The 111,397-nt window shown below is 44.4% G+C and overlaps 2 protein-coding genes across 2 annotated transcripts; both read left to right on the plus strand.

The window, feature by feature from the left end:
* Positions 1-13,504: 13,504 nt before the first annotated feature.
* KLHL12 (kelch like family member 12) lies at positions 13,505-76,516 on the plus strand. Its single transcript, XM_030221320.1, has 12 exons — positions 13,505-13,586; positions 32,331-32,577; positions 32,948-33,101; positions 35,516-35,733; positions 38,474-38,623; positions 39,115-39,229; positions 54,382-54,488; positions 55,718-55,913; positions 62,616-62,774; positions 63,780-63,878; positions 69,894-70,080; positions 75,336-76,516. The coding sequence occupies exons 2-12, from the start codon at positions 32,395-32,397 to the stop codon at positions 75,460-75,462; spliced, it is 1,695 nt and encodes a 564-aa protein (XP_030077180.1). The 5' UTR covers positions 13,505-13,586; positions 32,331-32,394; the 3' UTR covers positions 75,463-76,516.
* A 13,958-nt stretch (positions 76,517-90,474) lies between these two features.
* On the plus strand, positions 90,475-92,952 carry RABIF (RAB interacting factor). Its single transcript, XM_030220828.1, has 2 exons — positions 90,475-90,653; positions 91,782-92,952. The coding sequence occupies exons 1-2, from the start codon at positions 90,537-90,539 to the stop codon at positions 92,025-92,027; spliced, it is 363 nt and encodes a 120-aa protein (XP_030076688.1). The 5' UTR covers positions 90,475-90,536; the 3' UTR covers positions 92,028-92,952.
* The last annotated feature ends 18,445 nt before the right edge of the window (positions 92,953-111,397 follow it).

Here is a 111,397-nt window from a genome sequence, read left to right on the forward strand (position 1 = left end):
TAAACTATCCTGCCAATAACAGTGAAGCAGGAGAATGAGAGTAGCTCGGGAGAATAAGTAACAACTAAACTTTGTGAATGCAGGTCTACTACTACCTATCATTTCTATAGCGCTACAAGACATGCTCAGCACTGCCCACATTGTATACAGGTACTTTTTCTGTCCACAGTTGCTCTACCTGAGGCAATGTTTTGCATTAGAAGAAGCAATATGAATCCGATACTTGCACTAATAGAAAACAAAATCCCTATAACAGTGCGTGAGAGTGATGGGAAAATGAGTTTCTCCTGCCTCTTGGACACCCTAACGCCAGCTCCGAGCTGGTGTAGGGTTTGCAATGGGAGGAGTGCCCGTGTTTGGCGCCCTGTGCTTTGTGCATTGGGGATGTATGGCAAATCACCTCATCGGCATACACTTGCACACTTATTGTGCTCAGAGCCAGTGAGCTTATTGGTTCACATGATTTTGTTGGCTCTGAGCATTCGGTGGTAGCAAATGCAGGCATGAGTCTGGCGCTAATGGCCTGTAGCGCCCCACATTTGCTTCTGAGCATTGGGGCCTCAGTGTCCAGAGAGCAGGCTAAAAATCTGACCAATTTACTCCATATAATTAAATCCATGTCCCCCAACAAAGTCCCAGCCTTATGTGCAGAGTGCTCTAAGCACAGTTAGGGTGGAAATCTGAAAATTCTAGAACTCCATGCACTAACTCACAGCTGCCAAGCCCTGCAAAGCTGGATAAAGCAGTGATAAACTACTGCTCACTTCTGGACAGTTTGAGAAAGCAGTGATAAAATACACCTTACCACAGCCAAAGGAGAGGGAGTTTTGGGAGGTTTTGAACTATCCTGCCAATAATCAAATCTGCCACAAGAAAAAAAAGAAAACAAACTGTTTTTTTGCTTGAAAGAGAGCAGAGTACTGCCATTGAGGGGAAAAAAATGCTAGAAATAACAGCCTCCATAGAAGGAAATATAGCTCAACTGAAAACTAGCTAGCAACAAAGTCAAGAGCTGCAGGAGGAAGGAGGGGGGTCCGAGAACACCACCGAAAACCGGCTGCCACCTAGGCAAAGCCTGGGTGCTGCCAAACTGAGCACAAAACAAAAAGAGACCATGGTGCACTGCCAAACCAAAGGCTTTGGTTTTTTTTTTTGTTTTGTTTTGTTTTTTAATAGAAAGCAAAGATGAGGTTCACTTCCCAGGCAGTCAAGGCCCCTAGACAACACCAGGGGCTGAGGCAGAAGAAGGACCTCCAGAAACAAAAAAGGAGCCCTTCAGGGCCAAGGAACCAGGACGTATATGGAGGGAAGAGGGGAGGAACCCTGCCACCTAGGTTTGACACCCCCAGGTCACAGTATGACCCCCCCCCCCCCCAAAGGCCAAAGCCCTAGCAAGCAGCCAAGAAGGAACCCTGGGAGAGAAGCAGAGATACTAGGAGCCAGAATGAATTACAAACACTGCTGCCCTCACTCAAAATATTTTTCCTCCCTTAGGACTAGGAATCCCCAAGCCTTCCAGACCAGTTGGGACTGCACAAGCTTGCACCTTTATCACCTGCTCTGGGACTAACTCGGGGAGGGACTGCACAGCTAACATAGGTTCCACCAGGATTCTGTAGTTCATTCTCCACCACCTGCTGGTAGAAGTGTATAACCCATCCGACTAAATCGTACTGGAGGGACGCTAAGGAAAACAGCATTTATGATGATAGCTGGCTTTCTGTTCTGACGAGCGTGGGGAGCAGGACCAGAAGCAGCAGTGTGTCGGCCGAAGTCGCTGTTGGTGGTGCCTGGGACTGTACCCCCACCCACCCCCAAAATCACACAACGCTACTAATGGTGCTGCATGTTCCTGCTCTGTAAGCTAGCATCCACAGCCGGTGAGGGGATAAAGCCATAGCCATGATACAACAGTTACACCTAGTGACAGAATCTGGAAGGAGCAGTGGCTTGTGGCTTCTGTTTGAGAAATAGTGCTGTGATGGTTGAACAGAGTTGCAGTGGGGGGGGAGGGAGATGATATGAAATTAAGTTGCAATGAGGGAAAATTAAAATCAACATCAGGAAATGCATTTTCACAGAGAGGATGGTGAATGCCTGGAATGGTCTTTCAGGGGAAGTGGTGGGTTCGAAAACAGTGCTGAATTCAGAAAGGTGTGAAATAAACACAAATGTTCACTCTATATAGTATGAAGATTCTAAGTACAGAGAATTTCCACTCAGTAAAATTGAAATAACGTTTACACTTTAAAGAATAAAAGGCAAATCTAAAGACAAAGATGAGGGTAACCCACGAGCTACAAGGTGTAACCCTGGCTTCCTTTCTGAGCAGACTGGATGGCCCTTGCTGGTCTTTATCTGCCATTATTTACTGTGTTATAAAATAGATATAATTATGCTGGGTAGCTGCAGACAACCGGAAAGGTCTTCATGTACAACAGCTAGTTATATATGGTGATGTGATAATGTCACCATAGTCCACTTATTATACTCTCTTAGACTTGTAAAATTTTTCTGTTTGAATTTAGATTAGATTTATTATTTTTAGTCCTCCCCTATCCAGGGAGGATTACAATAAAAACATTTATAAAATATACAATAGATGAAAATACAAAAACAGTAAAATTCAAGACGCATTAGAAATGCACTTAAACAGGACAATGAAAAGCCTTAAACAAAAGAAAGTCTCTTAGATGCTTTCAAAATGCTGGCTCACAGGTCTCACTTTTGAGCCACAATGGCAGACTGTTCCATTCAATAGGGCCACGGATGTAAAACATGCCCATCCTAGTGAGTTCCAGGCACAAATGTGGTAATGCAGGAATCACACGCATATGCTGATGCTCTGATCGCAAAGATCGTCATGCAATGCCTGAATACCACTGTTACCGCTCCCACCCTCGTCCTAGTTTTTCCACTTTTTTAGTGTGTGTGTATTTCACACTCAAAAAAATTATATTAAAAAAAAGCAGGTGTTGGAAAATGTATCTAAATTATGTATCCAATTAAAACCATATATAAAACAAATCTGTATACCAAGAAGAAGATCCTGCCTTCTTTACATTTCTTGAAACTCCGATGTGCAGAGAATGGTTTCTTTTAACAGCCTGGGGGAGATGCACAAAACAATGGCTGGAACACTGAGTCGGAATTACCGACCAAGGCTCAACACTAACAGCATGCAAATTATATGTGTGCTGTTAGTGTTGAGCATTGGTTGGTAAAGGGATCTGAACTTTCCTGGCGCATTCCCACAAGAGCTGTGCGGTAGGCACAGCTCTTGTGCACATGTCCAGTGAACGGGGGGGGGGGGGGGGAGAGGGAGCGCTCCAAGCTTCTGGTACACTTAAATTCCTTGGTGGTCTAGTGGACACCTCCTGACTCACCTTAAAAAAAATCCCTATGGTCCGGTGACCCCCCCCCCCCCCCCCCCAAAAAAAAAAAAAAAAAAAAAACAAGAGCTTGATGGTCCAGCAGGCCCACCAACCCAACATCCTACCCCCACCCCTGAAAAAAATAGCCTGGTGGTTCAGCAGACCCACTGAACTGGCAAGCGGGCCCCCGGCCAGGCTGAGTCCGACACCCTAGTGAACGCTAGCCTTGCTGGTCTAGTGCAATCCCATCCACACCCCTCCATATACCTTTCCTAGGCGGCAAGAGGACACCTACTCCATCCTCTGGGCCCACCCTCTTCAAAATGGTGGCACCCAGCCCCTGCCCAGTGCATCCTGGGATGCACTGGGAGGGGCCTAAGTACCAAATAAGGAATTGTTTTAGCATCCCCTCCCCTCTTGTTCACTAGCCTCCAAGCTCTGTGCCTCTAAGGGGCTAGGAGTAGTTATCCCATCAAGAAGAGACCGATCACTATGCAGCTCTGAAACAGAGAGAAGTAGATGGCGATGCTATGGTGGGAAGGCACTTAGAGATGCTATTGGAGCATCAGACTGAGGCTTGGAATGCACTAAGAGAGATGATGGAAACAACAGACTGAAGCTTGGAGCCAATAGTGAATGTCGCCCAAAAACCAACAACTGGAAAAAAAACTTCCAACAGCTAGCCTTCAAAACTAGCCCAATTTAGCGTGAAACCTGCTCAATTAGCAACCCTCTTCCGTGTTTTTTTTTTCTTATCTGTACATGAGTATCCACTTCAAGGTCGGGATCTGAACTGGCCAGAAGGGGCGGACATCTAACCCAGAACCGGACTGCACTTTCCAACCTGTCACCAACCCTTCAGTTGACACATGGCTTCTCTGTTTACCAACAGCCACCTTCTTGCATCCCTCTCACATGATCGCACACACTCATGCTTTCTCAGACACACTCATCCAACTCTTCCAGCTCATGGGCCAATTCTGTCGCTGGTTCCACCACCCCTACATCTAAGGCCCTGGCAAGGTTTAAAAAAAAACTTTTAAATATGGATTATATTATTAGGGTGTGAGAAAGAGAGCAAGTTTTGGATCGATTCCACAGTTTATTAAAAATGATTTGTGACTATAGAATTAAAAAATGCCAAACCTGTGGGGGTAGAGGGTATGATATAGCATGATGTTGGAGTATGTAGCAAATAATAAACTGATCGGCAGCACTTTAAATACTGGTAGGCTGTGACATCATAGAATGTTGCCTTCTGGTTTGTGATGTGTAATACGGCAACCTAGGATTCTAAAACCTGTGAAACTCTGTGTTTGTTACATCTTTTACTGAGTTCATGAGCTTCAGAGTAGGAGAGTGAAATATTGAGCTTCAGGGGGCTTTTATAGGGTGAAGGAAAGAATCGAGTTTTCATGACGATCCTTACTACAGGTCAGCAGAGATGCCAAGGGTGCCCCATTGCAAAGAGTGAGATTCACCACCACAGTGAGTGAGATTGAAGCCCAATGAGTGAGGTTTTCTAGTGGTGTATCCAGGGTATACATTTGGAAAGATCGGCATATTTTGCTTTCTAAATGCAGCAGAGGCTGTAGGGCAATAGTTTGGGGACCCTAGCATAGAAGGTAACAGTCTTGCATCTCCTTTCCCTTCCCCTCCCATGGTCCAGCATGTCTCCTCCTCTTACCTCCCCTCCCTGACCCCAATATATCTCCATCTCGATGCCCTTCTACCTTCAAATTTGTGTTTAGCACTAAAGGGCACTGGCACAGTTAGCGCTTCACACATGCTGCCTGCAGCTGGCCCCAGAGAAGCCTTCAGAAGTAGTGCCCGAACCCCCAACCAGAAGGGATGGTACTGTCAGAGCAGACAGAAACTGAATCCTTTGAACAGGAGAGTTAAGGGTCTGATCCTCTCGTGACAAACGAAATTGACACTAGGAACACAGTTTTCAGAATAAGGTCCTTAATCAAAGCCAACTTAAAGGCTCAACAGGATCTGAGAAAAAAAGACTGAGCCCCAAGCTCAAATCCAAGGGGAAAGAGAAGCATGCATGGTGGGGGGGGGGGGGGGAGGCACAAAGAAGTGATCCCCCTCCAAAAGCCGAGCAATGCCCACATAAGCAGTGAGATAGAGAGAGAGGATCTTGCTATGAAAACCAGGGACAGCCAGCAGCCAAACCTTAAGAATGCTCAGCCATGCTGTGGAAAGCAGAAAATCTGGAGAACCTGCACGTTCCAAATGGGAGGTAAGAGCTAGACACACCAGTCCTTAAGGGCCTTCCAAACCTGGAACTAGACCAAAGAACAAAAAATACTAAAAACACCATGGCTGAGAACCATTTTTTCGCTAAGCTCCACCTTTCGAAGGCACCCAGATATTCTATCTCCACCAAACCATGTCTCAGCCATCCAGGACCCCTGGAGGAGGAAGTGGATCACCTACCAACAGATGAACCATGTCCGTACACCATGACCTGTGATGTAAATTCAGCACCACCAGGAGCACTAAAAAGGTAAGACATGCAATCCTGCACGACTCAGCCTAACAAGGGCACAGAGGGAAGACGTACAAAAGAGTTCCTCTCGGCCACAGCAGAGCCGGGTATCTAGCTCCTGCAAGGCCACTGCCCTCTGGCAACTGAGAAGTATTCAGCTTTGGCATCACCGCTTGAGGCTATGAGGTCGTGAACCAGCTACCTCTACGGTCCATGAGGAGCTGAAGACCAGATGACCCAGCTCCCACTTCACTGGATCCAGGAGAGACCAGCAGAAGAAGTCTGCTGCAACGTAGTCTCCACCAGCATTGCGGACCACCAACAAGATCAGCAAACTCGCACAGGGAGTCAACAGCATTGTGTCCCATCACTTCGATGCCTTTACCTGAAGCAGGGAAAGGAACTCCACCAGAGTCAATCCTGACTGGGTCTTCAGACAGATGATGGACCAAGCAGACCCAAGTGGGGACCAATACCCTTTCACTACTCAACCCAAACAGCAAGCTCCCCAACCAAGGAGCTTTGCATCAGTTACCCAATCCAGCAGTTCCAAAGGAACCCTCAGAAGAAGACTAAGACTGTCATGCCAGTCCAAACTGCACCACATCCCATAAGAAAGTGGAAACTGGCAGTCAAAAACCAAAAAAGGCTGGCACCCAGCACAGCAAAGACGATGACTGAAAATGGGGGTGGGGGGTGCATATGAGAGTGCACCGAAGGCACCAGCTTGCAGGGTCAACACCACAGACCCCTGTAGCTGCAGGTAATCCCAGGTCTTAGGAGTCTCCTGTTCATACAGGCTGTGCTTATGGTTTTGGAGATTAATCATGTGCTTTTCTGTGCAGAAGAAAGTCCCCCATGTCAGGTCAAACCAGAATGCCAGGAGCTCCAGAACCTGGTGGGAGAGAGGCGACTCACGGCATGATTCACCACTCTGCCTAGGCACTCCAGAAGAGGAATGACCTAAACAGTTAAACTCTGAACCCATCGCTGGGCCGGCCTGGATCCCCTCACACCTCAGAGGAGCTGCCCAACAACCAGGACCATGGAAAAGGTGCGTGGAGCAGGCACCAGCCCAAAGGGCAAGGCCCGAAACTGAAATGGGAAGCCAGCACACAAAAAGAGCAATAGTGTATGCGGTCCTCCCTGGAGAGAATATGGAGGGAAAAGCTTCTGAGTTCAAGGGAGATCAGGGTCCACCCAGGCAAACCAAGGCAAAATGAACAGGGCATCTCCTTCCGAAAGTGCTGGACTCCGAGGCAAGCGTTAACTCCTTGGAGGCTCTAGATAGGCTGAAAGGAACCATGAAATAAATGGAGTACTGCCCCATCACTCCCAGCAACAGGATGTACTGCCAGATAAGCATGACTGCTGCTACTTATCTCTGAGCCACAGGGAAATATCATGAAGGCACTGGATAACTGGATAGCTCCAGGATATAGCCATGCTTGATTCTGTCTAGGGCCATGGATCAGGAGCAATGGTGTAAGAAAGACAAACTGTCCCCTATGCAAGATGGTCCCTGTCCATTTCAAGCCTCAAAAAGAACACAGCTGAGAACACTGGATGCCTGGCTGTCATGAAGTGACCCCCGCCCCTAGAACAGCACCTAGCTTCTGGGGACCACAAGGGGTTCTCCTTGCAGAAGACAGCCAGAGAGGTCGAATCTTTCCCATTTCCTTAAGGGTAAGGTTAATGGGATTTGATATACTGCCTCTCTGTGGCAGAATCTATTGCATGCAGGTACTTTCTCTGGCCCTAGTGGGCTCATATTCTAAGTATGTTACCTGAGGCAATGGAAGGTTAAAGTGACTTGTTTAGTCACAAGGAGCTGCAGAGGGTATTTATTTATTTATTTGTTTGTTTGTTTGCATTTGTATCCCACATTTTCCCACTTATTTTCAGGCTCAATGTGGCTTACATTGTTCCGTAATGGCGATCGCCATTTCCAGAATGAGAAATACAAAGTGGTATTGCGTTAAAGTTCATGAGTGACAGAGTAGATTAAGCAGTCAAGTATAAAGAGTTCCTATTCGGAATGAAAGATAAAGTGGTATTGTGTTAAAGTTAATTTAATCCAGTTTCCCAGGTTTTCAGCCCACTGCATTGACCACTAGGCTATTCCTCCACTTAACCAACTTCTTCAAATCCTCATCAAAAAGCAGCCAGCCCCTTAAGGACAAATGGCTGAGGAGGTTCTCAGAGGCCATATCCACCACTCAGTGGCAAAATCAGTCACCTCTGGCCCACCATTCAAAGAAGAAGGTAGCCCCCCTACCTCAGGTGAGAAGCTTCGGAAGATTTGAGCATCTGCCAAAACCAATGCTGTATAACCATTTCTCTATAACCTCCATAAACATAGGACTGCACAATAGCAGAGTCTGTGTAAAGGCTAAACTTAAACTATTACCCACTGTGCTTTTATGAAGCTTCTTGAAAGCTGAAGGTCTTTTTTTTTTATTTCACAGCCATGACCATAGCATCTACCTTGGGCGTAAAAATATACAGCTAGTCCAAAACCCTGGATCCCCTATGTATGACCCCAGTCTGAGAACTCCAAGACCACTAGCGTCCCTTGGGAAGAACTTTGTGAAACAGAAGATGATTCAGGGGCCCTGCAAGAACCACCAAAATGGGGTCACCCTCAGATGGGTCAGACACCTGGGCACTGGAACAACTGAGGGTCTCTGACATCAAATCAATCAGGCAGGAAGCTCTTCTTGCCGAAAAAGCAAACAATGAGAACACTCCTCCTCTGACAAAGGAGGGGAACAGACCCGGAACCAGAATTCTAAGGCCTCCCGCATCTCCAAAAGTGGAGTCTGACCCCTCTGTGAGGACCGGGGTCCCCAATGTGCCTCTCTTAGGTCTGGAAAGCCCCTAGAAGTGGAAGGAAACCAGCCTCAGTGACTAAAGAAGTTTTTAAACAGCTTAAAAAGATGACAGATTCAACCAAAGTTCAGTGGGCCCCATCAGGGACTCTTTCTTTCCCTCCCCTCCCCTAAGGATGGACCCAAGAGTGAGGCAGTAGAAACCAGTCTTGACCCGACAAGCCCCATTTCGGCTGTGCAGACTTCTGCTGCAGTATGAGAAACACACTGCCTGGACTCTGGCATTCCCGCTGACTCCCTGCTTGCTCTTCCGGGTGTGCTAGGCCTCTAATGACTACAAAAGCAGTTTCCATTGTATTTATTTTTTCTTTTAAAGCAGCTTAAGTATCTATACAGGGGAAAGCTGAACCAGGGAAACTCAGTCCAATATGTTTGGCTGGAGCTGCAGGGGAGACTAGGGGAAGCACCAAGCAGGTACAAGGACAGCGGGAAAGGGGGAGGGAATGTGGACCCACATGTCATATGGCAGGGCAGCGGAGCAGCACTCTGTGCTTGACTAAGTGTGGTCTGTGGATCCAGGAACCTGGGAGCCAACTGTTAGGTTCCAGCAAGCTATAAGGCAAAGCCTGGGACCAGGAGCAACTGTCTGAGCTAGAGCTGTACCGAACAGCCTATTTTACTATTCGGCTGAATACGAATAATGAAAAATATTATTTGACTACGAATAATATGTCATTGAGATTTAACATCTACTATAATAAAACTTACCCTCAACGTTCTGAGGACACTGACGTCAGTGAAGCCAAGCCCTGACTTCCTTCAAAAAGGTTCGTGGTGGTGAAGCCACCAAAATCGCTCCGGGCCCCGCCCTCGAGGGCGGAGCAATGGCAGAACAACGAACGGGTTGGCAGGGAGGGAGGCAGGGGGTGGGTGGGAAATCGCTCCGGGCCCCGCCCTCGCGTCAAACGTCATGACGTTGGGGGCGGAGCAATGGCAGAACAACGAAGGGGTTGGCCAGGGAGGGAGGGGGGGTGTTGGCGACGAAAACCTTGCTAGCGCCCGTTTCATTTGCTCTGAAATGGGCCTCTTTTACTAGTAAATAATAAAAGAAGCAACATGAAATCAGAGATCAAGTGTTTATTTCAGTAGGATTTAGCACAGTAGAGCCCTGCATTATTCATATATGAATTTAAATTGCTATTCGGCCAAATAATGTATTTGGGGCCACATCAACTAAAATATGAATATTCAGTACAGCCCTAGTCTGATCAACCTTAACCTCTGCTGAAGATAACTAAAATACTGAGGGGCCCTTTTATAGAGTGGCAGTAAGCCCAACACGGGCTTACCACTCGCTCTTCCGGGACTACCGCTGGCCTAACGCGGAAATGACTTGCGGAGGCTGTAATCGGGCATCGCTGCCTCAATGGGTGGGCGGTAAGAGTTATCTTACCACATGGCCCTGTGTGTCTGGGAGCTTTTTACCCACTGCGGTAAAACGGCCCCTGCTACTAGCACAAGGCCCTTTTCCCCACAGCTTGTTAAAAGGACTCCTGAGTTTTCTACTGAGCACAGCAAGATATTCCAGTGTTCTCATTGAGAAAGATCAGTTTCTCTACCTCCCTCTGCTGGCAGGAAAGGATAACGCTCGTTAAGGATAATACAGCCCAGACATTAAGAAAAATGCTAGTATGAAGGAAGTACAGGGTGGGAAGTTGGACCTGGGGCCAGAGGGAAGCAGAGGAAGAGAGAGGGTGAGATATTGGACCTCAGGGAGGGAGAAGGGAAATGCAAGACACACTCTATGGCATTGATCCTTAAAAGCTCTAGCGCAGCGATTTTCAAACTTACTCTCGCAGCACACTGACAAGGTGCTAAAATTGTCATGGCACACTATTAGTTTTTTAAGGATATATTTTATCATTTAAAGAAACAGTATTATGTTTAAAGTTCAATAACTAAAATATTAATCATTGTGCTATTTTTAAAAACTGTAGAGACTATATGGTTTGGGGTTTTTTTTTTAAATATTTTTTAAGAAGTTTACAAATTAATTCAAGAATACATTCTTGATACAGAATAGATAACTATTACTATTAAAAAAAAAAAGCAACATTTAAAGAAATATATACATTTTTAAAGATCTTTAGTCCACAAATAGGGGAGGCATCACAATATTGATGGATATTTAAAGAATCATTCTTCATTAAAAAAAAAAATGAAGCTAGAAAGGAGATTCCAGGATCAATTAATTATTAAATTACAGAGTTGATGTAATTACTACTCTTGGTTGTGTTGAAGGAGTCACTGCTATCTTAGAATCCAAAAAAAATACTTAATTGTTTAGGATCAAAAAATACATATTTGACTGAATTCAGTTTCAATACACATGGAGGAGTGGCCTAGTGGTTAGGGTGGTGGACTTTGGTCCTGAGGAACTGAGTTCAATTCCCACTTCAGGCACAGGCAGCTCCTTGTGACTCTGGGCAAGTCACTTAACCCTCCATTGCTGCATTGAGCCTGCCATGAGTGGGAAAGCACAGGGTACAAATGTAACAAAAATAAAATACAGTGGAAATTCAACCAGAAAAGACCACCCAATTGTATTACTCTTAGGCATAGTTTAAGAAACTCTTGACGCCTCTTTTGGGTTGCTTTAGAAACATCTGGAAACATTCTAACTTTACAATTCAGAAAGAGTTGATCTCTATGAAAAAAAATTGTTTCAGTACCCAATCTCTATCCAGTTGTAATACAAATGTCACTATATCTGTGTTACTTCTAATATCTGTATTAAATTTAAATTCAGAGTCTCAAAGGGTACTTCAGTCCCTTCTACTACTTGATCCGTTTCCTTTTTTGTGTAGGTTAACAAGTAATACATTTTTGAAATCAGAGAATAAACTTGTTCTGGTATCTTCAAGATTTCAGAAAGGTATTTTTTTTTTTAGTTATAAGAGGAGCAATTGAAACCTGTTCTCTGCAGCCTATCTGTGAGATGGAAAAATGCTCTCTGAAGCTGCTGCTATAAGCTGTTAGTTTTCTCTCCCTGAAAGAGATACAAGCCACACCCACGAAGGTGTTACTATAATATGACCGATATTGAAATGAAAGAACTGCTGTTAAACATATATACTTCAGAAGAGATATCATCTAAATCTGTTAAATCAAATGGACAAAGAATAAAAGCTTGTTTGCTTTTTATCAGCTTTACCCTTAAAGAACAGGGCATGATCCTCAGCCAAAGGGGAAGAGTTATCAGTAGATAATAACTTTTAAGTTGGCTAAGTTATTCAATATGATAAACAATTTTTAACCTCAAAACCTTCCTGCCTAATCAAAGATGTAAAGTAGGATAACTTAGCCTGCTAATTAACCTTAGATTTATAATTGTTTACTACTGCCTTCCATTGCAATCTGTTTTCTTCTGTCTGAACCTTTGTTCATTTTCTTTTGTTTCCTACAAAATCTTTTGCCTCACTTTAAGTCACTTTTCTTAACCAGTGGTGCTATTTCATCTAAGATTTGTCTTCTGTTGTTCCAGTTTAGTAATAGCAAATCAACTTGTTCTAAAGTATCATCTAACCTACTCCAGAAAGTATTATCAATTTTACCTCTTGTAGTCTAATGTATCAGTTGCTATATTGAAAAATTTCTCTTAATTTTCTCCCATTGACTTATAAAATATAGTCAATAATGATCAGACCAAATGACTGAGTCCCAATGTTTTTCTGACACTAAAAAAATTATCGAATGTTAGTTTTATATGCAAAGAGATCGGACTGATGACCCTTTGAACGTGTGATAGTCGATTATCATATTTAATGAGCTCAGAAAATTCTCATGAGCAATTTTCCATTTTCCTGGTGGACACTAAAATAGGATAGGGTAGCTCAGTGAATATTCTAAAGAGTCATCCTGAATAGTACAAGATAGCTTCATCTGAACATTGAGGAATTACTATAAATGAATGCTATGCCCCCTCCCTGTAAGCTTCTATAATGACTACTAGGCCTGGTCTTTCTTCCACTGTCCAGGCTTTAATTGTACTTGCTTTGTTTACTACAGATCTGGCATTCCTCTTCCTGCATTATCTTGTAACTATAATCTGAGCAGGAACAATAACTATCACCAACTGGTCCTGACAATGTCTTTGCCTTTATACATTCATTTTACTATTACTATGTTATTTCTTTCTTTACTACTAGCTCTTTATGCTCATTGTCAGTGGGTTCCACTCATTTAGATTGCTACACTCATTATACTGTACATGGATAAAATGGCGTGATAGACTGATACTCTATTGTAAAGAATGGAAACACGTTAAAAAAATAAAGTGATACTTTTTTAATTAAACTAATAATCCATATAAGCAGTAACTTTGTCACCATTCATGCATATAAGGTAGACGCTTTATTTAGTTGGCTTATTTTATATTCAAAGCAGCTTTAATTTCATGCTCTTATCTATAACCTATGCTAGCCCCCAGCCTGCCCATAACTACCGCCTCCATGCATACGTTTTGTGCATAAAATTAGTTGAAGAACGATTGAGAATTAAAAATGAATGAAAAAAAAAATAGAAGAAGAAAATGCACTCTAATGCTGCTGCCCCCCTGCAGCCACCTGCAGAACCGATCAGCCACAGCAGAGAACAAGTGCGGCTGCGCACAGTGCGCTAAATGATTGAAGGGAGGAGGAGGAGGAGGCGGTACCTACTTCCATCAGTTCGCCGGCGTCTGGCTCTCCTCTGACGCAACTTCCTGTTTCTCCGGCGAGGCGCGGGACGCCTCAGAAGAGTCAGAGGAAGAGAGAAGTTGTGTCATAGGGGACGGACGGAACAGCAGAAAAGGAAAGCTGTGGGATTGTTGGTGGGCGTCCTCAGGTATGAGCTTAACCTGGGGGCGCTGGATCGCGAATAAGGAGACTGAGGGAGGGAGGGGAGACCAGTCGCCAAATGCATGTGAGGATGGGGTGCTCGGTGCGTGAGAGTGTGAGGGCAGCCGATTGCGCGTGACTCCATATCTTTGGGTCAGGTTCTCCCCCCCCCCCCCCCGGCTGCTCAGTAGGCTTTTGTGAAGGCCTTGACGTTTAAATGTTTCCATCCTGAGCTGGTAAATAAAGTTATTTTTCTCTTTTGTTATAGTTTATTTTGATGCCATTAGTTTGGTGGGTTTGCCATTTTTAAGATGCTATCTTCTTAGCTTCTATTTTTTGATTCACATCTTGTCCCTATTCTTGCAATACAGTAAGCTCTTTTGCAACAGTAGTATTGTTATGTGAAGAACTTGATTTTGTGTATTTGGGTGGAGAAATCATATATTGATCTTGAATCCTGATATAGTTTATTCTCTAGCCTCTTGTGTCTGCTGGTGCTTTGATAAGTAGTTCTTACAAGCTGAAACTTTACAGGTTAAATTCATATGTATCACTGTTTTTGGTTAGTGCAGTGGGCTGAGAACCTGGGGAACAGGGTTTGATTCCCACTGCAGCAAATTGTGATTCTGGCCAAGTCACTTAACCCTCCATTGCCCCGGTACAAAATAAGTGCCTGTATATAATATGTAAACCGCTTTGTAACCACATAAAGGTGGTGTATGGAATCCCATCCCCTTTCCCTTTTGTCAGAGATGATACAAAAATGTGCCAGTAGGAATATATTTGGAAACCTCAAGCTTTAATCAAAACACTTTTAGGAGCCAAAGAAGATGTTGTTCTCATTCTCTTGTAGAAGATGTCTGTAGGGCAAACTGTGCATGCTGCAGGATCTTGCTTAGGCTGATTTATGATTGTCAATGGAAATTAGAATTGGGTGGATATAAGAAGAGCAACAATTTCAAGAATGGAAAGCTTAAAAAAGATGATTTGAGAGGTGGTGAATTTATTTTTTTTATTATTATTAGTGTGAATACCTTTCTATTGGGCCAGGATAATTAAATGATATTGTATTACATTAAGGTGACCTTTTACTAAGGTGTGCTGATGGATTTAGTGCATGGAGTGGAGGAGTAGCCTAATGGTTAGTGCAGTGGATTTGAATCTTGGGCAACTGAGTTCAATTCCCACTGCAGCTCCTTGTGACCCTGAATAAGTCACTTAACCCTCCATTGCTCCAGATACAAAAACACTTAGATTGTGAGTCCACTAGGGACAGAGAAAGTACCCACATATAATTTGTACAGAACTGCATAAATCTAGTAGCGCTATTGAAATGATTAGTAGTAGTATTTGTGCTAAATGTCGCATAGCCCGTTATATTCCTATAGGTTGCATGACACTTAATGCACAGTAATTTGTTAGTGCACCTTAGTAAAAGAACCTCCAAGACATTTAGGTCCTTTCTTCAGATGCCTTTATGTTAAGCCATTTTTTTTGTTGTTGTGGGGTTTTTTTTTATGTCTTGCTACTTTGCTTTTCACTATATTTCTAGGAATTAAGTATTGTGTGGCTAAAGGTGTGGGAGCAAGTGAAATCTGTTCAGATTATGGATGCTATACATCCAACACCACTTACAATCATACAAAAATCAAGACCATATGCATAAAATCTGTTTTAGAACAAAGATGTTGAGGAAAGACTCATAAACGGGACCTAATTTTTTTGGCCCTGCATAGAATCTGGGCAGATGTCCACTCAGGGTTAGGAACTTTAAGCTTATGTTAAGTCAGATTGATGATTAAAATAATCTAAAATTTGTCTTTATTAAAAGGCTACAAGCTTGTAGACCCTTCTATTGGCTGATGAACATTGGCTTCCGATTCACTATAGACTTAAAATTTTAAATGCTTTTCTTCCCCTATAGAGTGCTTTACATGGATGCACCAAAATACTTAGCAGACCTGCTCATAGCACACATTCTTTTGCAGCCACTCCATTGTAGACAAAGAGGCTCATTTTCAAAGCACTTAGCCTCCCAAAGTTCCATAGAAACCTATGGAACTTAGCCTCCCAAAGTGCTTTGAAAATATGCCTCAAAGTAATCTTCAGCTAGTCACTTCACCTGCCAGACTGCATCTGAAGGCCACTAGCCCACACATCCTTTAGCAATCTTGTCCCATCTCTGTGGAACTTGTTTTTGTTTATTTTATACATGCCTTTCCTATCTGAGCAGTCAGAAGGTTGGGATATGCCAACATTGCATTTTTTACTATGTTTGTTTCTCAGAACATTCTTGACAGCTGTAGCTTTTCTGTCATAGTATGTTGTACTCTGTTACGTCTGTCTCTGTTTTCAGTCTTCTTAACCTGCCTTCCTTCCCCTTTCCCACTGGAACATCAACAGAACTTTCCCCCCCCTCCCCGGATCCCCCACCCCGGGCCAACCTGCCTGGTTCCTGGTGGTCAGTAGAGATGGTCAGGATCAATGCCCACTCACTCCTACCCACTGTGAGTTCATGGCACCCATTTTTTTTGTGGTTGCATTTCTACCCCGCGCTTTCCCACTCATGGCAGGCTCAATGCGGCTTACATAGGGCAATGGAGGGTTAAGTGACTTGCCCAGAGTCACAAGGAGCTGCCTGTGCCTGAAGTGGGAATCGAACTCAGTTCGATCACCACCCTAACCACCAAAGTCCACCACCCTAACCACTAGGCCACTCCTCCAGCTTCAATAGGCAGGAGCAAATAGACATCAATCCTTCCTATTCTCTGCTAGATCACCAGGGACTGGGCAGGTAGACCTAGGGTGAGTCTGTTGATGTTCAGCAGAGAGTGGGGGATGGGAAGGGTGGGCCTTTTGATATTCTGGGGATGATCAGAAGGGTGGTAGGGGGATCAGGACCTGGCCAGGTACCCTTATGCGGGTCCTGGCTTAATATTGGCTGGAACCTTCATAAGACCCACCGCCTAGCACATGCGAAATTTGCCCCAGACATTCAGTACTGGTACCCAGATATAGCCCAGCATTGAATATCCAGAGCTAATTCTGCCTGCAGCGGTCAGCTTTAAAAAAAACACTGAATGCCATGAGCTGAATATTGACAGAAAAATAACTGAATTTAGATTGGTCTGTGAAGGAGCTGAAGGCAGAATTTCTGATGTTATAAAGTGTTATATTCGGGGCATACTTGAATAACAATACATTAATCCAAACAGTACACTTAAAATCCATGGAAAAATGAACAAAGGTTTTAGTTATTAATGAAGATATTTGCCCAAGGTGGTATACAGCAGGTGTGTAACTTGAATGAATGAACTAATGAAATTGTTGTTTTTTAAACTATGGCAGTTAAGATCAGTCTGCTGTTTATATTCAAATCTGTTTATTACCAGACATGAATTACTTATGTTCTATTTTCAACAAATATTAACCATCAGCAATCTACTACATTCCTTTGAAGGGGTGAATTTCATTTAATTTATTAGTATTTATATTCCACTCTTTTCCAGAGCAGAGTACAAAACAACACACATAATAGCAAAAAACATATGTATACAACAAACAAAACAAACTATAAATACATACAGCACGCAAATGACTATTCACAAATTATGTCCATTGAACTTTTTTTTTTAGGGGGGGGGGGGTTGCTGGGTTCTTCAAGCCTGGATTGGCCACTGTCGGAGACAGGATGCTGGGCTTGATGAACCCTTGGTCTTTTCCCAGTATGGCGGTGCTTATGTACTTATGTCCATTGGCACCTGAATTCAAATTAAATGTGGAGATTGCTTCAGTAAGTGCTGATTCAATAATCTCTAAAACATGACCAAATATTTCTGTTTCCTAATGACAACAGGCAGTTTATTCTACTCGACAGGACCAACAACAAAGTAAACTGTCCTCCTGATGGATTCCAAATGAACAAGTCGAAAGTCAGGAACCTCTAGTAAATGCAAGTTGTCAGAGTGTAGAGCTCGCTTTGGGTAATACCAATGTAGACAGGCTGAGATGATCCTTGATAAACGCTTTAATGCACCATAACCGACATAATCCGGTCAGGTACAGAGAGCCACTGTAGCTTTTTAAAAAAAGGAGAGATGAGGGGCGTGTCAAGATGGCGGCCGGAGCGTTTGTGGATCGCTCACGGTAGTTTTGCTGGGAGCCTAATCTTTGTGTTTTTCCTTTCAACTGAAATGCCTCACACCAAAAGGAAGGGGCTAGTTAAGGTAGTTAAGGGCCTGACGCCAGCGGCCCGAACTTCCTCCCCGTCCCAACAAACACTGGACCGATTCGCGATGCCTATCCAAGGAAATAGGGCGAGTGAAGCTGAATTGGGAGCTATTGGAGGAGCCATATCTCCCTCAGCACTGGAAATATCTCTTTCGCCGCCAGATAATCGACCTCCGCCGCCAGCGATTTCGGGGCGGAGGGAGGAGGATGAAGCCACTACGGAAGGTGTGTTGGACCAAACCTCAGATGGCGCTAACTCCCCCCCAAACGCTGAGGATATTTCTTTGGAGGGGAACCCTCCGGCGGAGATAAATCTGCAGATGATATGGAAGATACTACAGGGCTTGAGCCAGACGGTAACAAAATCTGCTCGAGAGACTTCTCTGTTAGTAAGTAAAATTGACTCTTTGACTAATTCCCTTGAAAAAACTAAGCAGAAATCGGTCTTACAAAGTGAAGCACTTCAGCAGGAAGTTAAATCTTAATCTGTGACTGAATCTTTAGTAACAGATAAAATAGTAATCCACAAGAAAATTGAACAGTTTGAGAACTTTAATAGAAGATTGAATCTCAGAATATTGAATTTCCCCTGGATTAAAGAACTGAGCCCTATTGAAATGTTCAAGAAATATTTAAAAGAAATCTTGTTACATCCAGATTCAGCTATTCCTCCTTTAAATAGAATATATTACCTTCCAATTCCTTTGCAAGCTGAATCGGGAGACAAGGGTAAGACAACTGAAATGGGGAATATAACTTTGGACCCTCAAGCACAATTAGATATTTCAGTAATATTAGACTCATCTTTATCTGAAATTGAACAGCGCAGAACTCTTTTGATATCTTTTGTTTTTGAACAGGATTTGAATGCTGTGCTGAAGTTATATTTCAAAAATGCTTTAAAAACCTTTTGTGGCCAAAGATTGTGGATATACCCGAATGTTTGTAAGACAACTCAGGACAGGAGAAAGATATTTCTTTCATATAGAGAAGAGACCCGAGCTTTGGAGGCAACATATTTACTTGCTTACCCATGTAAATGTCTGGTTAAATATATGGGAGTAAAATATATATTTTTTGAACCGGAACATCTTAAAGCATTCTTAGCGATGAAAAAATTAGCCATTACACCTGCAGAATAATTGATGTTACCAGATTATCAATAGTAGTAAGGGTAAGATAGGCCAGGCCATAAACGATTATTTTCTTTTTCTTCTTTGAGATCTCCTATAATCTAATTCACGTTTCCCCTGGAAGTTATAGTTGTGGTCTAATTAATTGTATAACCTATTCTTACTTGGTGAATTTGTGTACTTGCAAGTTATTAATAATATAATTGTTTAGATTATTGATCAAGGTATACAATGTATTTCTATTTACATGTTTTACGTGTAAAAAAATTTTGAAATCCAATAAATAAAAAAAAAATAAAAAAAGAGAGACGTTCATATTTAGACAAGCCATACATCAAATGAACTGTAGAATTCATCACCACTTGCAAAGAATAGTTTACCCTGTATTCAATCATGTGGAAAAGGTGAGCCAATCAAAATTGTGTATCTGGATTTTCAAATGACATTTGACAAAGTACCTCATGAAAGACTCCTGAGGACACTGGAAAGTCATGGAATAGGAGTTAATTTCATATTGTGGATTAAAAAGTGATTAAAATATGGAAAACAGTAGGATTAAGAGGTCAGTATTGTCAATGGAGAAGGGTTGATAATGGGGTTCTGCAGAGGTCTGTGCTGGGACTGCTGCTTTTTAACATATTTATAAATGATCTAGTGATGGGAATAACTAGTGAGGTAATTAAATTTGCTGATGACACAAAGTTGTTAAATTGCAAGAGGACCTTACGAGACTTGGAGACCGGGCATACAAATGACAGAGGATGTTTAATGTGAGCAACTGCAGTGATTCAGAGGAACTCAAACTATAGCTACATGATGCAAGTTTCCACATTAGGAACCACCACCCAGGAAGAGGATCTAGGTTTCATTGTTGATGATGCGTTGAAACCCTTTGCTCAGTTTGCGGTGGCATCTAAGAAAGCAAATAAAATGTTAGGTATTATTAGGAAAGGAATGGAAAACAAAAATGAGACTATTATAATGCCTTTTTCTTTAGCATCCCTCTGGACTGGCCCAGAAATGACTGATGGGTTGTGCACGCCTTCCAGCAGGTGGAGATCAAGAAGTCTGATTCTGACGTCAGCCTCAGTTTGAATCAGTATTCTCAGTCTCCAGCAGGTGGTTGGTGTGGTGAGCCCTTCAGTCTCAAGAAAAAAGAAGCAGAAACAAAAAGCAAAATGAAAGTACTGAGACTGAAGGGCTCACCACACCAACCACCTGCTGGAGACCTTCGTGCAGGCAAAAAGAAAAAAAAAAGGTTCGGGCTATACTGTCTGTGCTCCATCAGGCTTAGCTTGCTGGCAGAGGCTGAGGCCCATTCTCTACTGTTAGGGGTGCTACACTCGGGTGGCCGAGTCCCTCCCCCCCTTCCACCCCCTATAGTCCTTCTTTGGACTTTGTGCCTCATCCCTTCGAGGGAAAGGTGTTTGAGTGCTGAGGGGAGACAGCCACTTCTTTCTTTTTCCTCAGACAAAAAAAAATAGCCAAACAGGGTCTCTGCCTTGATTTGTCCAGTGCATTCGATATGATAAGTCATAAAAGTTTATTAAGTATTCTGGATTACTTCAGAATTGGAAGCAACGTTCTTAATTGGTTTAGAGGTTTTTTAACTACAAGATCTTACCAAGTAAAATTCAACTCTAATACATCAGCTCCATGGATACCAGAATGCGGAGTTCCCCAGGGATCCCCACTCTCCCCAACCCTCTTCAACCTAATGATGACGCCCCTAGCCAAGATATTATCCAGTCAAGGCCTTAATCCGTACATATATGCAGATGATGTAATGATCTACATCCCGTTTAAACATAGGTTTTTTTTTAGAAATTATGGATGTTATCAACCACAGCTTCCAAATTATGCATTCATGGGCGAATGCTTTTCAATTAAAACTTAACGCTGAAAAAACACAGTATCTTATACTTGCATCACAATATAACACAAACAAATTCACCTCCATAACCACTCCAAACTTTTCCCTACCTGCCTCAGATACTTTGAAGATTCTTGGAGTAATCATTGATCGTAATCTCACACTTGAATGCCATGTTAAGAATACAACTAGGAAGATGTTTCAGTCAATGTGGAAACTAAGAAGACTAAAACCTTTCTTCCCAAGAAGCATTTTTCAGAGCCTGGTACAATCAGTGGTGTTGAGTCATCTAGATTATTGCAATGCGCTGTATGCTGGATGTAAAGAGCATATCATCAAACTTCAGACAGCCCAAAACACCGCAGCTAGACTCATTTTTGGAAAGTCAAAATACGAAAGTGCAAGACCCCTAAGAGAGAAACTCCACTAGCTCCCAGTTAGGGAACGTTCTGTGTTCAAAGTTTGCACTCTGGTTCATAAAGTCATTCATGGAAATGCTCCGGCATACATGTCAGACCTTATTGATTTACCACTCAAGAACACTAAAAGATCAGCACGCACATTCTTGGGACTTCACTTCCCTAGCTGTAAAGGTCTAAAATACAAACTAGTACATGCGCCCTGCTTTTCTTACATTGGCACACAGCTATGGAATGCATTACCACTTGATCTGAAAAATATTCATGACCTTATCAACTTTAGAAAATCATTGAAGACTTTCCTTTTTAACAAGACTTACCATAATAATTAATAATAGGAACTCCAACACATCACTACTCACTTGATAATCTGTCTGTTTTCTGATTTATTGAATTGATTATATCCATTATGTTACACTTGTTATTTATGTAACCAATTGTTTATTTACTCTTGATTGGTGCTTGTTAGCCACATTGAGTCTGCAAATAGGTGAGAAAATGTGGGATACAAATGCAACAAATAAATAAATTTTGCTGGTTCTGCTTTCTTACCGGCTTGGAGCGGCTGTCTCTCCGCTGTGTCTTTGTGTGCTCTGTTCCATTCGGGGGCCATGAGTGAAAAGTTGAAGCACCGTGTGGTTTGTCAGCACCACGGGGTGTTGTCAGCTGGCATTTGCAAATATTGCACGGCATCTGTGTCTGCGGGGCCTCCCAAACAGTTTCAGCATGCTTCAGCAGTGCTAGTGGAGCTGCTGCCCAGGGTAGAGAGTTGGGTGTCAGCAGACCGGTGGTTCCCGTTGTGGCAGAAACCGCCACCATTTTGGATTTGCATGCTGCAGTCAGAGCAGCCTCTGTGGCTCATACCACTTGCTTCCTCTCCTTCTGCGGCAATTCCGGGGATAGTTCCAGATGGAGGTTTCCCCCCAGAATTTGTATTGGCCACATTTAAGGCCTTTCTTTTGAAGCAGTCAGCTCCCTTCTCAGACATCACTCTGGGATCTTCCAGGGGGGCCTCAATCTACCTTACCTAAGCACACTAGGCTTCTTTGGGTTATCAAGGTAGAAGATGAAGCTCCTGGTGATCACAGAGATGTTTGCCATTTCTCCATGGTGAGGAGGATGGTCCCTTGGAAGACAGAAATCTCAAAGATTTGCCTTAGCTTTCTTCTCCTCAAGGAGATGTTCTGCTGGGAGAAGACCCCTCGGTGGCCCGGGTTTTCCACAAGGAGGACCTGCAGGAGCTTATCTCTTTAGTCTCCTCCACTCTTAATTTTGAAGAAGAGCCAGTGGCTGAGGTGCAGCACACAGTGGATCCTTTAGTGAAAGGGCTGTTAAGTCAAGTAAGACCTTTCCCATGCATCAGGACATCAGAGAAATAGTTCAGACTCAATGGGAGGTTCCAGATGCTCCCTTTCGCTTCCCCAGGTCAATGGTTCAACTTTACCCTTTTCCTGACCAGGATAAGAACTTATTGAAGCCGCCTGTAGTGGACGCCGTGGATTTGGCAGTCATCAAAAAGACTATAGTTCCAGTAGATGGAGATATGGCATTAAGAACCCTGTGGATCATAGGATGGAGTCTTTGTTAATGCACTGTTTTGAATTTTCCGCTTTTGCAGTTCAGGCTGCTATTTGTGGAGGTTTGGTGGCCAGGGAATGTTTTCGTTGGTCAGAGCACGTTCTTGACAGATTTTCTGATGACTTGTCCATAATTGATACAGAGCTCACTCTCAGACTGAAATGGGATCCACCTTTTTTGGCGGATACGCTGTATGATTTACTTCATGCTTCAGCTAAATCTATGGCTCTCAGTGTAGCTGCCTGGTGTTCTCTGTGACTTTGTGTTTGGTCGGCAGATGAGGCTTCTGAGTCTTAAGCTCAATAAGTTCCCATTTAGGGGGACCTGGTTGGTGAGGAGTTGGGCAAGTTGGTTAAGAGTTTGGAGGAGTCCAAAGTGCCTTGGCTTCCAGAGGACCACCCTCATTCAGGGGGATGTGGCTTTCTGGTGCATGAATTTCAGCGTTTTTGGGCTGGACGTTTTGCTGGTACTTGGAGATCTCGTTTTCTCAGTGTGGAGCCCGTCGTAAAGGCCTAGAAAATAGTCAGGTGTCTCCAACCCAGGGTCGCCTGTCTCAATGAAGGTGTCGGGGCCCATCCTCTAGTCCCTATAGGGGCTCGTTTGAGAGAGTTTTATTGGAGGTGGGCCCAGATACCTCAGATCAGTGAGTCCTTGACATTTTTAGCAACAGGTACACCTTAGAGTTTGCTTGTCCCCTTCCAGATGCCTTTCTAGAGTTTCCCTGTTGTTCCTGCATGAAAGCAGTGGCAATCAGGGATATCCTCGCAAGGCTTGTGAGTCTCAGAGTGATTTCCCCTGTTCCCAGGGAGGAAGTAGGCTCAGGGCGTTATTCCATCTATTTCGTGCCCAAGAAAAATGGAGCCTTTCGACCCATTGTAGATCTCAAAAGTGTAAATTGAGTTTTCAAGGTCTCCTCTTTTCGTGTGGAGACTCTTCGATCGGTTATTTTTGAAGTGCAGTTGGGAGAATTTCTCACAGCGTTGGACTTGACCAAATCTTATATTCACATTCTAATTCTTCAACAGCATCAGAGATTCCTTTGGTTTGCAGTGTTGGGGCACCATTATCAACTCTGTGCCATGCCGTTTGGGCTGGCAATGGCTCCTTGGACCTTTATCAAGGTAATGGTGGCGGTCGTGGCGGCTCTCTGCAAGCAGGGTGTCCTTGTTCATCCCTATTTGGTCGATTGGCTGATCAGAGCAAAGTCATATCAGGAAGGTCATTCAGTTTCTGGAATCTCTTGGTTGGGTGGTGAATCCTCTCAAAAGTCGATTCACCCCCTTCTCAGTCTCTGGACTACTTCAGGGTCTCGTTCAACACCCTTTAAGGTCACGTGTTGCTTCCTTTGCCCAGATTCACAAGCTGCAGGATCAGATTCGGCTTCTTCACCATCCGGAGCCTATAGAAGTGATGCCATGGGCCAAGGCTTATATGCGTCCGCTGCAACGCTCTCTGCTCTCCCGCTGCAGCCCTTACGTTCTTTAAAGGACAGGTTGCCCCTCCGAGCACAGGCACGATTGAGTCTCAATTGGTGGTTTCTTATTCCCAATCTCTCCAAGGGAGTCCCGTTGGATTCCCCTCAGTGAATGATTGTCACAACAGTCTCATGGGCTGGGGCACCCATTGTCTGGGGCAGGTGGCACAGGACCTATGGTCCCTGGAGGAAACATGCTATCCCATCAATCTGTTGGAGACCAGGGCGATATGGTTGGCCCTCCTAGCCTTTCACATCCTAATTGAGGGCAACACAGTCAGAATTCTCTCCGACAATGTGACAGCAGTGGCGTACGTCAGTCATCAAGGTGGCACAATAAGTTACCAGCTGGCAAAGGAAACTACACTCCGCATGAGTTGAGTAGAGGGTCATCTCTTAGATCTGTCCACAGCTCATGTGGCCGGGCCGCTAAATGTGCAGGCCAACTTTCTCAGTCAGACTCAGGAGAGTGGGCCCTGAGTCCGGGGGCCTACAGTTACATAGTGCGGCGTTGGGGTGTCCCAATGATGGATCTCATGGCGACGCGAAGGCGGTGCACTTCTTCAGTCGAAGGAAAGATTGTCAGTCAGAGGGCATCAAGGCTTTGATTCAGCCGTGGCCGGAGACCTTTCTCTATGTGTTTCCTCCTTGGTCTCTACTGAGCTGTATCATTCAGTGAATCACAGGCACCAATTCCCCTCAAACTTCTGGGGCAGGGTCCACTTTTTATGCCGACTTGGTTTCGTCTTATAGCTTTGCTCCTGAAAGGGCTTATTTGCGAAAGAGAGGGTATTCTGCAAGGTCATAGTTAGTATGCTAAAATCTTGCCGTCCTTCAGTGTCTCTTGCTTATGTTCGCGTTTGGCATGTTTTTGAGGCTTGGTGTGCGGATCGTGATATTCAGACTGTTCATGCTTTCGTTGCTCAAATTGTGGATTTTTTGCAAGACAGTTTTGATAAAGGTTTGGCTCTGACTTCTCTGAAGGGGGTCAGATTGCAGCCTTTGCTTGTTTTCAGGGTTGCGTTAAAGGCAGGTCCTTGGTGACCATTTCCGATATTGTCAGGTTTCTCAGGGACATTAGTCATTTGCGATTGCCGAGACGTGCTCATTTTCTATCTTGGGATCTGAATCTGGTTCTCTCTGCTTTGGTTCATCCTCCATTTGAGCCTCTAGTGACCTCTTCTCTCAAGGATTTGACTCTAAAAACAGTGTTCTTGTTTGAGATGTCTTCGACCCGGCAGGTGTCAGAATTGCAGGCTCTTTTCGTGTAGGCCCCCCTTCTTGGATTTTTCCAAAGAGAGGATAGTTTTGCAGCCTGTTCATTCCTTTCATGTGAACCAGACAGTAGTGTTACCCGTCTTGGGTTCAGACTCAGAGGAACTGCATTGGACAGAAGACCTGCGGCGGTCAGACTATCTCTTTGTTCTCATGGGAGGTTGTCGGAAAGGTCTGGCAGCTTCTAAAGCTACTATTGCGCGATAGCTTAAGGAAACGATTGCTTCGGCCTACCTTCTTTCCGGCAGAGTAGTCACACAGGGAGTTCAACTCATAGTAAATTTAAAACCGGAGAAAACGTTTTTCACTCAATGTTTAATTAAACTCTTGCATTCATTGTCGGAGAAAAGTCCATCAGCTATTATTAAGATGGACTTGGGAAAAGCCACTGCTTATTTCTAAGATACAACAAAAACTGGACAAAGTTCATGTATTGCAATAGGACCATAAACGGCTAGGGAGGTTATCTCATAACGTCAGAAGTATCCGTGTGTGCCAACTGTTGTTCTGGCTCACCGGTCTGTATGTATTTGTAATCATTGAACACCTCCAGCCAACCAATGGTACCCGCTAGTACTCATATGTGAAAAAAATTGCCTATATATTGTTCATTAATTTCAGGAAAAAGGCACAACAATGTCCGTGGGTACCATTGTTCAAAAATTCAAAAATTAAACATTATTGCAATTGATAAGCAAGTAATGCACAAAATCAACTTAAGTAAATGAGCAAGTAATGCACAAAATCAACTTAGCTTGTAAGCTCCCAGCGCTGTCTAATAACTTCAACGGCTGGAGCTCATCGGGTTTCAGTTTAGGTTAGTGAAACCTCTTTAGGCAACTCCGGTAATCTGATAAGCCCGACAGGACCCTGTTTCGCGGTCTCTTGCTTTGTCAAGGGCATATAGGTCTAGAGAACGGAGAACAAATAGTTAGTATTAAAAATAACATGAATAACGCTTACTTGTTAAGTAAACCCAGCGTTAGGACTCACAGCAGCCTGAGTTGTTGTCGGTAAATCGCCAATCCAAGATGGCGACCGCGTTGTAATTATAAGCTTATTAAGCTCCGCCTCTTAAGGTCACGTCATAATCAGCTGTTCGTAACAGTCAGTAAATTAAAAGAAACAGTTCCAATGGAGAAAGGTGTTCAAGCCCTGAGGCGCCACTGTATTCAGGCGAAAAATCCATTGGGTTTCTTTTTGTAACAAGAGTCTATTAATGTTACCTCCACGGGCATTAGGCACAATACAATCAATCACCATGCATCGTAGGGATTCAATCGTATGTTGGTTTGCAACACAATGTTGGACAAGCGGAGCTCCAATCATACGGGCAGAAATTCTGGATCTGTGTTCAACCATTGGAACTGTTTCTTTTAATTTACTGACTGTTACGAACAGCTGATTATGACGTGACCTTAAGAGGCGGAGCTTAATAAGCTTATAATTACAACGCGGTCGCCATCTTGGATTGGCGATTTACCGACAACAACTCAGGCTGCTGTGAGTCCTAACGCTGGGTTTACTTAACAAGTAAGCGTTATTCATGTTATTTTTAATACTAACTATTTGTTCTCCGTTCTCTAGACCTATATGCCCTTGACAAAGCAAGAGACCGCGAAACAGGGTCCTGTCGGGCTTATCAGATTACCGGAGTTGCCTAAAGAGGTTTCACTAACCTAAACTGAAACCCGATGAGCTCCAGCCGTTGAAGTTATTAGACAGCGCTGGGAGCTTACAAGCTAAGTTGATTTTGTGCATTACTTGCTCATTTACTTAAGTTGATTTTGTGCATTACTTGCTTATCAATTGCAATAATGTTTAATTTTTGAATTTTTGAACAATGGTACCCACGGACATTGTTGTGCCTTTTTCCTGAAATTAATGAACAATATATAGGCAATTTTTTTCACATATGAGTACTAGCGGGTACCATTGGTTGGCTGGAGGTGTTCAATGATTACAAATACATACAGACCGGTGAGCCAGAACAACAGTTGGCACACACGGATACTTCTGACGTTATGAGATAACCTCCCTAGCCGTTTATGGTCCTATTGCAATACATGAACTTTGTCCAGTTTTTGTTGTGTGTTTTTTACAAATTTTTGTTGGACTAAGTTTAGCCATTATTTATTCTTTGTTGTTATATTTCTAAGATAAGCAGTATAAAATCTGTTTTACTCTTTTGGGATTTTGCCAGGTACTTGTGACCTGAATTGGCCACTGTTAGAAACAGGAAACTTAACTGGAAGGACCTTCAGTCTGTCCCAGTAAGGCAACTCTTACATTCTTAAATATCCTGGATATCCAACATTGTTTCCTGTCACTTATATAAAGCACTTATATAAAGAGGACTGGAAGGTGGAGTCCTCCAGCCTTAACTTTAGGACTACTGTCACAAAACGCCTAGAACCCACTGTCAAGCCCGCTGAGAAGGAATGTGAGCCCCAGTGCTCAATGGAGGAGAGTTCCTCCCCGAGCTGTCGGCCATCCCCGAGTTCCCCTGTGTCACCCTCCGTTCCCCAGGGGTTGAGCCCCCAGGTGCAGGAAGCCAACAGCAGGAAGAACTGAGTCCAGAACAAAGTCCACGCAGTCCGGCCTAGCCACGGGAGAAACGAGGACCAGAAGCAGACAGCAGAGGAGACAGGAATGGACAGAGGTCAGTACCAGGCAGCAAACAGTCGCAAGTCCAGAATCAAGCAGAGGTCAAAACCAGGCAGCAAATAGTAGCAAAACCAGAAGCACTGCAACTAACCAGGAAACTGAATAGAAGCCGAAGCGTGGAAGGACTGGAGGCAGGGCTTTAAATAGGACAGGAATTAAGCCCAAACATGCACAGCTGTCTTCAAGATGGCTGCCCCCACCGGAGACACCCTCAAGCCCAAATATGGGCTTCCTTCCTGAGGCTGCCCAGCTCCAAGATGGCCGCCCTATCCTGGAGATGCCCAAATCCAATATGGCCACCCTATCCTGGAGATGCCCAAATCCAAGATGGCCACTCTATCCTGGAGATGCCCAAATCCAAGATGGCCACCATATCCTCAGATACCCATACCTTGCGTAAACAGGGAACATGACGCCCACCTTGGGGGGGGGGGTTAACTCTTCGGCCATCTAAAGGGTCTGTCCCAGCACTGCTCAGTCCCACTACTACCTGTGCACATGTTCTACTCTGGCATACCCTTCCTCCCACCTGCTGGGTTACGCTTGCCTCTGGGCGAGTCTCCCACCCGCAATTTAATTCCCCAGTGGTTGTAAGGACACTGGGGCCACATTTCCAGGGATCCCACAGTTCCTAGAAAGCACCCACAGACCCAAAACAGAAACCACCAGGATTCTTAGTCAGTCCAGGACAAACAGAGCTAATAATGGAATTGATTTATTATCATAACAAGTTAGAACAATAGATGAATAACCTGCTTATAATCGAACGAAAAAAACGCCCAAGTTCCGACCTAAATCGGGAGATGGACGTTTATCTCACAAAAACGAATAACGCGGTATAATTGAAAGCCGAACTTGGACGTTTTCAACTGCACTCCATCGCAGAAGTGTACAAAGTTGACGGGGGCGTGTCAGAGGCGTGGTGAAGGCGGGACTTGGGGCATGGTTATCACCCGAACAGAAATGAGCGCCTTTCGCCGATAATGGAAAAAAAGTATGCGTTTGTAGCTAGAATTTAGGGCACTTTTCCTGGACCCTGTTTTTTCACGAATAAGGCCCCAAAAAGTGCCCTAAATGACCAGATTACCCCCAGAGGGAATCGGGGATGACCTCCCCTGACTTCCCCAGTGGTCACTAACCCCCTCCCACCACAAAAAAAATGATGTTTCACAACTTTTTATTTTCACCATCAAATGTCATACCCACCTCCCTGGCAGCAGTATGCAGGTCCCTGGAGCAGTTGTTAGGGGGTGCAGTGGACTTCAGGCAGGTGGACCCAGGCCCATCCTCCCCTACCTGTTACAATTGTGCTGCTTAATGCTTATTAGGCGTCCAACCCCCCCCCCCCCCAAACCCACTGTACCCACATGTAGGTGCCCCCCTTCACCCCTTAGGGCTATAATAATGGTGTAGACTTGTGGGCAGTGGGTTTTTTTTTTTTTTTTTTTTTTAATTTATATTTATTAACTTTTTCCATTATATTACAAGACATTTCTTGTTCAGGTATAGTATACAGTAATTAAAAAGAAAAAAAAACATGAAAGTAAACCTTCACTAAGGAAAATTTATACTCAAGTCCATAAATGTGATCCAAGATTTCAGGAAAATTACGGAGACAAAGTATAAGGAATTAATAAAGATTATACAGAAGCTGCTAAGAAGAGCACAAATATTATTAACGTTTTTCCATTTTCACTGAGGTTATAAGCGAAGACACATGCGACGGCTGTGTAAATACATATTTTCTTTCTTTAAACCTTATTATGCACTTGCAGGGGTACCTTAAAAAAAAAGTACCCCCCAAGTGCAACACCTCAGGCCTAAGAAGTAAGAATTGTTTCCTTCGTCGGCGAGTCTCCTTAGAGACATCAGGAAAAAGTAAAACTTTTAAACCCAAAAAGGGTTTATCTTTATTACGGAAAAACAAACGAAAGAGCAAATTCTTATCTGGTAATAATACCACTGTGGCGACTAGCGTGGCCGCAGTCGCCAATTCAGTATCAGAAGTTTCAAGTAACAAGGAAATATCAATCGGGGCTTCAGGTACCGGGGTTCCTTTCCCAGGAATGTAGTAAACCATAGACATTGGAGGCAGATTCTGTTCCGGAATTAATAAATTTTCACGCATATAGCGTTTCAACATATCTATTGGAGTTACATTCTGAAGTCGAGGAAAGTGGGCAGTGGGTTTTGAGGGGGATTTGGGGGGCTCAACACACAAGGGAAGGGTGCTATGCACCTGGGAGCTCTTTTACCTTTTTTTTTTGTTTTTGTAAAAGTGCCCCCTAGGGTGCCCGGTTGGTGTCCTGGCATGTGAGGGGGACCAGTGCACTACGAATCCTGGCCCCTCCCACAAACAAATGCCTTGGATTTATTCGTTTTTGAGCTGGGCGCTTTCATTTTCCATTATCGCTGAAAAACAAAAACGCCCAGCTCACAAATTGTCGAATAAAACATGGACGTCTATTTTTTGCGAAAATACGGTTCGGTCCGCCCCGTCACGGACCCGTTCTCGGAGATAAACGCCCATGGAGATAGACGTTTTCATTCGATTATGCCCCTCCACGGGTAATTAGCAGACAATAACAGGTAAATTAAATAGGTATCAATATTTAACTAAACATTTGTTTACTACTTAAGTAGTACCTGGGGAGTTCAGGAAATAAAGCTGCTCACAGGGCCTCAGTGAAGAGATCTTTCTCTCTCTTTTCCCTTTCTGAGATTAAAGATTACCTCAGAGGTTAGATGGGAAAAAACTGACACTCTTTTAACAGCTTTACAAAAAAAAAGTCACCATCTGCTGGCCATACAATGGAAATGCACTTCATGAAATAATACAGTTCACATGCTTAGAAACCCACTGTTTCGCCACAGCTACCATGTCACACAAACAAAGGGTATGAGTAGGAAGGGCAACATGATGATAAAATGAGAAAAGGGCCAGAGCCAGGGTCCATGTTTCCCTTTTTGTCATTTTTGAATGGATCTTTATTAAAACAGGCCTCACATACAATGAGAAATATGAACATCGGATCCAGTGCTTAGCCTGTGGCACCTCTCCTGCCCTGTTAAACCCTTTTGAATATTGACCCCGTCATGGATTACACAGGACAAAGTTATGACGGACATATTCCTCTATAGACCCTCCTAGCAATCATGAGAAACACCAAAACTAATACAACATACTCAAGCTGAGAGGAAACTAAGTATTCTCTAATTGTTTTTAGTTTTTTTACAGTTTCAAATTGTTCCGTCCCCTCCCTTATCCCCAAACTAACACATCTATAGGTCTGCAAAATGAGGTCTCCCAGATTCCCCTTTGGTCCTTTTTGCATCTGGTGAGTGATGACAGCTGATGAGCATGGAGACCTGTGCTCACCTTACATCATATACAGTGACCTCCATAGATGTTAATCCCGTAAATCCATCATAATATTTCTTCTTGGTAAAAGATAGGGGAATGTGTATTAATTTTGTGTAGTTTTGAAGTTTTCTGATGTCATGGCTGAAATAACTAACTACACCCACTAGTGTCACGTCACAACATAGCTCAGTCAACCAGTGTCCTCCATCATTGACTTTTGGTGCCATGTTCCACTCTGATATGAAGCCACTTGATTTCCATATTTCCTGCCTTTACTGTATAGCTACATCATTATTTGATCTATACCAGCATTGAAGTGAGGTCTGCTCACTCCTTGTGTATTTGGGAGTAAACCCTTTGCCCTAGTTACTGGCTGAAGTAATGCTGTTTAGTGTTTCTTTAAATGAGTGGGTTTCAACTGTGGTTCTCCGCACAGGTCTACGTTCCAGGATTCACATGAGTTTTCATGAAATACCTTTGTATGGGCTTTACGGTGGGTTTTCAAATCCAGTCCTTCACTAGTCCCAGCAGTTCTGGTTTTTAAGTTAGCCAAAATATGCCAAAAAAAAAATCTGATATATAAATGTATACCCCTATATCTGATGAATATTCATTGGGGATGTCCTGAAAATCTGGCCTATTTTGTGGAGGATGGAGGAGAGGTTTTCATGTTTGAGAACCTCTGCAGCAAACAGGATATTTGAGCTTCATTCTTTGGCACTCTCTCTTCTCTCTCAGTATGAGGTGGACTGATTTGTGAGCCCTTCTTCTTTTGCTTTGCTGTGGCTACAATCAAGGCACAATGGCCCCTAAAGACATCATGACCAGCTCTCATGCCAAGTCCATCCTGAATGCCATGAACTCACTCCGCAAGAGTAACACGCTCTGTGATGTCACTCTGCGCGTAGACCTTAAGGACTTCCCTGCCCACCGCATCGTGCTGGCTGCCTGCAGTGACTACTTCTGTGCTATGTTCACCAGTGAGGTATGGATGGGGGGGGGGGCATGACTGGAGCTGTTAATGTGGTGCAGTGGGAGCCTGGTGGGGACTGATAGAGAAAACCTTGGACTAGTACAGGAACAAAAATGAATAAGTCAAGGGAACGGCATTGTGGGGAGAGCCCTTTTCTAATACAGGGGGATAAGAATCACGGCCAAGCTTTCCACAGCCTCTGTCTAAACTCAGTGGAAAGGTTGTGTCCTTAAACACCTGTCCTCATCCATCTCTACAGGTTAAGTGTCTGCCTCCACTCCTGTTCCTCTGTATGCAAAACATGTCTGTCCATATGCATCCTACTCTCCCAGTTTTGGCATCTCAGGAAATAAACTTGTTTTTGGCCTGTGTTCTTTTCCAGCTCTCTGAGAAGGGGAAGTCTTTCGTTGATATCCAAGGCCTGACCTCCTCTACCATGGAGATCCTCCTGGACTTTGTATATACAGAGACTGTACATGTGACTGTGGAAAACGTGCAGGAACTACTGCCTGCAGCTTGCCTGCTGCAGCTGAAAGGTAAGCACAGGAGCTGCGTGGATGCTTCCATCTGGAAGTCACTTCATATATTCATAACTTCTGCCAGAGAGTGTATTGGCACTAAACACCAGACCTGCAAGAATTAAGATGCCATTTAAGGCGAGCAACTGCAAAGTGATGCACAATACAGAACACAACCTCTAACTGTAACGCATCTTTTCATTTAAAAAATGAACTAAGACATATCTTCTCAAGAAACCCAATGACTATTCCATATCCATTAATAGCTATTGCCAACCACTGTAAAACACAGCATCATACAACCTTGTAAATGTAATTAAATCAATGTAATCTCTAACAACTGTTAAATGTAAGCCACATTGAACCAAAATGCATTTTTGGATAATTGTGGGATACAAGTACAAATAAATAAATATAAATAAAGAGGAACCCAAACTATAGCTGTATGATGCAAGCTTCCACATTAGGAGTCACCGCCCAGGAAAAGGATCTAGGTGTTGTCGTTGATGACATTGAAACCCTCTGCTCAGTGTGCAGTGGCAACTAAGAAAGCAAATAGAATGTTAGGAATTATTAGGAAAGGAATAGAAAAAAATGTGAATGTTATAATGCCTTTGTATTGCTCCATGGTGTGACCACACCTCGAATATTGTGTGTTTGGAGAAGAGACGGCTGAGGGGAGATATGATAGAGGTCTATAAAATAATGAGTGGAGTGGAACGGGTAGACGTGACTCGTTCGTTTACTCTTTCCAAAAATACTGGGACTAGGGGGCATGCGATGAAGCTACAAAGTAGTAAATTTAATACGAATTGGAGAAAAACATTTTTCATTCAACGTGTAATTAAACTCTGGAGTTCATTGCCAGAGAATGTGGTAAAGGCAGTTAGTTTAGCAGGGTTTAAAAAGGGTCTGGATGTCTTCCTAAAGGAAAAGTCCATAGACTATTATTAAATTGACTTGGGGAAAATCCACTGCTTATTTCTGGGATAAGCAGCATAAAATGTATTGAGCTTTTTTGAGATCTTGCCAGGTATTTGTGACCTGGATTGGCCACTGTTGGAAAATGAGCAAGCAGATCAGTGTATTATCCAAAATATTATATTGAAGATACCGTATCTAAGACAGTTGCCCAACTGTCTTAGATACGGTATCTTCAATAAAATATTTTGGATAATACACTGATCTGCTTGCTCATTTTCCACGTTGGATTTCGCAGATCGTTTGCCTTGCTGTTTTTTTTTTTTTGTTACATTTGTACCCTGCACTTTCCCACTCATGGCAGGCTCAATGCGGCTTACATATTGTTTACAGGTACTTATTTGTGCCTGGGGCAATGGAGGGTTAAGTGACTTGCCCAGAGTCACAAGGAGCTGCCTGTGGCTGAAGTGGGAATCGAACTCAGTTCCTCAGTTCCCCAGGACCAAAGTCCACCACCCTAACCACTAGGCCACTCCTCCACTCAGTGGATTGGCCACTGTTGGAAACAGGATGCTGGGCTTGATGGACCTTTGGTCTGTCCCAGTGTGGCAATACTTATGTACTTTTGGCATATTAAAATCACCTATTAATAGTATTTCCCCTTTCACAACTATATTTTGAATATCTTCAATTAAATCTCTGTCCACTTCTTCTGCCTGTGAAGGAGGCCTTTATATCACATCATTGTAAATACATTTGCCATTCCCTCTTTCCAAACAGACCCACAGTGCCTGTTTTTTGTTTGTTTGTTTTTTTGTTTTACTGGGGCTGATTCTAGGTGCCTGAAAAAGACACTTATGCCTATGTTTACTAAGCGGTCTGTGGGCGCATTAGCGTTTATAACGCGCATAAATGGTTTACACGCGTTAAACACTAACGTGCCCATAGAAATGTATAGGCGCATTAGCGTTTAACACACCTTAAATTTACAGGTGCGTTAAAAACACTAATGCAGCTTAGTAACATACTCCTTAGGTGTTGTACGTATAAAACAGGTGCCTTTTATCCAACTTTGACATAATTGTCCTTTTATAAAGTTCTTCCTGCCCACCATGTGGGAATAATTCATCACAAGGTTAGATTGGGAGTTGAGGAATGAGGTTATTTGAAATCTTTCTCAGGCCTGGGTTGGAATGGGGACTATGGAGGCTGGTTGGCTTGTTTTAATAGGCCACATTTCTAAACCACCATTCAAAAAAATACCCACTCTATTCTGTATTACAGTTACAGAATTGGGAAACTCTCTGAACTACTGGGTTACAATAAGGCCATGTGGGGTGGTTTCTGGCAGGTGTCTTGGGCCTGGGTTTAGAATAAGGCCATGCGGGGTGGTTTCTGGAAGGCGTCTCAGGTCCAGATTGGAGCAAGGCTATGCAGAATGAATACTTGGAAGCACCTTGGTGCCTGATGTACTGTACTAATTTCTTATGTTCCTCTGGATTTTCCCTTAGGTGTGAAACAAGCATGCTGTGAATTTTTGGAGAGCCAGTTAGACCCAACAAACTGCTTGGGGATCCGGGATTTTGCAGAGACACATAACTGTGTGGATCTTATGCAGGCAGCTGAGGTCTTCAGCCAGAAGCACTTTCCAGAGGTGGTACAACATGAAGAGTTCATCCTCCTACAGCAGACAGAGGTGGAGAAGCTCATCAAGTGTGATGAGATTCAGGTAGCAAAACACAGGAGAGGAAGGTGACAGGGCAGACAGCAGAGAGGCCCTAGAATGACACAGGATACAGGGTATGAGCGATGAGGATGAAGGGGCCTCTGGTATTCATAAGGGGGACCTGGCAGTAGATGTCTGTTATCTTGTGGGGGTTTTTTTTATTTTTTTATTTGCCACTTCTGAGATCCAGTATTATTTTGTTGGCTGTGAAATGTAGTTCTAAGCTTTAGCACCTCTTCTTTGCCTTTCTTTTATGTTATGTATATCATGAATAGTTATGAAGAGAAGGAGGAATTTGTGAGAAAGCAAAGGAAATGGAAGGGTGGTTAGAGTGCCGAAGGCTCAAACAGATGTCTGCATTGCAAATCAGTAAAGGCAGGCAATAAATCTGTCTTCACTCTGTTCTGGAATTTTCTGGCCTTTTCTTACATATACCTTGAACTGTGTAAAGCATGAAATCTGAGAACAACTCTTATAAGTTAAAAAAAAAAAGGGAAGACTAAAGGATCTACTTACTATTGTAAGCCACACTGAACCCGCAAAAAGGTGGGAAAATGTGGGATACAAATGCAATAAAAAAATAAATAAACAGAAAATAGCTAAAATCAGACTAGAACTTAACAATACCCCTTCATCTATAGACTATTTCCTCTATTTACATGATCCTTTACTGCCTCATTCTCAAGCAGGTAGAATCTGGTCCGTTTTCCATCCAATCACTACTGATCAGGTCAATTAGCAAATATTCAAATTCACATTGTCTGCTTGATACGTGCCTTACTTATCTCCTCAAGTCAGCTCCTGATTTATTCTTACATCATTTGCACTTGAATCTTACTTTGAAGTTGTCTCAAGGTTTCTTTCCCTCTGACAATGGCAATATTATTTTGACTCCTATACCTAAAAATACCCAAACTAGCCTAAGTTTAGTTTCCAACTATAGGCCAGTAGCCTCAATTCCTCTTCTTGTTAAAGTAATGGAAGGACTTGTCATTTGCCAAGTTATGGAGTATCTCCAGCTTCATGCCATTTTGCATAGTTCACAATCTGGTTTTACAGTACAGAAGCTGTGCATACCACCCTCTTAGCTAACTTTAGGAGAGAATTAAGTTTTGGCAACAAAATATTGATACTTCAATTTGATTTATCTAGTGCCTTTGATACTGTTGATCATAATATATGATCATATCATAAAATACTGTTTACTACTTATATTTACTTGTTTAAATTTCGATTATGCTATTCTTTATGTAACACTAACTGTTATCTCCTAATCTGCTATCTACTAATAAGACACATTGTAAGCCACATTGAGCCTGCAAAGAGGTGGGGAAAATGTGGGATACAAATGCAATAAATAAATATAAATATTCTTGACTATTACGGAATCTGTGGAGTTGTCCTGAAATGGTTTTTCTGGCTTCTTAAGATCTAGGTCATATCAAATTAAACAATCAAGTGTACTTTTTTCCACTTGGTCTTCTGGCTGTGGGGTCCCTCAGGGTTCCCCTCTTTCCCCCATCTTGTTTAACATTATTTATTTTATTTATCTGTTACATTTATATCCCACATTTTCCCACCTATTTGCAGGCTCAATGTGGCTTACATAGTGCTGGAGAGGCATTTACGGACAAATACAAAGTGATGTTGTGGTAAGATAGAGTTCATGTGGCACAGCCACATTAGGGAATCGTACAGCGGAAGAGTTGAGTTATGTCCATTACGTTCTTTAGTTTTGTTGTGTTGCAGAGATCGGTCATTTAAGTTGGTGATGATTATGATGATACCTCCTGGTCATCTTTTAGAAAAACATGGTCTTTTGGCATACATATATGCTGATGATGTCACCATTTATATCCCATTCTCTAAGGAATTACTTTACATAACTCGCATGATTAGGGATAAAACTTATGGAATCATGAGCTTCTAATTTCAAACTAAAACTTGAATAAAACTAAGTTTTTAATTATAACTAACCCTCACCATCCTATGAATCTTAGTAACTTTACTATTAAGAACAAAGCCTATTCCCTTGAGACATCATTGAAAATCTTGGGAGTCAAAGTAGATTGTTTCCTCACCCTTGAAAATCAAGTCTCTAAGTTGATTTTATGTGTCTTTCACTCACTTTGGAAGCTAAAGAGATTGGGGCCATTTTTCTCTAAATCTGTCTTTCGTACTTTGGTTCAATCCCTTGTTCTCACCAAATTTGACTATTTCAATTCCATGCATGCTTGACTTAAAGGTGGTCTTCTCAAAAAATTACATACAGTTCAAAATGCTTCTGCTCGTCTTATATGTAGATCTCCTCGCTTCGCCAAAGCCACTCCTCTTTTATATGAGCTACATTGGTTACCAATAAGAGATAGAATAGCTTTCAAATTAATGCGTTTTCATTCACCAAATCCTGTTTGATCAAGCCCCATCATGTATGAATTATCTTATTGAATTACCCCCTTGTAATGCTGTTGGTCCTCAGACTACTTGTTTTTTTTTCCCTTCGCCTCTGTTTTCTGACATTAAGCCTTTTGATTGTAGGTCTGGGGATGTCTGATGGTTGCCACAAATTCTTCTCTTTGAGCACTTCTTAGTTTTTTTTTTTTTTTTTTGGGGGGGGGGTTCCATATTGCTTTACCTATGTATCTGTAAATAGTTTTCTGTCCTCATATTGGCCTGTATTTATTACCCCTGCTTTCATGATTTCTCATGCTTCCTAATGTCATGGGGTGTCTGTGATCCTCAGGTGGACTCGGAAGAGCCTGTATTTGAAGCTGTGATCAACTGGGTTAAGCAATCAAAGGAGGAGCGTGAAGAATTGTTGCCGGAGCTGCTACAGTATGTGCGCATGCCACTGCTCACACCACGGTACATCACTGATGTGATAGACACTGAGGTATGCTGGCACTGATCACAAACAAATCACACTTGGGGAGCCCTGGGGTCCACTGCCAGTGTCCCATCTATCACTTGGGCAGCCCTCTGATTCACTATCTGTTGTGCTGGCACTTTTTCTAACATTTATCCCTGTCCTGTTCAGGGGTAACAAATTCATGCATCATGCTATTGGGCTAAGATCCTGCCCTCTCAGTACAAAAATAGCATGGATCCTATGTGCACTCCCCACTACTGCAGTCACGTGGATCCCACAGCCACTACCAGCTAAACTCTCCTCATAGCCTCATTTTCCACAGTGACGTATCTGTAAGAAGCAGTTGAATACCAGAAGTTATAGGCATCCCTCCTGCTCTTTTTCAACTGCTTTATCATCAGTCCTTTGGGTCATTCCAGCTTCTGGTATAAGGCAGCTGATCTTCTCTTGCTGTACTTATAATGAGCCACAGAGAATCTAAACTGAACTCTTGTTTTTTTTTTTTCTTTTCCAAGCCATTGATTCGATGCAGCTTACAATGCAGGGACTTGGTGGATGAGGCAAAGAAATTCCACCTGCGGCCTGAGCTGCGGAGTCAGATGCAGGGGCCACGCACCCGGGCTCGCTTGGGTATGAGTCTGAGGCCTGCCTAGGCTAGCGACTGCTACTGTAGAGCAGCGTGCTACAAATCTATTCCTGTCATTGCCAATTACTAGCTATGCAGTTTTCCCTCCATCCCCTCCTAACCCGATGCAGGTCACTAAGGCATAAAACAGTTGCGTTCTACCCTGGAGAAAGCTGTGTGTTAATGTCTTTCTTTCTCCATTGCAAGCTTTGTGATAGAAATCGCATGCAAGGCAATTAGTCAAGTGTGCGCTTTTTTTGTAGATGTTCTGGGGTGTCTGACTAGAAGCATGTTACTGTTGCTTATATAAAACCACTTGAAGGGTTCAGGAAGGGTTTATATGTGTTGATATTGAAAAGACCTGGCATGGTCACCATGTTTCGGCTGAATAACCTGCATCAGGAGTCTAAAAACAACACAATTAAATTCTTATGTAAAAATATTTTTATTGATAATGACAACAAGAACAAGCAAAAGGAAAGTCTAGATTACAGCTTTTACATTATCAAACAATCCAATAAAACTCTGACAAATCAAAACACGAACACACCAACAGGATTGTTCCCTCGTGCTTACCACTGTTCAAATGACCACCTAATACCTTACCCTCACCCCCTCCCCAAACACACAAATAAATAGCGCATGCGCCCAATGGTAATTCCAAGTTTGGTGCGCACTGAATCCCGCGGTAGAAAATATTTTTCTATTTTCTACCGCGGGTGGCGTTCCCAGTGGTAATTGGCAGCGCAGCCACGACACATACTGTATGGTTACTGTGCAGGTAGTGCATGTGCCCTTACCACTAGGTCAATGGCTGGCGGTAAGGGCTCAGGCCATAAATAGACGTGCGCTAGTTTTAATTTTTGCTCATGCGTTTTTCCCAGCCATAGTAAAAAGTGGCCCAGCGTTCACCAAAAAGACGTGCCCACACAACCGCAGATCACGTTTCACCGTGGCTTTGTAAAAGAACCCCATAGATTCTAAGTATTTTAAATTTCCGCTTCCTGTTGTAATTGAAGATGAAGGGGTTTCCACTTGTGTGCTGTGTAGCTAATCGATTCCCCTCGTAACCAAGCCTTATAAGATTCCCATAAAATTAAAATACGAGGAAAAGAATAATAATTCCTTTCAAAAAGAGTCTGATTTCTGAATGAATATGACCAATATAATTCTCTTCACTGAGATGATGGGTTTTATCACATCCATTTTCAATTCAGATGTACAGTGTTTGTTTTCCTTTTTTTCTTTGTAAGATGTATTCATCCTTTTATTTATGTTGCACGTTATCAGTCAACTAGTAGCGCTATAGAAATGATAAGTAGTAGTAGTAGTAGTTTTCTGATATGAAAAATGTTGTTATCTGCAATGTATGGTTTGCATTGGTTGCAATATATTTTACACACCTGTTTGGCATTGTTTGTATGGTATTTACCATGCATATTTTTTAGGGTTTTTTATATATGTATTTTTTTAACCTAGACATCCCAGTGACTATTGGTTTTTATACTTTTTGTGAGACACCACCTTCTGTTTTTTTATTGTGTCACTCACAAATTGTCACCCCATGTTTTTTTAACAATTCCTCTCTTTTGTTTGCCCTGCATTGCATGCTTTGCATTGATTGTAATGCCATTCCATAACTGCCTTAATCTTCACTTATTCATTTATGTTTGACGTGGCGTCACTTCTGCGGTTTGCCTTGGTCACAACTTTACACTTTCTGGCCACTATCGTGCCACCATTACTGCTGCCTATTGTGTTGATTTTTTTGTGCTAAACGCTAACGACACCCATAGGAATATATGGGTGTCTTTAGCGTTTAGCGCATGCTAAAAATGCTAGCGTGCCCTTAGCACAGCTTAGTCAACAGGGTCCATAGTTTTTTTTTTGTTAGTCTCAATAATTGACCCACAGGGCTACTACACCTCCTGAAAGCTTTTACTATTTTTGCATAATTTCAATACATACCTATGTATGGGGCCGTCTGAAAGTTTTGTTTTTCTATTCTTTTGCATTATCCTAATACATACTCATATATGGGGCCGTCAGTGCGCAGAACATCAGCACTGACATGCCTTTAACAGCTGGTTTAGTTGGTCTGGCAGTTTTAGCTTTTGGTTACTGTGCCTGGAGAATTGTGAGGTAAGTAATGCTTCCATGGCGTCCCACAGATCAATCCAGAGACTTGTGGGTTGTGTCCCTCTACCAGCAAGTGGAGATAGAGAGAACTTCCGATGTTTGCTATATGTGGACCTGTGCAGCCAGCTGAACCTCAGTATTCTCTCTATCTAGCAGGTGGAGAGACATCTCTGTGCAGCTCTGGTTTGATCTGGCTACTGGTGTCCTTTGGGCCTAGTTTAGCAGAGGTTGACTGGCGGTTTGCAGCTTAGTACATAAGTAATGCCACACTGGGAAAAGACCAAGGGTCCATCGAGCCCAGCATCCTGTCCACGACAGCGGCCAATCCAGGCCAAGGGCACCTGGCAAGCTTCCCAAACGTGCAAACATTCTATACATGTTATTCCCGGAATTGTGGATTTTTCCCCAAGTCCATTTAGTAGCGGTTTATGGACTTGTCCTTTAGGAAACTGTCTAACTCCTTTTTAAACTCTGCCAAGCTAACCGCCTTCATCACGTTCTCCAGCAACGAATTCCAGAGTTTAATTACGCGTTGTGTGAAGAAAAAGTTTCTCCGATTTGTTTTAAATTTACTACACTGTAGTTTCATCGCATGCCCCCTAGTCCTAGTATTTTTGGAAAGCGTGAACAGACGCTTCACATCCACCTGTTCCACTCCACTCATTATTTTATATACCTCTATCATGTCTCCCCTCAGCCGTCTCTTCTCCAAGCTGAAAAGCCCTAGCCTCCTTAGTCTTTCTTCATAGGGAAGTCGTCCCATCCCCGCTATCATCTTAGTCGCCCTTCGCTGCACCTTTTCCAATTCCACTATATCTTTCTTGAGATGCAGCGACCAGAATTGAACACAATACTCAAGGTGTGGTCGCACCATGGAGCGATATAACAGCATTATAACATCCTCATACCTTTCCTAATAATACCCAACATTCTATTCGTTTTCCGAGCCGCAGCAGCACACTGAGTAGAAGGTTTCAGTGTATTATCGACGACGACACCCAGATCCCTTTCTTGGTCCGTAACTCCTAACGTGGAACCTTGCATGACGTAGCTATAATTCGGGTTCTTTTTTCCCACATGCATCACCTTGCACTTGCTCACATTAAACGTCATCTGCCATTTAGCCGCCCAGTCTCCCAGTCTCGTAAGGTCCGCTTGTAATTGTTCACAATTCTGTCGCGAGTTAACGACTTTGAATAACTTTGTGTCATCAGCAAATTTAATTACCTCACTAGTTACTCCCATCTCTAAATCATTTATAAATATATTAAAAAGCAGCAGTCCTAGCACAGACCCCTGAGGAACCCCACAAACTTTATTTATTTATTTATTTGTGGCATTTAAACCCCCGCTCTTTCCCGCTCAATAGCAGGTTCAGGGCGGCTTACAAAGTATGGTACATAGTATCACAGAGATAATACAAAGTATGGTACAGAGTATCATGGAGATAATACAAAGTATGGTACAAAGTATCATGGAGATAACACAGTTATAAAGAGTGGGACAAAAGTATGCGATGTGGGAAAGGATTGGAGTGTGGGTATTGTTTGTGGTGTGGGTTAGGTTCGAGACTTTGTAGGGTCATTTGGGTAAGCTTGTTTGAATAGGTAAGTCTTCAGCAGCTTTCAGAAGGGTAGGTAACATAGTAGATGACGGCAGAAAAAGACCTGCACGGTCCAAGGGTAGGTGTTCGCTGGTTTTTCGGATATGTCGAGGTATGGCGTTCCAGAGTTGGCTGCCTATAACAGAGAAGTTGGATGCGTAGTAGGTTTTGTATTTGAGGCCTTTACAGTTGGGAAGATGAAAATTGAGATATGTTCGAGAAGAGTTGGGCAGGTTCCTGACTGGAAGATCGATCAGGTTGGACATGTAGCTTGGAGATTCGCCATTGAGAATCTTGTGGATCATAGTGTGGGCTTTGAAGTTTATTCGTTCCTTGATAGGGAGCCAATGTAGCTTTTCTCGAAGTGGTGTTGCGCTTTCATAGTAACATATAGTAACATAGTAGATGACAGCAGAAAAAGACCTGCAAGGTCCATCTAGTCTGCCCAACAAGATAAATTCATATGTGCTACTTTTTATTTGTACCTGTCCTCTTCAGGGCACAGACCGTATAAGTCTGGCCAGCATTATACCCGCCTCCCAACCACCAGCCCCGCCTCCCACAACCAGCTCTGGCACAGACCGTATAAGTCTGCCCAGCACTATCCCCACCTCCCAACTACCAGTCCCGCCTCCCACCACCAGCTCTGGCACAGACTGTATAAGTCTGCCCAGCACTATCTCCGCCTCGCAACCACCAGCCCCGCCTCCCACCACCGGCTCTGCCACAAACCGTATAAGTCTGCTCAGCACTATCCCCGCCTCCCAACCACTAGCTCTGCCACCTAAACTCGGCTAAGCTCCCAAGGATACATTCCTTCTGAACAGGATTCCTTTATGTTTATCCCACGCATGTTTGAATTCTGTTACCGTTTTCATCTCCACCACCTCCCGCGGGAGGGCATTCCACGTATCCACCACTCTCTCCGTGAAAAAGTACTTCCTGACATTTTTCCTGAGTCTGCCCCCCTTCAATCTCATTCTTACTTCAATCTCATTCTTACTATGAAATCACTAGTACAGTGTTCTGGTTTTGTAAAGTGCTGCCCCACACTCGCTCCGAGCTGTAACGAACTGGTGTCCCAGTGAGCAGCTGCAATAAACGCTGAAATAAACGTTGAAATAAACGCCCTTAAAGGACGTCCAATTTTTTTTTTTTCGAAACGTGATTTGCCAAAAATGAGTCTTGCTGCTGTGTTTTGGGCAGTTTGGAGTTTTTTCATGATTTGGACTTTGCAACCGATGAAGATGCTGTTGCAGTAGTCGGCATGGGTAAGTACTGTGGATTGTACTAGATTGCGGAAAGTTTTCTGTGGGAGGAATGGTTTCACTCTTTTCAGTACCCACATCATGTTGAACATCTTCTTCGTCGTGGCTTTTGCATGAGTGTCTAAAGTTAAGTGTTTGTCTAATGTTACTCCTTCTCCATTGTGAATACTGCCCATTTAACCCCACTCTCTGTTTCCTATCCTTCTACCAGTTTTTAATCCACAATAGGACTTTTCCTCCAATCCCATGACCCTCCAATTTCCTCTGTAGCCTTTCATGACGTACCTTGTCAAACACCTTTTGTAAATCCAGATACACAATATCAACCGGCTCCCCTTTGTCCACGTTTGTTTACTCCTTCAAAGAATTGAAGTAAATTGGTCAAACAAGATTTCCCCACACAAAAGCCATGCTGACTCGGTCTCAGTAATCCTTGTAGTCGGATGTGCTCTGTAATTTTGTTTTTAATAATAGCTTCTACCATTTTCCCCGGCACCAACGTCAGACTCACCGGTCTATAATTTCCCGGATCTCCCCTGGAACCTTTTTTAAAAATGGGCGTTACATTGGCCACCCTCCAATCTTCCGGTACCACGCTCGATTTTAAGGTTAAATTGCATATCACTAGCAGTAGCTCCGCAAGCTCAGTTTTCAGTTCTATCAGTACTCTAGGATGAATACCATCCGGTCCAGGAGATTTGCTACTCTTCAGTTTGCTGAACTGCCCCATTACGTCCTCCAGGTTTACCGTGAAGTCAGTACGTTTCTCCGACTTGTCCGCTTGAAATATCATTTCCGACACCGGTATCCCACCCAAATCTTCCTCGGTGAAGACCGAAGCAAAGAATTCATTCAATCTCTCCGCTATGTCTTTGTCTTCCTTGATCGCCCCTTTTACCCCTCGGTCATCCAGCGGCCCAACCGATTCTTTTGCTGGCTTCCTGCTTTTAATATACCGAAAAAAAATTTTTACTCTGCTTTTTTGCCTCTAATGCTATCTTTTTGTCGTAATCCCTCTTGGCCTTCTTTATCTGCGCCTTGCATTTGCTTTGACACTCCTTATGCTGCGTCTTGTTATTTTCAGACGGTTCCTTCTTCCATTTTCTGAAGGCATTTCTTTTAGCCCTAATAGCTTCCTTCACCTCACTTTTCAACCAGGCCGGCTGTCTTTTTGAGTTCCGTCTTTCTTTTCTAATTTGTGGAATATGTTTGGCCTGGGCCTCCAGGATGGTATTTTTGAACAGCGTCCATGCCTGTTGTACAGTTTTTACCCTCTCAGTTGTCCCCCTAAGTTTTTTTTCCACCGTTCTTCTCATTTTATCATAGTCTCCTTTTTTAAAGTTAAACGCTAACCTATTTGACTTCCTGTGTATAGTGACTTCAAGGTCGATATCAAAACTGATCATATTATGGTCACTGTTATCAAGCGGCCCCAGTACCATAACGTTCCTCACCAGATCGTGCGCTCCACTAAGGACCAAGTCTAGAATTTTTCCTTCTCTCGTCAGCTCCTGCACCAGCTGCTCCATAAAGCTGTCCTTGATTTCATCAAGGAATTGTACCTCTCTAGCGTGTCCCGATGTTACATTTACCCAGTCTATATTTGGATAATTGAAGTCACCCATTATTATCACATTGCCCATTTTGTTTGCGTCTCTGATTTCTTTTATCATTTCTGCGTCTACCTGCTCATCCTGGCGAGGCGGATGGTAGTACACTCCTATCACCATCCTTTTCCCTTTTATACATGGAATTTCAACCCACAGTGATTCAAGGGTGTGATTTGTGTCCTGCTGAATTTGTAATCTATCTGAGTCAAGGCTCTCGTTAATATACAATGCTACCCCTCCACCAGTCCGGTCCACCCTATCACTACGATATACTTTGTACCCCAGTATGACAGTGTCCCACTGGTTATTCTCCTTCCACCAGGTCTCAGTAATGCCTATTATATCCAATTTTTCATTAACTGCAATATATTCCAACTCTCCCATCTTATTTCTTAGACTCCTAGCATTTACATATAGACATTTCAAAGTATGTGGTGCCAGGTCCCTCCTGGTCTCCCCCTACCTCTCTTCCGTCACCCGGGGCTGTTGGCCTGATCGGATGTTTCCTTTCTCTCCTGACTTAAAAAAAAAAAAAGGTAAGAGACTTTGTTTTTGTTTAATCATACGGAGGAACTAGACGTTCTACCAAGTCAGTTTTGGGGCAGGCATTTGTGGAGCATGTCAGTGCCTTCTGAGGCAGCTAAGCACTGCTCCCGGTGTAGGGGCCGGAGAGCAGCATCGAGGGAGTGTGAGTCCTGCTGCCGTCAGCCCGCAGCAGGTGTTCAGCGCAACGGGGGTTCCCCTCAGGCGTCCGGTGAGTCGGAAGCGCAGGGGATAGTTTCCGGTTGATAGACAAGAGGCGCAGCACGCTTCTGTGGCAAAGGCTCCAATGAGGGAAGCGATGTACAGGGAGCAGGGGAGTCCCTTGCAGTTCCTTTTTCCCCCGGATTTTGTTTTATTAATGCACAGTGCCTTTCTTTTGAAGAGGTCAGGAGCTTCTCTTCAGGCAATCCCATCTCTTCCTCAGCAAACTTCGGTTGCTGCAGCCTCTGTCTTTCCTGTCAAAACGTCCACAGGTGAAGATTTTGGATCCCGAGGAGCTATCTGACACAGATGGCCCGGTTTTGTCTTCGGGCTCTCCCTCAGAATCTTTGGATTTGGCAGATGAGGTCACCCTGCCCTCTGAGGAGGGGGATGATCCGACGGCTGCCCGCCTTTTTCTCAGGGAAGAGCTTCCCTCCCTGATTGTTAGTGCTTTTGAAGCTTTGGCCATTTCCCCCCTGAATTGTCAGGGGGAACAGGTCCGGTTCCCTCTATTATGTGTGTCACCAAATGCCCACCTCGTTCCTTTCGTGTGCATGAGGCCATGAAGATCCTTATTTCGGCGCAGTGGGATATGCTGGACAGTGGGCTTAAGGTTGCTTAGAGCTATGTCGCGTCTTTATGCGCTACCTGCTCCTGACTTAGACTTGCTGAAGATCCCTACGGTGGATTCCTTAATCACAGCAGTCACTAAGAAAACCACTCTCCCTCTGGAGGGTGGCACGGCGCTCAAGGACCCTCAGGATTGTAGGTTGGAGACTTGCTTGAACTGTCCTTGAAGTAGCGGCCCTTTCCCTGCAGGCCTCAGTTTGTGGCTCCTATGCGGCGCGGGCATGCTTATCGTGGGTACAGAAAGCCTCCTCTCCGGAAGATCTCGTGGCTGTTTTGCCGGCCTTGGAGTCCGGTTTAGCCTTCCTTGTGGATCTTCTTTATGATCTTTTGAGGGCTTTGGCTAAGGAGGTTTCCCTAGTGATCACCGCGCATCGCTGACTGTGACTGCGGCATTGGGCTGCAGACGTGGCTTCTAAGTCACGTTTAGCAAGTCTTCCTTTTAGGGGAAAGCTTTTGTTTGGGACAGACTTAGAACAGATTGTGAAGGACCTCGGTGACTCAAAGGGCCAGCGTCTCCCGGAGGACAGGTCCAAGTTTGTACGACTGGTGGGACCTAGACCTAAGTTTAGGGATACACGGCATTACCGTCCAGGTCGCGGGGCCTCTCTTCAGAGAGCAAGGTCTTCTCAGAGGCCTCAGCCCTTTCGAGGTGACAGGCGGGCCTTCCTTTCTGGTAACAGAAACCAGCCCGCAGCCAGGTCCGCCCAATGATGGGGCCCTGGTCCATATCCAGCCAGTTATTGGGGGCAGACTGTCCCTATTCCTGGTGGAGTGGACCAGGGTAACATCCGATGAATGGGTCTTGGAGGTTATCAGAGACGGCTACGTTAGAATTGGCTCATCCGATAGTAGACTCTTTTCTGGAATCTCCTTACAAATGTCCCGCCAAGGTGCGGGCCGTTCGACACACCCTTCTCAACTTACAATGGCTGGGTGCCATCCAGCCTGTACCCCCAGCAATAAAGGGCAGTTCTTGGCGACCCGTCTCAGATCTCAAGTGCGTCAACAGGTCCTTACGGACTCGGCTTTTCCGCATGGAAACCCTCCGATCGGTTATCGCAGCAGTACAGCCAGGGGAGTTTTTAACCTCTCTCGATCTCAGAGGCCTATTTATACATTCCAATCTGGCCTCCTTACAGGCGCTTTCTTCGTTCTGCAGTGCTCGGTCATCATTTTCAATTCAAAGCGATGCCCTTCGGCCTAGTCACAGCGCCTCGGACCTTTTCCAAGGTCCTGGTAGTAGTGGTGACCTATCTCAGGAAGGAAGGGATTCAGGTCCATCCCTATCTAGACGACTGGCTTGTGCGGGCATCTTCTTTCTAGGAGAGTCGTCAGGCAACCAAGTGGTCGGGTTGCTTCAGTCGCTTGGTTGGGTGATCAAACCTCCCGAAGTGCAGCCTAACGCCTTCCCAAACACTGCAATACTTGGGGGTGTGCTTCGATACCCGAACAGGGATAGTTTCTCTTCCTTCAGCTCGAGCACAGCGGTTACAGGCTCCGTTACGAGCGCTGTTTCAAACTCCGAACCTGCAGACTTGGGACTATGTACAAGTTCTAGGTTCCATGGCCTCCACCTTGGACATGGTAAAGTGGGCCAGAGCTCACATGCACCCTCTCTAGTGGCACCTTCTGAGCCGTTGGTCTCCACTCTCGGAGGATTACGAGGTTCGGGTGCCATGTTCGGCCCGTCTTCACACAATCATGCACTGGTGCTTCATTCAAAAGAATCTGGTGTCGGGCATTCCTCTGGCAACCCCGGACTGGAAGATAGTGACCACAGATGTGTCACTGTCTGACTGGGGGGCTCATTTCCTGCAACAGACGGCCCAGGGCGTTTGGACTTCGACAGAGGTGTCATGGTCCATCAATCGCTTGGAGTTACGGGCGATTCGTCTGGCCCTTCGGGAGTTTCTGTCTCTTCTCCGCGGTTGCCCAGTTCGAGTTCTTTTGGACAATGTGACACCGGTCGCCTACGTAAACCATCAGGGGGGCACCAGGAGTGCATTCCTAGCACGCGAGGCGGCTCTGATCTACTGTTGGGCAGAGACTCATCTCTCTTTCTTGACAGCGGCTCATATAGCGGGGTCATAGAATGTGCAAGCGGACTTTCTCAATCGCCACCAGTTGGAGGCGGGGGAGTGAACGCTCCGGCCTTCGATCAGATAACTGCCCGTTGGGGGATGCCAGAGATGGACTTAATGGCCACCGCATTCAATGCGAAGGTTCTCCGTTTCTTCAGCAGGGGACGAGAACTGGGCTCAGAAGGCATCAATGCCCTTTTTCAACTTTGGCCCAGGGGCCTGCTCTATGCCTTTCCCCCATGGCCAATGGTGGGCAGGTTACTGACTCGCATTGCCAGTCATCCCGGTCGAGTGATCCTAGTGGCCCCGGATTGGCCCAGACGACACAGATGTGATCAGACTTCTGTTTGATCGTCCTTTTCTGTTACCAGCGCAGGACGGTCTCCTGCTGCAGGGGCCAGTCACGATAGTGGATTCCTCCCCCTTTGGTCTTACGGACTGGCCCTTGAAAGGGCGAGGTTGAGAAGAAAAGGGTATCTGGACGCGGTTATCGCTACGATGCTGTAGGCTCGGAAAAGATCCACCTCGATAGCTTATGCTAGGGTGTGGCGTACCTTGGATTCGTGGTGTGCGAGTTCGGGATTGTCAGAGGCTTCGGTTTCAGTATCGGTTATCCTCGTGTTTCTTCAGGAGGCTGTACAAAAATCACTCTTATTAAGTTCTCTTAACGTGCAGGTGGCAGCTCTGGCGTGTTTTAGAGGCCGGCTTCAGGGGGAGTCCATCGCCTCCCACCCGGATGTGGTTCGTTTCTTGAGGGGCGTAAATCGTTTGCGCCCTCTTTACGTGCCAGTTCTGCCATCATGGAGCCTTAATCTAGTTCTCAAAGCGCTTCAACGTCCTCCTTTCGAACCCTTGTCGGGGATTATGATTAAGGATCTCACCTTGAAGGCGATTTTCCTATTAGCCATTACTTTGGCTCGGAGAATTTCAGAGTTGCAGGCTGTTTCTTGCAGAGACCCCTTCCTGCGTTTTACGGAGGCAGGGGTATCGATTAGGACAGTTCCTTCATTTTTGCGCAAGGTGGTTTCTTGTTTCTACTTGGGGCAGTCCCTGCATTTGCCAGCCTTCCGCAGGGATGATTACCCTGAGCAATTCCGGGCTCTTTGCTGCCTCAACGTGAGACAGGCTCTTCTCAGGTATTTGGAGGTGACGAATGAATTTCTTCTTTCTGACCATCTCTTCGTCCTTTTTGGAGGCAGTAAAAGGGGTCATATGGCATCCAAGGACACCTTAGCCCGTTGGTTGCGGGAGGCCTTCTCTTCGGCATATGTGGCATTGGGCAAGCAAGCCCCTTTGCAACTTCGTGCTCATTCTACGCGAGCTCAAGCTTCCTCTGATGCAGAGTCCCATTTGGTTTCTCTGGAAGATATCTGCAGGGCAGCTACATGGGCTTCGGTCCATACGTTTACTCGTCATTATCGGGTGGATGTGGCAGCTCGTCAAGATGCGGTGTTTGGCTCGTTGGTGATTTCTGCCGGGTTGGGGGTGTCCAGCCCTACTTGAGGACTGCTTGGGTACATCCCACAAGTCTCTGGATTGATCTGTGGGATGCCATGGAAGGAAAAATTAATTCTTGCCTGATAATTTTCTTTCCATTAGTCCCAACAGATCAATCCAGAGGCCCCCCCCCCCCCCCCCCCCGGGGTTTACTGTCCGCGGTTTTGTTGTGGTTGGTTAGTTTTTTTCGGGTTCCGTTCTGAATGTTCCTTCGTTTGATTAAAAAAATAAAAAAATAAATATAGAAGTGGTGGAAGTATGTTGGGCAATTGGTCTGACAATGTCAGGAGAGTTTTCTATTGTTTCCATTCCACTGCTTTGGTATCGTTCATACTGAGGTTCAGCTGGCTGCACAGGTCCACATATAGCAAACTTCGGTGGTTCTCTCTATCTCCACCTGCTGGTAGAGGGACACAACCCACAAGTCTCTGGATTGATCTGTTGGGACTAATGGAAAGAAAATTATCAGGTAAGAATTAATTTTTCCTTTAACTGTAAACAATTTTATTGAACAAAAGAATAAAGAACAAAAGAATAAAGATACATTAATTCAAACAGAAACATATGTTCAATATTTTAACAAGTTTCATTTCCATCCCAACCCCCCATCCACCTCCCCCCCACCCACCCATCATATCTATCTTATTTCAAGATTTTTGCAGTCTAGAGAGACCAAATTAATAAACAAATAATTTAGGCAGAGATATAAAACGAATACAGAATAAAAAAACATTTTTTAAACCCTTTAAGATCTTGATTTACTAAATCACTCCTCATTCCCACCCTACCATAACCATTGCCTTTGAACTATAACTAAGGTGACCCGTTGTCTGGACTGTTATGACTCCAGAGCACTATGGAATGTTAACATCTATTTCTACCCCCCTCCCCCCCTCTCCAACTCCTTCCTGGCAAAGAATCCCACAGTAACCCTTACTAAACTTATGAAACATTTGGGAACCTTTTTTTTTTTGTTTGTTTTTTTTGTTACATTTGTACCCCGCGCTTTCCCACTCATGGCAGGCTCAATGTGGCTTACATGGGGCAATGGAGGGTTAAGTGACTTGCCCAGAGTCACAAGGAGCTGCCTGTGCCTGAAGTGGGAATCGAACTCAGTTCCCCAGGACCAAAGTCCACCACCCTAACCACTAGGCCACTCCTCCAGCACTTCTTGCTTTATGGGAAACAGATTGCAAGTAACTATTCCAGATAGACATAAAGCCTCTTCTTCTCCTTGGGGAATTTTGAGCAGCCCATGCTTCCCAAAGCGTGAAGTCATTCAGTCTGTTTCTCCAATGCAAGTAGTGCATTTCCCTCGCTAGTTTATATTAACACATAGTTGGAGTTTTGCATTTTTTAGTAATCTTTGCTCACTTTTTAGATGTGTTGCACGACCAAACAAACAACCAATGTAATTAAAGGCGTTTTCCCATAGCATGATCCAGCAGGTTCCTAAACAGCTTTTTGCCTTGCATAGTTTGGTATCCACTATTGTTCACACCATTTTCACTTATTCTACTTATTATGCAGTGTTCCAGTGGCTGTTTTTATTGCTATATGGTTCTTTGAAGGTGGCATTCCTGTTACTGTTTTATAGTTTCTCTATGGCGGCACTTTATCAGGCAGTTCTGTTTCATTTCACAGTGGTTTATTTGTTACGCACTTGGGTTACTTTTTCTATACATGTCCTTTGTGATACCATATTCTGATAACAACATCGTATTTCGTTTTTCTTTTTTGTGCTCAGGTATCTTTTTGACTCAGTACATGTGATATTTTACCTTTATAACGTCAGCTTGAGTTCACATTGGTATGTGTTTTTACTTATGTTGCTAAACACATTCTAGCTTTTTCTTTTATTGCTGTATTATATAAGCCCAGTTAGTTCTAAGTTCATTTTAACTTCTCTTATTTTTAACTTTTCGTTATGGATTGATTTGTTCCTTGTTATTCAGTTAAGTGTTTTGTAGTTCATCCTTCTTTTACTTTGTGTTTTTCTGTAAGCATTTAATTGTGTTGTTTATATGTGGTGTTTTTAGACTCCTGATGCAGGCTATTCCGTCGAAATACAGTGACTGTATTAGACCTTTTGAATAAAGGCTGATTTTAGTCGCACACCGTTTTATATGTTTTTATACTCTACCTTTGGCTTGTCTGTTTCGTTTGTGGAGTTTTGGACTTCCTCCTTTTTTTTTTTTTTACTCCTCTTGCTGTTGATATTGGCCAATGTGGATGGTTTGAGGTCATGCATTTTACCTTTTAAAGGCAGAAAAAGGGATAGATAGGGAGTGGGAGGTGTTCAGTTCTAAAATTGGGATCATATTTAAGGTTTCTTACATATGAGAATGATATGGATATTAAGCACGAGGTTGAATTTTTCTTTTTTGGTACAGTCGATTCCTGTTGTATTGTTTCTTTTTGTGAACCTGAATAAAAAAATGTATAAACTTAAAACCACTTGAAGGGACTGAAGGCCCTCTATTGCCTAAGACAAGTGATGATGAGTTGGTGCCGCCCCAAGAACTTGGCATCTCCCTCGGAGTAATTGAGAAGAAGTTGTTTCCTCGGAGCTCCAATCAGGACCAGGAAGAGGGAGGGTATCCATTGAAGTTGAGAGGGGTGGATGGGTAACTTGGGTAGGAGGGAGGTGGGGGTATGGTCTTTAGTGGGTATTGAGGACAAAACAGAGATGGTGAGGGGATTTTTGAGGTGGCAGAACAGGTGTGTTGGGAGTGCTAAGCAGAGGTGAATGAAGCACATATCTCAGATATCTGCAGCAGTGTTACCACACTGCCTCACAAATTTTCAAAATTACCCCATCCAGCCCGGCAGCAGGAGCAATGCTTTAAAGTGTGTCATTTCCTATCGCTGTGTGAGCTGTCTGATGTTGTGGTGGTGTTTCCAGACTGGGCTCCACAGCGCTTGCTTAAGTACTGCTTCTGCCAGCTCAGATGGGTGAGTTAAAAACAAAAAAAAATGAAAAATGGGGCACAGGGTAGCAATACTGTTGCAGATAAGTGTAGTATTTACTGCATTCAATCTCTTCTCTACACTGCGCCACTTCCAAAATTTTGTCACCTGATGTGACAACCTCTAATGGCCTAATGCTAGTTGCTACTACTATTTCCTTTTTGTTTTTATGCTTTGGGCCCAGCAATTGCCATAAAATTACCTGGGGTATTTTCCCCTATTTTTATAAACCTTCCATCTTCCCCAGCTATTGTAGGGACAGTCTTGGTGAGTGGTCAAAATCCTGGCATCCTCCAGAGCCCCGTTTACCCATTCACCCTAAATCTAACCAGTAGATGTTGCTGTTGAATAATAGCAGAGACCCCTTCCCCCCCATTATGAATGCTGCCTCAGTCAACCTGAGGAGCAAAAGCCCAACCTTCTGAATCTTCCATGTGCAGGGCACAACACCTAATTGTAGCCACAGCCCTGGTGAGGGGTGGAGGAGGACTTCATACCATTAATCTGGTGGAAACAAGATGGGTCAAAAAATTGTCTCTTGGGCTGGACTCTCAGCCTTTTGGAGGAGAATTTTCCACTAATCGATGCTGTTTTGTTTTGTTCTGTGCCTGTCAGGTGCTAATGAGGTATTGCTGGTGATTGGAGGCTTTGGCAGTCAGCAGTCCCCCATCGATATTGTGGAGAAATACGACCCCAAAACTCAAGATTGGAGCTTCTTACCGGTAAGGAGTGATCACCATGCTGTTCCTTGAGATTACTTAGATGTTGTCAGAGCTGTCTGGAGAGTTGGGATGAGGGGCCCTAGCTAAATACTGGAGCTTAGATTTATTGCATTTGTAGTCCACATTTTCCCACTGTATGACAGGTTCAATGTGGCTTACGTATTGCTAAAAATGAGGTTACAAAATTTAGATTTGTAGAAGTCTAGTGCATAATACATGTTAAATTTTGTAAGTTTGTTATAACTTGAAACTGATGCTGTGATGGTGGGATGGAATATATGCAGTCATGGTACAAGGAGTGGATGTTCACGCTATCCAAAAATACTAGGACTAGAGGGCATGAGTTGAAGCTACAGTGTGGTAAATTTAAAACGAATCGGAGAAAATTTTTCTTCACCCAACGTGTAATTAGACTCTGGAATTCGTTGCCGGAGAACGTGGTACGGGCGGTTAGCTTGACGGAGTTTAAAAAGGGGTTAGATAGATTCCTAAAGGACAAGTCCATAGACCGCTATTAAATGGACTTGGAAAAATTCTGCATTTTTAGGTATAACTTGTCTGGAATGTTTTTACGTTTGGGGAGCGTGCCAGGTGCCCTTGACCTGGATTGGCCACTGTCGGTGACAGGATGCTGGGCTAGATGGACCTTTGGTCTTTCCCAGTATGGCACTACTTATGTACTTATGTACTTATGTAAGGAGTACTTATGCCATATCGTAAGGGCAGTAAATAGATGCCTTCAGTCCAGTGAGGCTTGAATACTTTATTTCTCAGATAAAGTACAGAATGTCCACCCTTTCCCTTAAATCATGGCTCTCTGGTAAGCAAACCCACCTAAGGAAGCTCAGAAACGCACTTAAAGCCTAAAGTAATTTCAATAGAAATTACTGATTTCCAAAATTTCTCTTTTCCACAAGTTCAGGAAAGACTTGTTCTAATGTGACTTTTGTGAAATTAGATTGGTTGAAATAACAAGGCCTTGAGCAACACCACAAGCACCAGAGATTGGGGGGGGGGGGGGGGGGGGGGAGAGAGAGAGAAACACTAAACAGTGAGAGGGGTCCTGGGAACAGGTTGACTTATCCCAGACTTCATCCTTCCTGGGGTCAGGCCCAAAGGAGTGCCCTGGAATCTGTTGTATGTGATATATGGTGCACTACACCATCCATGAAGTACTATATGGGCAGTTTTCATTTTACAGGTTATCCTCTTTTTCTCTCTTCTCTTAGAGCATTACCCGTAAGCGCCGTTACGTTGCCACAGTCTCCCTTAATGACCGTGTCTATGTAATTGGTGGCTACGATGGACGATCCCGTCTCAGTTCCGTGGAATGCTTAGATTATACGTCGGAGGAAGATGGTGTCTGGTACTCCGTAGCTCCCATGAATGTGCGGCGTGGGCTGGCAGGAGCCACAACCTTCGGAGGTACCGAGCACTAGCTTCATGTAGTGCCTTGCCTGCTAGCGTGAGAAGGAAGTTTCATGTTGTCCCAGAAAGCACATTATTAGACTCTGGTTTTCAGCCTAACCAGTTATTTAGTTCCAGTGTTTGTACTGGCTTTGTATAACATAAATAAAAAGTCCAAACAGCTACAAAACTTCTAACCAGTTATATTTAAGTCCAAGCTTTATCTAACTGCCTAGCAGTTCATTGTATGTTGTAATCATAGAGCAATCAATAAATAAAATAAAAAGTTAAATACAAAAGCAGTCAAAACTGCTCCATCCGTAGCCATTTCTTCAGTAATGAAAATTCCTTCCTGACCCAGATGTAGTAGTCGGCACAATTCTTATAATCTAACTGGATTGTACTTCTAATTTATTTCCTTGGAAAGATTCCCTTTTTATGTTTAATGTTGTAGCTTCATATGTCTCTATAGATGGATCGTTAAGTAGTCCCCTTCGTATGCTATCCTGTGGCTTTCCAGCAATGTCACATGGCCACCTCAAATAGCATTCAGGGGAAGGTGGGGCATTTAGTGCATTCAGTGAGGAATGAATTTGGTCTGAATTTTGCCGTGATGAAGGTTCAGTAGGGAGACAGACATTTTGTGCTCTCTGTTTGTAGTGGGCATGTATGGGTTTTGTACAATGGGATTACCCACCATTCCTTCCCCTAGTTCCTTAATTCTCATCCCATCCCATCTGTCTCCATTGTAAACCTAGAATTGTTCTGGGTGCTACTGGTGATGCAGCCAAAGTCCTGGCTGGAGGAGACCTTTAGCATCACACAACATACATGGACCAGCTGGTGACACAGTTGTGTTGAGATCCAGAGAAGGCTTATCTAGTTCCATGGGCCAGTGCACAGCCACCACCATGGTAAGGCAGGGAGATAAATGGAAGCTTCAGGCATGATTTGCACAGTGCACCTGCATCATTAGTACAATTCTCCATCACCCCTTTGTCTGCATCCCTTCCTTGTCCCCACTGTTTCACTTCATCCCTCAGAACTCTTTGTCTACTGCTGAATTTCCTGGACAGAAGCAATACAAGCTGGATTTTTCTTCTATTTCTCACACAACGAAGGCCAAGCAAACTGCCACCAATTCTCTTACAGATCCAGGCTAGACTGACTGCTGCTGTTGCCTCAGCCATTCTTGCATCCTCACGAGCCACACTGTCCTCCATTGTCTTTCCTTCCTTTCTTCTTTACCCGTTTCCTGCACACATTGTTCGTCATTTTGGTCTTCTGTGCCCCTTCCTCCTTTTCTTTCCACCTTTTGTCTCTCTTCTACTTTTGTAAGTTCATGCTGGGTCAGCCACCCCAATCTCTTGTGTCTCTTGCCCACCACTCACTTTTCTGTCTCCCTCCTCCTCTACCCAGCCCTTTTTCTCCTCTTCACCCCCCCACATTTCCCCTTTATTTCCTTTATCCCAGTGTTTCCCAGCCATGTCCTGCAGGCCCACCTGGTGGTCTTCTCAGCATTTCTGTAACAAATATGCATGTTCGTTGTGGGTCCTTAAACCCAGACCAGTTTAGTCGTTATACATCTAGAACCGGTTTGGGAAATGCTACTTTGTCCTTCAATCCTATGCTTCCCCCCCTCCCCCTTCTGTTTTTCTACACATTTCTGCTGTTGATGCCTCTCTCCCATTTCCTCTTGTCTTGCTTTCACCTTTTAGCCTTTATTTGCCTTCTTCCCCCCTCCCCCACCATCCACTCACCCACCCAAATCCTTCTCTTTTTGATGGTAACAGCAGTGGATCCCTTTCACAGTGGTGGAAGACAGAGTGCAGCCTTCCACCCCCAAAATCAGAACAGCAGTGAAGTGAAAGTAGAAACCCTGCTGGGAAGGGGAGAGAACCACCAATGTGGCAGCAGGTCTACAAGGGTGAAAGGAGGTTTCTCCCTCAACAGCACTAGAGGCCATGAGATAGAGATTGGAACAAGATTCTTTACCCCCTCCTGTGGCAGCAGAGTCTTGGGAAGGGGTGGAGGGAAAACTGCATTGAGATCATCCCTCACCATAGCACAGGGGCGTAGCTACAGGTGGGCCTGGATGGGCCCAGGCCCACCCAGTTTAGCCTCAGGCCCGCCCAGAAGCAGATCCTTGCCGTGACCGTCTCCCACCCCTGCCGCAGCGCTTCATTTAATGTTGTCGGCGCTGCTGTTTTCCACCCCCGCAGCGGCGCTTTACACTTTACCTGACGGCGACGCTACAGATGCAGCGCTGACGTCCTGCTCCGGGGCCTTCCGCGTCCCGCCTCCGTAACAGGAAGTTACATCAGCGTGGAAGGCCCGGAGCAGGACGTTGGACGTCAGCGCTGCATCTGTAGCGTTGCTGTTAGATAAAGTGTAAAGCGCCACCGTGGGGGTGGGAAACTGTAACGGCAGCGCCGACAACATTAAATGAAGCGCTGCGGCAGGGGTGGGAGAGGGTGAGGAAGTCAGTGGGGTGCTGCGTGCTGGCCCAGTAAGGGGAGGCAGGGAGGGGAGGGAACAGAAGGGTGCTGGACTTGCAAGGGGCAGAGGGTTGGAGGGAAGGGAGAGAGATTTTGGGATTTGCAGAGGGGAGGTTGGAGGGAAGGGAGAGAGATTTTGGGATTTGCAGAGGGGAGGTTGGAGGGAAGGGAGAGAGGTTTTGGGATTTGCAGAAGGGAGGTGGAAGGAAGGGGAGAGGTTTTGGAATTTGCAGAAGGGAGGTTGGAGGGAAGGGAAGAGGTTTTGGATTTGCAGAGGGGAGGTTGGAAGGAAGGGGATAGGTTTTGGAATTTGCAGAGGGGAGGTTGGAGGGAAGGGAGAGAAGTTTTGGGATTTGCAGAGGGGAGGTTGGAAGGAAGGGGAGAGGTTTGGGATTTGCAGAGGGGGGGTTGGAAGGAAGGGGAGAGGTTTTGGAATTTGCAGAGGGGAGGTTGGAGGGAAGGGAGAGGTTTTGGATATATAGGGGGGGTGGAAGGAAGGGGAGAGGTGCTGGATATGCAGGGAGGTGGAGGGAAAGGGGAGAAGTGCTGGATATGCAGAGGGTTGAAGTGAAGGGGAGAGGTGCTGGACATGTATGGGAGTTGGATGAAAGGGAAAGAGGTGCTGAACATGTAGGGGGGCTGGATGAAAGGGAGAGATGCTGGACGTGTGTGGGGGGGGGGGGCTGAAGGAGAGGTGCTGGATATGCAGATGATATGCAGAGGGAAGGGAGAGAGGTGCAGGGAGAAAGAGCCAGATGCATAAGGGGAAGGAAAGAGAGGAAGAGAAGCTGGTTGGGGGTGGGATCAGAGAGGAGAGGGACACATTGGTGTGGAGGAGGGAGAAAGGGGACATAGGGAAGTATACAGATACAGAAGGGAGATGATGGGCATTAGGTGAGAGCATGGGGACAGGGACACAAATGTGAGATGCTGTATGGGGATGGCACATGGGCACAGAGGGGTAATGCCTGACCAAGGGGGGGGGGGGTATAGAATAGGGATAAAATGCTGGACACTGGAGAGGGGGGTATATGGACACGGGGGGGGGGGGGGAGATACCAGACAAGGGAGAGAATAGGAATGCAGAAGGGATATGCTGGGCATGGGGTGCATAGGTGCACAGAGGAATGATGATGGATGAGGGGATATGAACACAGGGGAGATACTGAACAAGGAAATATAGGAAAACAGAGATGGGAGATGGATGATGGACATGAAGAAAGAAGAAATGTCAAATAGGAGACCCTGGCAAGTGAGTTAAGAGAAGACAGAGGGAAGCAGAAACCAGAGACTGGGACCAATATGATTTGAGAAAAAATGACCAGACAACAAAAAGGTATAAAAAATATTTTATTTTCAATGTTGTGAATATAATATGTTGAATTTGGAATGTACATCTTGCCAAAGTTGATGGTAAACTTGGCTGGGGTCCAGGACAGAAATCTAGGAAAGGACCCCAAAGTCCATTACCAGGCTGCTCCTTCAGCTTCCAGCATGCAGGCTTTCTCTGGCCAAGGAACCAAGCACAATTGCCCTAGTTGCATCCCCTAACACCATCCCTGGCATGTGCCATCTTTATATTTTGCACAGGAGCAAATGCCTTTCTTTCTTGTTTCTCTGGTGTTGTACTACATGCAAGGTCTAGTTTCTTGGGGTTTCCATTTAATTTATATTTCTAGAGTTTGTGGTCACTTATTCTGTATTTGGCATTTGTGTCTTGTGTGTGTGACTGAGGTATTCTGTTATCATGAAGTTTCCATGTAGCATTCTGTAGTAATTTGGCTTGTTCAGCTTTCCTGATAAATGTATTTGTATTTTAGGGCCCTACTATAATATTTAAGGCACTTCTTTTTCATAGGTAGGATCTTTGTTTTTGGAAGTTAGTGTTGGCATGGTAGATTTGCTCTAGGTTCTGAGTGACTTCTGTTTTATAGATTTTTTTAAAGTTAATTTATAATATGTCTGTAATTGAGATTACACTAGAAAAAATTTCTTTATATGATGAGTTTTATGGAGAATTGTCCTTGCTGTGCTCAGTATCCATTGTTGGTGGACGGCCAGGAGGTTCTCTGGATGCAGAATGTGTTTGGCTTCAATACCATATATGTGTTGGAGGACCATGGCTCAGTGGGGCTGAATAGTGCAGTCTATTGTACTTCCCTTAGCTCTCAATTGGCCTGCAGCCACTGAAGCCTGCACTGCAACCCTCATTGAAGTTATGGGGAGTGGGGTAGGGACAGAGCATGGGTGCATCAGGTTTGCTGTTTTTTTTCTTTTTCAAAAAAGTTGGCAACTCTAGTGCCCACCCATCCAACCTGTTGGCCCACCCAAAAATTGCCTTCTGGCTTCGCCACTGCCATAGCATGGGTAACAGAAAGCAGGGTGAGGAAGAAAAAGAGCCCCTTCAACTCTGACCTTGAAGAGTTGGGCATTCCTCCTTCCCAATCAGCTTGAGCAGTTATTCCCAAACCTGTCCTGCGGGAACCCCAGCCAGTCAGGTATTCAGGATATCCACAATGAATATTCTTGAGATCAGTTTCCATTTATGGCCTCCTTGGTATGCAGATCTTTCTCATGCATTTTCATTGTGGCTATCTTGAACACCTGACTGGCTGGGGTTCCCTCAGGACAGGTTTGGGAACCCCTGGACCACTGCATGCTGGGACCCTGTACTGTCCATTTTTTTTTTTTTTTTCTTTTACTTTAAATTTTTATTGAATGTTTTATTTTACAACCTTTGAAAACACTTTGAAACATTTGTGTAAACAGTCCATCGATTATTCACCTCATATAGTTCCATTTCTTTACATCTTTCCACTCTATTGGCTGTCACACTATTTTTTTTTTATTATTATTATCACATTAATACATCTTGCTATTTTCACTCCATTCTCTTATTACCATTCCCATCATCCATGTTCCACTCTATACTATTCCCAGCTTTATTTTTGCTCTTTAACTAACACAGGTGGTGAAAACAACTTTACCCCCCTCCCCCCCCCCCCCCCCCCCCCCCCCCGTCAGTCCAGTTGTCCTGAGTCAAACCCTCCCCCCCTTCCTACCTATCTCCTTTCCCTGGAATGTGTCCTCGCCCCCTTCTAATCCCTCAATCATTTGTTGAAGTCTTGCCCATCCCCTTTTTCTTCGGAGCTCACCCTCCCTTCTGTATACTGTTAAGAGTTCCATATGCCACAAAAGTCTCACTTTGATCTTTCAATCCTCTAATTTCGGGGGGGGGTCTGCTGATTTCCAGCAGCGCGCGAGGAGGCACTTAGCCGCTGCCAGTCCCCACCGCATCAATTTACTCTCCTCCCACTCTTCTCGCTCATTATACATTCCTAATAGGCATTGTCGCGGCCCACACACCAAGGATATTCCCATCGTGCAGGCCAGCGCTCTCATCACTGCCTCCCAAAATGGTACAACCCTCCCACATGTCCACCACACATGTAGAAATGTGCCTTTCTGGCTTTTGCATCTCCAACACACATCTGATGCTCCTGTTTACATCTTTTTTTAGCCTCTCTGGGGTATAGTACCATCTTGTAAGGACCTTGTACGCGTTTTCCTGTCCATTTATTTTTAAGCTGTAAGTATTTATTAAACATAACATTCTTCAGACTACTTGTAATATCAACCATCCACAATAAAGTTTATGTATACCTCTTTTCTGTTTTCAGTTTTTAGGACTATCCCCCCTGAAAACTGTTGGCAGTAACCTTAACATAGACCCCTACACACACACTAACGACCAGGACACGTTATTCTGTTCATTTCAAGCACTGACTCTTAACAAACAAGGTCAACCACACATCTCTCAGTCAACCTTTCTCTTCCCAGGATCATCAATAGTCCTTCACCCAGGGAGAGCAACTGCCATTTAGAAATGTACAGTTCCACCTTATAAGTAACTTGATCCCAACCCTTCTATGATTTTAAACGTAAATATCCAGAATTTGTTTGCAGCCACTGCAGCACAAGTATGTGTGATGTAGCCAATAATGGCTCAGTTTAGACATTTTATAGACACATGCTCCTCAATTTGTGTGGCCAGCCACATAGTATAGTATTCGATCATGGAGCCGTGACAGGAGTTTAGCTCTTTTCTGCAGCAGCTTATGGGTGAAAATAAGGATTTTGTCTCCTGGGTTTCCTGGCAAACATTACAAATATGTACCAAGTGAATAAGAACATAAGAATTGCTCTCTTCACTGTTCCTTAGATATGATCTATGTGTCTGGGGGTTTTGATGGAAGCAGGCGACACACCAGTATGGAGAGATATGATCCCAATATTGATCAGTGGAGCATGCTAGGAGACATGCAGACAGCTCGAGAAGGAGCAGGACTTGTGGTAGCCAATGGAGTCATCTACTGCCTAGGTATGTAGCCCTCTGTGTACTGTGGAAAGGCAAGGGGAGGGGGGTATAACACTTTTCTATTAAAAAAAAAGCATTTCAGTGCTTAGTCTGGTGAAGGCATAGCTATGTTGTGCATCCTGTAGACCTCAGTGTAAGCTAAGGCAGCTAGATTTATGAACTCACTAAAAATGGACCTTGAGACTTGCCCAGTGGAGGAAATCTATTTGTAAGCAGAAAAAGATCTGGAAGCCTCTGATTCAGTTGCAGGAACCTGGGGACACTGGCTAAACTTTAATGAGTCCGTTTGCAAGGGTGAGTGTATCCAATATACAGAGGTACGATTATTCGGTGTATAGTACTTAGGGTGAGTTGTAGTGATGTAGACGTGTTAGGCTTAAGGGGGTGGGGGAGAATAATTTCTTTAAAAAAAAAAAAATATCTCCACTGGAAGAGATAGTGGCTTAGTTTTTGGATTGTTCCTACTCTACTGTTCTTAGTTTCTGGCCTTGACATTGTATATCTGTTTGTTGTTTCAGTAAAGTTCTTCCACAAATTAAAAAAAAAAAAACAAATGGACCTTGAGGTGAATCGCATGAGTGCAGATGTTCTCTTCAATTTGTTTAGGGAAACAGATTACCCCATTTTGGGTCCTGTAATGGCCCTATTTGTTTTCCACTGTACTAGGTGGGAAAGGGAAAGTGTAGGGATCTGATATAGTGAACTCTAGGGTGCTCTGAAGATTGATTTGGGAGCTTTGACTCTCTGAAGACAAGTAATTGATTTAAACCCTCCCCAATCTTTTTGGTAAATGGTTTTTGCCTACATTTCTGTTGGCAGAGATTCTAGAATGTGTTTACAGGAGTCCTTACTGAGATTTTGCACACATGGTCAGAGTCAGAATAAAGTTTCAGGGGTTGCTGGTCGCAACAATGAATATTTAATTTGCCTTGTTCATGAAGAGTTTGCTGGTCATGATGTATGAGATGAAATGATCCTATTCATGGTTCTCCTACTACTCAATTGCAGGGGGATATGATGGCCTTAATATTTTAAACTCTGTGGAGAGATATGACCCTCACACTGGACACTGGACAAACGTGACTCCAATGGCCACAAAACGCTCAGGTGAGAGTTGCTCTTATTGAAGGAGCATAGCACAGTGTGACAGGCACTCCATGATTTGAGAGCCAGGTACAAAGAGATGGAGAGAATATGAGATAAGAGTAAGAAAAGTGAGATACTGCTGGTATTGTATGTGCTGTAGCACAGATTTCAGTATTTAGTTTTTTTCCCCATTGTGTAACTTTAATTCTCCGAGGACAAGCAGACTGCTTGTTCTCACATGTGGGTCGACGTCCGCATCGGCCCAGGAATCTGATGACATTTTGCAAGCAAAATATAGAAAAAGTTTTGCCAGAGTCTTCTGGTGTGCTCGCACTGCGCATGCACAGACTTGACTGATTTGCCGCCCATCGCGTGAACACGTTCCCTCAGTTGTTTTTTCTCCGCGTTGAGGTGCAGTGTTGTTTTTCGCTGTCTCTCACAGGCCCAGGAGAGAGTCTTCGTTTTTTGTTTTTGATTTTTTTCTTTTATTCCTAAAAAAAAAAAAGTAGAGAGTTCCTTTACTTTTCTTAGTTTTTCTCCCTTTTGAAGCTTCCTTTCTTTTTCGACGCGGCCAGGTTTTTTTCCCTTATTTTTGTGCCTTTTTCTTTTAACAGGCACAATCGCATCGTTTGATTTCGCCGAAGCCATTTTTCCTTCCATGTCATCGAAGACTCCCAGCGACTTCAAACGTTGTACTCAGTGCAACCGGACCATCTCAGGTACTGATACCCACGCCTGGTGTATCCAGTGCCTTGAGCCCGACCACAGCCCAGCCGCTTGTAGTCTGTCTTCGTATGAAGAAACAGACCCAAGTGTCTCAAGAAACCCAACGAGAAAAGCTTTTTGGGGCTCGGTCCGGTCCTTCGACATCGGTACCGAGGTTGGCGGCATTGACTTTGAGGGAAACATCGACGTTGGGAGCGGAGGTAATGGCTGCTGAAAGACCAATTCGCGCTGGGAGCAGTGAGGCAATGAGTGGGTCTCCACCTGCCTCAAGGCCTCCTGTTATGCAGGCCCCCCGGGACTGACCTTTGTCGGACCTGGCCCCTAGGAGGCGTGAGGATTCCACGTCCTCCTCATCGGTACCGAGGAGTCTCGATGACGGGCGTCGAGCTAAGGTGAAGAAGCACTGTCATCGTTCTCCTTCGACATACGGTGCCGGAAGCTCCGGGGCGTCGAGGGAATCGGCACCCGAGAAGCGTCTGCACCGAGAGGATCGCTCCCCCTCTATTCAGGAGGTGCTGATGCGTTGGTCTTCTGGCAGCCCGGTACCTGCTCCTGAGCCTCGAGAGATTCTGCCACCGGCTCCTTTACCGACCCCGCAGCCTTGTCCGATGGCGGCTCTCGACGAGCGCATCAGGGCCCTGCTTCCAGAGCTTCTGGAAGGATTGCTGCACCAGTCTGCTTCGGTGTCGGGGGTTCTTGTGCTTTCCTTACCGTGTGCTGCAGCGGCATCTGGCCCTTCGCCTGTGGTGAGGTCTCCGACCTCGGGTCCGCCTGCGACCCAGATAGACTCCCCTTCGACATCGGTGGAGGAAGCTTCACCAGAGTCCAGACGGGCGTCGACTTCTCGGCACCACCATCGAGGACATCGTTCCTTGGCATCGAGGCAGGCTCAGTTTTGGACTGCTGTGAGGGATGTTTTGTCCGATACTGAAGATGAACGTTCATGGGAGCAAGAGGAAGATCCCAGGTACTTTTCTTCTGACAAATCCTATGGGATTCCCTCTGAACCTTCCCCTCCACCAGAAAGGAGACTTTCTCCTCCGGAGAGTCTATCCTTTACCTCCTTTGTCCGGGAAATGGCTACGTCTATTCCCTTCCCTATGAAGGTTGAGGATGAACCCAGGGCTGAGATGCTCGAGGTCCTAGATTATCCTTCTCTGCCTGTAGAGGCTGCAACGGCTCCTTTGCATAATGTACTGAAGGAAGTCCTTATGCAAAACTGGTCGTTCCCATGATCCTGAAAAATGCTGAATCCCAACATCGGATCCACGGTGAGCCTAGATTGATGAGGTTTCAGCTACCTCACAATTCCATGGTGGTGGACTCCGCCCTCAAAAGAGCCAAGAGCATTAGGGACTATTCCTCGGCGTCGCCAGGCAGAGAATCTAGAACCTTGGACTCTTTTGGGAGGAAGATGTATCAGGCCGCTATGCTCGCTGCCAAGATCCAGACATACCAGCTCTTCGCGAGCATCCACTTGAGGAACTCGGTGAGGCAACTGTCCAGCTTGGTTGATGCACTCCTTCTGGAGCAGGCTGAGCCTTTTTGCCAGGTGGTCAGGCAGCAGAAGGCTTGTCGAAAATTCCTGGCCAGGGGTACATTCGACACTTTTGATGTAGCATCCAGGATCGCTGCCCAAGGTATAGTGATGCGCAGACTCTCATGGCTACGTGTCTCTGACCTGGATCATTTGGTCCAGCAGCGGATGGCGGATGTTCCTTGCCGGGGGGATAACCTTTTTGGTGAGAAAGTAGAGGATCTAGTTGACCAGATCAAGAAGCACAATGACGCTATGGATTCTCTCTCCCGCCGGACGTCTTCTGCTACTGCCTCCTTATCTAGGAGATTTTTTGGAGGGAAGAGGAGTGCTCCCTATTCCTATGCTAGGCCTAGGTACACTCCTGCTTCTCGGCAGCCTGCCCAGGCTCAGTCCCAGCACGCTCATTCTCGTCAACAGCGTGTGGAGCTGCAGTAAGGTAATTGACGTCACTTCCTGCATTCCATGGAGGGGACCATCACAGCAGAAGCCACAGAATAGTGTACAAACCAGACATTAAGGTGAGCACAATTTACAAGATATTTGAAGTTTAAGTGTGTATGGGATCAGGGGGAGTAATAGCTTCCGTGTCTTATTGCTGTGTTTAGAGTCGGAGCCCCTGAAGACGCCTTGTGCGAAACGCGTAGGGCTTGGACACAGTCATAAGGAATTCATAGCGGGAAAAGACAAGCTATAGAAAGCTGTTCACAAACAGTGTTTGTAAAGACTTTGGTTTGGACCTTGTTACAAAGAGAAGACGGAGCACCAAATGCACCACTTAAAGAACTGTTACAGAAAAATTTGGTCGATAAGTGGCATCTAAAGAGGAGATCCATAAATTGCAGTGGGGTCACACTGCGACATTTTGACTTAAGAATTTTGGACTGAAAACAGTTATTTGTTTAAGAACACCGTGTTAATGAAGATGTACTTAACAACTTTGCAACACTAGGGGTTGAAGTAGGTGCGGAAGGGTTCAGTCAACTTTGGTATGAATGAGTGTATGAATGAAATGTTGATTAGTAAGCACGCAGGATAAGCAGGAAGCGCTTTGATGCACAAGTTATGATAGAGGTAATAATGGTAAAGAAAATTACAATAAAAAATCATTTATATTAGTATTTTTGAGAGAGTGGACTGCTACTTGAAGTATTAGATTAACAAGAAGTATTCAGTTTACATATTTATAACTCGTTAGGTATTCATGCATATTCATTAGGGATATTCTGAAGAGCTGACCTGTCTACAGCCCTCCAGGACTGAACTTGTGCATCCATGTTCTAAAGTATTCTATCATCTTAATTTTAAAAACTTTGCACACTCATATAGGTTGAAATTTTTTTGTAGGAATCATGAGGTCATTAAAGGAGTGGTCTTCCCTTGAAAAATGTTCATCTACAGAGGTGTTATCTTTGTTTATTTTTCTGTGAAGATTTAGATTTGTCCTTTTATGGCTCTTTTCCCTGATACGTACATAGACAGACACATGCCTGGCTGACAGTCTAATTGCACAGTTTCTTTACTGACCTGCTGAAGGGAGCATAGCTTTCAAAAGTTAGTCACAGATGGATCGAGTTAATCCAATAAAAAAAATATTTGTTGGCCCTTTATTTATTTATTGCATTTGTATCCCACATTTTCCCACTGTATGGCAGGTTCAGTGTGGCCTACATATTGCTACAAAGGGAGTTACAAGATTTAGATTTTGTAAGTTTGTTATAACTTGAAACTGATGTCTGGTGCTGTGATGGTGGGTGAGTAATTAAAAAGACTTTTAATTCTCTCTAATTCCTGTACATTTGTTTCTATAATATTTGATAGAATTCGTGTTTTAGCGAATAGCAAACAAAATTGCACAGCCTAGAACAAAATTGCTGGCCCCAATGTTTCTGGGGCGCTTTCTCCCGTCTGTTGGCCAGAGGGAAGATTACACTTTATTTTTGTTTAATTTTATTGCTGTCTATTTTTATGATATCCTTTGTTTTAGCTGTTGAAAAAGTTTGAATGTTGGTACATCCTAACTGTCACAAGGTATGGATAGTTGGTGGTTATCTCAGGAGACATCCTGAAGGAGAAGGGATCCCAGCCCATTTTGTCCCCTATTTTGTCACAAAGATTCGTAAGTATATAATTGCCATTCTGTTAGTGAAGATTTTCTTATCTTATTTGAGTTCTCTTTCAAATCATTCTTTGAATTTTTCCTTTGATACTCGCTATGCCTGCCTCCTGTTTACAAACGGTTTGTGCTTAGAATCCTCTGATTACTAAATGTATAGGAATTAGAATTAAGTCTTTTTAATTACTCACCCACCATCACAGCATCAGACATCAGTTTCAAGTTATAACAAACTTACAAAATCTAACATCAGTGCCTCTGGTAATTATAAGTAATTAGACTAATATGAAGAAGGAATAAATGTTTGTTCCTCATACAAAGGTCACAGAACAGAGAGAAGGCGGAGAAAGAAAGAATGAATGAATGAAAGAAAGATTCATAGCTATAGAGAATTAGTTTCTATCAAGGGGGGGGGGAGAAGAGTACCCCCCCCCCCTGGAAATAGACTGTGGCAAGGACATGAAACTCTCCTGCCATCCTGACTATTTCAGAGTCTCTTTAGATGAGCAGTTACTTATATACCCTTCCCATCACAAAGGACCACCTCATATATCACCCAATCAGCAATCCTGCAAGTACATAAGAGACCTGTGATAGGGCCTTAGTATCCTTGCCACACCTCTGCTGAGTAACAAACAGTTGGGATGTCATGACAACTAGGGGGTTTGGTCAGTTTGTTTGTAACAAGACAGTTGGTTGGGAGTCATGGCAATGGTCTTGTCAGTTTGTGGTCAGCCAGAAATTCCTGTCTTGTATCAGTGGAAACTCACAGAAATAAGCAGACCCAAAAGAAAAGACCAGACTATTCCAGAACATACAGAAGTACAATAAACGCTTAGCTTGATATATTAGCATATTGTGAGAGAGGTTAATATTATTGTTTTCCATTTCTGAACTTTTTGTGATGTATGGTGGTGTGGGATTAGGCAGATCCAGGGTGAAAAGACTTCTTGAAAAGATGTGTTTTCAGGTTTTTTCTGAATTGTAGGTAGTTTTCTGTGAGTTTCAGGTCTTTGGGTAGTGAGTTCCAAAGTTGTGTGCCTATAAAGGAGAGGCTGGTGGCATGTGAAGATTTGTGTTTTATATAAATATATGAAAGTAAACTAACAAGAGCCCAAAATTCATTGAAACTATTATAAAATGTGATAGGGATTGGGCCACCAACCTTCTGCTAAAGTTCAGGAAAAATGATTTTCTTTTTCTGGGAGAAAGCGGTAAAGGAGTCATGGATTGGATATACCAGCTTTCTGTGGGTACAAACAAAGTGGTTTACATATATTATATGCAGGTATTTTCTCTGTCCCTAGTGGACTCACAATCTAAGTTCTGTACCTGAGCCAATGGTGGGTCACAAGGAGCTGCAGTGGGAATCAAACCCAGGTTCTCAGCCCACTGCACTAACCATTAGGCTACTCCATGTTAGGAAGTGAAATGTGCTTCTTGATTCTGTTGTACAAGTGATGGCAAGGTTGGGCGTGGGAAGATGTCTCTGTGATTGGATCCCGTACTCTGAGCAGAAAGGACTGCATGTGTGTGCGACCACAGGTTCATTCCCAGATTGCCAAAATCCTTCTTTCTAGGTATATCACACAAAAGGGCTGGGGAGACTGCTGTAGCTCTTGATATATTTTGCTATACCTTTGTATCACCCCTACAGGAGCTGGAGTATCACTGCTCAACGATCATATTTACGTTGTTGGAGGGTTTGATGGGACGTCGCACCTGTCGTCAGTTGAGGCTTACAATATCCGCACAGATTCCTGGACGACTGTAACTAGCATGACCACACCACGCTGCTATGTGGGAGCTACAGTGCTGCGCGGGAGACTCTATGCCATAGCAGGGTAAGGATGCTGTGGTCCTTAGCAAGGCAAAGGGCTTTTGGCAGAGTAAGGGGGTTACAGCATGCTGTAGCAGTGTAACGGGTTTGCAGGAGACAGTGGCTCTTCTTTCATTTGTAACTCATCCTAGGTAGTATGTATTTGACAGTATGAGGAACTCTTGGGTCTCCTCTGAGATGATCCTCTGTCATCTTACTGGTTGGTGGGAACAGTTTTCTTCCCTCCCTCTATCCCGAAGATCAAGCACATTGTTTTAAGAGCACAACCAACCCCATCACAGAGAGAATATGAGTTCACTTGTGTTGTAGCCACACAGCCATGGAACAAATCCCAGTGCAACTTATATGTTCTCTGATTCACATCATTGGAGCTCATGGCATCATGCTCAATCACAAGAAGCTGTCTGAACATATGATGTTTACATCGTTCACCTGGAGTTGTAGTAGGACCAGTTTGGTGATGCATGCTTTTCTCATTGATTGGACGAGAATGATTGCATTATTTTTGTCCAATCATGTTTTGAATAGTGGCTTGTGTACAGCCCCACGTTTTACAGGTTTTGACCATCAAGAACACTAACAATTGCTGAATTTTGAAAGTAGGACGAACCAAAGCTTGGCTGGTTTTAAACACCTGGGGTAATATTTCTAAACTTCTCTGCATAGAACAGGGCTTTTATAATGCACATATTCATCCAATTTTATAAGTACACATGCTTACAAGGTGGCCCATATTTAACATGTACTGTGTGTAGGCAATCCTATGGGTCATGGGTGTAGTTTGGGTGGCATTCCAATTGTGAGTATATGCGTACAGTACACTCACATTTACATGTTCTTTGGGGCAGGTGTAAATTTGTCTACTACTGGGGGGGGGGGGGGGTTTATTGTAGGAATCTATTTTATAATGCTGCACAGACGCCTGTGATACCTTTTACAAAAGGGGCAACATTTTTGCACCTTCCGCATAGGTGCCCTTTTATAAATTTAGCTTCTTTTGTGTACTTCATGAACATACCATCGTGTTGCCAGAATGTTTCATATTTTAGTTGCAATATGAAATTCCCAGTTCACCAGACTGAATGGTATATAGTTTTGTATATGGCCTGCGGTGTCTGACTGTAGAAGCATGTTAACCCAAAACAGACCAAAAACAAGGGAGTTAGAGCACCAGAAAAGTTTAATAGGACCCTACACGGTCCGTGTTTCGGCCAGCAGGCCTTCCTCAGGGGTCCTGAATCTGACGTTTACAGGTACTCCTCCAAGATATTCATGAAACAAAACCTGTAGATATAAACACTGAGACTACGGTTGCCTGAGGAAGGCCTGCTGGCCGAAACACGGACCGTGTAGGGTCCTATTAAACTTTTCTGGCGCTCTAACTCCCTTGTTTTTGGTCTGTTTTGGGTTGTCTTCCGCCTTTTTTTTGTGTTTTGTTTTGTCTTCACGGGAGATTTGGACTTCTTTTTTTGTATGTAGAAGCATGTTACCATCTTTTCTTCGAGGACAAGCAGGCTAATATTCTCACATGTGGGTAACGGAGCCCATGCTGCCCTGGTCCGGAGCTTGTAACAAGCTTTCAGAGCTCTTTGGAACATGAGTCACGCTCCACCGCATATGCACGAATGCCTTCCCACCTGCCGTGAGAGCAAGGGACCAACAGTTTCTTTTTTTTTCCGAGGAGGGAACGTATTTTTTTTTTCTTCTCACAGCCTCTGGTTTGGTTTTAACAGAGCTTCTTTATGTGCCTTCTTTTTTCGTTCCTTTGCTTCTCGTTCAGGTTTTCTTTTCTTTTTTTATTATCTTTACCATGCTCAGTAGCTTGTACGTGGGCCTGAGCTTGGGTCGGGTTGTTACCTTCTTTTTTCTGGTGCTTCCTCTTTTTTCAGGCACAATTGAGTCTTTCCTTTTTCTTTTGAAAGTTCCCAGTCGCTTCAGCGCCATTTCAGGTGCTTTCGGACTGTTTGTAGGCACTGCCACGGCGTCAGCATCGAGGTCTGTGGTGGTGGCAATGACGGCGGTTGCATCGGCATCAACTGGTGGCACTTCAGCATCCTCCTCTTCGGCACCAATGATCATGGATGCCGGCGTCAGTAGAAGTATCAGCATCTATCTCCCTCGATGCCGGAGACTCTGGGGCACCGAGGCATCGACGCCGATACAACATCCAGCAGCTGCCCCTGTGTTGGTCTCTGATCATCAAGATCAAATTCCTTGCTCTCTGAGCTTCTGGCGATGGAGTGCATCGGCATCGAGGGTGCTTGTGCCTGCCATGCTCCTCCACTCAGCCCCACATGGTCTTTAGCCTGCGCGAGGCCTACGATACTGGTGCATGCGGCACCGGTTTACAATGCCCTTGTCTGTTGGCATTGATACAGGGAGTTTTGTTGGAGTCAAGGCTGTGGCCCACTCCTCAGCGCCCCTCTCAGCGTCTTAGTTTAGGCAGCCTCGGTATTGGCTTGTCTCTTTACCGATGCCTCGATTTTCGTGATGTCGTCCTTCATGTGGCTGCATCCAGGTCTTGCTCTTTGAGCTTCTGGCTGGAGAGTGCATTACCGACAGAGGTGCTTGTGCCTTCTATGCCTCTCGACTCAGTTCTGTATGGCCTTCAGCTTACAGTGAGGTCTCCGACGCCAGTGTCGCCAGTGACATCAGCATCGACCGCTGCTTGTGTTGGTCAACGTCTGTGCCTAGAGTTTTCGTAGGAGTCGAGGCTGCAGTCTACTCCCCGACGCCCTCCTGGAGTTTTCTGTATTTGTATCTTCTCATCTCTCTCATAGGGAGGCTTCTACTGCCGTGCAGAGAGGACTGCGAATCCAAGATTCTAGTCGTTCCTTACTGGGCCCAACAAATCTGGTTTCCTCTACTTCTGCATTCTCCTTCTGAGGATCGTAGAACTTGGAATATTTTCTAACCCTCGTCATGCAGAATGAGAGTTTTCTTCTACTTCCCCTCCTCCAGTCTCTGGACCTCACAGACTGAATGTTCAGGGCTTTGCGTAAGCTTCCTTCTGTTTTCCTAAGGGTATCTCCTTAGTCTTGCTGTTTTTCTGAAAAACTTCTACTGAAGGGTGTTTCTTTTTATAGTGATGGAGGTATGTCGGTTACTGTGCGGGAAAGGAAGGGGCCTAGACCCCCTTCCTTTTTTCTTGTCCAGCACAACCGTATGCCAATACCTTCTCCTCTTTTTCTGAGCTTCGTCTGAAACCTAACTCGGGTGAGTTCACCATTGTGTAGTCAGTGCTTCTTATTGTTGTGTGAGGGATATTCCCATCTCTTGACAGCCTCTAGTCATTTGATTCATAAGGCTGTTTTTTGTCACAGTCACACCTTTGTCTCTGTTATAGGACCACAACGTCTTTCTTCCCTTTTACTCAAAGCTCCTTTTGATCAGTTCATTTTCCCTGCCTCTTGACGTCTTTGTCTTAGACGTTCTTGTTTCCAGTGGCTTTTCCTTGGGCTCGCAGGTCAGTGAGCTTCAGGCTTTGGTGGTGGTTCTGTCTTACCCTGATTTTCATCATCATAGAGTACTCCTCCGCACATACCTTTTTTTTTTTTTTTTTTTTATTTGTACCCCGCGCTTTCCCACTCATGGCAGGCTCAATGCGGCTTAGGTACTTATTTGTACCTGGGGCAATGGAGGGTTAAGTGACTTGCCCAGAGTCACAAGGAGCTGCTTGTGCCTGCAGTGGGAATCGAACCCAGTTCCCCAGGACCAAAGTCCGCCACTCCTCCACTCCTTCAATTCCTGCCTCAGGTCGTGCAGGAGTTTTTATTTCTGTCACTTGACTGTCTTGCTTACGTCGTTCCCACGGTCTCATGCCCCTAGCGAACACGCACTGCACATCTTGGACTACAGGCAAGTTTTTTCTTTCTGCTTGTACTGGGGCCTAAGCCCCAAAGAAAGATATTACAAACTTTTTGTTTCCTTTCATCCTGAGTGGATGTAGGTCACCCACGGGAGAAGCACGATTTCTACTTGTCTACCAACTTATTTTCTTCTCCTTACACCCAGGCTGGGCTGCCCAGGAGTCTCCTCTTAACGGTTTGCGATGTCTGAGCTCTGGCTCTATCGTTAGTCTCCATTGTGGGGCTTATGTTAGACTGCTACAAAGTCTTCATTCCACATATTCACATCTCTTTACTGCTACAGGTAGCAAGCTTTCAGCAGCGTGCTCAGCGTAAAGGTAGATTTCAATACATGGTACTGTAGAGAACAGTCGATTTCAATAGATGGTACTGTAGAGTTAGTTTGGATTTTAGAATCCCACTCCACCTGCCTAGGGCTATTTTTATTTTGTCCCAGGCTGTACTTTCAACGATTTGCATCGGATTCGGGTTTATCTATGTTCTGACCTTGCCGTGGTAAGGTACACTTTGTCATTAACTGTGGCTTTCAGTGAGCCTGGTAGCTAGGGATTCCCCACATGTGAGAATATTAGCCTGCTTGTCCTTGGAGAAAGCGAAGATACTTACCTGTAGCAGGTATTCTCCGAGGACAGCAGGCTTTATGTTCTCACAATCCCTCCCACCTCCACTTGGAGTTGTTTCTATTTTATAGTGTGCTATAGGATAGAACTGTTGGTTCCTTGCTGTCGCAGCGGGAAGGAAAGCACTCGTGCATGGGCAGTGGAGCACGACACGCACTCCTAAGAGCTCTGTGAAAGCTTATTACAAGCTCCAGACCAGGGCAATGCTGGCCGCGTTACCCACATGTGAGAATATATAACCTTCTGTCTTCAGAGAATACCCACTACAGGTAAGTATATTCACTTTTTGGACATCCAACACTAAGGCTGGGATCCTGGTACCATGAGCCTTTATTTGTAAAGTAGCTAACAATGACCCCCACAACCCCTCAGTATACTTAATCCAAGTAGGCCAAGTACCTTTTTTTTTGTTTGTTTAAATTTAGACAAAGCTTTTTAAACTTGCACGTTCTTCCTATGGTGTCGTTAATTGCACTGGCTGGACTTCAAGAGGAGGTAATAGCACAGGAAAAGGTAGTGTGATTATAGTAATTCAACATTACTGTATTTAGAGAGCACAGTGGGTGGTGGTCTTCCTTAATTATAGGTGCAATAAAGTGCTCTTTATTTTGTAATGGACTTTGTGCAAACTCGGGAAGCTGAAATGGTAATCTTGGGGTCACAGTGGGTTGGGTTGTAGCTGTCCAAGCTCTACATTTCTCTTTTCTCAATTCTGCACAAGCAGCCTGGAGAGGGTGAGGTCAGTGACGGTGCATTTTGCTATTTTGTAGGTATGATGGAAACGCTCTGCTTAGCAGTATTGAGTGTTATGACCCTATCATTGACAGCTGGGAAGTGGTGACATCGATGGGAACTCAGCGCTGCGATTCTGGTGTGTGTGTCCTGCGGGAGAAGTGAGACTGCTGCAAGAGGCGGCATTGCTAGCTGCCTGCTGAGACAGAAGGATCCAAACAATCTCACCAGTGGAGTATGAATGAGAGTTGCGAGTGCAATACCAGGTCTGGACTCGTGCTGAATTACCTGTATTAAAGCAGCTATTCAAACCTGAGCCGTCAGTCGATCTTTGGGGGAATCCATTTATTTTTTTTATGGGTATGATGAATGTGATATCATACCAGTAGCGGGGAGCGTCTGCAACCAGCATGCTTTTCAAAGCTGTGATTCTGGTTGAGGGCATCTGTAGAGTCCCCCACCCCCATGCTCCCAACAATAACTGTGAATTAGCATAAAAGCAAAGAGCAGACTGAGATTTTTGTGACTCTGTGATCATTTCACATGTATTTCCTTAAAGAAAAAACTGTTTTCCTGTGCATTTCAATGCAGAAGAGGAATTGGGATTCCAAAGAACAAACTGTAATGTAGTGTATCACTGTGAATCACTAGTCCATTGCTTACAGTGGGAATGTCAGTGACATTTCTGATACTTCTGTGGCCCCTCCATGGATTTCACAAAGCAGGATTCTCAGGTTAAGGTACATAATCATTTAGGTGACATCTTCAGTGTATCAAAGTACATTCACCTGTGCTAATGTCTAATTACAAATGCAAAGCAGACCATCATTTCATCCTAAGACCATGAGGATTATAAATGCTTTGTTTGGTCTTTGTTCTGTGTAGTATGTTTTTCTCATGTTTGACATAGGATAGTGAGGGATGTCCTATGTTCCTAGTGTACGGAATTTATTTCATTGGAAGAAAAAGTCCACTATGAAAGGGTACCCCTATGAATATGTAGTGCAAACAGGGAATTCATTTCAGTGACAGAAGGAAGGACGGGGATGTATCAGCACCTCTGCGCTGGGATTCACTGCTGTGTTTTCAGAAAACAGGCTAGAATAGATTGATGTGTGTTTACCGAAGGTCTTTTTGATGCTAGACAAGCAACTGCCATGGTCATGTCTGTGCTGTATGAATCCTGTCTGCTATTCCAATCACTACACATTTCATAAAAGAATAAAATACATATGAGAGATGTGATTTTATTTCCTTCAGTACATAGCCTTAGCTGTGTGAGTTTTTATAACTAGGCTGGCAGGCTTGCACCTATTGGTCTTCATCTGCTAGCATCGCTGTTGTTACTATATAATCCAAATGTGCTCCTCTTAACCTCATTTGAGTGTCTTCTACATAAGTAATGCCATACTGGGAAAAGACCAGGGGTCCATCGAGCCCAGCATCTTGTCCACGACAGCGGCCAATCCAGGCCAAGGGCACCTGGCAAGCTTCCCAAACGTACAAACATTCTATACATGTTATTCCTGGAATTGTGGATTTTTCCCAAGTCCATTTAGTAGCGGTTTATGGACTTGTCCTTTAGGAAACCGTCCAACCCCTTTTTAAACTCTGCTAAGCTAACCGCCTTCACCACTTTCTCCGGCAACGAATTCCAGAGTTTAATTATACGTTGAGTGAAGAAACTTTTTCTCCGATTTGTTTTAAATTTACTACACTGTAGTTTCATCGCATGCCCCCTAGTCCTAGTATTTTTGTCAAACAAAGCCTCAGTAATTGATCAAGATACTGAGAGCTATAATGGATGATGGTGCCTGCTTGGTAAGAAAAAGAGGAACAGAGATTGCCAGGAAAAGAATCAAAAGAAAACCAAGAATCCACTCGGAGTAGTTTTGCAACTTTGACCACTAACACAAACAGAGGGTATCTAGTGACCTGGCATGATTTAATTTTGGTTCTTCCCTGGCCATCTCTTGCTACTCTTTCTTGTCATCTTATCTTGTGGAGAGTTGTTTTTCTAGTTGTTGGTGCCCCATCCAGTGGCTTTGTAACACAAGCTGCTTCACACAGCCTAATTGATTCTCTTCACAGCATGGATATTACGTCTCAATGTTCTGGACATCACATATATGTACTATTACTATATTTATTTATTTAGCACTATTAGTGGAGTGGAGGAGTGGCCTAGTGGTTAGGGTGGTGGACTTTGGTCCTGGGGAACTGAGGAACTGAGTTCGATTCCCACTTCAGGCACAGGCAGCTCCTTGTGACTCTGGGCAAGTCACTTAACCCCCCTCCATTGCCCCATGTAAGCCGCATTGAGCCTGCCATGAGTGGGAAAGCGCAGGGTACAAATGTAACAAAAATAGATACTATTGGAGATTCTACATGGAATGTTGCTTCTATTGGAGATTCTGTTGCTACTATTGGAGATTCTGCATGGAATGTTGCTTCTATTGGAGATTCTGTTGCTACTATTGCAGATTCTACATGGAATGTTGCTACTATTGGAGATTCTACATGGAATATTGCTATTCCACTAGCAACATTCCATGTAGAAGGCTGTGCAGGCTTCTGTTTCTGTGACTCACAGAAGCAGAAGCCTGCGCGACCACATTGGTGATCTACAAGGGCCGACTTCTACATGGAATGTTGCTGAGGAACTGAGTTTGATTCCCACTTCAGGCACAGGCAGCTCTCCTTGTGACTCTGGGCAAGTCACTTAACCCTCCATTGCCCCATGTAAGCCGCATTGAGCCTGCCATGAGTGGGAAAGCGCAGGGTACAAATGTAACAAAAATAAATAAAAATAAATATGCAGTGCTGTACACAAATACATAAAACAGTACCTGTTCAACAGAGTGTAAAATTGTTCAAAGCAAAGCAGGACCAATAAGGGATTAGGGAGTTATTTTATGGTGGGAATAATTAAAACAACATGGAAACTGAACCAGTGATGAGAGTTAAAAGCAGTGCTTTTTTTGTGCCGGTACGCAACGGTACGGCGTACCGGCACCTTTTGCTCCTCCTCCCCTCCCCTCCCATTATTTCCAGCGATTCTCCGCCTCTCTCCTGCCCTCCCATCGACGTGCAGTGATTTTTCCGTCCCTCCCCTGCCCTCACCTCTCCCATTTCCAGCGATTCTTCGTCCCCCAGCGTCCTCCTTCATTGCCTGCCAGCCAGCGTTGGACGCAGAAGCGAACGGTGCAGGCAGCGATTGGCTGGCAGCGTCGTAGCTTCCCTCTGCAAGTCCCGCCTATGCTTAAACAGGAAGTTGTAGGCGGGTCTTGCAGAGGGAAGCTACGACGCTGCCAGCCAATCGCTGCCTGCACCGTTCGCTTCTGCGTCCGACGCTGGCTGGCAGGCAGTGAAGGAGGACGAAGAATCGCTGGATATGGGAGAGGTGAGGGCAGGGGAGGGACGGAAAAATCGCTTCACGTCGATGGGAGGGCAGGGGAGAGGCGGAGAATCGCTGGAAATAATGGGAGGGAAGGGGCAGGGGAGAGAGAATTGCTGGACATGGGATGGGAGGGAAGGGCAAGGGAGAGAATTGCTGGACATGGGAGGGAAGGGCAGGGGAGAGAGAATTGCTGGACATGGGAAGGGCATGGGAGAGAGAATTGCAGGACATGGGATGGGATGGAAGGGCAAGGGAGAGAGAATTGCTGGACATGGGAAGGGCATGGGAGAGAGAATTGCAGGACATGGGAGGGAAGGGCAAGGGAGAGAGAATTGCTGGACATGGGAAGGGCATGGGAGAGAGAATTGCAGGACATGGGATGGGATGGAAGGGCAAGGGATAGAGAATTGCTGGACATGATATGGGAGGGAAGGGCAGGGGAGAGAGAATTGCTGGACATGGGATGGGAGGGAAGGGCAAGAGAGAGAGAATTGCTGGACATGGGATGGGAGGGAAGGGCAAGAGAGAGAGAGAATTGCTGGACATGGGATGGGAGGGAAGGGCAAGGGAGAGAGAATTGCTGGACATGGGAAGGGCAGGGGAGAGAGAATTGCAGGACATGGGATGGGAGAGAAGGGCAGGGGAGAGAGAATTGCTGGACGTGGGATGGGAGGGAAGGGCAAGGGATAGAGAATTGCTGGACATGGGAAGGGCAGGGGAGAGAGAATTGCTGGACATGATATGGGAGGGAAGGGCAGGGGAGAGAGAATTGCTGGACATGGGAAGGGCAAGAGAGAGAGAATTGCTGGACATGGGATGGGAGGGAAGGGCAGGGGAGAGAGAATTGCTGGACATGGAAGGGCAGGGGAGAGAGAATTGCTGGATATGGGATGGGAGGGAAGGGCAAGGGAGAGAGAATTGCTGGACATGGGATGGGAGGGAAGGGCAGGGGAGAGAGAATTGCTGGACATGGGATGGGAGGGAAGGGCAAGGGAGAGAGGATTGCTGGACATGGGAGGGAAGGGCAGGGGAGAGAGAATTGCTGGACATGGGATGGGCAGGGGAGAGAGAATTGCTGGACATGGGATGGGAGGGAAGGGCAGGGGAGAGAGAATTGCTGGACATGGGAAGGGCAGGGAAGAGAGAATTGCTGGACATGGAGGGGAGAGAGGTGAATCGCTGGATGGGGAGGGGAGGACAGGGAAGAGAGAATTGCTGGACATGGAGGGGAAAGAGGAGAATCGCTGGACAGGGAGGGGAGGACAGGGAAGAGAGAATTGCTGGACATGGATGAGAGGGGAGAGAGGAGAAATGCTAGAAATGGATGGAGAGGAGAGCAGGAGATAGAGGAGAATTGCTGGACATGGATGGATGGAGGTGTTGGCTAGGAGAGAGGAGAAATGCTGACTTGGATGGAGGGGAGGAGAGAGGAGAAGTGCTGGACATGAATGGAGGGGAGGAAAGAAAAAAGAAGATGCACATGGATGGAGATGAGGGAAAGGGAAGAGGAGAAAAAACTGCACATGGATGGAGAAAATAGGCAAAAGCTGGATTCATGTTATACCTCCTCCAGTCAATTCCATGGAGGAGGACCCAGCTTTTACTTATGGATGCAGGGCAACAAAAGAAGAAGAAAGGAAGAAAGTAAAGAAATAAATGGAAAGGAAGCCCTGGAAATGGAGTTAAGAGAACAGATAGCAGCAGAATCAGAGACTGGGACCAATATGGATAGAAAAACAAAGTCACCAGACAACAAAGGTAGAAAAAATCATTTTATTTTCATTTTAGTGTTTGGAATTTGTCTTATTTTGCACTGGGTATACTGGAGCTGTAACAGCTTACAGAAATTATTTATAATGAAAAAAAATCAAATTATTTTTTCTCCTATACTAGTATAATATTTTCAATGATGTCTGTTTATATGCGCCATGGCTGGTACAAGGGGTGTGACTAATGTGGGTGTGGCTATAATAGGGGCGGTGCCATGTGTGGTGACCCCGCCCACAATGAGTACCGGCACCTTTTTTTCTACAAAAAAAGCACTGGTTAAAAGCAACCTCAAGGCGGGCTTTTAGCCTGGATTGGAATAGGGCCTACTGATTCGGGAGTCTATTCCAGGCATACTGTGTTGCAAGATGAAGGAATGGAGTTGGTGGTGGAGGAGAAAAGCCCAGATAAGAGTAACATCTGATGAATAGAGTTCCCAGAGAGGGGTGTAGAGCGAGATAGAAGTGCATTCATTCTGTAGCTCCTCTGTAAGTTAATAAAAGGAGTCCGAACTGTCCATGGAAATGGATAAGGAAGCCAAAGAAGTGACGTAAGGAGAAGGGGTTAAGTGAGTGTGGCAAGACTGACAGAAGATAAGTTGTGCAGCAAAATTTTGAACAGATCGAAGGGGAAATTGTTTGGTGGGAGACCTGTGAGGAGCAAATCACAGTAATCAAAGCAGGAGGTAATGAGAGTGTCGATAAGGGTTTTGGTAGTGTGATCAAAAAGGAGGAGACAAAGTTTGGTGATGTTACAGGGAAAATGCAGTCTGTTAGGTATTGGCAGAAGAAGAGAAGAGTCCAAGGTGATCAGAAGGCTACAAGAAAAAGAGACAGGAAGTAGGACAATGTTATCCACAGAAATAGAGACTGAGGGGGGGGGGGGGGGCGGAAAGGAGAGGTGAGTTTAAAGAGAGAAAGATAAGAAGTTCAGTCTTGGCCATGTTCAATTTCAGATGGTGGTGGAACATCTAGTCAGCAACAGTAGACAAGCAGGCTGAGACTTGGGCCTGGATTCCTGATGACATTTCTGGTGAGGAGACGTAGATCGTGGAGTCATCAGCATAAACGTGGTACTGAGAACCATGGGAAAAGATCAAGAGCACCAAGTATTAAATAGAAAGAAGGTCCCAAGACAGAGCTGTGAGCTATACTGACTGATAGTGGGATAGCAGTGGAGGAGCATCCATCAGAGCATACACTAAGGGTGTGATGAGGGAGAGAGAAAAAAAAACCACGACAGAACAGTAAGGACAGTGTATCAAGGAGCAGGTGGTGATTAACTGGGTCGAAAGCAGTAGATAGCTCAAGAAGGATAAGGAACTGGCCACTGGAATGTTTGGTATATAGAATGTAGAGGGCGAAAACCAGATTATAGTGGATCAAGACTAGCTTGAGATGAAAAGAAATTCAAGATAGCGGTGGTGACAGCACCTTCAAGTAGCCTGGATAAAGGAGGAGGGAGATGGGGCAATAGTTGGAAGGGCAGATAGGGTCTAGTGAAGACATTTTTTGAGGATATGTTGTAACCACAGCATGTTTGAAGGCATCAGGACTAGTTGCAGTGGAAAATGATAGACTGAGTATATGACATATAGAAGAGATGCCAGTAGGGGAGACAGAACTGAATAGAGAGAAGGGAAAAAGATCAGAGGAACACAGCTAGAACATTTGGAGGAAGAGGGAATTTCCTCTTTTGTAATTTTAGAAAAGGAAGAGAGTGTGGCAGGGGGAAGGGGAGATGAATGTGACCTGGCAGAGAACTCTGTTTCAGCTGTTTTTGGACTCTGATTTTCTTTTGATTATGTCATGTCCTGGTTTGTTGCTGGACTTTGTTATATGTGTATTTGTTGCTCTTGCTGAACAGTTAAAGTTTAATTAAAAAAAAAAAAAAAAAAAAGATTACCCTTGTGAACTTTGTCATTCTCGTACTCAGCCATAGTCTGGGCAAAAAGTGAAGGAAGGGTAGAAGGAGGGGGGATGTTCAATGTAGCAAAGGTTGAATGCAAGAGAGTTTGTCAAACGGACATGATACTTTTGTTTGGCAAATGCAAGAGCAGACTGGAAGGAAGTCAGCAAGAATTTCAAATGTATGAAGTAGAGCACATGGGAATCGGGATCACAGGAATCCTAGGGTCTGACTTGGGTTTGTGGGATTTCTGCATAGGTGAAAAAGGTTACTGCAGGTTTCCTGTGGGAGTGTAGTCAAACTATCTGGCGAGGCCAGGGTTAGGCTTGGAATATGCCAAGAGAGGCTATTGGAGCACCAGACTGAAGCTTGGAACAGTCATTGGTTAAATAGTGAATACTGCGCAAAAAAAACCATACAAAACTAATTTCCAGGAAGGAGGTGTGAGGTTGTTTGGGGCGGGATATTGAAAAAGTCCCATATGTAGATACGTCAATGAAATAAAAATTGAATATCACTAAAACAGCTTTAAAAAAAAGTGTAGCTCATGTAAACAGTACTAATAAAAGGCTGTATTTTCTGCTCATTTTTCTACACTGTTCTATACAATACAGTAATACATGGCCAAATTTCAGTGACGACATCGTGTTTACTGATGGGTTCATCTTAACTGTTGTTGTAATCTTTCTTGAAGCCTGATGTTATAAAGATTGGAAGTAAAATTAAACTCTCCTTTCAATCTCTTGTACAAATGGATTATTCTGTTTTGAGCATACTTCAGGGACAAGTGGTTTTCATAAGTCAAAATAATAAAATAAATATTTTCTTTTATGCAGATCTCTCATTTGTTTAAACATAACTAAATGGACCATAAGCCCCTACTGCAGTCCATTGGTTTTCTTATATTTTGTCCTTGTGATGACTTATACTGTGCCAAAACTGGAAATACGCTGAGACAGAATAATAGAATTCAGTAACATCCAAAACTTATTTTTCATGTTTTTAATCAACTTTATTTAAAGCACAACATGTTGGTTGATGAGCTTCATACAGAACAAGAAAAAAAAATAATAAACCATCCAACATGACAATAAAAACTTTTACAGAGATCATACCCTAAGAATTTTTCCCCTCCCTTCTTATAAGCCCACCTAACTGTTTCCACTCACCAAAATAACACAACAGATGTACAGATCAGTAGGACCCAAGCAGTAGAAAACAAACTCATAAACAACACAGTTTATACTTGTCACGGAATGCCTAGCACCCAGCTGGGGCTAAACCTGCGGCCACTTGAGGGTCTGTCCCACACTGCTCGGGCCTACTACAACCTGTGCACGTGCTGTGCTCTGGATTTTCCCAGTCATTTTAATAATGGTCTATGGACTTTTCCTTTAGGAAGCTGGGCAAACCTTTTTTTTAAACCTCGCTAAGCTAACTGCCTTTACCACATTCTCTGGCAACAAATTCCAGTGTTTAATTACACTTTGAAGAAAATTTTTCTCCAAATTGTTTTAAATTTACTACTTTGTAGCTTCATCACATGCCCCCCTAGTATTTTTGGAAAGAGTAAACAAATGATTCATGTCTACCCATTCCACTCCACTAACTATTTTATAGACCTCCATCATATCTCCCCTTGGCTGTCTTTTCTCCAAGCTGAAGAGTCCTACCCGCTTCAGCCTTTCCTCATAAGGAAGTTGTCCCATCCCCTTTATCATTTTTGCCACCCTTCTCTGTACCTTTTCTAATTTCACTATATCTTTTTTGAGATGCGGTGACCAGAATTTAACACAATATTTGAGGTGCGGTCGCACCATAGGCCGATACAAAGGCATTATAATGTCCTCATTTTTGTTTTCCATTCCTTTCCTAATAATACCTAACATTCTATTTGCTTTCTTAGCCGCCGCAGCACACAGCAGGGGGTTTGAACGTGTCATCAACAACAACGACTAGATCCCTTTCTTGGTCAGTGACTCCTAACGTGGACTCCTATATATAACCCCCCCCCCCCCTCCAAAAAAATGCCTTTTCCGAACAGACTTGAAGAAATAAATATATACCACAGAAAAATGTTGACACATTTAGATTGACTCTGGACTTCTGCATGAAGGTAGCTCTGCCCTGATTATTCAATACCTCTCTTTTAAATAATAACAATAAACAATATTATATTTCAACAATTTTTATTCAAAACTTAAGAAGAAAAGTTAACATCATCATGTATGAACATCTGATATTTTCCCCCCCATGTGGCTAAACTAACACATAGTTCTTCTACCCCAACAAATAGAACTTAACCTTCCCTCTCCTTCCCCTCCCACCCCCCCCCCCCCTTTTTCCTTTGCTATGGCATCAAATGAACATAATAACGCAGGGTACAGGGCAATATCTAGAAGTTTAACAGTCTACTCCTGGCAGTTGGAGTCAGAGTATTCCAAAAGGGAGTCCAAGTGAGTTGGAAACGCACTCGTCTTCATTTTAAAGTCTGTAATTCCCACCCTCTCTACCCGCAGTAACGTTATCATACGCACACACCACTGCGATACTGTAGGGTAGTTGTATGTAAGCCATTCTGAGAGAATTGCTTGTTTAGCCACTACAATAGCGTTGCGTACAAAACAATAAACAATATTAACTTAATTTATATAATATACCACTGGGTTCCACAAACCATCTTTCTCCTTTGATCTAAGTACTGGAAAAAACAAGATTTTAAATGCTCCCAGCTTTCAACCTAATTCATGTTTAATGTGGGATATAACCGTCATAAATAGTAAATGAAATAGAAACTCTGAATATTAAGCACCTTGATTCTCATGACTGTTTTAGCGGCCCTTTACACGGAGAAAAAAATCTGCACGAATATAACACGTGCTAGGGTGTCCCTATAACCAGCCCCTCCAAATAACACACTGATTACGATTTATAACAAATTACTACTAACTCTACCTATTAAAAGTTATTCCATTATACTGCCTCTGTGTATATCCATATGCTGTACAGGCATGCTTGAAAATACAAATGAGATTAAATAAAAATGCTACCAACAACGTGAATGCAGCAGCTCATAGATTTGTTTGCTTTTTCGGTGTACATGGAAAGATGGCTGCGTAGAGAAAATTGGGGAAGGGGAAAGGGAAACAGAGGTTAACTTAATTGGCTTCACCTTTTTGACGTCACGCCGTCTCCTGTTCTCAAATCAAACCTCCTTGGTCTCTCTGGTTAAATTTTGATCATTCCCCACAGACTCCCCCCACGGCATGGGCGCTAACACAGAGATCTCTCATTTGACCGACCATACCCATGTTAATTTGACCGCGGCAGTGGGTAGAGCGCCCCTCTCAAGAAGGCACAAGTTGCAATCTTGACCACCAGCTACAAACAAGAATTCAAATAAAGTTTGAATGTGTAGCAGCCAATCGCCGGCAAAAAGCCACCTCCCGCTGGATTTTTAAACTATGGTCCCGACTTCAGTTCAAAAAGCAAGGTCTGGCAGCAGCTGTTGCTGCTCTCCGCTTGATTCCGTGCATCAAAGAAGGCAGGACTAAGCGGAGAGAAACACCGGGACAGCCGATGGCAAGCGCGTCCCTTTCACTGCCGAGACGTTGATTTTCTAGCATGGAGATAACTGCAAGACTTCTGTACCTGGCGGGTGGCCTGCTGTCCCAGCAAGCAATCCCCTACACAGTTTTACCTAGTAGACAATGCTACTCGTGTCTATATTATCAAAATAAATCAATATAGATGCTTATAACCGGAATCTTTGAAAATGGATACTTTAATTTAGCCACTGTTAAAGATAGCCTGCTTGATGGACTTTTGATCTGGCTTAGGCAAAAGGTAAAAGACGGATACAGCGGGATTCTCTGGCTTGGAATGATTTACTATTACTACATAGTGCTACAAGGCATACGCAGCGCTGTACACCATACACTGAAAGATAGTCCCTGCCAGTGCTTTTTTTTTGTAGAAAAAAAGGTGCCGGTACTCATTATGGGAGGGGTCACCACATATGGCTCCACCCCTATCGTAGCCACACCCACATTCGCCACACCTCTTATACTAGCCATGGCACATATAAACAGGCATCATTGAAAATATACTAGTATAGGAGAAAAACAATAACTTGTGATTTTTTTTTTTCATTATAAATCATTTCTGTAAGATGTTACAGTTCTAGTATACCCAGTGCAAAATAAGACAGCAGATGTAAATTCTCAAACTGGACAAATTCCAAACACTAAAATTAAAATAAAATGATTTTTTTCTACCTTTGTTGTCTGGTGACTGTTTTCTATCCATACTGGTCCAAGTGTCTGATTCTGCTGCTCTCTATCTGTTCTCTTAACTCCGTTTCCATGGCTTCCTTTCCATTTATTTCTTTACTTCCCTCCTTTCTTCTTCCATGTCCAGCATTTCTCCTCTCTCCCCGCCAACCCCTCCATCCATCCATGTCCAGCAATTCTCTATCTCCTGCTCTGCTCTCCTCTCCATCCATTTCCAGCATTTCTCCTTCCTCCCCTGCCATCCCATCCATGTGCATCTCCTTCCTATCTTCCCTCCCCTCCATCCATGTCCAGCATGTCTCCTCTCTCCCCTGCCTTCCCCTCCCATGTCCAGTGATTCTCCTCTCTCCCCTCCTCTCCTATCCAAGTCCAGCAATTCTCTCTTCCCTGCCTTCCTCTTCCATCCATGTCCAGCAATTCTCCATTCTCCTCTCTCCTCTGCCCAGCAATTCTCCATTCTCTCTCCCCTGCCCAGCAATTCTCCATTCTCCTCTCTCCCCTGCCATCCCATCCAATCCATGTCCAGAATTATTCTCCTCCCCTCCCCTCCATGTCCAACGATTCTCTTTTGCCCCCTATCCTCCCCCTCCCTTCCATGTCCAGTGACTCACCCCAGCCTCCACCTGCCCCCAAGATCATTCAAACCCCAGCCCCACTTGCCCACACACACACTATGTTACTATGTTACTACTCCGCTCCTCAGGTCACTTCACTGGCTCCCTATCCATTTTCACATCCTGTTCAAACTTCTTCTACTAACCTATAAATGTACTCACTCTGCTGCTCCCCAGTATCTTTCCACACTCGTCCTTCCCTACTCCCCTTCCCATGCACTCCGTTCCATGGATAAATCCTTCTTATCTGTTCCCTTCTCCGCTACAGCCAACTCCAGACTTCACTCCTTCTGTCTCGCTGCACCCTACGTCTGGAATAGACTTCCGGAGCCCCTACGTCTTGCCCCATCCTTGACCATCTTTAAATCTAGACTGAAAGCCCACCTCTTTAACATTGCTTTTGACTTGTAACCACTCGCCTCCACCTACCCTCCTCTCCTCCGTCCTGTACACATTAATTGATTTGATTTGCTTACTTTATTTTTTGTCTATTAGATTGTAAGCTCTTTGAGCAGGGACTGTCTTTCTTCTATGTTTGTGCAGCGCTGCGTACGCTTTGTAGCACTATAAAAATGCTAAATAGTAGTAGTAGTAGTAGCCCCACTTGCCCACACACCCACACCCAGCCCCACTTGCCCACACACCCCCTAGCCCCACTTGCCCACCCTCCCCTGCCCACTCCCGTTTGCTCCTGGCTGTGTTCTCTGCCTTACAAAACTTTTCTTTTTTACCGAAGTCGCGAACCGGCAGCCTGAAGACTGAAGAAAGCAAACAGCAGGCAGGCTCGCCTCCTTGTATCGCGTTGCTTCGTTTCCCTTAATTCTCAGCGCGCCCCGCCCTCAAGGAAAGGAAATGACATCAGAGGAGGGCGGGACGTGCTGAGAATGCAGGGAAACGAAGCGACGCAATGCAAGGAGGCGAGCCTGCCTGCTGTTTGCTTTCTTCAGTCTTCAGGCTGCCGGTTTGCGACTTCGGTAAAAAAGAAAAGTTTTACAAGGCAGGGATCATGGCCGGGTGCAAACAGCAGGGAGCGGGCAGGTGAGCCCCTGGACTCAGAAAAAAGGTGCTGGTACGCCGTACCGGCACAAAAAAAGCACTGGTCCCTGCTCAAAGAGCTTACAATCTAGATAAGGCAGGTAAACAGACAGAACAATAAGTGTAAGTGAATAAAGAGGTGAGGATAAAAGGACAGGGCAGGTGAGTGGTGGTTAGGAGTCAAAAGCAATGGTAAAGAGGTGGGCTTTAAGTTTGGACTTGAAAATGGCCAAAGACGGAGCTAGGCGTACAGGCTCAGGTAGTCCATTCCAGGCGTGTAGCAAGATAAAAGGAATGGAGCCTGGAATTAGCAGTAGAGGAGAAGGGGACAGATAAGAGAGATTTATCTACAGAACGGAGTACCCGAGAGGGGGCGTAGGGAGAGACAAGAGTGGAGAGGTATTGGGGAGTGGCAGAGTGAATGCACTTATAGGTCAATAAGAGAAGTTTGAATTGAATGCGGAAACGGATAGGGAGCCAGTGAAGTGACTTATGGAGAGGGCTAATGTGAGCATAGCGACTTTGGCGGAAAATGAGTCGCACAGCAGAGTTTTGGACTGATTGAAGAGGAGAGAGATGGCTAAGAGGGAGGCCGGTGAGAAGCAGGTTACAATAATCAAGACGAGAGGTGATAAGAGTGTGGATAAGGGTTCTGGTAGAGTGCTCAGAGATGAAGGGACAGAGTTTGCTGATGTTATAGAGAAAGAAACTACAGGTTTTGGCAATCTGATGAATGTGAGCAGAGAAGGAGAGAGAGGAGTCAAAGATGACCCCAAGGTTACAAGCTGATGAGACAGGGAGAATAAGAGTGCCATCCACAGAAATAGAGAAAGGGGGGAGAGGAGAGGTAGGTTTAGGGGGAAAGATGAGAAGCTCGGTTCTGGCCATGTTAAGTTTCAAATGACGTTGAGACATCCAGGCAGCGATAACAGATAGGCAGGCTGAAACATTGGTCTGGATGCTGGTACAGATTTCGGGGGTAGAGCAGTAGATTTGGGAGTCATCAGCATAGAGATGGTATTGAAAGCCATGGGATGATATCAGAGAGCCAAGGGAAGAAGTGTAGATGGAGAACAGGAGAGGACCGAGAACAGAACCCTGAGGCATACCGATTGGTAGAGGGATAGAAGTGGAAGAGGATCCACCAGAGTGTACACAAAAGGTGCGAAGCGAGAGGTAGCAGGAGAACCAGGAATGAACAGCCCTGGAATCCAAATGAAGACAGGTATCAAGGAGTAGGCTGTGATCAATAGTGTCAAAAGCAGTGGATAGATGAGAAGGATGAGGATAGAATAGAGACCTTTGGATTTGGCCAGGAACAGGTCGTTGGAAACGTTAGTAAGTGCAGTTTCAGTTGAATGAAGAGGGCAAAAGCCAGATTGGAATGGGTGAAGAACAGCTTGAGATGAGAGAAAGTCAAGGCAGAGGCGGTGAACGGTGCGTTCAAGTAATTTGGAAAGGAAGGGGAGGGAGATGGGTCGATAGTTGGAAGGACAGGTAGGGTCAAGTGAAGGCACAAGTTGCAATTTTGACCGCCGGCTACAAACAATAATTCAAATAAAGTTTGAATGTGTAGCAGCCAATCGCCGGCAAAAAGCCACCTCCCGCTGGATTTTTAAACTATGGCCCGACTTTTAATAGCAACAAATATAAACTAAAAGAAATTAAACAAAAAAAAAATGGGACCTCATCTATTGAAGTCATTCAATTTTAAAATCAAAAGAGAGGTCCTTAGAAAAAGAATCTATACACATCTGGTGATTAGTTTCATGTAGATTCCCGTGGAGTCTAAGCTAGGAGTTCGTACTATCTCCATTGTTTGTTCCCCTCCCCTTGATCCTCTCTCTTTGCTTGTTTGTCGCTTTCTTGCTGGGTTACTTTGTTTTTCCTGCTGAGTGCCATAATCTGTCCTAGCCTTAACATCTCTTGATTTTAGATTGTAAAACCGCCCAGATCTGCGAGGCAGCTTGGGCGGTAGAGTAAATTTTAATACATTAAACTATAAACTACATTCACAGTCTCCGTAAGTGTGGTCGTGAGTCTTTGCGCATGTGTCAGTTAAAGAGATGACTACAGTCTAGCAGGCGTCACAGGGCTCTTGCGCATGCGTCTAGGGACGACTACATTGAGCATGCGTCTGGTGACACCTATAGGCAGGTGGCGTGGTGTTTTAAAAGTGCGCATGCGTCGTCTCGTGATGTTCATGGAAGAGGCGAGGTGGAGATGGAGTCTGATAGTGGTTTAGTGTCATCGGAGGGCAACAATATGAAAGCGGTCTTGTGCCAGCGGTGTGGTTCCAAGGTGCTGCTCCCCGGATCAGCGCGGTACTGCCGCAAAGAGGTGAACGTTGGCCCTGTTTCGTCCCCCCCCCCCCCACCCCCCAATATAGTGTTTCTGGACCTAGGGTGATACATGGTCAGAAACGATTAGTCCTATGTCCCTGTTCCAGTGAGCTTATAGTCAAATTGGGTACCTGAAACAATGGAAGATAAAGCAACTTGCCCAAGGTTACAAGGAGTGTTAGAGTTCAGACCACTGCTGTTTTCCTTTTCTGAGGGAGGGAGGCAAGAGGGCCTTATTGGGGGGGAGGGTTTTAACAGCTGGATTTTGTGCCTGTGGTTTAGTCTTAATAAGTATTGTTTTTGGTGTGTGTGACACAACTTCTAATATGTTATAGATTTTGTGCTCAAAACTTATGTATCTGTGGCTCACTCCACATTAAGTGATCTGTGTACTAAAGGATTTCCTCCTTCATGTTTGTAGCACAAATGTATATACACACTCATTTAGGTTTACTAGCGTGGGTATGTTTGAGTGTGTGGAATATTATTGAGGTGGCTGAAGCAGTGTATAGCCAGAATTGAATTGGAGAGGGTGGTGGGAGTGAGGCTATGCACCCCCTTTCCTCCTCTCTTCTTCTCTCATCCCACCACCACAAAAATAAAAACAACTGTACTTATGAGGATCCCCAAGACCTGGTAGCTGAAGAAATCCGCAGCCTGCTCTGACTCAACTGTTAATGTAGTGAAAAAAACACAGTAGGTGGTAGCATTTTCAGCCTATTCATGGTGCCAGCATCACACTTCAAAAGTGTTGACTGACCTGCTTTTTCATTGCACTGACAGCTGGGTCAGAGCAGGCTGCAGATGTCTTCAGCTGGTGGAGCTTGAGGGTCTCTACGAGCTCCGTCAATGGTACACCTGCCTACTGGGTGGGTCTGAGGCAAAAGTGGAGGGGCTGGTTCGGACTACATGCTGGGTTGGAGTCCTCACTTGCTATTAATCCATAGCACATGCAGACAAAATGTTGGGGGGGGGGGGGGGGGGGGTAGGGGTGTGATGTAAAACAAAATACAGGATTGTTTCAAGAGTAGCTGTTGCTGTCTGCCTGAAGTCAGTAGTCTTAAAATTGTTCTCTTCATGGTGCTAAGCTCGGTTCTCACATGCTGGTCTTGTTTTTACGTGACAGCTTTTCCTTCCATCCATGAAGAAGAAGAATGCACTGGTGGCTGATAATTCCCCAGGTGGAGAGATGTTGACTGATCACTGGCTTGTGGATGACATGTATACTTTTGAAAATGTTGGCTTCACCAAGGATGTTGGCAACATAAAATATCTAGTCTGTGCAGACTGTGAAATTGGACCAATTGGCTGGCATTGCCTAGAAGACCGGAAGAGCTTTTATGTTGCCTTGGAACGTGTGAAACATGAATAATAAGGATCGGTATCCTGAAGGAAGGAGCCAGAGAATTCCTGACAGCTAGTTCAACCATAGTGTCTTTGTGCAAACATCCCTCATACTGCTGTAAAAAGCTGGGAAGCACAGCGGCGGATATAATTCCATACTGATGCCCTCTTTTGTTTTTTCCAGATCTCTGTACCTCCCCTCTGCTCCAGTGTGCATGCAGGAGAAAAGGACACCAGAGAGGGCTGTGTGTAAGATTTAGCTGCAGAAAGTTACTAGCTGGTTCCCTTTCCATTGAAAAAACAGGCTGAGCTAGTCCTTCTTTTACCACATTACATCTCTGAACTTCTTTTTGGATTTATCCGAGAAAAGCATGATTACGTAGTAAGAGATGCAGTGAGGCAAAACCAGGTCTGTCTGAAACCTGCCTGCTGAAATTAAATCGGCCAGTAACTCTATTGGTGCACGTTGGTTGAAATTAAACATATGCTTAGGATTTTGGTGCGAAAGGTTGACGGGTGTGGGCTAGTAGTGCTTAAACAGCAGACAGACTTCAGCAAGAGCCATCCTGGGACATGCTTCAGCTCACAATGGACCAGTGGTAAAGGGACTTGAATTCAATATTCTCTCATCTCCTTGTGCATCTCTTCTAACCTTGGCTCTTGCTACTACTGCCCTACAATCCTGGGCAAGTAGCTGTAGGCTAGATTTACTGTGTATGTACTAATACTGTACTGCACCTAACACCATTAATGTGCATTATTAAAAAAATATATATGTATAGTCTTGTTGCATAAAATAGGGTCTGTGGTAATACATTAGCACCTTTCAGCAAATCTAGTCCTATATCTCTGTGTCTCGGTTCTACTCTTAACCTTATCAGTATCTTTTAAAATGCACATATAATATTAAATGTTTTGCGTAGTTTAATAAATACGCAAGTGTTTTTCCTGTGGTTCTAGATTTTATTTTTCCCCATAAGTGGCTTCTGCAATCACACACAGCCAAGTTCTTGAGCTGTTTGATTCTGATTTTTCCTTTTCTTTTTTTTAAAGTAGAAATGTGCTGCTTTTGCTATTCTACTGTCAGGGGCCATAGGCTGATACAGCTTTGGAATTATAAATCTGTCTCTTTTTTTTTTTTTTTTTTTTTTTATATTTCAACATTTTTATTGATGACAAAGATAACTACATCCAATATCTGGCATAAACGTAAATGCCACCAGCAAACTTTCAAAATAGAAATACAATGATAAAGTCCATCATCAATCTTTTTAACAGTTTCTCCCATCCCCCCCTAACCCTCCCTCTTTCCCCTCTGCTTGTCATTTTCAACAGTTTTTATTGATGACATCTCCAAAAGTACCAATCCACCTAAACATAACATTCTCAAAACACTTGTACAGAACTCAGTGGAACAGCACTTCAAACATGCGACATTACGTACAGCCATCCAATTTTGAAATAGAACACTTATCCCTCCCTCCCCCCACCTCCCTCTATAAATCTGTCTCTTAAATGATCTTGAAAAGTTTGATTTGTGAATAAGAAAGCTGCTCCAATTCACAAATCAGTTTGCTGAGGAATGGGCCTCAGTAAAAGTAACTCTCTATGTACAATTTGTCATAAGCCTCTGGGCTTACTTAACATTCGCATCTGATCCAACTGCATAAAATGTGTTTTAAATGTGAAAGTGTGCATCCATACTCAATCATTAAACTTGACAGGCTTTCCAATAAGTAGAATGAAAGAGTGAGAATGTGCTAATAGAGGAAGCTAAAGATGTGCATAATTACAAGGAAAAAATAGGAAGTGTTATTCTAGAAACCATTTGTTGACCAAAATCAGATACATGAATGGTTATGAAATGGTCACCTGAAACCTAAGGATGAGCAATTGCTAGTTGCAGCCGAAGACAGAGAAAACTGGCATAACTGGTAAGTGAAGATTCTGTAAGAGAGCTGTTTCCAGCTACAACGATCTAATGGCAGAAAATTTCTCAACAGAGGTACAATAATGTGGCAGGTCTCTTCCATTGGAAACTTTGTAAAGATTTTAAGGTTTAACAGTTTTTTTTTTAATCAGGATCAAAATAACCCATTCAGCAAGTCTAGGCAAAGTCATCAATCTCTTACATGATAATGAGCAAAACTCCTTAACAGTATAGAACTGAGAAATGTATTAGCCTGATATTTTTTTTTTTTTTTGAAGAGCCCTCCTACCACCCTACCCCATAACCCTTTTTTATTTAAAACTACAACTGCAATGGCCCATTGTCTGGAACCTTATGACCCCAGGCTGGAAACTTAGTAAAGATTTTAACATTGTTATGATGGAAGAGTGCTGGGATCACAACCTCTAGAGCAAGAAGAAGTGGACAGTGTTGTAAAAACAAACAAGAAAGAAAGAAAACAACCACCAGGACAGTGTTGACCATAGACATGTCAGTCTCAAGTGATTACTCTGTGAATTATCTGAAGAAAGGTCGAGAAGATGCTCAACCACCAATAAAAAATAAATAAAATGAATAATAGTGTCATATACCATCAAAAATTCTCAACAGCACACTCGCTGTATACAATATGTGTGTGTGTGTGTGTGTATGTATGTGTAAAAAGGGAGTGCTTTCTTTGATTATAGTCTTTAGCGTGAGTGAAGTCAACGAGGTAAATAGTTTGACTCCAGGTAAGTACATTTATATTAAAATATGTTTTGGAATAAGTCCTGACTGAACTCATTGCAGTTCATAAACTTTAGTAAATGTGGAATATGCATCATAAGAGTGGAGAATGTATTATAAACATTTTAATTTCACTGAGAGCACAAAGTAAGTTGCACTGGAAGTTAGCCCTATGAAAGAGAATAAATATATGTCCATCTGAGTACTGATAGCTAATGCTAAAGCTGCATAGTTGGGAATAATAGTTTGTGAGGGCACTCCTTTCTATGTTTGAGTGTATAGTGATGCTATTATTCATTGAATTTTTTTGTCGTTGTTGAGAAACCAGTGGTTTCGTGTTGTCAAGTAGCAAGAAATGCAGTTGAGAGCAAGAAAATTTGGCAGAAAGCTACAATGGAAAATATTTCTGTATTGGCAGCCATAGATTTGCATCCACTACATGCAAAGCTCTCTCATTAATATTCATTGTGAATATCCTGAAAACCTGAGTGACTGGGGTGCCTCCAGGACCAGGTGTGGGAACCACTGGCCTAAGTCAAGCTATGCTTTTAGTGTGCACTTGTCCATGGTAAGGACGAGTTCTGGAGCTGGGGCAGCCATGCAGGCATTTAACAGGGGAAGAAAGTGTAAGGGGAATGTTGGGATAGTGACTTATGAGTTTAAAACCCTGGTGCAACAGGAAAGAGATGCAAAAAAGTGAAACAATAGCTCCTGACACTAACAAACATAAAAAAATAACAGGTGTCTATTAAACTTAAGAAACCCCAAACCTTTTTTGTTTAATCACTACTTCTTGTTTGACGTTACAGTATATGCCCCCCTCTGTGAACCTTTTGTCACACTTAGTTAAATTAGTTTTTTAAAACTCAGATGACTTAATAATTTTTGGCTAGCATTGCCTCCATCTTAATAATTGCTAGTGCAGAAAGGCTGGGTTTTCAAGCCAAGGGCAAAACCCCTGTCCTCAGCACAGTATACAAATAATGTATTTTATATATAATAAAACTCACCCTCAATGTTCTCAAGACACTTCTGTCACTTCCTTCAAGGCGGGTGCGAAGGGTTTGTGGTGGTGAAGCCACCGAAAACGCCAAGTCTCGGGGCCCCACCCTCACGTCAAACGTGATGACGTCGAGGGCGGAGCAATGGCGTCACACTGAGGGCGGAGCAATGGCGTACGGTGCATTCAGGAGGTGCGGAGCAATGGTGTCAGAACGACGATGGGGTCGGGCGTACGGTGGTGCGTTCAGGAGGTGTGGAGCAATGGCGTCAGAACGACGAAGGGGTCGGGAGGGAGGGAGAAGGGGGGGTGTTGGGGAGGAAAACCTTGCGCCCGTTTCATTTGCTCCAGAAACGGGCCTCTTTTACTAGTTATCAATAATACCATTGCTTCTTAATATGCCTATGGCCACATTCAAAGCATGTTCTCATGTACAAGTACTTTATAATCTGGGAACCAAAGGTAAGTGTGGTCAGTGTTCTTAATGAGCATCAGCTGCAGTTGATACACTCTTTAGGGGTGAGATGGAAGAATTGCAGCTAAGGAAAGATTTTCCTTGCGTGCTCTAGGCCAGTGTTTCACAAGTCGGGTCCTGGAGTACCTCTTGCCAAATGGACTTTGTACAGTACCAGTGCCTATTTATGCAGTGTATGCGAGCAACTCTTCACTCCCCCTGGCATCAGAACCTGGCTATGCTTCTGCCTTTTGCCAGTCAGGTTTTCAGGATATCCACAATGAATATGCATGAATTTAATTTGCATACACTGCCTCCATTATATGCAAATCTCTTCATGCATATTCATTGTGGATATCCTGAAAACCTGACTGGCACGGGGTACTGCAGGACCAGATTTGGGAAACACTGCTGTAGGCCTGTTGCTGCCATCATGTTTTATTCTTCACCTGTGCATAAATTGTCTTTTCTGCACACCAGTTATATCAGAATATGAAAATAGCACAGTCTAGAAACCTGCATCCTTACACACTGCATAGCCCATTGATAGCTATACAACAGGTGTGCTGTGCAGACGTTTTCCTCACGGAACTGAAAAAAATGGCACACTTGTTAACATCCCAAAGTAGGTTATAAGTTTTTCATTTTGTGTTATATCACCTTTCAACATCGGACAGTCATATATATACCTTATGTGCCAGAGTCTAGTACAGGTTTGTCCAAGTTCAGTCCTCAAGAGCTGCAAACAGGCTAGGTTTTCAGGATATCCCTAGTAACATGCATGAGAAAGATTTGCATGCTTACCACATTCATTCAGTATGCATCAGAGAGCTCCGCATACATTAAGGATACCTGAAAACCTGGTCTGCTTGAAGCCCTTGAGGGCTGAACTTGAACAAGCCTGCTCTAGTAGGTATCCCTCCAATGTGCAGAGATTCAAGAATGAAAAGTTATAAAAGATGATGTCTGTATACATAAATGAAGGTGTCAGCTGCAGTATAGAATCAAATTCTGGAAGATGCACTAGAACAGAGGTAAGCAACTCTAGTCGGGTTTTCAAGATTTCCACAATGAATATGCAGGAGATTGATGTGCATTAACTGCTTCCATTGTAAGCAAATAAAGCTCTTGCGTATTCATTGTGGAAATCTTGAAAACCCTACTGGGTTGTGGCCCTTGGGGACTGTGATTGCCCACTCCTGCCCTCCTAGGAGCCAACTTTTCAAAATGATTGGAGGTGCTAAAGCCAAAGGAAACTACCCCTCCCTGACACAATCAGGGCGGGCTCGAGCACCTAGAGTGCTGGCTCCTTTGCCTGCCCTAGAAAGTAGAAGTAATGCATGGGGAGCTAGAACATGGCCCAATGACCCAAAGTAGGTGGTGCCAAGATGGGGGCTCCCAAGCCTGTTTTGGGAGGAACCCAGCCAATCAGGTTTTTCAGCTATCCAGAATGAATATACATGAAATAAAGTTACATACCAAGGGGGCAGTTTATGCAAATCAATCGCATGAATATCCTGAAACCCTGACTGGCTGGAGTTCCTCCAGGACAGTTTTGGGAAGCATTGAGCTAAGACAGTGGTTCCCAACCCTGTTCATGAAGGCGCCCCAACCAGTCAGGTTTCCAGGATACTCACAATGAATATTCATGAGAGAGATTTGCATGTACTGCCTCCACTGCATGCAAATCTTAATGAATATTCAGTGTAGCTGTCCTAGAAGCCTGATTAGCTAGGGTGCCTCAAGGACCAGGTTTGGGAACTGCTGAGCTAAGACAAAGACTCCAAGAAGAAAGGTATGGATATGATACCACAAAGAACAAGCATTTATTAGTGAAAAGCATGTTGCAGAACAAAGAGACATAGATTCAGAACTAACATGAGGCAACACTTCTTTAATAGGAAGGATAGTTTCATAGTATAAGTCAAACAAAGAACTTTAACAATGAGACCTAACAGGCCTACAACATTGTGCTTGTCTCTTTAGCTTCAGAATAAAACATAACACACCATCAGGAAGTCTCCCCCTGCGAACACCATCAAGCTGCACAGAGTAAAAAAAAAAACCAAAATCGTCCTAACCTCCTTGATAGAGACCATCACAATCACTGAGGTTAACCTTCCTTTCTTCCCCCGCATAAAATAATTTCATTAGGAATTTCCTTTAAATTCAGTAAGCCTATCCCAGACTCTATAAAAGGAATCAGTTTTCACCTTCAAGCCTGCAGTAAATTCTTTCAAGGAAGGTGATCATAGATTCCAAACAGGGCCTCTCTCAGCATCTTCCATTTCCTCGGGCTTACCCTGTTTGTCAGTAAAAGAGCCATCTTATTACACAATGGGATCTTTGAGACTTCACCCTTCAGATGGCAAAAGTTGGAATTGGGTCTAATTTTCAACACACTTAGACTTACACATTTCCATAGGTTACTGTGTAACTTTGTAGGTCTAAGTGCGTTGAAAATTATCTACTTGTATTGGGGGGGGGGGGGGAACATTCTTGGAGAACTTTTCTTCATCCAGCTGCATCTGATGACTGATTCTATGCATGTGAAACGCTGGCTGAAGATTGTCCTCTGGTGGTTTGCATTTAACATATCATATGCACTTAATGAATAATACTGTGTGGTGTTGCATAGAGACCTGCAGGAGTCAGACACTGGACATTTCATCTGGACTGTGGTCTTTATTCTAGTAAGTATTAACCAGCAAAGTAGTAGCCTGAACTCTTTATTACAGTGGTTTTCAACCCAGTTCTCAGGGGCCACCTGGCCAGTCAGATTTTCAGGAGGATATCCACAACGAATATGCATAAAAGAGATTTGTGTAATCAAGAAAGCTATGTATGCAAATCAATCTCATGCATATTCATTATGGATAGTCTGAAAACTTGATTGGTGGTCGTTGAGGACTGGGTTGAAAACCACTGCTTTAGTTTATATATAACTCACCCCCTGTATTAGAGGTTTCTATGGTGTAGTGTAGGAGACAAGGGCCCCCCTAAAACCCAGAGTAGAATGGGCTATGAATGTTTTCAGGAGCAGAGTTATTCAAAAAAGTAGAAGAAAGATTTCTAAAAAGCAGCTGGGAGTTAATTGGCCAGCATGATATCTAATTCCTTAACTTGGCTATAAAATGCTCTGGGGGGGGGGGGGGGGAAGAGAAGGTTTATTATGAAATACCATCTGACTTTCTAGCTTTAGAAGAGTTAAGCAAACTTGGGCTCTGTACTCAGTGGGAGCACATGGTGGAAATTTGGTCTTCTACCTGAAAACTTAAGAGGAGAAAGAAGGGATAATCTGCACCAAGGAGCAAAGATGCTGGTTCAGCAGTGGCATAGCCAGACAGCCAATTTTGGGTGGGCCTGAGCACAAAATGGGTGGGCACAAAGTTTTCTCTTTCCCCCCTCTCCCCCATCACTTCCCAATTCAAAATATAAATACTTTAGCAGATGAGGATCCCCAATCTTTGTCAGCTGAAGGCCCCCACTAAAGATGGCCAGAACTCCTCTCCACCAAGCCCAGTAGGCAGCAGCAACTCCTCAAGCCACTGATGCCAGCACCCCATACATGCTTAGTTGTCAGTGGCTCCAGGATGCTGCCCCCATCTGCCAAGCTCAGTAGAAGAAGGCATCTCTGTCCAGCTTCAGAAGAAACCCCAGCTAGTAGGGCTTGGGAATCCCCACTAGCTACAGCAAGGGTCAGGGCTGCCATTAGCCATGCTGGTGACCAGGGCAGAAAATAAAGCCCCTCCCCCAATTCCCTCCTCTCCTCTCCAATCTCCTCATCTGCCCTTAAAGTCACACTGACAGACCCTCACAAATTACAGAACAAGGGATCACAAATTAGAAATAAAAATATATAGACAAAATTGAACTGGGAACCTCAGCATGTACTGCAACAAGAGAAAAAAAAAACCCAAAGCAAAACAAAAGCGCATTTCCTTTTCTACTTAACACAATAAAAAGACATCCGCTATGCACATTTCCCAAAGTTAAAACATATTCAAAGTTAAAACATATTCAAAGTTAAAACATTCAAAGTAAAATGATTTTCCTACCTTTATTGTCTGGATATTTTATTTTTCCATCATGTTGGTTCCAATTTCTCTTTCCTGCTTTCCTGTCTTCTGCTAATTCTTCAAGCGGTTGTCCATTTGTCTTTTTTCTCCTGTCGTTTCATTTCCTCACTACACCTACCTGTGAAATAGTGATCTTTCCATTTTAGCTTGTTCCTTTCTTTTCTGCCTCTGTACACTCAAATTTCATCCTCTTTCTAAATCTTTTCCTTCTTTTTACTTTTCAGATATCTATCACATTTCCATCTCCTTTCACCCACTAGCTCTCCCATTCCCCATCTCTCTCCTTCTCAGCCTTCCATTCCCTTCTATCTTCGATCTATGCGCCATTACCATATTTCTACCCCCTGTGATCACTATTCTCTCATTTTTTCCTTGCCATCTCCACTCCCTGGGCCTCTCCCCCATGCTTTCTACCATTCCCAGTGTCTCCCTCCCTCCACCCTTCCAGCCCAGCATCTGTTCCCTCTTTCTACCCTCCTCACCCTCGTAGCCTGATATTTGCCTATCCCTTTTACCTCCCACCACCAGCATCTTCCTATCCCATCTCTCTCCCCTCCCCCATTGTCCAGCATTTTCCCTTTCTCTTCCCTACCATCCATTGTCTATCTTCTCTCCCTGGATCCATCTTCCCTCTTTCTCCCCTCACCCACGTGTGCATCTCTCCTTTCCTCTCATAAGTACATAAGTACATAAGTAGTGCCATACTGGGAAAGACCAAAGGTCCATCTAGCCCAGCATCCTGTCACCGACAGTGGCCAATCCAGGTCAAGGGCACCTGGCACGCTCCCCAAACGTAAAAACATTCCAGACAAGTTATACCTAAAAATGCGGAATTTTTCCAAGTCCATTTAATAGCGGTCTATGGACTTGTCCTTTAGGAATCTATCTAACCCCTTTTTAAACTCCGGCAAGCTAACCGCCCGTACCACGTTCTCCGGCAACGAATTCCAGAGTCTAATTACACGTTGGGTGAAGAAAAGGTTTCTCCGATTCGTTTTAAATTTACCACACTGTAGCTTCAACTCATGCCCTCTAGTCCTAGTATTTTTGGATAGCGTGAACAGTCGCTTCACATCCACCCGATCCATTCCACTCATTATTTTATACACTTCTATCATATCTCCCCTCAGCCGTCTCTTCTCCAAGCTGAAAAGCCCTAGCCTTCTCAGCCTCTCTTCATAGGAAAGTCGTCCCATCCCCACTATCATTTTCGTCGCCCTTCGCTGTACCTTTTCCAATTCTACTATATCTTTTTTGAGATACGGAGACCAGTACTGAACACAATACTCCAGGTGCGGTCGCACCATGGAGCGATACAACGGCATTATAACATCCGCACACCTGGACTCCATACCCTTCCTAATAACACCCAACATTCTATTCGCTTTCCTAGCCGCAGCAGCACACTGAGCATAAGGTTTCAGCGTATCATCGACGACGACACCCAGATCCCTTTCTTGATCCGTAACTCCTAACGCGGAACCTTGCAAGACGTAGCTATAATTCGGGTTCCTCTTACCCACATGCATCACTTTGCACTTGTCAACATTGAACTTCATCTGCCACTTGCACGCCCATTCTCCCAGTCTCGCAAGGTCCTCCTGTAATCGTTCACATTCCTCCTGCGACTTGATGACCCTGAATAATTTTGTGTCATCGGCGAATTTAATTACCTCACTAGTTATTCCCATCTCTAGGTCATTTATAAATACATTAAAAGCAATGGACCCAGCACAGACCCCTGCGGGACCCCACTAACTACCCTCCTCCACTGAGAATACTGGCCACGCAATCCTACTCTCTGCTTCCTATCTTTCAACCAGTTCTTAATCCATAATAATACCCTATCTCCGATTCCATGGCTCTGCAATTTCTTCAGGAGTCTTTCGTGCGGCACTTTGTCAAACGCCTTCTGAAAATCCAGATATACAATATCAACCGGCTCCCCATTGTCCACATGTTTGCTTACCCCCTCAAAAAAATGCATTAGATTGGTGAGGCAAGACTTCCCTTCACTAAATCCGTGCTGACTTTGTCTCATCAGTCCATGTTTTTGTATATGCTCTGCAATTTTATTCTTAATAATAGCCTCCACCATCTTGCCCGGCACCGACGTCAGACTCACCGGTCTATAATTTCCCGGATCTCCTCTGGAACCCTTCTTAAAAATCGGAGTAACATTGGCTACCCTCCAGTCTTCCGGTACTACACTCGATTTTAGGGACAGATTGCATATTTCTAACAGTAGCTCCGCAAGTTCATTTTTTAGTTCTATTAATACTCTGGGATGAATACCATCAGGTCCCGGTGATTTACTACTCTTCAGCTTGCTGAACTGACCCATTACATCCTCCAAGGTTACAGAGAATTTGTTTAGTTTCTCCGACTCCCCCGCTTCAAATATTCTTTCCGGCACCGGTGTCCCCCCCAAATCCTCCTCGGTGAAGACCGAAGCAAAGAATTCATTTAATTTCTCCGCTACGGCTTTGTCCTCCTTGATCGCCCCTTTAACACCATTTTCGTCCAGCGGCCCCAACCGACTCTTTGGCCGGTTTCCTGCTTTTAATGTATCTAAAAAAATTTTACTATGTATTTTTGCTTCCAACGCTAATTTCTTCTCAAAGTCCTTTTTTGCCCTCCTTATCTCCGCTTTGCATTTGGCTTGGCATTCCTTATGATCTATCCTGTTACTTTCAGTTGGTTCTCTTCTCCACTTTCTGAAGGATTGTTTTTTGGCTCTAATGATTTCCTTTATCTTACTGTTTAGCCACGCCGGCTGACGTTTAGTCTTTTTTCCCTTTTTTCTAATACGTGGAATATATTTGTCCTGAACCTCCAGGATGGTGTTTTTAAACAGCATCCACGCCTGATGCAAGTTTTTACTCTGCGAGCTGCTCCTTTCAGTCTTTTTTTCACCATTTTTCTCATTTTGTCGTAATCACCTTTTCTATAGTTAAACGCTAGCGTACTTGATTTCCTAGTTTCACTTCCTTCAATGCCAATATCAAAACCGATCATATTATGATCACTGTTATCAAGCGGCCCTCGTATCGTTACCCCCTGCACTAGATCATGAGCACCACTAAGGACTAAGTCTAGTATTTTTCCTTCTCTTGTCGGCTCCTGAACTAGCTGTTCCATGAAGCTGTCCTTGATTTCATCAAGAAATCTTATGTCCCTTGCGTGTACAGATGTTACATTAACCCAGTCTATATGCGGGTAATTGAAATCCCCATTATTATTGTGTTGCCCAGTTTGTTTGCGTCCCTGATTTCCTTTAACATTTCCGCATCCGTCTGTTCGTCCTGGCCAGGCGGACGGTAGTACACTCCTATCACTATCCTTTTCCCCTTTGCACATGGAATTTCAATCCACAGTGATTCCAAGGAGTGTTTTGTTTCCTGCAGAATTTTCAATCTATTTGATTCAAGGCTCTCGTTAATATACAATGCTACCCTCCACCAATCCGATTCACCCTATCACTACGATATAATTTGTACCCCGGTATGACAGTGTCCCACTGGTTATCCTCCTTCCACCAGGTCTCAGAGATGCCTATTATATCTAATTTTTCATTTAGTGCAATATATTCCAACTCCCCCATCTTATTTCTTAGGCTCCTGGCATTCGCATATAGACATTTCAAACTATGTTTGTTGTTCCTAAGTACATCATGCTTAGTACTTGACAGTATTAATTGGCAATCTTTTGTCTGATTTTATTGTTATTTAAAGATACCCGATCTACTACAATCTCTTTTGCAACCTCACTATCAGGATACTCTGTCTTCCCTGTTATGGTGATATCTTTGGAAAGATACCTTATCCCGAACCATGCTCTTTTGAGCGACTGTCGGCCTTCCCCCCATTTCTAGTTTAAAAGCTGCTCTATCTCCTTCTTAAACGCCGATGCCAGCAGCCTGGTCCCACTCTGGTTAAGATGGAGCCCATCCTTTCGGAATAGGCTCCCCCTTCCCCAGAATGTTGCCCAGTTCCTAACAAATCTAAAGCCCTCCTCCCTGCACCATCGTCTCATCCACGCATTGAGACTCTGGAGCTCTGCCTGTCTCTTGGGCCCTGCGCGTGGCACAGGTAGCATTTCAGAAAATGCTACCCTGGAGGATCTGGATTTCAGCTTTTCTACCTAAGAGCCTAAATTTTGCTTCCAGAACCTCTCTCCCACATTTTCCTATGTCATTAGTACCCACATGTACCAAGACAGCCGTCTCCTCCCCAGCACTATATAAAATCCTATCTAGGTGACGCGTGAGGTCCGCCACCTTCGCACCAGGCAGGCAAGTCACCAGGCGATCCTCACGTCCACCAGCCACCCAGCTATCTATATGCCTAATGATCGAATCACCAAGTACAACAGCTGTCCTAACCTTTCCCTCCCGGGCAACATTTGGAGATATATCCTCGGTGCGAAAGGATAATACATCCCCTGGTGGGCAGGTCCTGGCTACAGGAGTACTTCCTACTTCACCAGGGTGATGCTCTCCTTCTAGGACACCTCCCTCCTCCAAGGTAGCACAGGGGCTACCTGACTGGAGGTGGGACTTCTCTACAACATCCCTGTAGGTCTCCTCTATGTACCTCTCTGTCTCCCTCAGCTCCATCAAGTCTGCTACTCTAGCCTCAAGAGAACGGACACGTTCTCTGAGAGCTAGGAGCTCTTTGCATCGGGCACACACATATGACACCTCACCAATTGGGAGATAATCATACATGTGACACTCAATGCAAAAGACTGGATAGCACCCCTCTCGCTGCTGGACTGCTGACTCCATCTTAGTGTTTTTTTAGTTTTTCCGTAATTTAAAACTTGCTAAAGTATTAAGGATATCAGCCTATCACTAACTTACAGTTCCTCCTTTAAACCCCAATCTTCAAGTTCCGAAAGCACAAGCAAAATTTGTTCACTTACCAGAGAAATATCCTCTTCTCCCAGAACTTATTAGCAGGAAAGCTAACGGCGCACGGCACCTTGAGCAGAGGCCCCGAGTGGATCGGAACGGACCTGGGAGTCACTCCGGCGAAGGCTCCGAGGATATGCAGATGAGCTGCAAGTCCTCCACGGCACCTGAGAAGGCAACCGGTGGGAGAGCTGGGCACCTCTCAACCAAGAAAAAGGCTTACCAGGGGTTAGGCCGAAGCCAGCATTCCTCCCCCTGAGGGTCACCTGATCCAACTTTTCTCCCTTTCCCTGAGCCCCTGGTTTAACATCTCTCTCTACCCACCCCACCCACCACCATCTCTCCATCCTTCCTTTCCCTCACCTCAATGCCATGTTCAACATTTCCCCTCTCATCTCTCCCTCCCTTCCACTTCCATGTCCAACACGTTTTTTCTCTCTTGCCCTTTCCCTTTCCCTCCCTCTCCCCATCCCACCCATATCCAACAATTCTCCCTCTCTTTCCCCTTGCAGAATCTCTCTGTCTCTCCCCCCACCTAGCTCTACCCTGTCTCACTCCCTCATCCCAAGAGTGCTCCTGTCTCTCCCCAACCCTCCCCCCCACCAAACACACACACACAAACAAACAAACAAACCACCCGCCAGCAAGCTGCAGGTTTTTTTCCCTCCCTTTCCCCAGCCACCACTCACTGACACGCTGGCTGCAGGCCTTTTTTCCCCCTCCCTCCCTCCCCTACGGGCAGTGCTGCAGTCTAACTGTACAGCAAAGCTGCACGGCACTGGGTCCGTCCTGCCACTACGCTGCTGCCCTCTGTTGTCATCATCTTTGTCTGGCAGAGTTGTTACTAGTTCTTCTGCTGCTTATCTGCAGCGGATCCGCGCACTGCCAGGGCTGTATGCTGCTGTGACTGCTTCCTTCCGGCCGGCCTCACCTTCTCCGATACTCTTTCTGAAGAGGCGGGGCCAGCGCAGAGGAAGCAGTCGCAGCAGCAGACAGCCCTGGCAGCGCGCGGATCCGCTGCATATAAGCAGCAGAAGAACTAACAACTCTGCCAGACAAAGCTGATGACTAAGGAGCGGAGGGCAGCAGCATAGCGGCAGGACGGACCCAGTGCCGTGCAGCTTTGCTGTACAGTTAGACTGCGGCACTGCCTGAAGGGGAGGGAGGGCCCGAGAGAAAGAAGGCCTGCAGCGTGCACTGTTGCTGGGTGGGCCCGAGCCCAAAGTGGGTGGGCCCAGACCCACCCGTGGCTACGCCCCTGGTTCAGGCTGCTCTACCCTAACTGTTTTCTAAGAGTAAGTAGAAGCTGATAGCTGTTGGTTGAAGAGACTACTCTTAAACTGAGAATAATTAACTTATTGTTTCTTGTGTAATGACATTTTCTAGTAAACAAGAACAGTAGAACTAAGAAACAGTTTGGAAACCATGTCAGTTGAGTATGTCATATTTATTAAAATCCAGGGACCTGAAGAAAATGCTTTTCTTCATGGTGACTGCTACCCATGGAGGCATATTTTCAAAGCACTTTGGGAGGCTAAGTTCCATAGGTTTCTATGGAACTTTGGGAGGCTAAGTGCTTTGAAAATGAGCCTGATAGTCTACTCTCTTACCATATATCCCATCTGATTAACCCTAAAACTTTGTTCAGTTAAAGGCTAAATTCCCTAGGCTAGGAATCTGCTTGTTACCCTACCATACCACCTTCCAGTCTAATTCAGGTTTTAGGCCTTTTGGGTATGTAGTTTACTTGAGGAGGGAATATATAACAGATCAGACCCCACAGTTAAAAATGGTCTACAGCCCTCATGTAATTACTTGTTTTAAATTTAGCATAGGTAATGAGTAGCCAGCCCCTACCCCATCATCCCTACATAGACCAGTCTGTTGTCTATCAACATTCAACTCTGGTTGCTCAGCATAAACTGCAGTAGTGATAGCAAATTGTACAGGTGTAATCCTGCCCACCTACTCCCTTATAGTACCGCAGATTTCTTCTGGTTAAATGCAAGGTCAGTACTGTAAAGTGTCTCCTCTGTCCCCCAGCCACCTTCCCACAATGGAGTAACCATGATTAAACCTAGCCAGCAGTCCTTCACTGGCCATTGATCCATGAGCTCTTTATTCAGTAGGGGAGGGGGGAAAGAGAAACAATGAATAATAACAAATAACCAAAATGGCCCATCTAGTCTACTGAGACTTGTCCACTTTGGGTAGATGTGCATATCAGTCTTTGTGCACCAACTGACGTTAACTCTGCCACCTCAATCCTTTTCCCAATACTGCTTTCCATGCCCCAATCTTTTAGCAATAGACTCTTATCATCTCAGTTACTAAGCTGACCTTGTTGTCTTCAACGTAGCTTAAGAACTGGTCTTACAACCCATTGTCTATGTTAAACTCCATCTTCTGTGACATTTGGGTTTAGTCATGGCCCTTCTATGCAGGTTCCCTAGCCTCTGGGAGAGGCCCAATGCAATTATACCACTGTGGGGAGGGGTTTTATATCTTTGTGATGTCTCCTTTCTTTTAGGGTATATATACTTAGGTTGGCCATTCACATCTTTTATGGCCTGTGGTGCAAACCCCTTACACAGCGGAACTTCCTCCGGTTATAGTCCATGGGCACCGGAGTGCGAAGCTGTCGAGGGTTTGCTGCTTCGGGGAAGACGCAAGGGCTGGAAGCAGTAAGGACCTTACAATCCCCTTTCTTTTAGTATGAGGCATAGTGGCAGCGGTAATCAATTCACTTGAAAAATCTTCAGCAAGCCCTCCTAAACAGCCTCACTCCTCTCAGCGTGTCGGCGCCATCTTGGTCACAGAAAAAAAAAACAGATCTTTAAGTCCTGTCTGGATGTCATAATAGTTCATCATTTTAACAAAAGGTCTTATATTCCTGGATTGTCTTAATTTCCTTTTAGCATTCTCTCCATAAAGTCATTGATGCAGTGCTCTGGTCTTGTAAAGTCCAGAAGCATCACCCTGGTTAGCTTTGTGGTGCCTGTGTGAGTTGATTCTTGTCTTTAGCAGCTGGCCTGTCTCTCCACCATGGTAATCCTCCTTCACCTTTTTTGCATTGAATGATATACACTACATTGAAGAACAGCATGAGTAGGATCCCCTTATGCTGAATGCTTTTGTGTGTGCCTAAATCCTGCAAAGTATACTAATTGTCCACCCCTCTTCTACCCCCCCCCCACCCCCACCCCCACCCCATCTACACCGTGGCTGTTTTGTCTCTTCTGGCCTGTTGACCACACACCTGTTTATGGATTGTCTGTAGGTAACAGATCTGAACTTAGTGAGAGCTGAGGAGTAGAATACTTATGGGATCAACAGTAGTAAACCGCTCTGACCATAAACCTCAACCTGTGAAGCAAGAAAACAGTTCCTCATTTCACCATGTCAGGCTATGAGAAGCCTCTCTTGTTTGCACTGTCATTTTGTAACTTTTTCTTGTGGCCATATTGCTTGCAACAGTTGTTGGACATTATGCTCCTCTCTCTGGGCTCTGCGCACCAGGGGCGTAGCCAGACAACAGATTTTGGGTGGGCCTAGGCAAGAATTGGGTGGGCACCAAGTGTTCTCCCCCCTCCAAAAAAAAAAATCTCAGCTGGTGGGAAAACGCTTCTTTCCATCTTGGCAGCAGAAATGCACTAAAAACTGAGAATGCGCAGGTGCCGGTAGCGTTTTTGTTACCATCAGGGGGAAATCTTCAGCTGGCAGAGCCTGGAATTCCCACAAGTTACCACTAAACATGTGCTACTGTTGGGTGGGCCTGAGCCATAAATGGGTGGGCCCTGGCCCACCCAAGCCCACCTGTGGCTACGCCACTGCTGCGCACTCTGGGCTTACTGTGGACACAGGACATTTTGATCTTCCAGCCAGGATTACAGAGGGGGCAAGTGATCACTTCTCAGCCCCTTATTTTCTTAAGGTCCAAACACAGGCTCTGAATCATGAGCTGAGGAGGGTCTTTTCTTGGCCTTTTGACTGTAAATGGGTACTCATTAAGTATTGGGGGGGGGGGGTTAATGCCCTGCCACCTCACCCAGCTGGGGACAAGAAGATATAATGACTATTTAAAATAGGAGTACTAAGCCTTCCACTATATTTAAACAAAAAAAAAAATCAAAACAAGGGTACATTTCTTTGCTTCTTGCTCTCTTTCTCTACTAGTATTACACTCTACGTGCAAGGTTCCACGTTAGGAGTTACGGACCAAGAAAGGGATCTGGGTGTCATCGTCGATAACACACTGAAACCTTCTGCTCAGTGTGCTGCTGCGGCTAGGAAAGCGAATAGAATGTTGGGTATTATTAGGAAAGGTATGGAAAACAGGTGTGAGGATGTTATAATGCCGTTGTATCGCTCCGTGGTGCGACCACACCTTGATTATTGTGTTCAATTCTGGTCGCCGCATCTCAAGAAAGATATAGTAGAATTGGAAAAGGTGCAGCGAAGGGCGACTAAAATGATAGCGGGGATGGGACGACTTCCCTATGAAGAAAGACTAAAGAGGCTAGGGCTATTCAGCTTGGAGAAGAGACGGCTGAGGGGAGACATGATAGAGGTATATAAAATAATGAGTGGAGTGGAACAGGTGGATGTGAAGCGTCTGTTCACGCTTTCCAAAAATACTAGGACTAGGGGGCATGCGATAAACTACAGTGTAGTAAATTTAAAACAAATCGGAGAAAATTTTTCTTCACCCAACGTGTAATTAAACTCTGGAATTCATTGCCGGAAAATGTGGTGAAGGCGGTTAGCTTAGCAGAGTTTAAAAAGGGGTTGGACGGTTTCCTAAAGGACAAGTCCATAAACCGCTACTAAACGGAAAAATCCAAAATCCCAGGAATAACGTGTATAGAATGTTTGTACGTTTGGGAAGCTTGCCAGGTGCCCTTGGCCTGGATTGGCCGCTGTCGTGGACAAGATGCTGGGCTCGATGGACCCTTGGTCTTTTCCCAGTATGGCATTACTTATGTACTATGTACTCTACAAATAATCTACAGGTGTGCTCCAGAGAGGAGGGGAATGCAAATTGGAGTGATGGTGCTGTGATGTATATCCCTCTCTCTCCTGTTGGTAGGAGGAGGGCAGTGTTTATCTGCATCTTCCTTGTGCTGGCTTCCATCTAGGCAAGGGTTCTCAATCCAGTCCTTAGGTTCAAAGGTTACATTTATTTGATTGATCTCCTAAAGCCAAGGCCATCAAAGTGATTTACATATAATAGAAATTCAAACATGCAGCATAATACAATCAATTTAAACATTGTTACAACATAAGCAAAATACATCAAACACACACATAAAAGTAAAATAATTACATAGACAAACAAAATTAGCAAACATAAGCAAACCCTAGACAACCTGCTGTATCTCGCATTATCCTATGGCCAAGGCAGATTAACAGTTAGGGAACCAAAATTTAGTTAGGGAAAGCCAACTGGAAGAGGTGGGTTTTAAGAATAGCCTTAAATAAAGGAAGCGAGATCTCTGTATGTAAGAGTATGGGTAAATGGTTCCAGTGTGTTGGTCCCACCACACTGAATGTCACCTCCCAAAATGTAGAAGATGATATGATGCACAACGAAGGAAAAGACAGTAGTGATTGTTGGCTAGAGCGGAGAGGCCGTCCAGGCACATAAGGCTGCAAATTAGGCAACAAGAATGCAGGCAGCTTTGTATGAACAATCTTGAACACCAGAAGCAATATTTTAAAGGTAATGCGACGTTCCACCGGTAACCAGTTTTCAGTAAGGGAGTCACATGGTCATATTTTGTAGCATGAAAAAGTAGCTTTGCAATGACATTCTGCATCAGTTTCAGTTGCCTGGTCTCTCTCTGACCTATGCCCCTAAAAAGAATATTAGGATACTTCCGGCCAGTCAGGTCTTCAGGGATGCCACACAATGAATATACATGAGATAAATGTGCATACCGTGGCGGTAATGCATGCAAATTGGTCTCATGCATATTCATTGTAGGTATCCTGGAAACCTGGCTGGGTTGAGAACCCCTGATCTAAAGAAACAGTGGACTCACTACAGATTGAGTGTTGCCTTGGGGGCCCACAACCCCCACCTTCATCCCTCTGGTCAGGCCTTTGATTTTATTTTTTATTTATTTATTTTATTTATTGCATTGATGTCTTTTGGGTTGAATATACAAATTATCCAAAGAAGGTGTTTGATATAGTTGTTCAAGACCACATAGGTACCTTGCACAGATGATTATTGCTTTTTTTTTTGTTGTTTGTCCTACACATTCCCCA

Source organism: Microcaecilia unicolor, chromosome 12, assembly GCF_901765095.1.
Source record: "Microcaecilia unicolor chromosome 12, aMicUni1.1, whole genome shotgun sequence".
Lineage (NCBI taxonomy): Eukaryota > Metazoa > Chordata > Amphibia > Gymnophiona > Siphonopidae > Microcaecilia > Microcaecilia unicolor.

Coding starts and splice junctions, on each gene's coding strand:
- KLHL12 (XM_030221320.1), top strand. CDS start 32,395: ATGGCCCCTAAAGACATCATGACCAGCTCTCATGCCAAGTCCATCCTG. Junction 35,734..38,473: donor TCAAGTGTGATGAGATTCAG/GTAGCAAAACAC, acceptor TGTGATCCTCAG/GTGGACTCGGAAGAGCCTGT. Junction 70,081..75,335: donor AGACTCTATGCCATAGCAGG/GTAAGGATGCTG, acceptor GCTATTTTGTAG/GTATGATGGAAACGCTCTGC.
- RABIF (XM_030220828.1), top strand. CDS start 90,537: ATGGAGTCTGATAGTGGTTTAGTGTCATCGGAGGGCAACAATATGAAA. Junction 90,654..91,781: donor CGCGGTACTGCCGCAAAGAG/GTGAACGTTGGC, acceptor TTTACGTGACAG/CTTTTCCTTCCATCCATGAA.